The sequence below is a fragment of the Emydura macquarii genome, unplaced genomic scaffold (assembly GCF_026122565.2).
Source record: "Emydura macquarii macquarii isolate MOO-44397 ecotype Brisbane River unplaced genomic scaffold, CSIRO-AGI_Emac_v2 contig_480, whole genome shotgun sequence".
Lineage (NCBI taxonomy): Eukaryota > Metazoa > Chordata > Testudines > Chelidae > Emydura > Emydura macquarii.
In genome coordinates this window covers 14,083,567-14,227,745 of record NW_027130617.1, presented here as the reverse complement: position 1 = coordinate 14,227,745, position 144,179 = coordinate 14,083,567, and the positions used below count along the sequence as shown (strand labels likewise).

Sequence of the window (144,179 nt, the reverse complement as noted above, 5' to 3'; positions counted from 1 at the left end):
ATTATCAGGAGTGGGAGATCCACGACTACAGATTTCAGTAAGTCAGCAAAAAGAGGGATGAGCCCCCCCATCTCAAAAACTGTTTTGCCTGCTCCCATTTTAGGACTATTTAAAAAACTAAGGGACTGCCAGACAAAAAAAACTTCAAGGTGAAGTTAAGGCAGAGCATACATATCTGTAATATAAGCCTAACTCTCCTTATAATAATGTGGCAGTTTGTAAAATCACACCATTAAAAAGCAAGGAAATTCAGAGTTAAGGTTAGACTTACAAAAAACCCAGACATCTGAAAGCATGGACATTCATGAATCATGGGTATGATACCCAAACCACCTTATTTCTGTCTTTGTAACAATGCACTTGAGAAAACCAAGAACTCATACTACCTTATCCATCCATAACAGAGACCTTCACCTTATCAGTGACCATAACAACAAAAATGCCTTATTTTTAATCAATGAGTGCACCAACTCTGGTTTTCTTTACTGTTCAGACAACCCATAAGAAAAAGAATACTTTGTTATTTTTTCAGTCAGGAATTTGCAGACTGAAAATGTTAATTTCTTATTAAGTGTCTGATCCAAAGCCCTTTATGCATCCTGTTTTACAGTATGGATTAAATCAACAAAGATACATTAAGGTTCACATTTAACAAGAAATTGGGGCTCAATTCTTCTGATAGTCACTACTGGTAGTAAGCACTGCTATCAGTACTATGGCAATAAGCAACCACGTCTCTTCCTTAATATTGACTATATCTTTCACTGCTAGCAAATATTATAAAGATCTTAGAAACAAATTTAAATATTTAAGAGATCACAAGATGATTTACTGTCCCACCATTTGTGCCTGTTCATTTTCCTCAGCTTCAGACATGCCCACAGCTTAATCTGTGTTTCCAATTCTAACATTACTGGCTTCCAGAGATACTGAGAGACAGTCACTTCCTTCCTACTAGGTGAGCATGGGCTCCAAAATTCTTCAGGATGCTGCTTCTGTCCCCTCTGTGAGCAGATCAGACCCAGTAGCAACTTCTAGACTAGTGATGTCCTTATTATTTGCGTTACTGTAGCATCCAGAAGCCCTAATACTGAATCAGGACCCCACTGAGGTAGGCAGTGAGAAACCACAATAACAGGTAAAAATATACTTCTTTAAAAAGCATCTAGAATATTTTATATCATTTTCTAAAAACAATTTTATTTCTCTGATCTGGTATATTTTTAATAGTGCATCATTGTCTTTAAAAGTGTCCTCTCTCTGAAAATAATACTTTCAGATGCTGCTATAAACAACCATGAAGTTGCTGACAATACCCTTTTTTGCAATGTGTGAGAGAAAAACAGCCTTCTATCTTTGTCCTGTGTGAAGTGCTATTTTGAGCCTATCCTATTCCTGTAGAAAACCTTCACTCTGGAAATCAGACAAGGGCACAAAATATCTTGTACAGTCATTCTGCACATTTTGATATATTCTCTGGAAGCCATACTTCCCCCCTCCCCATTGAGAAGGAATTTCTGATCTCCTGATTGTGAAGATACCCTTTCTAATGTAGTGTTGCTCTGTGATAGCTGTAAGTACTGATGTCCAGGTACATAAAATCAATTGTAGATTTGGGTGGGCAAGAAATACAGAATCAAGCACTAGTTTTGTTGTAAGGAGCGAGTGTCCAAATTTAATATGTATTTGCAGAATAAAAACCTAAGATACACACACAAAGAGGTCTCACATTAGTTTGGTGGAATCTAATATTATCTGTTTGAACTCTGGCATCAAATATTTGTATATAGGTTATCAGGTATATTGCTTAATTTAATGCACAGTTTAAGACAGCATGAATTACCAAAAACAAAAACAAAAAACTTTACAGGTGACAGACGTGGTCTACCACTAGAAAGCTGAAAAAGTTCTCTTCCACGTCCATGGATTTAATTTGTTCTAAATCTGAGCATTCACAATCCGCTACTACCAATAAATGACCCCACTGTAACCTCACCCTTCTCTGCAGAGACCTAGTTAAGCATTCTAATATAAATTACATATGTTGTCTTTAAATGGACTTGCACACACACCAGTAATGAGTACATTTTATTCTGAAAACCAGCTGATGTTTTAAAAACACAATATACTCGCAGACAAAAAGACTTGCTTGTTCATCGTGCTTCAGATGAAATAACTGTTAGTATAGATGAAATGAAACTCACCCAGGTCAGATGAAATGACATGTTTGACAATCCTTAGATGGTCTACCATAAATTATTAAATCAGCTGCATTTATGAAGCTCTTCATAAAAGAGTCTAACTGACCAGAATCCTGAAACCATTACTTGGGCCAACGAGATCAATAATATTATCACTTAAGTCATTATTTGTGAGGGGAAGGGTTACTGGAGTGGGGCCTTCTTTTGAGCATTTTTAACATACGTTGTACTCCAGCACTTAACAGAGCCAAACCATAGCCGAAGAGAAGAAGAGAGAAATTAAGATCCAGGCAGAGGCTCCCTCTCCCCGCCCCGCAAGCAGCAGTAAAGGCTAACAATCACATAGAGGCAGGAACCGAGAGAGGGTGAATAAACACCTTTGGCTTTTGCTAGTCCTTTATGTTCTGTGTAACCGAACAGGCCCTTGCTGGTGTCGCTCCTCCCCGGGACCTCGACCTCGCCCAGTGGCTCGCACGCAGGGAATGATGCTGAATCACTATCAGCAGCAGCCGTTCCGCATCTGGCTTCTCCCTTGACGCCCATCTCCCGCAGCGGAGGCTGCACGCCGCCGCCGCCGCACCGGTGCTAGCGAGGGAGAGCGGGGGCCGGTTCGGGGAGTCTATTGTTAGAACCACCCCCCAAGGCTACCGCAGCCTCCCCGAGCTGCGCCGGGGAGGGGGGCGAAGGGCCCGGAACGCCCCGGCTTTCTTGCCTGTACCTGGAGGCTGAGCGGTCCGGGTCCCCCACCATGCCGAGGACGGGGCCGGGGCTCTCCGCTCTGCAGGGCTCCCGCTGGATCGCGGCGCTGCACCGGGCACCCGCCCGCCTGCGGGAATCAGCCTGCTCCTGTGCCAGCGTCCGGGCTCCCTCCCCGGCGAGGCGCATCTGCTCGGGTCCGGTGCCTGCCCACCGCCCAGGCTGGACGCTGGAGGCAGCGGCAGGCGGAGGCGGGTACCGCGGGGCTGCCGGCGCAAACCATTCCCGGGCGAGGGGGTGTGCGAGCTGCCGGGCGGTGCCGGCCCGGAGGCGGGACAGGGAGGCGGAGGCGGGCGCGCGAGGCGGGCGGCCGGCGGGTGCTGTGGGCTCCCGAAAGGCGGGCGACGAGGGCTGCGGAGCTGGGCCGGCGGCGGGGACGTGGCTACCTTCTCCAGACTCCCCCGCCCGCGCGGGTAGCGGCGGCCCCGCGGCTGCTCCGCCCTGGGACGCAGAGGACCTAGCAACCGGGGAGCGAGCGACTGGCCGCTGGGCTCGCCCGTCCTGCCCCAAGCCGGGTAGCGGGGCCGGGGTCGTCCAGCCATGCGCTAGGGCAGGAAGCGAGCGAGGGGAGGGGCCGCCGCACCGGCTAGCGATGCACCCGGCTCTGGCGCCCAGCGCCGCTCGCCCAGCGCGGCTACATGCCCCTCACTACGGCACTAGGCTCCAGTGAACAGCGCCGAGCGCAGCTTCCCCGAAGGATCCCATCTGCCTTTGGCCATTCCCCCATGAGCGCTGCTTCTCCGCTCTCGTCTGTACCGCACCCTGCCCTGCCCTGCCCTGCTCTGCTCTGCTCTGCTCCCCAGGGAAACTGCACGGGGAGAGCACAGGTGACAGGTCCTGCCCGTAAATAAGGGGGCTCTACAGATTGTCGCAAAGGGAAGGTTGCCCCACAACATAGCTGCTGCCTATAAGGCTCATGGAGAGTTCATAAGCAGCACTGGGTGACGAATTGCTTTGTCGGTTTGGCCAGCAAATCAAAGAATCGGAACAACTAGTCGGTGCAGGTCAGAAAATGTTTGGAATTTGTCAGCAAACCAGAAAAAAAAAGTCTGTTTAGCTTCGGAAGTGGATCAGCTTCCCCAGAAGAGAAGGAGCAACTCACCCTGGAATAGCCTATCCTTGAAGGATAGACAGGTCACCTGAGAGGCGCAGCTCTGACTTCTGTTTCTGCTCCAGAGTAGGGATTAACCTGGGTCTTCCACATCCCAGACAAATGCCGTATACATATGCACACAGTTTTGGGTAAACCAAGTAATATTTTTCAACAAATTATTCTCTCCTTCCCCCCTCCCACCGCCGCCAAAAAAAATTGCCCAGCTTTATTGATAACAGTGAAACTCTCTCATTGTGGTTGCCAATGAGCCTAAAATATTAGGTTTTCCTCCAAATTTTAAATATTTTTTACTTTTCATCCATAAATATTCAATTTTAATACTCTGCAGCGCAACATCTGAAGTCAATGCTGCTTTTGGCAAGAAAGTTCACTGAGAGCAATGTACCTTTTCTAAACTGAGCATATATAACCCCATCCCAAAACAAAAAGCACCGCCCTCCTAAATGTTAGGGTTGCAAAGTAAAGCAGTCTACATTTAGAAAAAGCCAGAATTGCATATTTTTAATGTAAAATTGCACATTCAATCCCAATTCTCCCCCTTGTGCAGAGGCATTATGACAAGAACTTCAAAAATTTTATGACAAAACAATTTTCTGTCAGAAACTGCTGATTCAATGGAATCTAAACATCCTGTGGGAAAGTACAAACCAGACAGGTGAACTGGACAGCCCATCTGCCTGCCCTCCAGGCAGGCAGCTGGCAAGCCAAAACATTGTTTCAGTTTTCCGAGAGTATAGTTTTTCAAAATTTAATTCCCAGCAAAACTTTTTGATATTTTGACTTTTCATCTGGATTCAAAAAATGTTTTCTTTAAACTCAAAATCTTTTGCAGGAAAAAAATGTTCTGTTTTCTGGGCAGCTCTGATTACGATACAGTCTTTTAATTACATGATTACAAACTCTTTTACATGACTTCAGCCTCAGTCAGAGAGAGCATAGAAAGGACTGTATTCACTGATTTAGGCAGCTATTCAATATTTTTATCTTTATAATTCAATATGTGAGTTCGTACTTGGAATAAGGATTTTTTTTTTAATTTTTACTTCTTCATGGGCTTTTCTATTGCACTATTTGCGGTTGTACCCTCATATTGTAAATGCATCTTCATTGCACCTCAGCGAGATAGGGAAATATCATTACCCTCATTTCTCAGGTGAACTGCAACAGTTATTTAGACCAATATTTTCAAAAAGTCCACTTGAAACACCAAGGGCCTAATTGTTAAAGGATCAGAGCATCTGCTGCTTGCAGTGGCATCAAATTGAGTTATGTGTTCCGTACATCTAAAAATTAAGTCCTAGATGTCTCAAGTTCAGTGCTCAGAAAACAACTCTGAGCAACACACAGTTAGTGAATATTTCTGATAATTTTGGTCTAAGTAACTTGACAAACATCACATAAGAAATCTGTGCAGAGCCAGAACTCAATCTTATGATTAAGACTACCATTCTCTTTCTTTAGTCCCCTGCCTCATTCACAACATACCTTACAACTTCTGCACTGAATGAGGCTGGGATCCTATGGAAAAACTACCACATCATCGTGTAATTAAAGATTGTAATAAGGGAGATGCACAAATTGGCAGAATTAAGGTTGCAGAAACAACTTTAATTCTGGTATTTCCTAATTTTTTAATGTTTGGCTTTGCAACCTTAACATTCTTTTAAAAGAGGTTTTTATATAATTTCCTACTTTTCCATATTGTGAAACTGTAACAACATACACCCTACCCCAGGATCATCATCAGCAAGATGTGAACCCAAATCCTTGTCTGTGCAGAGATCTTGCCATGTGAGCTAAATGAGTAATTCCATTCTCTGACAGAAGTGATAGATTGTTGTAGTGTATGACACACACTATGCCAGTGGGTTACATCTCTGTTTGGTTCATAGCACAAGAGTGTGGAGATTAAGGATCACTATATTCTATATGTGGATCCAGAAGGATATGTGTGCCAGTGGGTAGAACAGGAAACTGAGATTTAGGACTCCTGAATGCTCGTTTGCTAAATGTTGTTTTTTATTTACACAGTGCTCATTCAGCTATGTATCTCAAAGTGCTTTATGGAGGTGGGCATTCAGGAGTAGCCCCACTTTACCAACACCATAACTAATCACAAGAGCGGACATTCATTCTAAGAGCTAGTGTAGTTAAGTGGACAAGACTTTGGTCAGTCTTTTTAAAAGTCTAAGTTCTATTGCAACTGTATCAGAAACCTTGTATAGCCTCTCAGATACTCAATTACATCACTTGCAAAATGTCAGGAATTATACATGCTTGCCTCCTGTGGTAGGTGTATAATGCCTTTCTCACTCACAAAGTGCTGTGAAATGCACAGAATTAACATCAGTCAGTGAAAGAGGTGAGACTAGAAACACTGGTCTGCTGACTCCTGGTCATGCACAAGGAACTTTAACTGGTCTCTGTAAAATGCCATTAAAACAATTATGCATTCATTCTACATAAGAAACAACCTCAAGTAATTCATATACCAGATTCAACACATACACCCTGCTAAGGATACATAGCCAAAGAACCTCAATGACAGGGGGGGAAATTACAACATAACATAGTTCACATTTGTTATAACTGGTAAAGTTTCTTAATGGGAACTAATGCCAGACTTAAAACAATCAGTAGGAAATAAGGTTAATCCTACAGGAAGACTTGCAGTACATAGAGGACAGGGCTAAGGTTATCTGGATATGACCTTAGTGACTGTGGGTGTCTGAGTAGGTTTGCTTTGCTAGGGGATGGACAGTGCTTTAGGAGTGTCTGCTGGTAAGTATATAACATGACTTTTTCCTTTTTGTGATTTTGAATTTGTTATTTACCTCTTTGCAACCTTAACCATTTTTCATTGTTTTATATATATATACATATATGCATATATATGAAGATCTATAATACAAAGTTTTGTTATTAGAAAGATAATCTATGTTTGATATTCCCATTTAAATTAGATAGAACAGGTGGTTTCTGGTGAGGCACTGGATTAGAATTCAAGAAATATGGGTACAATTCCTGGCTCTGCTACAAATTTCCTGTGTGACCTCAGGAAAGTCACTTTGTGATGGAAGTGGAGCTGGGCTGTACTTCATGAATACTGTAGTGTATATTGACCTGGTTATTAGGCTGTTCATTGTATGAATATATTGATTTTGTTTAATAGGGGGCTATTAGGAAAACAAGCAGGAAGGAAGAAGAATGGCTCAAGATAAGCTACTTCTCTGTAAACACTTTTTGAAACATTCTTTCAACAATGCCATTACAGGAAAAGGCCTGGGAACCAGAAAATCAAAAGGGCTGTAGTATTTTTTAAATAATTTTTCAGGAGAGGAGGGTAGCTGGGCAAGGGAACCAGACTGACACACGCACTCCACTGGAGGTATCTGAAGAACTGAGGTCTACTAAGCTTGCCATCAGGTGATGGTAAGGATTCAGATAAGATAGACATGCATGTAGACGTTATTGTTTAAAAGTCCTTTTTCCTCAATACTTTGTTCCTATTGTTAAAATAAACAATACTTTGGTTCTAAGAAGGCTATCTGGTCACTACAAGATGCCACTGGTTGCAGAATGCCAAAAGGAAGAATTACAGGTACCAAACCCAGTTGGATTTGCTGAATAAATACAGTGGATACACAAGGGACCATAGCCCAGGGTATGGTCTCAGAGTGGGAGAACTCTGGAATTTCACCCCAGGAAAGGTAAAGGCATGAGACCTGAGAGAGTATACTCCAAGGGAAACCAAGAAAGGGAAAACGGTGCAGTTAGCCCTGCAACAGTGACAACTTAATCTCTCAGTTGCCCATCTGTAAAATGTATGCGTGTTCTCACAAATTCTTTAATGCTTATGAGATGCTGAGCTACCACAAGAATGCAGCCATACAAAAATATGCAAGATAGGTAGACTAAAAATTCAGTGCAAAGACCTGCCCCTTGACTGTGGATGAAATCATGGCCCCATTGAAATTAATGGGAGTCTCACCACTGACTTCAATGGAGCCAGGATTGCACTCCATGTCAATGTCTTCTCAAACTGTCAGCTACAAATATAGTATGTCTATGAAACTATATATAAATATTGAACAAAAACAGTAATCCTGCACTCCTTACTCAGGCAAGATGACTGGGAATCAAAACTAATTTAAGTTAGTAGAGTTTTCCCAGACTAAAAGATGCAGTATCAAGCACCTAATAAGCTACTAGTGATGGAATCAAAAATACAGTAAGTGTGGTCTTGTAATTAAAGTTAGTGCAATTTGCTTGTAATTGGTGTAGTGGTGAACTATTCATTGAATAGCAGCTAATTCTAGAGGTGGCATTTGTGCTTTCACATCACAGTATAAAAGTGTGAATTGCCTAATTGTATATATCAGTAGTTTATTGCAGAAATATATATTAGTATTTTACAGTAAACATTTATAAATTCAAGGAAACAAAGCCTATTTACATCAGCTGATGATCTGCCCCCATTGTTCCTATCCTGCTTGAAGAAAAAGAATATTTTTTCCTTCTGTGTATGGAAGTATTTCTTGCCAATACAAGATGCAGCAACCATCTCATTCTTTCTTCAGATTGTTTTGGATGCTAACAGAAAGCATGTAGCAAACCATGCATTATTGGATGTGATGTTAACTAGCCAGATACATGGATTTCTCCAACATTCTAACACAGGAGAAATGGCTGTCAAATAAAGAACTTTTAAAATATATATATAGGCTAAATAAAACAAAGTGCCTCTGAGTCAGTCTCTCATTCTGGGATGTTGCACATGAAGTGCATTCCCAATAGGGCAGCAGGAACTCCTGTATGGTCAAGGGACATGATAAGGGAATGGAAGTCTGCCAGGTCATATGGGGAACTTGGTAACTTCTATGGTGTCTAGTATAGACGGGCATCCTGGGATCCCTATCTGAACCAAAGTCTGGAGAGGGACTCTTCTCTACATTGGGAGACAGAAGATGAGTAAGATGCTTTCCTCTCTAACAGAGGAGCTACAGAGACAAGAGCAGGGGATGTAATCCCTACATCAGAGTCAGTACTGGAGAGGAGATCAGTACTATTGAAATAATGGTATCTTGTACCAAAGGTAAAAGCAGTCATCCTAATAGTAAGGGTGACTCTGATTCCTCCATAACGTGTAGGTCTTTTGGTACAGTACAAAAACAGCCCTTCCTGGAGCACACTCCTGTGACAGGCTGCAGCATGGTAGGTGTGCCTGCCTCAGTTTCCTCTCAGTCCAGCCATAAAAGTCTCTCCTGATGTCTACTCAGAATCCCACCCTTGGACATAATTTAGTCTGATGCACATACAAGAATCCATAGACGGCTCATATAAGAGCTGTTCTCCACATTCCTACAGTAAAATATAAACATTTACAGCAATTTTCCAGGCTCCTAATCCATACATCCACCAACACTCAGTTCCCTGTTCCTTTCCATTCTTGTTTCAGGGCCCCACTCTCCAGGCCACCCTCCTGAGAGGTTGACCAGCCCCATGCCGCTTATGCCTAAAACATAGTCTATCAACTCAGCCCCTTTTCTGTCTCCCAGCACTGGCTACTCAGTTCAGGAAAGTGTACAAAATAGCCCTCTGCTGGTTTCCTAGCTCTCAACCCTTTTCAGACTCCTACCACTGGCTCCCTAGTTGAGTACAGTCAGCGGGCAAGGCCCTCTGTCAACTTCTAGCCAATTCTACCCTTTTTCTAAGGGGGCCTACAAAGGTTTCCACACTCTACAGATGCTGTTTCTCCCCAGCAGCTCTTACTTTCCCCCTTTCCTCACTCCTACAGCCTGGGCTGTCAGATATCCCTGATTCTCCAGATCTCTCACTTTACGTCTTTTAAGCCCAACTAGAGTGACCTGATGAGGCACAGGTGCTGTGGCCCTGTTACCTCTTAAAGGGCCAGTGTCACTGTGATGGGATAATCTGGCCCATTAAAGGTAGGAGTGCCTAGTGATCAGCCCCATCCCATCACACAGCATGGCCCTTGAAGTTTTTTAAATGTCTGGTACACATTTAGAGGAAGTCACTATCTGAAGCACACCCCCAGCTCTAGAAAGGGATCTGGGATGAAGAATGTGTGTGTCCTAAACAAGAATAAGAACTAGGTTCTTATCTAGACTCAGAGCAGGGTGATCTGGGGCAATTAAGGTTGAGTTAAACTTTGTCGAAAGACTTACTCAGTCAGACCCCCATGAAGAGGGTATATGTTCTGAGCCAACTTAAGTCTAGATAATTGATTGAAAGAACCTGAGAGCTAAGTGCAATTCACCTGTAGGGCCACAAAAGCAGCATGCTGGAGGGCAGTGCCCCATGATGGGCACCCTAAAACATGTACTATGTACACCATCAGTACTTTTGCAAGTGGAGATGTAAATCCTAAGGCTAGTATAAATCCCACTGAAGTGGCTAGACTTACTAAGGTAGTAAGTGCTAAGTGCTAACCTACTCAGCATCAATAATATACCTGGTGCACATGTGGTGGTAGCAGTCAGTACTGGCTTCTGTGGTGCTGCAGAGACATTTATACCATGAATCTCAGTATCCATAATGGGCATAACTCCTTTGGATCTTATTACCTAATGGTTGGTATCATGTTCCCTCGAAGCAACATTGGTACAAGCAGGACCATGGAGTTTGCTTAGTATAGAAGCAAAGAGGCAATTTAGATCTCTTCTGTTAGAGGATTCATGAGGAGACCTGCTTCTAGTTTCATAAGAGGAATAATGATCTTTCCCCTCAGCCATTTTTGTGGGATATTCCTACTGGAGTCTTGTGAAGCAGCAGGTTTTGTCAGGCTCTGGTTCCAGATAGTCAGGTCTGGTGGTTGGAGCAGAGGTTGAAGCCAGACATCAGGCTGGGACCAGGACAAAGGCAGTGCTGAAACTGGCATCTGGGGAGAGGCCGTGGGTCAGCAATGAGGCCAGAGTCTGTAGGCAAGCCAAGCCAATATCAAAGCCGAAGTCCAAATACAATCCAAGGGTCAAAGCTGAGTGGAAGTCAGTCCAAGGATCAGGGGGTAAGGAGATGGATGCAAGGCTAAAATGAGGCTGAGTAAAGGGCAGGGTGTAGGCTGGAGCAAGACTGGGACAGGACTGGAATGGGCTCAGGCAAGGCTGGGTCAGGCACAGAAATAATTTAGGCCATAATAGTATATGGGAGACTAGAACTCAAGCAAAAAGAGCCTTCACACTAAAATTCTTAATTTCTAATGATTTAAGAAAAATTATTGTTGCCCCCTTTTGACTCAAATATCTAGTCAGAATTCTGGGCCATAAATTGGGAGTAGAAATTGATGGTGAAAACTGTCATTTTGTTTGATGCATTTTTGTTTATTTACAAGGCGTGTACAAATGCTGCTTCTTAACAAGGTTTCACCCAGATCATAACATTATTCTTGTATAACAATCTACCGTTGTTTTTGGTGTCAAAGATTTGCATCACATTACCTAACAAGGCAAAAAAGATTACAGACTAGTGTATAACACCCATACTCAGTCTGCGGGTATGTTGGTGCCACCAGATCGATTCTGCAGGATCAATTGGGCGGCAGTGGAGACCTGCTCAATCAATCCGGAAGTCGACGGCATTAATCCATCTCATCAAAAAGAGTAATGCTGCATCGACCAGAGGGCATTTCCTGTCGGTGCAGCGTAGTGGGGACACCGCAGTAAGTAGAAGTTAGGAAGTCGATGGGAGATACACAAGCTATTCTACATAGCTTGCGTATTTCCCATCGACTGCTGCTGAAATTTGCTGGCAGTGTAGACCAAGCCTGAGTAATTTTATGTTTTTGAACAACTATTTTCCTTCTTACAAAACACCATTATGTAAGCCTAGACATATCTCAAAATTGCCCTGGTGAGTTGGAGTTCTCAGAGATGTAAATTCTGATTACAGATTCTTATATTCTCTAGCATTGTCTCACCCCCCCAAATGAAAAATTTCAAAAGCACCAACTTTGCTCAAATTTTACCCAAAAATATTAATTCTGTGCTAAGAACCTATAACTGAATTTCAGCCTGTAAGAATTCTGTTTTCATAGATATAAAACCCTGGAAATAGTGTATTTAGGAAAGGCACTGCACAACCCTAAATATTCACCACAAATGCAGTACTATAATATGCAGTAGATTTTATTTTCACTTTGATTGTTTATACAACAAAAGCAACATTTCTCAGGCTTGACAAAGTATGTCAGACTTGGATGGGAAACTTCCATATTCTATATGAAAAGGTAATAATTTCTTTATCATATACATGTTCTATTTGGTTCTTTCCTAACTATCACCAAATACACTTAACATACAATTGTTGAAGTTAGCTTTATACTTGCAGAATGGATTTGCACTTGCAGAAGAGATTTGATTTACATCTGTAATTGAAAATGAGAAACTTTATCTAAAAAAGGTGGATACAAAGCAGCATTTTTTTTTATTCCATTCAGTTGTTGTTGTACTGATGTGCACTAAAATTAGCTGCTTACTGGGAAGGGAAATTCTAGTTACACCTTATCCATTAGGCACAGCAGATGAAAGTATCACTAGGGTTAGGACACAGGAAGATCTGTGAAACTATTTTGAGTTTTGATGTGTATTTGAGATTTCAGTTTTATCTGTGCTCTGTACCAGAATCAGAAATGCAATAAAAAGAATGTGTATAAGTAATTGGCTAGAGGGCTTTTGATGCATTAATTAATTTGTGAATTCTAACCCACTGTATTGGTTTTATTTTAGTGCTAGTAGGCATTTAAAAATACAACTCAGATTTACAAGAAAATCTTAGCTCAAAAATTGTTGTATGTTAAACATAAATTTATGTAAATTTACATTTTTATAGTGATGAAGTTATTGTGAATATCCTGAAACAAAGGGACAGATCCTCAACTGGTATAATAGAGCTATGCTGATTTATGGTAGCTGGATATCTGGCCCACAGTTGCTTAGGAAGGCAAGTTTTATGGAACATGGAACAAACATTTTACATTCCAGTGTCTTATTCATATCTGTGAATGGTTGTCTCTGTAAAAGCATACTTCATAACAACTATTAAGCCAAAGTTTCCTAAAGAAACAATATTTAAGATCAAATACCTTATTTTGCATAAGCAGACAAGTTTTCTTGATAGTAGAATCTTCTTAATCTTAAAGAATGGGAAAGTAATGTAGAAAATCTTATAAACTTGTCATAAAAAAATCTGATCCACTAAAATGTTGTCCAACGGAATCAAGCTAATTTCTGGCATTGCTCTTGGTGTTCCGCGTCTGCTTTAGAAAAAAACCCCCACCATGATTAAGAGCATGAGAAGAAATGTAATGCTTTTTCTTTGTGTGTCATATACTGGCTTTCTATAAAATGTCATACATTAATTCTACACAAACCTTTTCCTTTATCAAAAATTTCTAAAAAAAAAAAAGCTTCCAGTCTGAATCTGGTGCTAACTTTCCATATCCACTGAAGGTAAAAGAAGGTAATTTTTTATAATAACTGAACTTTTTCATTGAATGTTTTCACACACAATTTTGCATTTTCAATATTTTAAAGGAATTTCAGAATGGAAAAGATGTATTGGGTCATTCAGTACATCTTCCTACCAGTTCAGGATTGGTTCTTAAAGTATATTTACTGATGCATGATCCAATTTAGTTTTCTATTTCTCAGCAGTAAAGCTTCTGTCACTTCCCTAACCTAATAAATCTTGCTGTGGTATTCACCCTACATAAATCAAAACAATGTACATTTTTAAAAGTAGAAATTAACAGTTTAGATTTCTTTATTTAGAGAGAGAAATATATTGAATGTAGAGAGGTAAGAGATTTTCATTCCTAAATGTCTCTTCAGCTGCTTGAAGAGGGAGGTAAGGCCTATTCACAATTAATAAAACACAAGGTCCATTCCTTCAAAATAAGCACCACTTGTAAGGCACTGATCACCTTCTATCCTCCATCGAATTCAATGGGAATTGAGATCCCTATACAGATGATAGGAGGCCCGCAATACTTGCAGCGAACTTTGCAGAAGATTTATCAAATATGTAGTTACATGTTAATTACACTCTCTCAATTCAAGCATCTAAAAATATGCTCTGCTCTAACTTAAGTAAATCCACTGGTTTCTAATGGGAAAATCACACTTTTATTTAATAGAAATGTTCAATATATCCAGATTCGAAGCAGGCGAGACAATTCTAAAGAAGTTATTGTAAGTCTGTGGTAACTGATTACACGTGCTAATTTACACCAGGCAGTTTCTTTTAAAACTCTCTCTAGTTCAATAGCTGAAGATAGATTTGGTGTTGTACTTCCAGCTAATGTAATAAATATACTCATAGAGTGACTTCCATCCGAAGATAATAAAATGCTTCATAAACATTAATTAATTACAATCTCACAACACCACTGTGAGGTAGGTATTTTATAGATGGTGAAAATGAGGCACAGAGAAGTTAAATAACTAGTCCACCATCAGTAAGGAAATGTGTGGGAGAAAAAGTAAATTCCTGTGCATTAGCCACACACACACACACAAAATCCTCCATAGAAAAGGGAAACTGAATCTCTACCTTTGCTTTCAGCTATCAGATAAACTGTGATCAATTAAAACAATACAAAGGTGAGGTTCAATTAATGAAATATTTCAGCTCTTCCTGGTCTTCAGTTGGGATGTGAAATACAGCAAGGACAAAAAATTCATCAACCTTATTTTTTTATTTGGATACAGCCTTCATTTTGAATCACTTCTAAAGTGGACTGCATTTAGAACACTGTCTATTTGAAATGAAACTCTAACAAAACTTGAACTTATTAACAAACCGAAACACGGTATTGAATGCCCAGTTGTTTGAGCGGGATTTGGTTTGTTTTTATAAATTGTAAACCAATTTTCTTTGAGGCAACAGCTGTGTGTACATAATTACTACTGTATATAAAACATTCCATAAAGAATACCTTTTATGCTCTAAGAGTCATTGTGTGTATTCTATGCCTGAAGAAATGTAAGCAGAACCAAGAAGCAAAGATCAGGAGAGGTTAAGCTGTTTCACAATACTTTTAATGCTGTTATTTTTTTCTGTGCTCCAACAAGGGCTGGGTAGTTTTTATGACAATAAATAACATAGTATTATAATGATAAGGGCAATCAAATCTTATACTATGCTTTAGAGAATAGGCTAATTACTTATCATGGTCCAGCCCCTATTCCATTCTTTCTGCCATACATGACGGAGCCAAGGCTCCAGCCTTCCATACTTGATGTACTCCCTGAATAATTATGGTCATCATAATTGTACTCCACACTTGTCATCCATACACTTTTCCATAGGCTTCAAAGTGCTTTTCTACAGTGTGTAAGTATCATCACCATTTTACAGCTGGGAAAAAATTAAATACAAGGAGCTTAAGTGATTTGGTCAAGATCACAAAGAAGACAGTAGCAAAGTGAGAAATCATAACCTATTTTTCTTGTCTCTCAGTCCCATGCCCTAGTCACTGGACCATGGTGTCTGAAGGGTGTAGTTGCAGGCATAATCTCATGTGCTCCTGGGAACTTCAGGCTGCATTTTGCCTCCCTGAGGTGCTACCAATGGTTTGGTATAGCTCCATGCCACCCTCAATGCTGGGCTGTAGCAAACAGCTGCACTATAAGGTTCTATATGTGTATAACTTTGAGACAGAAAGTGTAACTCAGGCTATAGTTGCACAGTACGAAAGCTGGTTGTTTCAAAAGTGCTGTCTACTGTTGTTTATAAACAACCTTCTTAGACAATATTTGCTAGTCATTTAATTATGCTTTTGTGAGGCAGCATCTTTTCCAAGCTCTTCTAAAACAAAGTACATAGACACTGTGGAGTCAAAAAATCATCCCTTTGCTGGGCTTTGACAATATTAAAGAAATTAACAATAAAATAACAAGGTAAACCTCTAGGCTTGGTCTCTCCTAATGTTCTTAATTTAAGACTGCTCACCCTAAATCTCCTTCTTCTCAGCCACACCATCCTCATTTATAACTAGCCACTACTGAGTTAGTAGAAGCCATGTAAATCCTTTCCAGCAGCATCAACACTGCTAACAGAATCTGGTATTCAGGCACAGCCTGCCAGCTTATTACAGCTTCTTATCTCCTGTCCCGCTAATCTTCAAAGTACTATCTGCTAAAAATCAAATGCTCTGAAGCATGACTTATTTTTTATATAGCACCAGATGTGGGTTCTGTGTTTTATTGGATTTATTGCTGCTGTAAACATTTTTTATTATAGGGAACAATGAGCTTTTACAAGCTGTAGGTGTAACAAATCCTTTCATATACAATAAACTGCAACTTTACAGTTGCACCATTCAAAATACCCTCTGGGCCCCATTAATCACAGGTGTAAACTAATGTACTTGAAACCAAAGAAGTCAATGGAGTTGCACTCAATTATACCAGGACTAAATTTGGCTCCCTCACTTCAGGCATTTTTTCAAATTAAACTAAACACATGCTTACCAAGGGTCATGGTGGATTCTTCATTACTGACATTTTAAATCAAAATTGGATGTTTTTCTAAAAAAATATGATCTAAGAATTATTTTGGGTAAGTTGTAGGGACTGTGCTATACAGGACGTCAGACTAGATGATCAGAATGGGTCCTTTTGGACATGAAATCTATGAATCAATGCTGGTCCCTCAAAATAATGAAACTGCAATACACTTACAGCACATAAACTATCCACTCACAAGCTGGAATAAGAGCATATGGGGTTAGTCAGTACTGCCTGTGTCATTGCTGGCCTTCAGGCTAAATATGGAGGTGCTTGAACAGCTCTTCTGCTAATACTGTTTGGGGCTTGTCAGTAGCCAACAGGGAATGGAAGAGCTCTTGTTCTGATGAGGGACCCTACCCCACAGAAGTTTTGGTGTTCCACACTTCTCAGGATGTATCCTGCTGTGTAACACATGGTAGTGAATGTGTTCTTTTGCAAAGTGTATTTTATCAGTTCTCAGTCACTGCTAGAGCTGCACCTTATTAGGCGATAAGAATATAAAATACATTGCCATAAATCTGAAGAGAACAATCAGGCCAGCCGTTTGATCTGTGGAAACATGATGACCACTTTGTATTACATTTTACTGCTGTCACCCTGACCCTTCTTAGAAATGGCAATGAATATACATGGTGTATGATCAAGTGTGGTTTCTAAATCTTCCCTCTCTCACAGATATCATTTGCTTTAACTTGAGAGGAAAAGTGGACACTTATTTTCACTGCTGAAGCCTCTGAAACTGTCTCCAGCTCATATAAATATGGGGTAGGAGAACCACTAGAAGCCCCGGTTACAAATAAAATTAATTTAGAATCTTAAAAATTTTGGAGAACCTTGACCTAAATCATCAGGTTTCTTTTAATAATTCTACTTAACAACATTGTACAAACATTTTCAAATGCTCCTCATAGCATTCCTATGAAGTAAGTATTGTTAACTCCATTTTACAGATTGAGAAACAGCCACAGATTCAAATTCCTCCATCTTTGTGGTATTACACCAGCAATAAATTTGGGCCAGTGTGATGGCGTTTTCACCCCACGCTTCCCCGTAAAGGGCTAATGCAGGGTGTGTGGGGAATCAGGTAGCCAAGTAATCCCCTGACTGAGTGAGGGAGCCCAGCTCAGCAGGAACCAGTGGGGGTGGCCAGGGCCCACACATGGGGGGGCGGAAGGTACACTTTACTGGGGCCCCAGCACAGGCTGCAACCCCCATTACCATGAGGGAAAAATTGAGGCTAAATTGTAGATCATGCCTGAGGATATTTATAGAAACTCATTTCCCTGTATCTATTGTCCAGATTTTGTGAGATTTGCTGGAGCCAATCAGAAGCAGTGTTACAACAGTCTCCAGGAACATTCTGAACAGTGAGTTGCTGGGCCTGCTGGCCCATCCCAGGCCTTCTCTAGAATAGAGTGCGTGCTTGTGCAGTCAAGCTAGGACTTGTAGTTTGAGACTGAGACATAGAGAGGTTTGTGCTCCTCTCTGTGACATGTTCTATCATATCAAGATCAAGAACTACCAGTCCCAGAGTTCCTTGTGCATAGGCAGGAGAGAGGAACAGCTGGTGGGAGGGGCAAAGCAAAGCATCATAAGACAATGGGAGCCAGTGTTGCTTCTTCTTCTGTTAGGATTTGCAGGCCCAAAATATATGTGAGTAAGGGTCTAATTCACTCACAGTCTCACACACACCCCATACTGCCATGTCTGGTGGTGGCTATAAATACAAATCAGGCAGCCACAAATGTAAAGAGGTAAAAGGAAGGCAACAAAAAGAAGCTAAAGGACACCAATCTATCCTCCAGTTTTTCAAATCAGACAAGGCCTTTCTGCAGTCAGGCAATATACTAACTAGAGAAGCAGATGAACAAAATGGAAAAGATTTCATGATGAGACATAGGGAATCATGTTCAACCATCTCTGAAAATGAACCTGAGTCTTTATTCAGAAGGAATGTTTTCGATGCAACTTTTGACAATGTCATCTGCGAATTAGAGCACAGATTCAAAGCAAAAACATTTGTTTGACATTCCGTTCAGTCCTAAAATATGTGACCCTAGAGTCTGGGGAACTGGAAGAAGCTTCTAAATGTGTATTTCACAAGTATCCTACAGATCTTTTTGAGAATTTTCCTTGTGAAATGTTGCATCTGAAAAAAATCTTCAAGTCTACTTTTGGAAAAGAATATGAACTACCCCACTTATCTTATTAAATGAGATTTACGAAAAACAACTGCAATTAATTTTAATTGAAGTGTGTATAGCCCAACGGAATTTTTTGCATACTGCCAGTGACCGTGGCAGAAGCTGAAAGAAGTTTCAGCAAGCTAGCACTCATCAAAAACTACAGATGTTCTACAATAGGGTAAGAACGGTTAAGCCACCTAGCTATCTTGTCTATTGAGTATGAACTTGCAAGAGAAATTGACTTTGGGGGGCTAATTCATAATTTTGCAATGAAAAAGGCTGGAAAAATAAAGCTTTTAAGTTAATTGGCCTAATTATAAAATGTTTGCCGTCACATTGGTCCATTAGAATAAAAAAATCAAGACATTGACAGGATATAATATCTTTATAATGACCAAAAAGTTACAAAATAGTCAGCAAACTTGTAGGACTCTCAGGCTGGGTGTCATGTTAAACAAAAATAGCAAAGGGGGCGCGTTTTTCAGAAATGTAGAATATGTAACAGTAATTTCAGAATTCAAACTTTTTTCATGGCTCATGAGATTTATGTATGGGATGAGGGATTGTGGTATGTGTGTGGGAGGGGGCCCATGTTACAAGTTTGTACTGGTCCTGAAAAAATTATGCTTGGGCCCTGGGGCTGGCACTATAAAGACAGGAAATTGGAAGCAGAAGGGCGTTGCTGTGGAAGCCTGCAGTCACCTCTTGGAGAGGGGAGGAATGTTTGGAGACTACAGCGATAGGTAGTCTATTGTCCCTTTCTGGGAAGGGGAAGTTAAGGTATTACCAAAACCCATGGAGTGGGAAGTGCTAAGTGGTAGGAGATGGCTTAGGGGAAAGGCAGTAAAGTCTAAATGCAAACAGACCTTGCTGGTTGAAAGGTTCCTGATCTAGAACCCAGAGTCAAGGGTGGGCCTGGCTTCCCCTGCCAGCCACTAAGGGAGTGGCACCATGGGGTAGTGAATGAGAAGACTACCTCAGACTGCTAGTGTGGTGAGAGATTTTGAAATCCTTTGGTACTGGAAGGGGAAAGTGCATGTAGTGACCTGGCTGGATAGCTGAGTCCCAAAGAGGCAGCAGTAGTTTGAGCGAGATGGAGGACAGTGTGCAATTGGAGGAAAGAATGTTGACTGGTGGAGCTATTCCCCAGAGTGACCAGGAGGTGATGCCATCCTCTGGTAAGTAGAGCACCGCATCACAACACATGGATGCCAGGGAAGTTAATTGCTGAAGACCACACAGTAACCCATACTCAGAGATCAGTGTGCATTGGTCTGAGGGAGTCTTGTTCAGTAGTAGTATAATGTACTACATACCTTCTGCATCACTTCTGAATGTAGCCTAGTAAGTCAGTGGTAGAACCAGGGTAGAACTGTTCCAGGATTCCAGTCCTGTGCTCAGTTCATTAGACCATACAGCCCCTCTCCTGATCCTAAGAAAATGTTGGATTAATTTACGGTTGGTATGTCTTTGAATAAATCTAGATTTTAAAATCATTCAACTCTGTAATATCCTTGCGGCTCTTATATGGTACATAAAATTCCTGCAGTAGAGTTAGCTAGTAAATAGACTTCTGGGAAATCGCAATTCCAGTTACAATACTTCAGATTAGTTGAACTGCAAAGAATATCTAACACTACATACAAATAAAAAAGCCATTAATTTTTCCTCAAAAAGTCAAGCATCACTGAAAGGCTGGTATTTGCTTAAACAGAATTGCAATATGGAACGGACAATAATCTAAAATCTGGCAAGCACAGTTAAGTAACATTTACTGTCAAGAAACTAAAGTTTAATTTTTTTGTGTGTAAATGTTCTGCTCATGAAGATGATTTTTATAATAATGGACAAAGCCTAGGCATGTGTTGTGAAAACTTCCCTACAGTGTTCTACCCTTGTACCTCAAACCAACTTGCAACAGCTCTGAAAATTTAGTCTAGGTTTGCTTGGTCCTGCCACAGTGCAGGGGGCTGGACTTCTCACTATCCTTTTCAGCCCTACATGACAACCTTCCCCCCTTGGGCCACTTCCTACCACTCCACTAGTATCTAAAGTTCACAGTCTGTGGCAAGAAGGTGTGAAGGGGATCAGCTCACTGCTGGACACCTCCCCGTGGCTGGGCTTGGCATGTCAGTGCTCTCTCTCTGGGCAACAGCTGCCTCCTCCTGTGACTTCACCTTCCATCCAGCTCAGTTCCTAGTCTCTCCCTTCTCAGCGTAGTCCATAAACAACATAAAGGGCATTGACACAAACTGAATTCAAATGAGAGAAGGAATGCTTCACTTTTCAGGTGACATCTGAAACAGGTTCCTCCCTTCCCTCAGGGAGGGATCTTCAGACAGTTACTGCTGGGAGAAATCCTACCTTCCCTCAGGAGCTGTAGGTCTGCTCTCTTGGTCTGCCACCAAGTGAACTGTTGTGCTGTCCTCAGAACTAGGGCAACAGAATCTGATCCCTTCTAACTCCTCCTGAGGCTCCTCCATGTATCTTGCAAGTGTGGGGGTTGGCTGAACCTCGAGCAGCTCCTTAACTTCTTGTTGCCCACTGTGGGGTTTGTATACCCTTTACACCACCTCTTAAGCAGATAAAGATAGCAGAATTTGCTTCTTGCTTCTTTCCTTGTACATCTGCACAGGACTAGCCCTAGTCTAGTCCTAAATAACTAATGAGCTCTTGTTACCCCCTTTTGAGCTGAGAAGCTAGCCAAAAATTTGGGGTCTAGGCAGTTATTCCAGTTAGGAGGAGAAATCGATAGGTATTTCTTTTATGTAGTTTTATGTATAAAGAATGTGCAAAGCCCTGTGTCTCTGAGCACAGAAGGAATCAAATAGCAGGAAACAGCTTCTTTTGCTCACAGCACCAAGAACACACTTTTCTGCCTGCACTCCTGACCCAGAAACTTCTTCCCAGGTTTCTCCTAGGATCCTACCCCATGCTTTTAGCTGCTCCTGCAGGCTGTCTGTGTTGCTCCCTGGTCCTGCCTTTCTCTCTCTTGCTCTCTCTCACTCACACACACTTACCCAAAACAATACTTCTACCCACTATCCAAACCTCCTGGGCAAATTCACATAATGCTTTTGTGTTAGGTGGTGGCTTGTAATAAATTATCCCTACAGTTTTGGTAATAGATGGATGCATCTACACCCATCAGTCTCAGTCAGTTTTTAACTTGACCCACAACAAGGTTTCACCCAGATCATAACTAATATCCTAAGATGTGGAGTGTGGCTGTAGAGGCCAAAATTTCTCTTACATTTTATGAACTGGGTTTTGGACTGCAGCGGCTAGAACAAACTGGCTAGCTGAAACTTACAGCAGTCTATCTTTGCTGAGTTATGTAATGTTTAAACAAAAACAATTAAATTAATTACAAACTGTCCTTGCCTTAAGAAGAATGACAGAGGCCAGTTTTTAAACCTTACTATACAGCTCCATTACTATGCTCCACTAGCATGCAGGGCACATCAAGAAGACAGAGCAGTTCTTTGTGGAATTCTCCAAGCACATGTTCAGCATATGTAGACATGGACTATCCCTCCTTTCAGTCCTTAGTACGAGGGAGTGTTGGGAGGAGGAGGGGTGTGCTCCGCTGGGGCGGAGAGTTTGTATTTTTAGATCTCGGTGGCGAAAAGAAACAATCGGACAAGGGAGTACCCGAACAAGGATTTATTTAGCCACAATAGTTAGTGTTATCTGAGCAACAACAACACTTAGCAATCAGTACCTGAGGGCCCATGAGTGCTAAGGCTACAGACTGAGGGGTATTACGAGTACACCCCAATCTACTCAAGTGGAAAAGAAGGTGCTTACCAGCACGAGGGCGAGGAGGCCCATTCTTCACCCTATAAGTGAGTTGCAACCAGGGAACCGACCTGCCCGGGGCATCCGCTAGCGCCTCGACAGATCCATGGACCGCCTCAACAGGGCGGGTCCTGGGAACTCCTAATATACTCCTCTTTCCTTAAGCCTTACAATAAGCTTTACCCAGCAACAGGTGACATGTATCTCAACCCACATGGGGATTGGGCCTTAATACTTGTTTTTCATTAGTCTATTGGCCATTAGCTAAGGGTTTTTTGCAATAAGGTGATGTCAGTTGTTTATCACTAAAGTTGCTGATTTTGCTGCTAAAGCTGCTAATTTTCTGCTGACCCTATGGTCAGCTGGCTTCTATATTCATCTCAAGGGACTTTCCAGACCCGAAGACAGTTCCTTTTATCCTTTAGGGGCCTTCCAGAGGGCAGTTTCAAGTCTGGTCCTTGGGAGGCCTAACTCTTGCTAATAAGCCTGCTATTACTTCTAGGGCCTAGCTCTTGCCATACTAAAATGACCTCGCGTTACAATAATCTTGCGCGCCCTACAAGGGGGCAGAAGTGGGAGTGGCAAGAGAACTGCATTCCAGCAAATTTTGGGTGACAGAAGTCCATAGGCAGCCCTGTATATTGCTGTAACTTAAAGTAATCTCTGGGGCTGCTGTAAGAGTCTAGCTATGCTTCAGAGACTGTACCAGCATAGTTATGCTAGCATAATTCATAGTGTAGACATAGTCTACACCAGTGTTTCTCAGCCTTTTAAGTAGCAAGTACCCCCTAACTTTTGAAAATTTTAATAAGTACCCCAACACTCAATTTTCCATGGGATTTTATATTTACAGACTAATGTGTGCCATATGTTGGAAGAAGGGCTGAGTATATAAGGCCATGATATGATAGATGTCAGATCTAGTGTGCGTAGAGTTGCCACCTTTACACCAGGGCTGCACAACTCAAGTATGTATCTAGGCTAGAAGTGATGTTGGCCATAGCTAGGAGACTTTGAGCGGCATGCCAATGCTGGGGAATACAAAGTGCTGCACAATGTGCGGCACACCAAATTTTTTGCCATAGATTTGAGAGGAGGAAGGAGTTAGAGAGAGACAGCGAAGGAGGGTGAGAGAGAGAGAGAGAGAGAGACACAGGGAAGGAGGGAAAGAGGGAAGATTGTGGTTGCTCTTTTTCTAAAAAGGGTATTTCTGCAGGAGTACTGTGGTGGCAGCGGGCGAAGGGAGTGTTTGGACCTGTAGTTCAGAGCTAAAAAGACATATAGACATAGTCAGATACATGCAGTGACATGCTGAGACACATGCACACGCAGGCAGACATGGAGGCACAGACGTACACACAAATAAGCATACAATAATTCAGAATGTAAGATTTATTCTTATTGAATTTTTCAATAGCGCTGTCATGAAATGGATTCAAAATTCACAGTTGCTGTGGATCTTCATGCTCTTCAATATTAGGGAAATAATGTTCAAAGTTAGACTTCAAATTTACCAAGTGTTCTTTAATATTTTCTTTCACACTTTCATTCAGAGTGATTTCATTTTCTTCACAGAACTCTGAGAGCTGTGGAAATGAAACAAAATTTCCACATAAAGCTTGATTTTTTTTCCCAAAACCTGAATTTTTTTCTAAAAGTTCTTACTTTGTCATTAAAGATAAATATATTTATGTTGTATCCCTGAAGCTGAAGGTTCAATTCACTGATTTTATCAAAAATGTCACAAAGATAGGCTAATTTGCAAATCCATACTTAATCTTCAGAATGTTATAAGAATTCAGATTTCATATCTCTGAGAAAGACAGTAACTTCATATCTCAACTCGAACAGGCAGTTCAACAACATTCCACGTGACAACCACCAAACTTCAGTGTGAGAAGGACAGTAGTATGTTCAGATCCCATGTCACGGCACAGCCATCAGAAAAGACGTGAATTCAGAGCCCTCACTTTTATGAAGTTCATTGTTTTCACGGCTGTTCCTAGCACACTGTTTAAATCTTCATTCAATCCCTTTGCAGCCAATGCCTGTCTATGTATATTACAATGGTTCCACTTGATCGAAGGATTTATAGCTTTTAAGTGAGTAACAAGATGACTTCGTCAACCTACCATTGCTGCTGCTCCATCTGCATACACAGACACACACTACTCCCATGACAATCCATTTTTACAATGTCTCATTTAAGATCTTAAAAATGTCCTCTCCTCTTGTTTTTGTGTCCAATTCTTTGCAGCCATATATTTGTTCCTGTATTCCTTGTTCATCTTCATCATCAATATATCTGACAAACATCATCAATTGTGCATAGTTGGATACATCCAGAGATTCATCAATCTGTAAAGCGAATTGTTTTTTCTGGATGATCTTTTCTGAAATTTGTTTAATTATGTCTTCTGCCATGTCATCAATTCTTCTTGTGATGGTGTCATTTGAATGTGGGATGGTTTTAATTTTATCTACTTCTGTTTTGCCAAACATGATTTCAGCAATTCTGATACCAGCAGGAATGACAAGGTTCTCAGCAATGGTATGTGGCTTCTTTGTTTTTGCCACTATGTGTGCGATTTCAAATGAAGCTTGTAGAGCTTGTTTAGGGACCACAGAGTACAATTTCACCTGATTTGTTCAAACTTCCACATTTTCTTGTGGAAAAAAATCTATTGATTTGTCCTTCAGATCAGGATGTTTAGTTTGAAGGTACCTTTTCAAAAGGTAAGGCTTCATACAGTGATTAGAAAGCACTCAGCCTCCACCCCCACACAGGAGGTTGCTAAACTTTCATATTCAAGAAAACTTTGCCCTGCATGTTGCATGTGAATTTAATCAATACCTTTCTATATATGTATATGACGTTTTATATAGATAGATTATGAAAGGAACTTCCCCATTCTGAAATACAATTTTTCCTCACCTCTCCCTTTCAAACCAATTCATACTTGCTATGTACATCAGGAATTTCTGGTTTTGAAACAGACAATCATCATAAGACCAACAGGAAATCTCAGAATGTCCAAATACAGCAAATAATTTCTTAATATCTTTATCAGAAGTTGATTTAAAAAAAATTTCTATAGAGTCCAACAGAACATGGAATATTGGTTATAAGGTTATGCAGAATTTAGCATTTAGTCCTCACTATTCAAGGAAAGTGAGCTAACATTTCCTTAAAAGTAACATGTAATAAAATAAAATGCTTCTATGAAAAATGGTGAAAATGTGGTGTTTTTGTTTAGCAGCACTAGGGAGAAGTAGTGGAAAAGTAAATGCATCTACCATGTATTCTCTGTTTTAAAGCATCTTTATTTTGAGAAGCCATTTCATAAAATATACATTTTGGTAATTTTTGCCATTATGATTAGGACTTTCAGAATAATTTTTTAAAGCCCACATAGACAGATAATAATATGGAAGTCTTTAAGTAACATTGCAGTAGCTGTAACATTTTGCGTATAGTAGGAAGAAATCTGACAGTCAGTAAACTCTATTTGGTAAATAGCTAATTTTTTTCACAATTTTATTTGACATAGACAAAAACATTGTTTGGAGATATGTCAGCAAAGACAGTAAAATGTAGTTATGGTATATTCCCCAGCTTGCAGTAGTTGTCTGTTATATAATAAAACAGGAACAATAATTATAAATGCAATGTGTTATATTATTAATGTCTTTCATCCCAAAGGATCTCAAAAAGCTTTGGAAAAGTTGGGACATATGCTCCACATGCTGCAGCAAGAAGCAAAATATAGCTGGAAAGGCCCCAGACATACAGATGACAAAGCAGCTGTTTGCCTTATGTCCTGGCCTCAGATACTGCAAAGGCCCTTCCACTCCAGTTGCACACACCTGAGGATCTGCAGCTTTGGGACTGCAGAATAGCTACTCTGTGGCTTAATTAATTCCCTTGAGATCAGGTGGCTTTCCCTGCAGAAGTCTGCTCTGATGTTATTAATAGAACTAGCAGTAAATACTCTATGTTTTCTATCCCTGTCGGAGGTAGTTAATGACAGTACAGTTTATGTAAGAGGCTGGGCTGATGGAAGAGGAGGGTTGTCCGTGGATGGTTCAGAATCTATGGGGCTAAACTCCTCCTCCCCATGGGCAGTTAATTCTTTGAGAGAGAATTCACAGAGCTTTGGATGCAGGTATTCCGCTCTGGTTAGTTTATCTATGGAAAGATAACGTGTGACCCCCTTATATATACACTACCACTGAAATGCGGCTACTGAAGGACACACAGCACATTGCACAAAAGTTGGTGGTGGGGAAAAATTTTGGCAAACACCACCAGGGAAACCTCTATTTTTATAAAAGTGCCATGGGATTATCAGTTTCCAGGAACAGCAGACAAGACCTAGTATTTTAAAGTCCCATCTGAAAAAAAAACACGATGTGATTCACCAAGTGTCTTGTACTTCGGGCCTGATTTGGTTGTCTTTTACCCTGTAAGAGGGTACATGGTGGGCTGGGCAGCCTAGTGGTTAGCATACACCCAGTAGTGGGGCAGTGGTAGAGGAGCCTGGGCCTGCTCCCTCCACTGGGGTCCAAGGGTCAGAGACATTTGGCTCTGAGGGGGCCCTCTGAGTTATTCTGCCTGGGTTACTTCCTACCACTGCTTTCCTTCCTCAGCTTCTGGTTCCAGATAAGGTCAAAGAAACCAAACCATCAGTCCCAAGAGGACTCGGCATATAGTCTTATCCCCTCGTGGGTACTTCTCTAGCATCTTTGTCAGGAGCCTTCACAATAGGTCTATCTAGCCACCCCCTTCTGAGCTGGGTTGCTCCGTCTTCAACCCTATCTCCAGTTGGAGCATGTTCTGCAGGACTGGAGGGGCTACCTCAGCCCAGTACTGTCCTTAAACCCTTTCCAGTCCAGTGTGGGAGTTGTATCACATATCTGCACTTTGCACTGGTGTAAATAACTACAGGTGCTCAGGACAATGATGAATTGGACCCATGCCCACCTCCAACACTGTGAAGCGCTTAGAAATCAATTTATCTCAGAAAGATGAAGAAAAGAGTTGATCCTGCTAGGATTTGAATGAATAGTTCCGAAGAGTATAGAGTTTAATAAAGTCACCCCTTCATACTTTGCTCTTTTAACTGCTGAGTCTTGTAGACAAGTGCCTGAGCTTTACACAGGACAGAGAAGAAAATGACATGATGTAATACAATGAGTTATTATTTAACATTATTTTTGTAATAGTGCCTAGATACCTCAAAAAGGTAAGAGGCCCTTTTTTGCCAGGAATTTAACAAAGTGATAGTACACAATAGAATTTACAATCTGGAAGAATTACATCAATAAAGAGTTTACCCTCAATCTAACATAAATATTTGTTATAGACAACATTTAATAAATTGTAACTGAACGAATAATGATGAATTAATAAAACAAATTAAAATAGTGTTTGAGAGACGTATAAAGAAATAATATTCTGAAGTTATAGTTTTACTTAGTTGGAATATATTTTTACCTGTGTAAAAATCAACTTTAAGAAGAAGGATTTGGGGATGTGTGAAAGCCAACATAAAGGATTCTTTGTCACAGTGCTTGTACCTCATGCATCTAGAACAAAGTTGCCTCTCTGACAGGAAAGGGCTCAAGGAGTTTTGTAGCATGAAAAAGAAAAATGCGAGAACCCCTTCACTGAGCTTCCCTGGGAGTGTTAAACTGGAGGGGGAGGTTGGGGTTTCCCCCTATCCTGCAGAACAGCCAGTGGTTCTTCACCAGAGTTAACCTTTAGAAGGAATTCCTAAAGGGTTGGTGAGAGGACTACTCCCATGCTTAAAGCTAAAGATGTATCTAAGTGTTTTGTTGGATCAGGACCAGTGTGCTTAGCACCTTGCAGGATCAAGTCCTTAATAACACAGTAAAATTGTACTTCTCCCTTAGAACAGTTTTGCTCATTCAAACATAATGTGTGTTAAAAGGAGTTTTCATCTGCCAAGGTAAAGTAGAAGTTCAAAGTAAACTTGAAATTCAACTGGCTACCTCACTTGAGGCCAAAGGCTCCTCTCTGATATGGGTTATTCTTCATTTCTTATGAGCAGATCTCCCATTGATAACATTTGTTTACCAATTGGATAACAATGAACCGTGGTTAACAATGAGAGATCTGCACATAAAGGAAGAAGAGACTATCAGATTTAAAATCCACAAATACAGTAATGAATAATATTTAGTGATCATGTTCTGAAGCATCTACTAAGCACTCCCAGAAAAAGGATAACAAACTAGATGGACCATTCATCTGATCCAGAATTACATTTCCTATAATGACCCCTGAAAGGAGAACTTTGCCCTAAAATATCAAGAACAATAACAGATAAATGTTTCAGTAATTATAGCAAGATGATACAGCAACACACAGGGATATCATAATCATACTCTTTCCAGATCTACAGGACCAAATGTGATGAGGAATGTGGAGATTTGTCCCAGCAAGGCTAAATTTTGAAACATGTTTCCTCTAGTTAATTCTTAATTCCTCGTCATTACTGACTGACAACTAATATCACAAAAGTGTCCTTTATTTTCACTCTTATTTGTAGATGCCTCCAAAGAACATTTTATACCTTGCACCTAAGAGGTGAAGAAGCTCTTACACTTCTCTGCAAGCCCTTCTCTAACAAGAAACAATAAAACCACACTCTCAGAATGACATTATAAGCAGGATGAATAGTCATTTTCAATGCCTTGCCTTCGTTAGAAGTATTTAATTTCAAGTAATTTGTAACCAACAATACATTTATGTATAAGTATGAATAGCACAGCAATTTAGAAAATAAAATATAAGGCTTTTGCGTAAAAACACAGGATCTATCATATATCACACATATCTATCAAACATCACATGTAAAAATCCAGAAACATAAAGCAAGTTATTGCAACAGAAACTCAAAAAAGCCCCAAAAATTATACAGCCTCTTAGTACAGGTGTGTACTCACAGTTGACTCAATTAGTCCTGAAATGACCTAACCTTTTCCACCAGGTTCAGTTCCCAGCTTTTTAAAAGCCTATATGTTGTTTCACTGATGTTTACAGGAGTAGTCCTGGGCAACCAAATAGAACACAGAGATTTAAAGGGGCCACATCCTGCCTATTAGTTATGTTCTCCAGCATCACATACAAAAGTCTGTTTTACTGGGTGATCTATTTGTGGAGAATTGTATAAGTGATGTAGAAAAATCTTTGGTTCTTCTTCCCAACTTTTTTTTTTAATGAAGAAATAAATCAGTATGATTTTCATGACGTTGTACATGCATATACAGAATCTCTTGGTACGAACTACGGAACTCACTTTGTTTGCCTTAGAAAAGAGACAACTAAGGGAGAAGGGAATATGACAGGCATCTATAAAATCATGACTGGTGTGGAAAAACTGAATAAGAAAGTGTCATTTACACCCTCACATAACACAAGAACCAGGGGTCACCCCATGAAATTAATAGGCAGCAGTTTTAAAACAAACCAACAGAAGTACATCACACAACTTGCAGAACTTGTTACTATGGGATGTTGTGAAGGCTAAAAGTATATGCGGGTTCATAAAAGAATTAGATACTTTCATAGAGGATAGGTCCATCAATGGCTATTAGCCAAAATGGTCAGGGATGTCACCCATGCTCTGGGTGTCGCTAAACCTCTGACTGCAAGAAGCTGGGACTAGACAACAGGGGATGGATCACTTTATAAATAGATCACTATTAAATAAAAGTGAAATTACAAAAGGTAAACTAAGTACATTTTCCATTTTTGTTTTTCCTAGAGGTATATATTTGATGTTTCTTTCCTATTTACAGATTGGCTCTTACTGCTTGCTTCTTCCCAGGAATCATGTCCAGACAACAGGATGCCCATGTATAAGTAAGTGAAAATTAGTTTCCTTGCCTATACATTTTATTTCTCATAATGGCGGGCATTCACTTAACTGGACTTTATTATACAACTAAACATTCCTAATAAAAATAAGTTTGGCTATAGTATGATTTTGGTTCTATTAATCCTACAGTCTACAATTATTTTATTCATGTTTTCTACTTGGCTACACAATTTAAGCATTGGAAGTCATCTCCTGAGTCAAAAAGCTGGGCTGCAAGAGTACAGAAGAGGAAGTCTGAATTTAAAGGAGGAAGGAAAGACAAAGTCAAGCTATCTCCTTTGTGGGGGAAATAGTAGGTGTTACTCAGGAGTAATGTCCAGACCACTGGCTGTGCTCCATTATGAGGAAGAAAAATTACAGGGAAGGAAATTATCTTCTCTTTTCCATTCACAGTTTATCCATTTTGGCTTCTCCCTGGTGAACTGAGCTCTGTATCTCATCGCACTGCATGCTGACTGCTGCCTCTTAATATATTCTAGTTAAGACAGGAAAAGTGACAAGCTGTGGGACTTGTGAACCTGTGTATTACATGAAGATTTGAGAGGAAAGATTAAGGGAAGTATGAAAACATGCTGCCAAGTTTTATGAAAAACTTTCCCTGGTGACCAGCTGCCAGTTCTTCTGAGCTAAATTTTGCAACCTTTATGTTGGGTGAGCACTTACCCACCTGGATAGTGACTTCAATGAGGCTACTTATGTGAGTAAGCATTCACCAAATGAATAATGGTTGCACAATCTAGCCCTCTGTGAGTAAGGGTAGATCTAATACTCCACAAACTGAGAAGCTAGAAACTATGTTTCTAGAAAACCAGAAAATGTTACCCAGTGATGGTGAGATGGCTAAAAGGATGGCAGGATAAGATTAAAAAAAAAAATTATTTTTTAAGAAAGTCAGAGCTGTTGGGACTCTGACTCAGCAAGAAAGGTATTCTATGTAGAACACACAACATTAAATCTTGTTTCAAAATTATGAAGGCATGAATCATTGCGGTGAGGTCTGTATTTGAACGAAAAGGGGGGACACAGGTGGCTGGAGTCTGGGACATGGGCAGCTGGAACCTGGTTCCCTGGGACACAGGCATCTAGAGCCCGGCTCCTGGCTGCACACCAGGACCAGACAGGAGGCAGGCAGCTGGAGCTCTCAGCTCCCCCACACTGAACACACCTCCAGCTTGAAGGTCTGCAAAGCAGGTCCCAATACAAAAAATGAACCTTAAAGATTGAGCCAGCACTTCTCAATAACAGGAGAAGTTCTTATGTCACATGTTTTATTACCTGTTGTTTTTTCACTATCCTCCAATCTAGAATTCAACAGATTTAATATCTGTCCTCATCTCACATCATGCTGGATGCCCAACTTGGAAAGAAGCAAGAAGAGTTCAGAAACAGAGATATAAAGGAGGCCAGGAATGATTTATGGGACAAGATACTACTTACTGTGAGTAAAGATGGCAGAAGTGGGCCCCAAATGATCCATCACAGGACTAGAGTTATTTTTTAAGATGTCTAGCAGTTCATTTCTACTCAATTTATTCATGTGAGTTTTATCGGGAGCACATCAATTTTGGTGGCTGTCACCACAGGTCTTAATGACAAGAGGTGATGCAGCACAGCATGTGATGCAGCAAGAGGAAAACAATGAAGATGAGAAGAAATCTCAGAAAGGAGTTCATGTCCCTAAGCAAATATTTATTGCTTTCCTATAGGTTAGATACCCAGTGTAATGTAGCAGAAGAACAGAGAAAAATTCAGTGGGACTATTTGTGGAATAAGGTATTATTTAGTGTGAGTAAACCTGATGGAATTGTGTAACAGTGAGCACACCTCTGGTGCGCACCTCCTGTGGGGTGGGTGCAAACCTACACTCTCTCTTTTCACAGAGCCCCGTTAATTGTTGCCCTAGTCAGGCAGGTCTTCAGGGATTCAACCTTCTGGCTAAGTCACACAAAATCTAAAATGGGGTAACACATTTTTCCAGGGTAACACTATCTAACAAACAGTTGGCCCTCTCTGGGGTCTTCAGGCCCATCTCTAGACTTTTTTAAACTTTAGCTCCTTTCTAGGGCTCCAAAACAAAATTTGTCCCCTTCTCAGGGCTTTAGCCACTCTGCCAGCAGGGGGACCCAGGACTGCCCACTACTCCAGGTCCCAGCCTAGGGACCCTATAAATAGCAGTCATATGCTGCTTCCTGTAATAGCTTCTGCTGCTATTCTCTGGGCTGCTTCCCACATAGCCCCCTTCTCTTCATCCTTATCTCAGGTCTGAAGTTCTCTAATTATTCACTGCCTGAGCAGAGTCTCTCTCAAGCCTCCTTGCCTGAAGGGTTTCACAGCCTTCCAATCCTTCCTCACCCTTCTAATCTCAGCCAGCAACTGACCTGCTTGATCCCTAGGCCTTATAGCTCTTTTAACCATGTCTGCTGTGCTCTGATTGGCTGCTTCCCAGCAGCCTCTCTAGGTCCCTCCTTTACTGCTTCTTTTCTGGGACAAGATGTGGTAGCAGGGCTCCAGCAGGGGGCATCAAAGGGCCCCTTTCATAAATTGGATATATACTTTTCTTGAAAAGGAAAGACTTCCCATCCACTGAGTCCCTCAAAGATGTCAAACTTTTAGACAGGAATATAGCTCTAGATACACTGGCTCTAACTGCTTCTAATTTTGAAATTCTTTTGGAAATCTTCCTGTAGTAATTTATATAGGGCTGGATTTTGCTACCCTTGATGCTGAATAGGTAACCTGTTACGTGACTTGTTCCATTGATTTCAATGGGACTAAATGCAAAATAAGGTACTATTCAAGGTGAATTAAAGTGGCAAAACTTGGCCTATAATGTGTTGAACAACTTTTCTCCTACTTTTTTATTTGGAGCTTTCTATTGTTTTCTTAATACATTAGCGTTTAGAAAAAGGCCTATGTGATATTTCTTACCCAATAATAGTTGTAAATTGCGTGATACAATTTCCATAGTTTTGTTTTAAGTTTTATGTGAAACAGACTAAAGTCATTAAAGAATCCTTATGATAGGTCTTACATTTTCCCTCAATTCATTTCTCCCTTATTTAGTTATTTGATGTGTCACTAATATTTGAAAATTCCTGTTGTGCTTACCATTACTATCCTGATAATCTAATCTAGTGTGTTTCTAATGCATCTGTCATTATATATCCAGGCACTATTACAAGGAATTCCTGTCTCATATGTTAGGAAATAATTAATAATATTAAAGAAATAGAGGAAAAGACTATTGTTTAAATATTTAAGTATTAAGTATTGTTTAAATACTTTTTTTGTGCCATGATTAATTTTCATTCTCCAATAAAAGGTAAACTAAGCTCTAGTGAGGCCAAAAAGCATTAGTTTTCATAGCACCCCAAAGTGTGCCAGGAACTTTACAGTACAAATAGACATGTTCTCTGTCCTGAAAACCTTCTAATATAAGACCCTGTTTCTACAGACATTTATGCATGTGCTTAACTTTGAGTCTGAAAGTAGTAGTCCCCTTGAAGTCAATGAATCTACTGGCATGTGTAAAATTAAGCACGTTTGCAGGATCAGAACCTTTTAGATATGACTCAACAAATGGGGCAACAACCATTAGGAAATAAATGGGGTGAGAAGAATAACAGTTACAACAATAAGCTCATATGATTGTTCTTTAGGCACATATACATCATAGTAATTCAGCTTAATTTTAAAATATATTTTATTATATAGTAACAATTATTATTATAATGCAAAGTAATGATGTAAAAATTGTTTCAAATTTGCTAACAATTTTGGTTTAAATTTTGCTTAAGTTTAAGCACTCATTCAGCTTTGCCAGTGGAGAAGAGTGTTCTTAACTGGGACATCCTTAATTGGGGGCATCTAACAAGCATGTAGAAAATAAAAACCTGAATAGAAAAACTTTATTTTGCATGACTAAAACTGCTGTTAGATATGCATAACTCTAAAATAGCTGAATGGATTTTCTTGAATTTACCTATTTTTTACATTTTACATTGATGGAGATTACCAAAACAAGCAAATTTGAAGTTTCTGGCTTTTGCTGTTATTGAAGCACAGCTTTCTGTTGTAAAATATGGGAAGAGTGTATTTTTATGCTCATGTTACTCTAAAACAACTCAAATAATTAAAGCTGAAAAAAACTTAATGTCTCCCCACCCCACCACCACCCTCCACCCCACTTTTGGAATGATCTTGATTTGAGATATTTCAGCACAAAAGGAATTTGTTTGAGAAAGTCAGAGCAAACTGAGGAATGGGGGCTAGAATGAAAGCTGACTCTGTAGGAGATAGCATAGTCACTATAATTTTAATTTGTTCTGCAACTGATGCATGAAGAAAAATTTTAATTACAGTATTTTTTGTGTGTGATGAGTGGTGTATGGACCCAGCTTTAAAATGCTTGCTCCTGCAACCTTCACTCAGATGAGTAGTCAGTCTTTCATAATGAATGTTGTACCAAACTGAGTGCTTTGTGTTAGTGTCAGATAATGTGCTATATTTGTCATACAAGAGTGTATACATGTATGTGATAGTGTGGTGTGGGTGGGTGTGTTCAGAGTCTGGTTGGTTGGGAATCTGGTCTCTATGTATATACATGCATATGAATGTAATGCATGTGTGTGTGTGTGTATGTATATATATATATGATACAATTGGAGTACATAGCATAGTCATACAATGGGTCCAATCATTTCTCTCCAACAAGACCGAGGAAGTGGTGATGGGCAACTATTCTGTCCCCTCAAAGGTCCTCAGGTGAAATCTATCCTGTCTCTTTCCATTCAGTATCTATGTAGGACCATTTACGCTGATGATACCCTATGGCACAACTCATTTTCTTGTGATGCCATCAATGCCTTCTCCTGGATATCACAAGATCTACATAAAAATAATAACATCTATAAACCAGTCGGAGAACACTTCAATCTCTCAGGACACTCTGTCACTGACTTGAAAGTTGCCATACTTCTACAAAAAAACTTCAAAAATAGACTTCAAAGAGAAACTGCTGAGCTAGAAATCATCTGCAAATTTGACACAATCAAACTGGGTCTGAATCTGGACTTGGAATGGTTATCTCATTACAAGAAGTAATTGTCACTGTTCACACATTCTCACCTCCTAATCAATTGTTTTGAATAGCATCAACTACTCTAGCTGAATGGACTTTGCTTTTATCTACCTTCCCCATTATTGTTACTTACCCTTGGATATGTATATATATAATTCCTATGTGATTTCTATTCCTTACATCTGATGAAGTGGGTTACAGCCCACAAAAGCTTATACCTGCAGAAATTAAATTTGTTAGTCTTTAAAGTGCTACAGGACTCTATTTGTTTTTACAAGAATTACAGAAGATCAGCATCTGGCTGAAGACCAGCTGGCTCAAACGGTATGGGCAAGACCAAAGTAGTGGTGATTAGATTGGGGAAATAATCTAGGCTGGGAAAATATCCTTCCCTGACTTTGATGGTATCCTCTCACATTTCTCAAAATACTACAGAATTTAGGGGTCCTATTAGACTCTTCAAGCCTCTATTGCCAAATAGTGGCAGCGCCACAACATTTTTTTTCTACCTCCAGCTTGCTGAAAAACTCCTTTTCCTCTGGGATGAGGATCTGTCCACAGTATGTCACCACCTCCTGACTGAATTACTGTAAATCGTTGGACCTAGGAGTAAATGTGGAAACAATGCAGAGGCTCCAATTTATGCAGAATGTTTTAGCCCACCTCCTTAAAAGTATACCTTGATGAGCATGTTATCTGTGCGCTCCACTTTCCCCATTGGCTTCCAGTTCACTTTCATGATCAGTTCAAAGTTTTGGTCCTGCTCCCAAGAGCAATAAATAGGTCAAGACCAGGCTACATCACTCTCTACATGTGACCCACAAAGACACTGGTGTGCCTCTCTGGGCTAACGTAGCTCACACAGCCGAGGACAAAACATGTAAAAATCTGAGGGGATCAGCTACAGCACTTGCTCCTACAGATGATGGACTAATCCAGCGTCTCAGCACCTTTAATGCATACAGCATGCCCCTCCCGTTGGTAAACTTTCCCCCCATAACTAGATTAAAAGTATCTGCCATGATAAATATATATATTTAAAGCAACCTATTTATTAGTGTGAGCCACATATACAGCAGTGTGTTCTGTGGGCTGCATACATACACAACATACACTACCTGTTCGCCCTGAGGATGTCACATGGGCTGCAGCTGTGTGCTGAGAACCACTGATTGAGAGAGGGCATCAACTTGAAAAGCACAGGTCCATCTACAAATGTAGCTACTGTTGTTACATATAATAATCCACAGCAGTCCCAGGGCAGCAAGCGATTAGAAGAAACACCCCTGTTCCCTTTCTGTCAGGCTGTTTCTTTTGGGACTTTTTCAAGGCTTTGGAGAGAAATGTACATGTCTCCTGTTCGGAGCGATGCTATACAAGTGCTAAGTAAGACTAGTAGAGGTTGTATACGTAGGAGCGGCGGGCGGTGTGTGCTACCTACCTGCACGTGAGGGTGGGGAATCTGAGGGGTCCGCTGTGTGATGGGAGAGAGGGGCGGGAGGTAGCTGTGGGGGGCGCGAGCAGCGGGACGGAGGGGTAGGTAGGTAGCCGTTGAGGGAGTTGACGGGGGGGGTAGCTCTGCCCCATGTCACATAGCTACGCGGCTCCTCGCCCTACGTAGCCTCCCCCGTGTCCCCAACCGCCCTGGCCGCACAGAGGACAGCGGCGGCGAGCGGGCCGTGTAACACGGAGGAGGTGGTGTCTCCTCGGCCGTCATTTCCGCCGTGTGTTTGAGTGGGGGCGGGGGCCAGAGCGCTCTCCTCCTCCTCCTCCTCCGCGGCGGCCGGTCGGAGACACAGACCCAGCGCGGGGTGAGGGAGGGGAGGCAGCCGAGCCAGCCGCAGCGCCCGCGGGCGGAGCCACCCAGACACCCCCTCCCGCCAGAGCGACACCGCACCCTCCCCGGCCCCCATCGCCCCGGCCCGGCCATGGGGAACGCAGCCACCGCCAAGAAGGGCAACGAGATCGAGAGCGGTGAGTGAGTGAGACCCGTCCTCGTCCTTTGGGGAGGGGGCCCCGCGGGCTTGGGCCCAGCGCGCACGCACAAGGCCGGCCCGGCACAGGCCCCGCGGCCTAGCGGGCTGCGGCACGGAGCCCCCTGCCCAGCGCAGGCCTTGCAGCCAGGGCTCTGCCTAGCCAGGTGCCTGGCCCCCTGCCGTCTGGGGGGCTCGCTCTGCGCTGCGGGATCCAGGCTGCAAGGTGCCCGGCTCCCCTCCTGTAGCCCCGCTGCTGTTGGTGCATCGCCTATCCCTGGCCTTACTGTATCGAGCAGTGTATGGATGTAAGCGGCTTAAATCGCCTTGTCCCAGCCTGCAGCAGCCCCAGCCTAGCGAGCCGCCTAGCCAATGCCGCGCCAATCCTCTGTGTGTCAGGCTGTCCCACAGCAGGTGTCTGTCACACTCACAAGCTGCTGCTCTACGGGCTTCTCCCATCTTAGTCAGCTGCTGCTTCCCAAAGAATCAGCCTCTGCTTCTGCAGGAGGAGGGGTGGCTCTAAAGCTGGTGTCTGTCATCCTCCTAGCCTTCAGCGTTACAAATGTTCTACAACAACGTATATTTTCTCCACCCCTGGACACACCTTTGATAGCAGAGAAGACATTGAGTTTTACAGCTTTCTATCTATGCTCTTACTTGTCAGGTACATGAGTATTTCTATCCTGCTGGTGTGAATGTAGGACAGAAACTTTCCAGTCTTCCTGGATTGCTGAACATTGTCATCTCCTGCCCCTACAGACTATATAGCAATCCCCTTTAGTACAGTCTGTATTGTGGAGGTGCATGAGTTCTACTCATTGAAGTATATATTTAGATATATAGGTAAAATGTTTATTTTAAGTTACTTTAGGTTTTACAAGTGAGAGATGTAGCTCAATATTGAGCTACATGTGAATTAGTAGATTTATGGGTTTTGTCCTAGGTATATTATCATGATATTTAAAACTAATTAAATGCACCAAACACCAAACTCTTTTAGTCAGTTAACTGGCTTGCTACCACTTCATAACTTTGGATACATTTCTGTTGGGTAAATTGCAGGGCAGGTTCCAGAGTAAAACTACTTATTTAAAGGAATACTGTCAGTTTACAAACATATTCTTAATCTTACAACAGTTTCTTAACTCTGTCACTAGAAATACCATTGGATTATTATAAATGAAGGAATTTTAAACTTTTTGTTATCACTGTTCATTTACTTTTTCCATTTATTTATAACTTAAACTTATTCTGCAATCAGATTTATGCAGGTAGACACCCCTCCCCCCACAGAACTCCATTGATTGTCCTGGATTCTTTTGCAGGATCAGACCTTGGCTTGGACAGTGAAACTAGACTGGTCAGTTTTACTTTCTGGTTCCCAGGACTAGTGTATGATGGTAGAGTTCTGATTACAAATATCTAATGAGATATTTAAAATACTATTTTGATCTTTTAAAAAAATCATATTTATTTGGTTTTGTAAACATAAAAATACCCTCACATTTTGACCAGAACTACTTTATAAATGTCAGGCACAAAATGGAAAAATTTCTGAAACTCTTAATGACAAAACATTGTTATATTTCTATGGCAGCCATATTACTTGTAGTTTATCTTGATAAATTAAATCTTTGGTTAACGGGCGTAATAAAGACTTGGATTAATCTTTTACACATATCATCAAGTAAATCCTTCAGGAATTCTGAGGCACACAGTGTACCTCAGAACCCCCCCCCCCCCCCTCTCTCTCTCTCTCACTCACTTTTAAAGAGTTTACTTATAAAATGAAAGTGCTGATTAGATTGCAGCAATCCGAGTTCTAATTTGTCAACACACTTAACACTAGGAATTTCTTTAGTGACATAACTTTTGTAATTAGGGGATGAAATTGTCTCTTGATTGTCTACCACTTGTATAAGACATGGATTTGTTTACCATGTAGGGTCAAGTAATTGTGAATTTGCACATAGTAAATTACTGCAAACAAAAAGTGATATTCATTCTGGTTTATAGGAGTAAAAGTCTCTCAGGAAAAAAGTGATATAGATTTATTATTAATCTCTGGTCTAAATTTGCATTGATCACCCAGTCTTTCTGCTTCTCGTCTGAATTAATCATGCTTGATTTGCATCATGTACTCTAAACTCCAGAATACTAAATTCTAGAATATTAAGATTTGGAATATATTATACAGGGTGGCAGCAGAAAAATAGCCAGCAATTACTAAAGGATGATAATATGTCCTTAATCCATGAATGCAGCTCATGGTATTGTGCATATCAAGGGCATGCTGAGGTCCCTGAAAGAACAATGGAGAGTAACTTGGTTTGTGCTGATAATTACATTTGCTTTTTCAAGTAATGTAATTTGAGAGCTCTTTTACTGTCTGTGGTCAATGTATAACAATATAGTTGAGTGGTCCATTTATGTAGCAAATCCTGATATACTTAAATGTGGCCTGTGTGTTTTCTTTAGCTTTTTGTGTTTGTTACAAATGTCTTCAGTAACAGATCACTCTATATGGTTGCAGAATAAATAGATTTAGGTTAGTCGAAATATAATGTAAAACATAATCTTAAATATTACATCCAAGCAGGACTGGAAGGTCAATGGAATCAAAATGGTAACTTTCTGTCTACTTCACTATGTTGTGTAAGGTAGTGTAAATTACATTTTGTAACTGAGTCTAAGGGAGTCATAAGTTGGTGTGACTTACATACTAGAGACTAGTGTGATGTAAGAAAGTGGATGTAACCTATTTCAATGTATGTTTTATATTGTTAGTTCCTTTTCCTGTTATGTCCTTCTCTTCCAGGCTGTCATAATATATAGTAAATTTATGCATAGTCTGCATCTACAACTAAGGTTGGTCCAGCCAGGTGGCTCAGAAATGTGGATAAACACCCTTGAGACACTCAATTAAGCCAAACCTACACCCTGGTATAGATACCTCTGAGTCTGTGGAAGAATTCTTCTGTTAACCTATCTACCCCCCTCCTCTCTGAGTGTGTGGATAACGTGCAGCAATGAAAAAAGCTCTGCCTTCTTTTGCTGTAACAAGTGTCTACACAATGGCGCTACAGCTGTGCTTCTGTAGCAACTGTAGTGTCACTGAGCCAAAATCAGAAGTGAGCTGTTATGGGTTGTGAGATTAAAAAAAAAATTAAGCTGCTTTATTTGGGTGGACCCAATCACATTTAATGGGGCATCACATAATATAGTCTGCAAGGGCTGAGTACCTTTCAGGATAAAAGCATTCATAGCTTTAATTTACATGCTGAGTGGCTCAGAAGATGATGTAAATTACACAGAGTTGGACTTCCTTAAATGCATCTCTGCATTTGGCCTTTTGTCTTTGTATACATTTAATAAGACATAATGGGCTAAATCTGTCTTTTTATATCTATATGATCCCCATTGGCTTTACTGTATCTGAGAATAAAGTTTGCCCCACTGTATAAATAGTTAAATTTTACAATATATTTTAAATATAATATGAAGCAAATTAAATTTAAAAAGAATCCCTTGTTGATCTACCTTACGGCTATCTGTGGAGGAAAAGAGAGATGAAAATGTTAGGTTTTTTAAAAATGAATCTGTCTGGGGTGCAGTTTTAATAAAGGAAATATGACTTTACTATAGCCTTCTAAATTAAAAAAGAACAGTAAATGACATTTAGTCTCATAAATAGATCTCTTGTTCTAGAGTTCATGGTCAGTTTTATATAAAACAGAAATGTTTTACATAAACTGGGCAGTCTAAACAGTGTTAAGGAATCAACCACAGCAATTGTAAAGTATGTAGGAAGTATTTGTTCTTTCTACAAATTACTAGAAATCCAGTGTTAAGTAATATGTATATCTCTGCATTACAGTAGAACCTCAAAGTTACAAACACCAGAGTTATGAACTGACCAGTCAATCACATGCCTGATTTGGAACTAGATGTAGGCAGTGAGGCAGCAGTAGAGACCAAAAAAAAAAGCGGGTGAGTGGGGGGCAAATACAGGACAGTACTGTGTTAAACATAAACTACTAAAAACATAAAGGGAAAGCAGCATTTTTCTTCTGCATAGTAAAGTTTCAAAACTGTATTAAGTCAATGTTCAGTTATAAACTTCTGAAAGAACAACCATAGTGTTTTGTTCAGAGTTGCGAACATTTCAGAGTTATGAAGTGTTCGTAACTCTGAGATTCTACTGTACTTGCTTTTTAAAACTCTGCGAAATAGTGCACACATGCAGTTACAAAGTAAATTAATTTAGAAATTGGTTTTTATTCTTTTACCATCTTCATTGGGGGAAGAAAATTGTTGCAATTTTGAATCTCAGAATAAAATCTTAGACTTATAAAAGCCCCAAACCTTTGATTATACTAAGATTAGTTACTAAATTGAATTAGAGAATATTTCAGTGATTAGAATGCTCTTTAACTGCTATCTAATTGAAAGTTTAATACACTTTTTCTGTTCTTTATTTTGAAACTGCCTAATTTCTGTAACTTTTAAGTTAGTCAGGAGTCTTTGTCCTTGCCACTTTTTTTTTTTTACAATGATATAAGATATGGAGTTTCTTGGGGTTTCTTTTTTGTTTTGTGTTTTGTTTAAAGTTCATGTGGAAGCTTTTAAGATTAGGTGTCATTTAATTTTAATTCCAGATACCTCCTCTCATCATCTGAGGACCATATCCTGCAGCTACAGGAATGGTGGGACTCTGGTCTAATGGGTCTTTTATAAGCTCAAACTTCTGTGATCTTCAGATGTTTGTATTTTTGTTTGTATTGGTGTGTGTGGGGGGGGGGAGAAGACTAGTGGTTCCTTTAAGGGTCCCCCCTTCCTTGGCTGGGGGTGGGGTGGGAAGACATCACCTGAGCTCGTCATTTGGCTAGTTTATTCCAATAAGCCAGTGTTTCTCAACCTTTTAAGTAGCAAGTACCCCCTAACTTCTGAAAATTTTAATAAGTACCCCAACACTCAGTTTTCCACTTTGAGAAATACAATCTTTTCCCCCTTTACCGCTGGACGACTGTATTTCTCATAAAGCAGGAGAGTTCTGAGTTCTGCAATGCTGTGTGGCTGTGGGAGATCACAAAACCCCCTGCTGTTTCTCCCCTCCTTCCTCCACGTAGGAGCAAAGGTCAATGCCAGCCAATCACTATGGCCTGATGGTGGGGTCACATGGTGTTTTCCTCATACAGGCGGGAACTTTGAAGTATGAGCAGGCACAAGTGGCCCACCAGAGTGGATAGCAGCACTCCTCATGGCTGTCCTTAGGGGGGTGTGGGCCTGGGATAAATCACACTGTGTGGGTCGCCTGCCTCCCAGTTGGGAGCTGTGACTGGGAGGGAAGCAGGTGGCTGCCACTTGGCTTCCCCAGAAGTCGGTGGCTGCCACTCACCTCCCTTCACTGGATTTTTCGCTGCATACCCCCTGTCTGTGTCGCGTGCACTCCTAACCCTTAACCTTCATATGATAGGAGGGCATTTGGGTGCTAACAATGTGTTGGGGATCAGCTGTAGCGTAGTGAGGGCTGATGGCATCTCTCCACCAGGTGGAAATGATTATGATGATGATTGCCTGGTAGTTCCCAGATGAGCTAAGCTAATAAGGTTGCGATCTAATTAAACCACATGCCTTGCATCTTGTCTTTTTTTTCATGGGTCTGGGACAATGTGTTGTCTGTCACATGCTCACTCTCTCCCTATCCAAACTATCAACACTGCAATACCTTCTGTAGAGGGAGCACCTATTACTGTCAGCCCCTCTTATTTGCATTCCTCTGATGTAAGTAGTGCTTATTTGAAAGGTGCCAGATAAGCAGATACAGTGTGACCTTCCCATGCTGTCCGGTCAGTAAATTTCAACTTCTTCTGAAGATACTAGCTTTAGGGGTGAGGAGGGTTGTTTATTCTTCATGTCAAATCACTATTTGGTCCCTCCGTTGAGACTACCGATATAAGTTAATTGAAGTTAGTAGTATTGTTGGCAGTTCTTGGAACAGATGTTTGTCTACTAAGAATTGGACAGACACCACCAGTTAATTTCATATAACAACTGAACAGCCAGGCGGGTGATATGATACAAAGTCTTGTCATTACTCATCTTAGCTGGATTAAAACCAGTGACCTAGAGGTGAAAAATTCTATAACCCATTACTAATTTCCTAAGCCATTCAGTTTATTAAACAATAGTCCTTGGGACCTTTGGATGTGATATTTAGGATTTGACTGTAGTTTTGTTCAACAGGATTAGTCTTTTTGTACAGGGAGTTTATGCTCTTTGACTTTGAAATTGCCAGCTGACAACTTCTGAAGTCTTGTTTACACATTTAAATACATTAGATACAGGGAAAAACAACGAGAGTCCTGTAGCACTTTAAAGACTAACCAGTTTAATTTCTGCAGGCATAAGCTTTCGTGGGCTGTAACCCACTTCTTCAGATGTCAGCCCACGAAAGCTTATGCCTGCAGAAATTAAATTAGTGAGTCTTTAAAGTGCTACAGGACTCTCGTTGTTTTTGCTGTATACAGACTAACGCGGCTACCCCTCTAGATATAGGGAGTATATCCTAAAGCAGCGGTTCTCAATCGGTGGTACGCATACCACCGGTGGTACTTTGAAGAAGGCTGGGTGGTATGCGAGCCGTACTGCGCCGCCGAATCCGCCGCCGAAAGTCGTCCCCCCCTTCCTCCCCGCCGCCGCCGCCGCGAAACCCTGCCGCTGCCGCAAGTCCCCCCCCCCCCTTTTTTTTCCCCCGAGTGGTACTCGGGTCAGGTACAGTCAGGTCAAGTACTTGGTACTCGGGGGGGGGAAAAAAGGTTGAGAACCGCTGTCCTAAAGCATATGAGAAAACCTTTGCTCCAGTGATATTGCTTGTACGTCAAGCAATAGATTTAAAGCTGTTTTCCTATATTTTGTGCTCACACTGTTGATTAGGTTAACTTTCAGCATTACTGTTTCACCTTCTGGAAATCAACGGTAGTTCCAATTACTTGCTGAAGTAACATTTGAAAATGTCTGTGTTATATGTGACCATCCTCAAAACACTGAGAGTCTCCTTTCATAAGAGATACAAGATTAGAGTAGCAGATGTCTTTCAGGTCAGGATTGAGCCAGATTTGTTAAAATGTGTGGGAAATCTTGTGCAATGATAATTCATAGTTTGCCTGTCTGTAGCCAGTACGACTTACTTTGTTTTCATTTAATAAAAATAAAACTGTTCATAGTTCAAAATTCCCTAACTGTAAATTAAAATCATACCTAGAAAGGATAGTCACCCAGCAGCATAACAAATTAATGTTAGCATAAATTAATGTTAACATTTGGGGTTGTTTTAACCTTTTGAGCATTTAGCTACTGTCCCTAGTTCCTGTTTGTAGACCAGATTGTTTTTGTATTTAAAATATCTTAAATCATTTGATGCCTTGTTGCCTTATGTTTGTTAGTGGTGCCTATGCATTTACCCATCCCACCACTCTCACAAGCATGTCAATATCAAAAGAATCATTTTGAAGAATTTGTTTTGAAGAATCATTGAATTCTTGGCATTTGGCATTTTTAATGTAACTAAGGCTTTGGCTACTCTGGACAGTTATTGCAGTGATTGGTACCTGCCCCTGGGTGATTGGTTGCTCAATCTGAGTACCTGGATTAGGCTAGGCTAGATATTAGTGTTCCTACAGCAAATCCTGACCTGCTTTGCTGTGTCCTGACTGTGTGTGCACTCACTGGCATGTATCTGTGGGCATATTCCATGATTCTTTGTCCTAAGACACTCTAGGATTCTTTCCCAGTCAACTGTGTCAATTGCAGGAAATCTTGTCTTGCTGTAGAGTGACAGCACAGTAGATATAGTCGTGCTCTCATGGATTAGGCCAGTGATTCCCAACCCTAGGTAGTGGCTCCCTTCTGCAGGCAAGGGGGCGGGAGATCAGTGCTCCCCTCCCTCTGGCTCCAGCAGGGATCCAGGTAGAGCGCTTTGCTGTCTGCTGGAGCCAGGGATAGGGGAGCATTGATCTCCCATCCCCTTGGCTGCAGCAAGGAGCCTGCACTGGCCTGGTAGCCCAGTGGCAGCACTTCACCTGGATCCTTAGGCAGTAACTCCCTTCTGCAGCCAGGGAAACGGGAAGTTAGTGCTCCCTTCCCTCTGGCTCCAGCAGGGACCCAGGCAGAGTGCTTTGCTATCTGCTGGAGCTGGGGGAGAGGAGCGCTGATCTCCCATCTCCTTGGCTGCAGAAGTGAGCCGTTGCCTAAGGACCCAGGGGGAGTGCTGCTGCTGGGCTACAAGACTTTTGCAGGCACCTTGATCTAGCCGAAGGAATGGGAGATCAGCGCTCCCCTCCCCCTGGCTGTAGCAGGGACCCAGACGGACCGATTTGCTGTGGGAGGCAGAGATTTGCTGTGCGAGGCAGAGAGTTGAGCTCTGTGAGTTTACATAGCAATAAAACAAATGCCTTGTGTTCACTGTATTTTTATCTTTGGATAGCTAGTGCATGTTAATTACCCCTGCATAAAAAACTCTGCTTTTTTTAGCAGTGAAGACAAGCCCAAAGGGAATCTTAAGTACTACAAACCAGTAGTAGGTGTTCTAGAAGAAAACGACAATTGTCTCTTCATAACATCGAGAAACATAAAATATCTCTTCTGTGACATTTGCAGTGTTATTGTAGCCATATGGGTGACAGAATATTAGAGGGACAAGCTGTGTGAGGAAATCTCTTTTATTAGACCAACTTCTGTTGGTGAAAGAGATAAGAACAACTCTGCCTAAGTTCAAAAACTTGTCTCTTTCACCAACAGAAGTTAGTCCAATAAAAGAGATTTCCTCACCTATCTAGCCTCTCTTTCATGAGGTGGCTGTTCTTTACCAAAGCAAGCTTGACATCCTGATGATCTTGAACCATGTTTTCTCCATAAGAACATAGAGAACTGCTATTGTGCTTTGTAGTGGCTGGTTCTTGATGGAATAAGGTAGACTAAAATAATAGACCATCTTAGATAAGTTGTTTTAAAATAATCAAGAAAGCTAGAAAATCCTCTTGAAGCAGCACTGTCAGATATATTAGTGTGTACAGTCTCTTTGGTTCTTTGTTTGTAGGATCAGATTTTGGTTTGTTATCACACTGTAGCTTAACCACAGGGTACCAGGAGTTCTGATTTCTTACTGCCAATAGCAAGTCACACTTGGAATAAGCTTATGCTATGGCACAGTTACTGTACTGCAGCTGTGTTGCTGTAGTGCAGTAGTGTCAACAGTTCCTCTATCAACAGAAGGGATATGTCTGTCAGTGTAGTTTATCCACCTCTCTAAGAGGTGGGAGGTTGGTTGACAGAATAATTATTTCCTTGATTTAGCTGCATCGACACCAGGGGTTAGGTTGACCTCACTACAGCAATCAGGGTGTGAAAATTTTCATGCCTGTGAGTGACGTGGCTAGGTTGATCTAATTTTTAAGTGTAGACCAGGCCTTGCTGTTAGCACTGAAAAACAAACATACAAGTTGCAGTATCATAGAAGGGTGAAAGAAAAACCTGGCAACTGTTACCCGAGTAGTTATTTTTCTGGCACATGTTAAAGGAGCAAACTTGAGATCTAAACATGGAAAATGCCAATTCTTTTTCTGCACCTAGAATCTGCTTTTTGTTCTTGCCCCTGACAAGTGAATTGGAAATGACATTATTAATGGTACATATGCATAGATGAATAGACAGATAAATTCCAATAGTGTTTATGGTGACATTTGATATTAAGCAGCTTGAATTTCTTTCTCTATCTTAAAATGGGTAGTGGAACATTAGGTGATATGTTTAATTATTAGAGTTTAAACTTGCAATAAAGTTAAGATATTAATTTTATAAATGTGCTTTATAGTTTAATGTAAAATATAACTTAATCCATAGATAAAACACCTCTGTTTATAATAAAACAATAGTTTATGCAAGTTAGTAATGTGCAGGCATTTCAGTGTTATCTGACACATGGGTCAGTATGGTATACAGAGTCATGTAACTCCAGTTGGCAAGGGAGAAAGTGTTGCAGGGTTAAAATCGGGAGGGGGTGGGTAATATGAAAGTTTGAGATTGTCTTTTAACATGCACCAGTAGGGCAAAGGAAAATGGTATGCATTGATTTAGCTGTAATGTTTGAATTTTCTGACTTTTGCTACAGCTTTGATATTTAAGTAATCCATGCATTGATGGGAAGTGCACAAAGCTGTAGTAGATTTACTGGACAAATTAACATTTAGCTGTACCAAAGTAACTTAGTTTAGTGAGCATTTAAATTTGGGAATGTGGATTATTTACCCGATTAAAATAATTGTTCTGAGTTTTGGAAGTCCTTTAAACCTGATTGTTCCCTCCGTTACACTGGTGTGAAAAAAGAATCAGGCCCATTTTGAATACATCTATATCTTTTAAAGTGTTCTCTACAAATCATTAAAATACTATTGTACTTAGGATACCGTTTTTAAAATTCCAGGCCCCAACGCTGCAGTTGGATTCATGTTAACGAACCCTTGTGCCAGCAAAGAGCCCCATTGAACTCAGACACAAGTGTCCATTCACCAAGGTAGATTATGAGATTGGGGCTCTAGTTTGTAAATTATTGGCAGAATAGACTACAGCAGTGCATTCCAACATTGCAGCCTATTGTCACGCTGGCTGCTATGCATGTGTACGATGTCTGTGCTCAAAATACTTTAGTGAAGGTATGTTTTTGAAAGCACTCGTTTTCTGTAAACTGAATTTCAAAGTGAAATAATTTGACACCATTTCATATGACAGATTAATGTCCTGCATAAATATCGAATTACAAAATAAAGCAATTTGAATGCCATAGGTCTTCAACAGCTTCAGATACCACTAGGTAACCTGGGAGGTTCATTGTGGGTAGTGCTTCAGTTTTTTTTATATTCAGTAGAGTTTTGTATGCCAAATTAATGATAAAACTTCAGAAACTAAAATGAAAGTTGAATTAATTTTAGATTTATGTGCTAAATGCTTTTATTAATTAGGGTGGAGAAGGGAGTAGCATTAGGTACAATATGTTTTGGCATACTTTTTTTATGGTAAACTTACCTTTCTGCCAAGTGATAGCTCCCTTGCTTAATTGTTCTACCCCACTGTAAAGGATGTAGTATGTATTCAGTACACGCAAATGGTCTTAACTCAATATTCATTTCAAGTTGATGGCTTGCTTTTAAGGTGGAATGCTATTACAGTTTTAATCAGTAAGCAGTGTTAATGAGGTGTGTTCAGACTCACACTTTATACTGTCACCTTCCATAAAGTTTTACCCACTTAGTTGTACACCCCTTAATAGAACGCTTTGCGTATGGTTACTCTAAGTGGCTGCTATAGCATTTTTTTTATTTGAGGTAGCAAATAACAGAAAATAAACTTGTAATCCAACAACATATTGTAGAAATGTTTTAACAAGTGAACTTTAATATTATATGTTTTGAATTATACTTGTGAAATTAGAAAACTGAGGATTCTGCAAAAACCCTGAAAGATGGAAACCAAGTGCTTACTTAGGTTAGAATGCAGTATTGTTGTTGAACTATTTATTTTTTTCTAATTTAGGGTACATGCATGCTGCAAAAAAACCCACAAAACAAGACCAATCACGTGGCAGCAAATCTCAGAGCCTGAGTCAACTGACCTAGGCTTGCGGGCTCACACTACAGGGCTGAAAATAACAGCGTAGCTGTTCCCACTCAGGCAGGAGCCCAGCCTCTAAAACCCACCCCTCTTGCCTGTTTTTAGAGCCTGGGCTCCAGCCCGAGTGGGAACGACTGCATTGCTATTTTAGTCCTGTAGCACAAGCGCCAAAGTCAGTTGACCTAGGCTCTTAGACTTGCTACTGCGAGGTGTCTTTTTTTCCCCCCCTTCAGTGTAGACCTATCCTTAGAAACTTCTCCCTCTTTGAGGGCAGACCATCTGTTCTGTACACTCTTTTGCTAAAATTAATGCACAAAACAGAAGGGGAGACTGAATGGCTTAAGTAAGGCTGGTAGTGACTGAGATTTATTACAGTCTGTTGGTTGTCTGGTAACATGAAATACATTGAAAGTTTCAATCTAGATCACATTACAAAGCCACCATTGCATTTAAGCTAAATTTGTTAAAAATACACTATTTTCACCCAAGCTTTTCATGTGGAGTAGCACAAAGTCTTTGATTAGGATATATTAATGAAATTAACTCCAGACATTTTAGTATTTAAGTAATACACTATAGTTCCTTGTTAACTTGGCAAGCAAGCAAACTGGAAAAATAGAGAAAATACCTTTTTCCCATAATCTCTTTTAGCTATGGTAATTGTAGGTATTGTTTGTAACAAAAATAGGTCAAACGTTTTCAGACAGAAGTAAATTTTTTAAATTAACAGTCCCTTTATAATCATGTAATTTTCAGAAGCTGATAAGTGAATAAAAAGTTTTTCAACTTCTAAATTTCAGATATTTTTCCTTTTAAAGCAGTGTTTTCTAGCAAATGCTTAATGCAATAAAATTTGTTGATGAAAAGCATCTAAGTAACTTACAGCAATATCCTAGGACTTGGTTCATCCAAATAATCTCCAGGCCATTTGGCCTGAAGATAATGCTGGTGAAATGGTGTGTTTGAATATCTGCATCAAATTAATAGTTTACGCATTTTGAAAAGATTGCTGTACCAGAGCACCGTTGTAGTTTTTTAGTATGCCAGCACTGTGCTGTAAGAGCAACTCCTGATTTTTCTGGTAATAGATCAGACCCAGATTGTTAATGTCTCAAAAATAAGGTTTTAGCATATGGGGTACTGCTAACTGAGATTCCCTTCAAGGTATTTCCTACTTGGTTTTGCATTGCAGGGAGGGAGAGAGATTTAACACTCTCCCATGTTCCGCTCACCCTTTCACTTCCTTGATCCACATGAAGCAGGAAGTTTGGCTCCCCAAACTCCCAGATATTGATAACCCGAGACCTTTGGAGGTTTTGGGGGATCGCCTAGAAACCAGTATGTCTATGCTTACTCAGGGGATGGGGATGCTAGGGAGCTTGCTTGCTTTTCCAGCTGGGACCAAAGTATCTCTAATATTTTGTTCCTGCAAGCCCTACCCTTCCTTGAAGGCAAGGTGTCTCGAGAGAGGATATTGTCTTCCAGTGGTTTTTTTCAGAATTTCTCTAAGGTTGATCCAGGGACTATGCACTTGTTTTCCTTTCCCATGTGCATAGATACTCCAGCCTTCTGTCTTGTCACTGGGCTTTAGGACAACAAAAATCTATGCAACAAAAACAACACTTCACACGTTTCTGCACCATCTGGGAATACATGTTGTTTTTTTTTATTTTCTCAGTCCATGAAAGTGAAGGGGATAATTTGGGCAAGGCCTTATTATTTTATTTTACAGTTAGATTAGCTGTAACCCTTCTTTGAAAATATGAATGAAACTGATTGTTTTCAAATAATTAAGCTGCATGACATGACTTAAAAAAAGCAAAACTGTGCCTATCTGCATTAGATAACAAAACAACAACAAAAAACGCTCTTAACCGAAGCAGGACAGACTAATTTTTGTTTGTGTCTAACAATTTATTTTATTTTTACTATTTTTTTTCTTGCTAGCATCTGTGATCACCAAAAATCCATTGCAATTAAAGGGATACATTGTTTTATGCTATCTAATTTAAAATTGCTCTTTTTAGTCTGCTCTTTTAACTGGTCTTGTTTCAAGTAATACTACACTAACAGGTATTAGGACACCTTTAGTTTACACCAGTATGGTCCACACGAGCCAGTTAATATGTTGCATACTATTGTTGGAATTTAAACCCCTCTAGAATGGACTAACACATCATATAGACAAGCCCTCAGAAGACCTGGGTTCAAGTTCTCAGCTTCAATTCTCCATCTGACAGACGGAGATAATCTTTCCTCTCTCCTTTGTCTGTAGGATACAACCCCTGGCAAAATGGGGCCCCAGTCTTTAATGAGGTATCTAGATGCTATAGTAAATGAAAATAAGTAGAATCTTTGAATTTTGTTCAAATGGAGGAGTTGGGAGCACTTAATTTGGAGAGGAGGGGTGTTTATCTCATGCAGAAAATAGCTTTTTTTTTTTTTTTTTTTAAAAACACCAGTTAGGTATTAGCAATTTTAAAATCTGTTCCTGGGAATCATCTGTTATATTGGGATTATCCTTCCCTGACCTCCCCTGCTGCAAACTTTCTTTAGTGTATATCCTTTCTTCCCAGTATCCACCAAAGTAGAATGTTAAATTTCTTTCATAAACTCACATATAAGGCTGGAAGGAGAGTTTGAAAAAAGACTGATATTCCCAGTGTTGTTTGTTAGCACAATTTGTGTGTGTTAAGATGTTTCTGCATAAAATCTGAAGGTCAGTAGCTGTTGAGAATAAGATAACTATTTTATTTCTGACCATGCGCTACTTACATTTCCTTCTTCAGGGCCCTTAAACTTAGTAGATACTAGCTCTGAGTGATTATTTTCTAGTAATTCAGAATTTACCTCACATGTATACATGTACAGAGTATCAGAAGAGCCTTTCATATCCATGACTTGTCTTTTAATAATGATACTTACTAAGTTTTGTCACTTTAAAAAGATAATTGTCCTAACTAGTGAAACATATTGGCATGGTTGCACTTAATTTTTGTCTTTTTCTCTGTATAACAGTTATTTACTTTCCATCGTTGTTATTAGTAAAAGGTAATGAATTAGGCTGGCGTTTTTCTAAGAGAATTTGGGTGTCTAGCTCAATTAAAATTCAGTGGGATTTGCCTAACTTCCTTAAGATCCTTTGAAAATCCCCAGTTATACAGTACAAGATGTTATAACAAGCTATTTTCAAATATCAGCCACAAAAAACAGTATCTCAGTCTTTTTGTAGTGATGAAAAAATATTGATGACATGGTGGTTCTGTGGGCCATTTAAAAAAAATTTGGTAACCTACATAATCACTAAAGCAAAAATTACGCAAACTACCAAAGTTAGCAAAGGGATCACAAGTGAAGATTCTTTTTTTTTTTTTTTTGAGGGCCCCACAGTGTTCTGCATGCCTTACAATACAAATAGACAGGCAAAGTTGCTGACCCTAAAACACTCATTTTAGTTGCAGCAGGAGAATCAGGAGTAACAAACAGTAGGGAAAGGAAGGGGAGAACAATAAGAGCAGTTACACATATATACAGATCTCCATGGTGGCATAGAGGTAGCTATGGGAGAACCAGACTAATGGGTCATCCAAACTATCATCATTGGAGCAAAGTAAGGTTATGTCTACGTTTCAAAGAAAAAACCTGTGGCACTGAGTCTCAGAGCCTGAGTCAGTTGACTCCCGCTTGCAGAGCTAAAAATAGCAGTATGGATGTTCTCCCTGCCTATGGAGCCTGGGCTCTGAAACTGAGCGAGGAGGTAGGGTCTTGGGCCCAGGCTCCAGCCTGAGTGGGAATGACTACACTGCTATTTTTAGCCCCACATCCTCCGCCTTACAAGCCCGAGTCTATTGCCCCTGGCTCTGAGACTCTGTGCCACAGGTTTTTCTTTGTAGTGTAGACATAACCTAAGAGAGAGGGTTGGGTAAAGGGGTTCTGGAACAGTTTTTATAGTGGGGGTGCTGAGAGCCATTGAACCAAACTGTAAACCCTGTATGTAATGGAAACCACTTCAAGACAGGGGGTGCAGCACCTATGGTTGGGTATGTAAGCACAGTGGATTTATGCAAAGCCTTCAAGGTAAGGACAAAAATAAACTTGATGAAGTCTATCTCTTGTATTGCATGTTTTTTGTTTTTAAGTGCAGGGCTTGAAAAATCCACTTTTTCTACTGTCAGGTGAAGAGGGGAGGGCTTTCCCTGGCCCAAGACGTCAATTTTAAGTTTTCATTTACAGCCAGAATTAAGTTTCTAGCCTTTGTGGTTGAGAATATAATCGTCAACAGATGAACTGATGCAGTGCTGTGTTTCTCTGTTTGTTTGCAGAATCCACAACCACCCCAGGCAGCAAGGAAGAGTCAGTTTCACAGCTGTCTTTCAGAAATTTGGCAAGGAGAGAGATGAGCAATTGCAGAGGCCAGCAGTGGGGTTATTACTAATTAGGAGGAATGGCCCAAAGAATGAAAGCAGGGGAAATGGTGGAGTAGCAGAGGTGCAGTATGGGTAGCATAGGTGCAAGCTTTCCACATACAATCCCTCTGTGTGCTTTAACCATGCTGTGAAGAAAATGTAGTTGATTCTCCACACTTGACATTGCTGCTGTTAATGGCTATGTATTTGTCTTCCCCTGTTAATTTTCTTCTTTAAGAATGAGCTGTCTTAAGCTAGCAGGGGGGTAGCATCATACTTTACTTTACTTGCATTGCCTGGTGACAAAATTCATTAAGATCTCATTACTCTAATCCAGCTACATTTCTCTCAGGTTAGATTACCCATTCATTTTGAATTTAATTGGGCTATTGCTGATACTGATTTGAGGGGGAAGGAATTTTTGTTTTTTATGCTTCCTTTATACATTCTCTTGTTGTTTTATGAGTAATAAGAGACTGTGTGTCTAAGATATTAAGGATCTAAAATGGTGGGGACTCCTATGAAATGTGAGCAGTGCCTAATAAGATGTTTTCTTTGACAAGACACATGCATCTGGTGCCAGCTTGTTGAACACTACAATATCAAATCTGTTGATCTTCAGAATCAACTTGCTATTTGTGCAACTCTTGAGACACATTTATAGAAGCTGACTGCAAATTGCAGGGGGGTCTGTTGCATTTATAGGAAATAAAGCAGCAGATGGGATTTGGATTTCTGTGGGCAGAAGACAGGATAGTATTTCACTGAGAGAAAGTGTTAAATAGTGTAGTGATGAAACCAATCTGTTTTGGCTAACCTGATGATAGAAAAAGCTTACATTTAATAAACTGTTGGTTTAGGTTGAGTATACGCTTAACCATGAAGAAGCTGGATGTAGTAAAATGCATGTAATAATTGTGAGAGATGGAGTATATTTTTGACCCCAAGTCATATACTGTAGGTTTTTTGGTAACCAAGGTAGTAAATACCCCAGAAGGAAAAATTCAGTTTAGAAGATGGAGATATGCTAACATTGGTCCCTGTTAGTGGACTAGGTAGTAAGTAGAAAAGTAACATCATTAAGAAAAAATTTGCTCTCTCCCAAAATATCAGCACTGTACACAGAAGATTCATAACATGGAAGATACAAACTTTGTCATGTCTTTTAACTCAATTTTTTTTTTAGGTATTGATACCAAGGGGCATCTCTTTGCCTTGGGTGAAAAAAATGTGGTTAATCATACAAGTACCATAATGTCCTTCAGCTTAAATCAGTTTGTTTCCTGTAGTGGAGACAGATCCTTCCCTCTCATGGAAGAATGAAAACAACTCCCATTGTGGAATTCCTCTTCCAGTTGTAGGATACGGTTTATCTCTGAACTGGCTATTACCAACAGCAATACCTTAGTAGTAGCATGATTATGTTGGCATTGCCCTAGCAGGGACTCTTCTTGGTTGTGGTTGCCTCTGAAACTGCCCAGGAGGAAATAGAGTAGGGTATACTACCTTTTCTGGTGATTCGTCACATGGTGGTCATATAAGTGCTACTCATGACTGTTTGTATTTGGGAGAGTCCCTCCACAAGTGAAGCTTGGAGGTATGATCTGAGATATTTGTTGCGGTAGCAGACAGCTTCTTTACATTATTCTTTGGCGGCAGATTATCTCCTTAGATAGGGACCACAGAAATAAAATGTTTATTTCTTTATACAGTTCTCTCTTCTAATTGGTGTGGTTCTGCAAGTATATACTCAGTTTAATTGCCACACTATTGGATAAATTTGGAACTAAACATTCAGAATTGCAGTATGAAGTACTAAAACACTGTATTTAGAGTCCTATATTAAGCTTCTGTCAAAGTACTTCTAGAATTGGTACTTTACAAGTAAGAGAGGCTTACTATATTGTTAGTGGTTAGTTTTTTAAATAAGAAAATATTAATCTTTTGAATGATGTATAATAAAACAATCTCGTAAAAGTCATTTTCTTGTAGTTTAAAAGTAACATAATAATATCTTAAATTTTTGTAGCTTCTTTATACAGAAGGATACCAAAGCATTTTACATACTGTATAGACAGGAATCACTTCATCAGCAACTGAAGGGCAGTCTCCATTTGAACAGTTAAAGAGGTAACCATGTCTGCAGTTTCTATTCCTACTGTATGGCTTTTGAAATTGGAGAAAGGTAGGAGAAGGGGAAGGACAAGTTTATGAAGAATTAAAACAAGTAAAATATTCTAATGATCTCTTCATAAAGATATTTCTGGTTATCAGCATTCTACTATACTGCTTTGTGTGAATGACAAATACGTTGCTGTTAATTAAATTATCCATTTGAAGTTGGGAATAAAATAATGGAGAAATTTTTACTGACTAGCATAGTATATATTCAGTTTTTCTAATTAAAATATGTCTAGCTGAAATATTGGTATCTTAAAAAACATATAATACACAAATGCCAAAACCAGGAAACTGCAAACAGTGTTTTTGGAGAGTTTATATTTTGGAAAGTATGTGTATGTGAGTGGAGATAGTGGTCAGATAATGTACCATTTAAATCTCAGAAGTATTATTTTGTCATGTTTTAGTTTTGTTTGGTTTTCAAATAGAGAATTTAAACATTGTCAGTGGACAGATTTTTAACATTAGTGTATCAAATATGTATGTTTTATTTGTATATATAAATGGAAAGAGAAAATATTTCAAATTTCATTATATTTTTGTTTAGAACAATTTTAGTCAGTTTTTCATTGGCTCCAAATGGATGCAGAGCTTGTAAAATACAGCAGTCAAATTCATTTTACAGTGCATGATGCCAGTAATATTTTCTAGTACTTCATATGAATATATTACTAAGATTTAGATATAAATGGATAGGAATTAGAATAGCAACTGAGAACCTACCTGTATGCATGTAATGAATTACTGGCAAAAAATTATATTGGAAGTTTTTTTAGGCCAGACTGAAATTTTGAACCTAAATATTCAGAGGGGATTTTTAAAAATTATTGCCTACCGACCGGTAAATACTTTTTTTTTTGTCTAAGGATATGCAAACTTTAATATTTGGGACAAGAATTTTCAGCTTTTCATAAAGACATATGAAACAATTATAAAGTTAATGCTTAGCTCTAGTCACTGGAATATTTTTTGTATGATGAGGTTATGCATTCTTGGTTTTCTGTTGAGCCATGTCAATAGAAAATGTCTATCATGTAAGTCATATGATGCGGCACTATTTGGTTAATTGTGTACGAATGAACACCTATTTTAGAGAGAGATTATTATACAAGGCACTGCACTACTCTAATATTTGTTTATATTTTGGTTCAGATGGCAACAGACAAATTGACTTCATACTTACTTTATGAATGCACACTATTAAATTCTCAGATAATTTGAATATTACGACAAGACTTCAGCAATAAGTCAGTATTGGCAGCATAATAAAATTGACAAATTTGGGATTCATGTTGTCTAGAAGCTAGTACACATAATGCATTTTCTCTATATATTTAAATTGATAATACTTTATTCTTTCTGTGTATGGTGTTTTTCATCTGCTAAATCATAGTACAGTTGTCATCTCAGTACTACTGAGAGTGTTGTTTCTTCTGAATCTGCCTCTTATACTGTACAAAAATTACAGAAGGGAAATTCCCAATTGCACAAAACTAAAAAAGCATATTGATTTTTTTCAGTAGGACACATCTCTAAATTGCCTTGCATTTTTAGTCCCTGTCAAGATGCTGAAAAAGTATCTTTTGTGTATTTTGTGTTTTTTACTGCGTGGATTATAGATTACATTAAAAAATCTGATTTGTTTGTTGTTAGTATAGTTTTCAGTGCCTACTTCAGCTGATTTAAGAATAGCCTGGATTATACCTTTATTCAAATCTTTGGAAGATCTTCTGTTGCTGCTATATTTCTTTAGTATTCATGGAATAAAGCATGTTTCAGCAGCACAATCTCCTCCTTACCCAACTGACCTGAAGTTCCACTGTGTGTGATGCCTCAGGACAGCATTGCTGTCCTATTTTAATTGTCTTTCTCAGACTATGAATGAATGGCATTCTATTTACAAAACGGGTTAAAAACTGAATTTTCAAATGATGATGTATCAGATTACTTTGCATGGACAATTAAACATCTATATACATTTTCCTCCAGTGGGGAAATAGCTTCTGAGAGTTCAGTCATGTTGTCAGATAAACTGAGGCACAATGTGCATGTTGCAAAATCAGGCATTCTGCTACAGCTAGTAAAGGTGACAGTTATGTGATTTGTTCAGGGGTTTTTTTTTAAAGAGAATTGTGACACCATTTTTTCAACCAGGACCAAAAAGAGAGCTTCCAATGAATTATTCAATTCCAAATGAATATCTGATCACAGTATGATATTTAAAACAATACCTGCACTCTGAAAATCATTGTCCCTCCGCTGTGGAGGGAAGCGAAGCAGTAATAAGACATATAAACTAAAATTACTGTTACCATCTTGCTTCTATATGTTGTTTTTTCAGGTCAGGGTTGAGATGTTAGTAAGGCCATGTGGGAAAATTTGTACTCATAGTGAATTTAGTCTCCAGCGCCTTGAGTGGGGAAAAATGGTATTGCAGTTAAGGTACTAGAGTGGGACTCAGGACATCTAGGTTTGATTGCCAGCTGTACCACAGACTTCTTGTGTAACTTTGGGCAAACCATAATCTTTCTGAGTTTTAGTCCTAATCTATAAAATGGGATAATATTTCCTTTCTTCCCCTCTTTGTCTCTGTTATCTCATTAAATTGTAAAATTTTCAAGACAGGAACTGTTTCTGAATATTTGTACAGTGTCTACCTCAGTGGGGCCCTGATCCCTGTTTAGACTTCTAGGTGCTATTGTAATCCAAATAGAACTACTTTATTTTTCAAAATGAAATTAGTTCTCATTAATTTAAATTGAGTGGTTTAAATGTTTTCTTCACTTTATTGATGAAAATTGATTGTGTATCATACAGTAATGAGCAAAAAATCTACAGATGCAAGGAAAATGTAACTAGAACTACAAGATCTAAAATTAAAAACTTATGAGCAGTGACAAGTGTGCTTGCATATCTTACATGGGGTTAATAAATTCTGTCTATATCTGCAACAAATCTTGCTTTTAAACATGATTTGTCAAACAAATTATAAATAAGGCCTGGTCTACAATTAAAAGTTTGATCAACATAGGTTGTCTTATGTTTCCATAAATCACTATAGCTATCTATAATTCTGAATTATCTAAATTTCCATTTTCCTTTATTCATATATTTAGCTTGATTTATGGAAACACAAGAGCATCTATCTATAATTCTAGGTGTCTTTGAAAACATATAAAAATGTAAATGCAATTATTGCACCAAATCTATGATTGTCATAATTCCCAGTATTAAGTAATGGGGTTTACACCTTGGCTTCCCACTCGCTAACTCCTGTAGCTAAGGCTTTAGTCAAAACAGACTCCTTAAATTCTACCCAGAATCCAAGCTGTAAGCAATGCGGATCATACAGCCACCACCAGTGTAATATGCTCACTATAAAATATACCATTTGACAAACAGGCAGCTGAACGCTGCACCAGCATCAGTTTCTAGGGGGATTTAAAATCAATCCCTATGGGGACTAATCTTGTCTTGAGAAACAAAGGCATAGATGACTGTAGCAGTGTCTGTATACTAAAGTAGTAGTACCAACTTCCATGTTTATATATTAAGGATTAAATGCTGACCTCACTGCTGCTGCTACAACAGAACCAGTGACAGCCATGGAAGAAAATATTAGGGAAAAAAATCCTAGTGTAGACAAGGCCCAAAAAGCAGTCTCTTATCAGTGTGCCTGCCAAAAATTTCCAGCAGATGATCAATTAAGTAAAGTTGAATTTCTCCAGGATTTTCAAGTAAATTTGTTAGCTTTCAAGTCCTACTCAATTTAAAATTGGCCTATTAAAAAGTTAAAATCCACAATGTTACGGTATTTTTGGTCCCCTATAAAAAAAAAAATACAAATTGTAGAAATTCATAAAAATTGGTACATTGTGACAGGGTGTCTATATGTTTTCTTTAAAAGAAAGAAAAAGTTATTAGTGTTTATCATAACTGAATCCTTATGTATTGCCGTTAACTGATGGAGATCATGATTAACATCAGCTGCGTCTTTCTGCACTGCGGTGTGTAGAAGCCTGTAGGAATAATGTAGGAGAGGAGAGCCACGCTACCTTTTATCACTTGCTCCCAGTAACGTTCTCTGTGTCAGAAACTGGGGTCTAACATGATGCACAGGGGAATAGGTTTAGCTAATCCAGAGGCTTTCATGTTTCATTGGACAAGATTTTCGACAAAGGAATGGCTACTCTGTCAGATACTTGGATCTTTGAGGAAGAAGCCATTGCTTTAATGGGGACCAGTGCCTCAATGAAAGTGTGCAGTCATAAAACTCCAGCTGCCTTAATAATTACATGAAGACCAGAGACTTCAACAAATTACCCTGTTTCTTTGAAAATACTGTTATTTGTGAAAGCGTTTAGTGGTGCTGTTAGAAACAAAAACACAAATGGAAAAACAAGTCAGCTGGTCCCCTGCTCAACCCAGGCCACGCATGACAGTTCCGAAGATGCTGCTGGACCACACAGGCCACATGAGAAATGATGACCAAACATGAAGACCAAAAATGGAAAGCACAAAATTAAAACCGTCTCAACAGATGAACTTTTCTGAAAATATTAAAAGAAAACTTTAAAGAAATCTAATGGGTTTCATGGAAAATTTTTATTTTGGGGTGAAAAACTCCATTTCTTGATGAAAAATATTTTATTTAAAACAGTTGTGATGAGCTCTGTTGTTCATCCAGTTCAGGAGTGGATCTCTTGAGCCAGCTGAACAGGTTCATGAAGGGATGGATCTTCAACATAGCAATGATTCCTTTCCTGAAGACCAGGATCTTCATCGAAGTGGATTAGGAGCAGATCCAGTGGGGATTCCAGTGTACCCGCCTTCCTTCCCAAAACCTAAATGTGTATGTACTGTCACTGAACTGAATAAAAGGAATGTTAGTGGGATGCACCGGATGACTTGAGGGTATCTAATGTAATGCTGATTTAATTTAAAAAGGCTCCAGAGGCCGTCGTGACAATTACAGACTAGTAAGCCTAACTTCAGTACCTGTCAAACGGTTTAAAGCTATGGTGTAGAACATAGTTATCAGACACGTAGATAAACATGATATGTTGGGAAGAGTCACAACACGGCTTTTGTAAAGGGAAATCAGGCCTCACTAACCTTTGAAGGTGTCAACAAGTATGTGGACAAGGGTGATCTAGTGGCTGCTATTGTGTTCTTGGACTTTCAAAAGGTCTTTGACAAAGTCTCTCACCAAAGGCTCTTAAGTGAACTAAGCAGTTGATTATGGGATCAGAGGAAGGATCCTCTCATAGATCAGTAACTGGTTACAAGAGAAGAAACAAAGGGTAGGAATACATGGCCAGTTTTCACAGTGCTGAGAGGTGAATAGCAGGTCTCCCCAGGATCTGTATTGGGACCTGTGTCCTTCAGATTATTCATAAATGATCTGGACAAAGGGGTTGAACGGCGAGGTGGCAAACTTTTCAGATGATGCAAAATTACTCAGGTAGTTAAATTCAAAGCAGACTGTGAAGAGTAGCAAGGGGATCCTAATGAACCGGGCAACAAAAATGACAGATGAGCAATGAGATGTTGATAGTTATATGTAAAAATCTGCTCAGTGTGACAGCAATCAAAAAAGCTAACAATGTTAGGAAACATTAGTAAAGTGATAGATAATAAGACAGAAAATATAATGCCACTATATGAATCCAATCTATACCTGCACTTTGAATACTGCATCCAGTTCTTGTTGACCCATTTCAAAAAAGATATATTAGAAAGGCAACAAAAATGATTAAGGGTATGGAACAGTTTCCATATGATGAGAGATTAAAAAGATTGAAATTGTTTATTTTAGAAAAGAGGTGACTTTTCTAAAGAGGAATATGATGGAGGTCCATAAAATCATGAATGGTACGGAAGAAGTAAATAGGGATTTGTTGTTTATCCCTTTCACATAACACACTAACTATGGGTCTTGGGATTAATTTAATAGTCAGCAGATTTAAAACAAGCCTAAGGATATACTTCACACAACACACAGTCAACCTGTGAAACTCATTGCCAGGGTATGTTGTGAAGCCCAAAAGTAGAAGTGGGTTCAGAACAGAATTAGAGAAGTTCATGGAGGATAGGTCCATCAATGTCTGTTAGCCAAGATGGTCTGGATTGTAACCCCATGCTCTGGGTGTTCTAAGCCTCAGGTGCTGGCACTTGATGATGGAATGAATCATTTGATAATTGCCTTGTTCTTTTTACACACTGTGAAACGTGGCATTGGCTACTGTTGGAAGACAGGATACTGGGCTAGATGGACCATTGGTCTCCCCCAGTATGGTCATTCTTATTTTATTAACCTTTTGAGTGCTTGACTTCCCAACCTTAATGATGGTGTTTTAATGTAGTGGGGTTTTTTTGTAGGTAATATGTTATAGGCCGGGGTGGCCAAACTTACTGACCCTCCCCCTGGAGAACTCCCTCCCCACTGGGCAGAATCCTCTAGCCTCACCCAGCCACAGGGCAGAAACTCTGAGCTCCCCACTCAGTCTGGTAGGTGGAAATTGGGGGATGAGGAGTATAGAGGGCTCTGTGAGCCGTATTTTAACTGTAAAAGAGCCTCATGTGACTCACTACCCACAGTTTGGCCAGTTCTGTTATAGGCTAACCTTAACTGACACAACAGTTTGTTTATGTATTCATATGAAAATTGAGTTAATTATTTGGTTTGTAAGATTCTGTCTGTGTTCATAACTAGGGATGTAAATATAGATTAGAAAAGGTAGCCATTTAATCTATTAAAACTTTATTGGTTAATCGTTTAATCAATATAATTTTGTTGTTGTATGTCAGTATTAGTCTTAACAGTAAGACTAAAACTTATCGGTTAACCGTTTAACTGTTCAGTATTTGACATCCCAGTTCATAACTATTGATGTAATAAGGTTAAGTATTGATACTTTTGTAATTACAAAAAAGATAGTCGATCAGTTCACTTTTTACCTCTGTCCTTTGTCTTCCCTGGGGTTTTAATTGGTTTTCTACTTGTTGCAGAATATAAAGCACGAAGTAAAATTCCAGTCACCCAAAGGTAATTTTGACAGGCTAGCAAGAGATTAACTTTTTTCATTATTATAATTATGGCTATAGTGTGCGGTAAGTTTTATGCCTGGTCTGGTGAATGAAGATTTTTCAAGGCTGAGATAAAGTAATACGAGACATCTATTAATTCAAATTAATGAATGAATGACCAGTTGTAGCCATGTTGGTCTCTGGGTATTAGAGAGACAAGGTGGTTGAGGTAATATCTTTATTGTATCAACTTCTGTTGGTGAGAGAGACCAATTTTCAAGCTTACACAGAGAAGAGCTCTGTGTAAATTCGAAAGCTGGTCTGTCTCACCAACAGAAGTTGGTCCAGTAAAGATATTACCTTGACCATCTTGTCCATCAGATTGAGTTAATCTTAGAATAATAGAATTAAATATTGGAACTAAAGCAGTATATCACAGAATAACGACTACATAAGAATGCACTTTCGTTAGTGTCTACAGCAGAACGTAAATCAATAACACAAAAATTCCTTTCCATAAAAATAACAGAAGTTGGGTCTTCAGCTTTGAGTTACGATAAAATAATGGTGAAATTATGTGCAAGTGTGCTTGTACCTTGTCTAATAACAAGATCTAGTTTCATGTTTGACTTGCCTATGCAGGTTTGGTGCACTGAAAATCTAATCTGTTAACTTGGAGTCATGTGATTTGTCTAAATCCTTACTTTTCAGTCACCTCAGTGATCTATTTGTGTATTCAGCTCAGCAGGGCAGAGGCAGCTCAGTCAAACTCTTCAAAGAGGACATTGTCTCAAAACTATCATCTTTCTTCTGTTAACTATTTCTGAATCTCCCATAAGGGATAGCATATCTTTTTGGAAGTTTAAGTAGCTTTTTTAAATAATAAAAATGATAGTTGGCTCTTTTAATAGCACTTTCCATGTTAAGATCTTGGAACTCATTGCAAATATTTATTAAACCTGTTAAGCAACTTTTATACAGTTGGATATACATAGAGACATACAGAGGAGATTTCTTCTTGAGAATTGTATAGCCTTGTAGTTATTGGTGCCAAATGACAATGAGTGTGTATTTTGATTTTTGGCCTGTCATATATTTAAACTGACAAGCCCGTTACAGTAGGAAAAGCATAGCAGCTTGTATCTCAATTAGGATATAAATTCACTTCAGATTTTCCTAAGTGCTTATTAATTTTATTACAAAAAAAAAAAAAATTGCCCTACATGTAACTGCCACATCCTAACAATACTAATCTTTGTAAAATCTAAATAGACTCCTGGAAAGTGCATTGCAAACGGTTGGTTTTAACACTGAATAGTTTTTCTATGTATTTCTAGGGTAAACTGCCACCAAAAGGGGTCATGAATTGGTCTCCTTGGCCCAGTTTCAAGGTGGTGGTGCACTCTAATCTTAAACAGTTGAAGTTAAACTGAAGTGACTTGTGTAAATCCTTACTTCTCAATTGCAGCTTTCTGCAAAGTAAGCAAACTAAAGACAATTCCTCTCATTTGTCATGTACAGTCTTGAAAGTATTTTGATATCTAAATGAAAATAGAATATACGCTATTTGTAGTAAGCTCAGAATTACTTTGTGATATTTCATTTTATGTCAATACTTTGGTTATGAATTTTTCACTTATACTCAGTAATGAAGGAATGACTTTCATAATTTCCATTTGATTTTTTATTTTATCTGTTTGTAGATTTATGAAGAATACCGGTTGTAAGCCTTTGGAAGTATATACAAAATTTGTATAATGCATCTGTTAATAAAAAATAAACCCCTTAGCCCTAATAAAAAAAACAAAACCCAAAAAACACAATTTATCTTACCAGCCATTCCAGCATGATAAAACACTGGACCTTACATCATTCCCCTGAATGGTCAACCAACTAACTTATGCTCTTTTGAATCTGAACGGGAAACATATGCCATAATTGACACTCTTACGTTGACCTCCTCCTATCCCCAGGAATCCAAGTTCAAATTTAGCAACTTCTAGCAGAAGTTCAACCCAGCTGATCTCACTTGTCATGAAAGTGTGTGAGGAAAGGCAATCTCTAAGGTAGGCAGGACCTAAATTATATAGGGCTTTACAGATCAAAGTCCACTCTGCGCTTAGAAGCCGGTGCAGTCTAAGCAGAACATGTGAAATGTCTGCATAATAGCATTTGAGTGAGCAGATAACTTCTATACTAACTGAAATTTGACTGGTCTTCCAGGATAAATCTATATAAATAATATTGTAGCAGTTCAATTTGGGAGTCAGAAAGACAGGGATATCTGTGCTGAGCACTGCATCTGAGAGACTTGTTAACCTACTAGCCAAGCACAAGATAAAAAGAATATTATTCCCCCCAAGAGTACCTTTAGATTGCAAATATTTAGGTGAGTGTGATCACAGACTCCTTAATAGAGAGTGCAAATGTCACAGCCAACTGGTCCAGTTTCTCCTGCCAAACTGCATTAACACCTAGGTCTTTTTTTGGCCTGAGCTCTGTCTCCTTTGTGCTTCAGTCCTGTGGCAAAAAGTTCCATAATTTTAATTTTATGTTGTGAAAAAGTATTTCCTTTTAGTGGCTTTGAATTTTCCATCTTAGTATCCTAGACTGTCACCGTACTTGTGTTATGCGACAATCCCAGGGGTTGGCAACCTATGGCACACATGCCAAACATGGCACACGAGATGATTTTGAGTGGCATGTGTCAGGGTTGTATAATTTTGGTGGTGCTGGGCCCACATCATGTGGGAGAGGGGTGGGGGAAGGGTAGGGCTGGGTGGGGGGAGTGGCTGCCGCATGGTGCTGCTTGGGGCTGGGAGCAGCTTCTGGACAGGGCACTGGGCCCAGGTCACATGGGAGAGGGGCGGGGGAGAAGATTTGGCATGCCACTTCCCAAAGGTTGCCAACCCCTTCCGTAGCCTATTCCATATGTATTTTAACATTGTGTTTGAGTAGTCTACTTGATGAACTCATTTTGCATGCCAGTGCACAGAATGCTTTTTCAGTGTGGAGTTATTTCATAACATAGCCGTTTTTAAGCTCTGGGAACAAACTAAAAAATGTGTGCAGTACCATGTGTGCATGTAGTTTAGTGGTATTCTTTTGAAAGCAATGAATACAATATGTCTTGCACACAGAAGTCAGTTTGCGGGGAAGTTGCACCACACACAAAATAAACACTTCCCACGTAAGAAGCCACTCTCAATAAATTGTGCAGATGTTGAAAACATACTTGTGCTTCCTTTTTCTGGCATCCTTAGGCTCAACTCCACCTCACTGGAGTCAGAAAACATCCATTCATTCTGGTGAGCTCCTTGTGCTTGGCTTCCCCTCGGTGAGGAATGTATGTCCCTCCCAGCTTCTTGATCTTGGCTTCAGTTTATGGGTGTGGGTGTGTACGTATGCATGTAAATGTCCAAACCTGTCTCAGTTACCCCACTGGGGTCTGCTGGACTCCTTGGGATTGGATACTTCTCATTTTAGAGGAGGGAAGAGGTGGTATTATTCTCCTTAGTCTACCTACTTGGGTCAAAATGAGCTGTCAGTCACTATAGAGTGTACAGATATTCATCAAAGCTTATAAGAAAGGGCAGGGGGGGTTATATTGTGAACAGTGAAATACTTTAAATGTCAACACTTCTAACTATTAACATTGGTCATATGAGTTAGCATTCATCAAGATTAATGGAACAGTTCACACCTCTGAGTTATTGTTACGTATTCTGCAAATGTAGGCTCCTGTCATTGCAGCAGTTGATTGATGTCTTTGAAGCTATCTCAGCATAGCCGTAACAGCTAAGGACTTAAATTCTGGAGAATAAGAAGGCAGCGTGCTGGTATGCTGTATTGCAGTGTATTGGCTGAATTCAAGCCCTGCCTATTTTAGGCGCAAGAAATCAATATGATTGGAATAAGAGAGAGTGGGGAGGCATATCTTTTATTTCCCTGTCTGGATAATTCCATTTTAAATTGTGTGGTAACAGTTACAAGTTGTTCATAGTAATAACTACCTAAGAAATTTGTCCGTGCAATTTCAGAAATGTTGATTTCATAGGATCTCAGAATAATTAGACTAGTGGACACATAGCATCAACATAGCAACACGGGATGCCTGAATTGGATGTACAATAAGAAGAAAATATAGCTTTTTCTCTTTCACTTTCAGATTGTAAACTATTCCTACATAAAGAGCTCTTGCAATTGTTAGGTCTTGTCATAAATATGTCACTACAAAAGAGCCATCCTGGTTTCTTGAATTAATATGTAATTTGGGGATCCGTAATCTGCAGATTATTTGACCTGAGACAGTAACTCTGCCTTATTAAATTTTGCACTGTGTGCACATACTTGTTGCCTTTCTAAATATTAATGTCTCAGCCAATTTGAATCGTTTGCTGTGGAAAATATCTAAAGGCATTAATCCACATTCTGGGCTAATGATCCACAAAAAATATTTTAATAAAGCTGTTTGAATGTAGGGATTTCTCATTAGCTATATGAAATCCTAAAATAACTTCTGTTCTCTTCTAGTTTAAACAGATATCAAACAAATTCATTTTAAATGCTCCTAGGCTTAAACCATATTATGCTAATTTGCATAACTTTCCAGGTTTTATCAGATACTTTCTAAAAACAGCTCTAACAGCCACTAGGAGGAGCAAAAAAGCTGAAAACTTTAAATGCCTATCTTTCCAGTGAAGTTACTAGCAGATAGAAAACCAGATTCATAAACAGGAAAAATGGGATGTAAAACTGAAAGAACAAAAATGTTCTGATATCTTAAGCTATTTCTATAGAATAAATAATATACATGCAAATGCTAAGTTTAACAGTGAAAAGCACCTTTTTTATTTTTGTGTATGTAATAAGCTCATATAAACATCAAACTTAAATTTATTTTAATGGAAAAATCCCCCATATTTGCATATTGTAAGAGTTCTGACTTGATTGTTTTGGTTTTTGTTTCTTCCCTCTTTAGAAACTATTGAAGAATTTACTTACCCATCTTTTCATTTGTAAAATGTTTAAGGGAAAGTGGTGGTGGGTGGGTAGACCAAAGGCCCATCTACCTTCCACATTAGGGAAAACTACACCCAAGTTGCTCAGTGAGCAATTAGAAATTTCATAAGAATAGGTGTTTCTCCCATGTGAATAAACTATTTAAATGATTGACAATTAACAAGGACAGTGGTTATTTTTTTAGGACATGTAATGAGTCTGTCAGTGGCCTCGTTCATACCTGTTATATCTCAGGTATGGGTATGGGCATAGTTTGCTTCCTATGTTTGGGAAGACAATGCTTGTGTCTGCATGGTGAAGCCAATTGCCCTGACTCAGTGACTCTCCCATGCCTGGAGTGGCAGGGCCCAAGCATAATTTTTTCGGGCCCAGTACAGACTTGTAACACACACATACCACAATCCCTCATCCTATACATACAATCTCATGAGCCATGAAAAAAGTTAGAATTCTGAAATTACTGTTACATATTCTACATTTCTGAAAAATGCCCCCCCTCCCCCCCCCGCCTTGCTATTTTTGTTTAACATAACACCCAGTCTGAGAGTCCTACAAGTTTGCTGACTATTTTGTAACTTTTTGGACATTATAAAGGTATTATATCCTGTCAATGTCTTGATTTTCTTTATTCTAATGAACCAATGTGACTGCAAACATTTTATAATTAGGCCAATTAACTTTAAAGCTTTATTTTTCTGAATGTGTGGTGCTAATGGCGATACTACCTGACTATCTTCAAGCATTAGATTGGAGTCACATGATGCGTGTTCTGGCAGCTTTTCTTTGACATCAATTGCCAGAGACACAATCTCTATATTGAAATAATTTTCATCTTGATTTTATTCATCTGCTTCCCTAGTTAGTATATTGCCTGACTGCAGAAAGGCCTTGTCTGATTTAAAAAATTGGAGGATAGATTGATATCCTTTAGCTTCTTTTAGTTCCCATGTGGGGGCCCTGTGGAGTGGTACCTGGGCTTCTGGTGCTGGGGTGGGAGGAATGGGCTGAGGCACAAACATCTTCTCAGAAATAGGCTCTGAAATGCAAATTTTAATTAAAACAATTCTTTGTTTTAAAATTTCAGTTTGTAGATAAAAGGGAAGATTTTGTTTATTAATTTTGATTGCCTTGTTGAGCAAAATGGGTAGTTCTCTGTAAAAATTGAACCACTGCCAAGAAAGATCAACAATTAAGCCTATGTTGCTGCACTGTGTCCCCTATAAAACTCGTATCTAGTTTATATTATTAACTGATTTTAGGATCAGTTTAATGTTTTATATTAATTTTATTGACTTGTGTGTATTTTTGTGCCACTTGTAATGAATGCTTTGTGTACCATGGAGTGTGGCACTTAGATTAACACTGACAATTTAAAGAATGCATGAAACAGAAATATTGACTGAATATTGTAAATCCCAAATATTTAAAGAATTATCTTTAATCTCTTTGATGGGTCTGAGAATTTTTTTTTTCTGTGCAGATATACAAGTTTCTATGTAGTTAATGTTTATGATAGGAAGTTATCTTAAACTTATTTTAATCCCCCTAACTTCATCCAAACTGAAGTAATCCATCTGAAGTTTCACAGACATGGTCTTATTATGGGGTATAACTTGTCTGGAAAGTTTTGGGCAAAATGGGCAAGGTGATCAGAATATATAATCTGTTAAAATTTGGAGTCAGTTCTTTTAGGGCATTTTCCTAACATATTTTGGCTTTACTTAAAAATTCCAATTTTGGTTTAGTCCGTGAGATAAAAAGTGATAGGGTTGGTAAGGAGGCTGGTCCCTTTAACCAGGAATTTTTGTTTGACTTGCTTGTGTGTATGTGTATGAGGGAGAGTGAGAATTAGTGCACAGAAATTGCATTTAGTAATTTACTTAAGTCTGCATAGCCTCAAAGTGGGGATCAATAAGCAGGCAAATGGGTACATGTGTGAGAATTGAGAGAGAGGCAACTACATATAAAGCTGGGGACAATGTGGAAAGGATTGAGGCTCCAACTATATACAGTTTGTCAGTTCTTACAGTACTCCTGTTGATGAGCTATATTAAAAAGCTTTAAAATGAAGTTGTAGCTGTGAAAAAGGCAAACACAATCCTAGCGTGTATTAGGTGAGGCATTTCTAGTAGAGAGAGAGAGAAGTATTAATGTCGTTGTACAAGGTATTTGGAATACTGTGTACAATTCTGGTAAGCCATGTTCAAGACAGATGAATTTAAACTGGAACAGGTACAGAAAAGAGCTACTAGGATGATCGAGGAATGGAGGGCCTATCTTATGAGAGGATCCTGGAAAAGTTCTGCTTTCATAAAAAGAAGGCTGAGAGTGGATATATAAATGCATTGAGAGAGGTATGGGGGAAATACCAGGGAGCATGAAGAACTATTTAACCTAAAGGACAATGTTGGCACAAGAACAAATAGGTATTAAATGGCCATGAATAAATTCAGGCTGGAAATTAGAAGAATGTTTCTAACAGTCAAAGGGCAAGGTTCAGGAACAGCTGCCTGGGCGCAAATAACTTAATGAGTTTTGAGAGAGAGCTGAACAAATTTATGAGTGCAGTTGTATAACAGCATTGCTCAACAACCCTGGGGCTCACTTCCGGTTTATATCTTATGTCCCTAAAGCTCATGCTTCATGGTGTCAGCTAGCCACCAGCAGGGATCAAGAAAGTATTCCCCCTCCCCCAGCAGTGTATTCTGTGAGGCTGGGACAAACTGTACCCCTGTATTCATCCCTTGCACACTGTAGTAATAACCTTTGTACAAAGCATGCTGTGTGAGGTATCATTTGAAAACTTATAATTTGCTGGTCACAGTTGTCCTGGTAAAACATGTAGCAACACTATATGTAAAGTTATAAGATTCCACTGTATGGTGTTACTAAAACATGTTCCAAGTCTAGGGAGTGACCAAACCCATTCCTCGGAGACAAAGGGCAAGCTAATACCTCAGCAAGGTATAAGTGAGGTCAATGGGCTATTACGTACTAAGTGGCCATTCTATGGCAGCAAAGGGGGAATGGATGAAAAATCTACATTTTAGCAAAGAAACAGCATGGGGTTCCTGTTCAAACAGACTTTTTGTCTTCTGAATATCAGTTGGTGATCCTTCTCAAAGGAGGTAGAGGACTATGAACAGAAATGGGAGACACCCCAAGACCACCCCCATCCTTCTCTCTCTCTCTCTCTCGTCCATTGATTCACTGCACCAAAAGGAACAAAGGAAGCTGCCATTACACAGAAGAAGGGGTCCTGGCCTAAGAAGTTTGCCCAGTAAAACTATTGAGACCAGGTGATGAGGAAAATCTTTGCTTTGAATTTAACATAGTTCGTTAGGCATTAGTTACATTTTATCTTTATACTTCTTGTAACTATTTCAGAGTTTTATGCCTCATTACTTGTATTCAATTAAAATCTATCTCTTTGTAGAAGTTAGCAACACTAATGTAGGGACCAGGAATTAAATTTCTTTTAGGAAGAAACGAGTTGGTTTTGGGTTGACAGGTAGAGAAGGTTGAGAAAACTAAACTTGGGATCATGATTCCTAGGTGGAGGACAGGACTGAGGCCCATTAGTAGAACTGTGATGGGGAAACTTATACTGCTGCTGTTCAGGTTGTAATTTTCTGTGGGTAAATGAAGAATTTAATAATCTTGGATTGTTAATTTAGCAAATTCTCAGGAGCTAAACTGAAAGGGAAAATAATGCAAATAACTATTAGCTTGCTCATTATCAAATGCTGAAGACTTCAGAGTTTGGGTTTTACTCTCTTTTTTGGTTCTCCATGTTCTTAGGTATTCTTACCCATTCTTTTTGTAGCCACCATGTAAAACTGAAACATTTAATGCAATTGGAACATCATGGCCTTTATGCTTCCCTGGTCCAGATGGATGTAGTAAGTAAGCATTTTTGTCACTGACTGCTGTAGTTAAAGGTCCTTACAGTAGATGCCAGTAGAGTTCTTCTGAATTAAAATAGAAATATAATCACTATTTCCATAGCAACAACTTCCTCTTGGCATTACTATTTATAGAAGTACTGCAGTCCCAACTTTACATTTCTCATCTCAGTGGAACTTTCTAACAAGGGTTAAAATCTTTGTGGAAAAGATGCACTTTTTGATTTAAAACTGCATGGATTTAATCTCAGGCATATTTAATAGTGAGATTATTTATGTTGCTGTATTCATTTTACTAGTAATAATTTCTGTGCCACTCATCGTTGCAGTATATTTATTTGTGTATTAAAACTTCTTTTGAAAAACCAACTTTAACAGATTAACAATTTGATTATAAATCTTGATTGGAGTTGAAACTTGGCATGTTGGGTCTAAAATGGGGCAAATATTATGTGTAGATAATCTTTGGCTATGATTTGATTTTGTTACTATGTTTAATTGCTAATACTTTTAAAATGTTCCAAAAGCAGCATGCCAACTTCGGGCATTATTTTCATGCATTTAAGATGGAAAACAATTAAAATATGTAGAGTATTAGTAAATACTGTCTATTTTGCATACAAAAAAGCAAACTCTTCTCTGAAGAGCAAACCAAAAATGAAGCACTTTTCATAAATAAGCAATACCTGCTTCTTCAAAAAGTAACCTACCTTTTCCCCCAACTCTCTCTTCTCTCTCGTAAATTGACAGCTTGCAAAGCATAAGCGAGGTTGCACTTGTTTAGCTACTTGCTACTAACACTAATTTAAATTTTCTCAGAAGAATTATAATCAATTATAAAACAGGAATGTAAATATTTTGGCTTTATATGCCTTCGTCTGGGCTTTCTACCATATCTGGGAAGGGATAATTACATAATATATATTTACTCATGTCTTTATCACACAAATATTTTAGTATTCTTATTATTACATGGTATTGAAAATGTTGTAAAATCAGTGCATATAATACTGCTTATGCTTTCATTAACTAGTTGTAATTGTGTTAACACTGCTTATAAAGGGACCCCACAGCATTTTTTAATTCAACAAACAATTAAACAAAATAACTTTTTATATTTTCCTATTGTTATATAATTTGGTGGTAGTAAGTGTTGATGACATCTTTTAAGCAATAAAATGTTTTACCAGTCAATAAGAGATTTGCTAAATTTGGCAAGATTCATGGGTTTTCAAAAATTCATGAGCCTTAATCAAAGTAACTTTGATTGTGTTTAATATATTTGAATCATTCTTCTACCCCATATATTTTGTTTGGTTTTTTGAAAATGGAAAGACTTTACCTTGTCCAGTAGGGTCTAGGGAACAACTGTACCTTAAAATGAAGAGATATGTTTAATCAAGGAATAAAACTATTTATCTTCAACAAACAAACAAAAGTACAACCCCCAAACTGTCCCCTTTGCAAGAACCCTTCGGGATGAACAATTAGAGGATTCCCCTTCCTCAATTCTGGGTATAGGATAGGTCCACTTACAAAAAATGCAGACATCCAAGAAGTACCACGGTATCTCTTTGTTTACTTGGATGAAGGTAGAAATTGACAAAAGAAATCTAATGATTTCTGGAAGGGAAAGAAACTGGGATGACTACTTATCCCTTAAGGAAAAACTGAAATATACACAAATAGTGCAGGCATGGCAATTCAAAAATATTGTATGCATCCACCAAAATATTAAGATTCAGGAGGAGACTAAAGATCTAGGGATCAGTTAGTTAAAGCTGAACTGAAATTATTTTACAGCCCCAACCCATGGTTTAAAGTCCTAACAATTAACAGATACCATAGTAGCCTTAATTGCCACGAAGTACATTTTCCATGTAAACTGGAGGATATTTCTTATCTGAGGGCACTGCAAACACCTATTGAAGCAAAGAGATTTCTCACTTAGGTGTTTGCCATGTCATCTGTTCTTGTAGATGAAACAGTGAACTTTGAAATTAGCTCCTAGCCAGTAAAATACCTTTTGGGTTTTTTTGTTTTATGGGTGTATTTGTTGTTCTTAACTCTACCTGTGCGATCAGTTGACAATTTAGGGCTTTCTTTTTTGACAGCGTTGTATTTACTGAAAAAACATTTTGTCATCTTTAAGATATGAGCACATAACAGTGAATCTTTTATATATACTGTTATGGCAGAGTCTCCAGATGGTGCTGTTGCATAGTTTTACAAGTTGCTGCACTATTGTGTTGTGTTTAACATTCTTTTTGGGAAGCTGCCTTCATGTCCCTAACTAGATTCATCACCACCAGCAGTACAGAAGTGAGGGTCGCAGGTATGGAGGTGGGTTACCATAGGTCTGGTTCTTCTTCGAGTGCTTGCTCAAGTCCATTCCCATGTAGGTATGCACACACTGCGTGCGGAAGCTTTTTCCTAGTGGTACATGCTGGGTCGGTTCTGGTGCCCCCTGGAATGGTGCCCTCATGGCGTGGCATATAGGCAATTGCTGACCCACTGTCTCCTCAGTTGCTGTAATGCTGTTCTCCTCTTACTCTGCAACCAGTACTTTCAGTGGTTGTACCTGTAACCAATTGTAAATAGATAGTATTGTAGTGTAAATAGTTAAGCAACATAGATTTAAATTAGTTAAGCACTTAAGCTTCTTCCCTGCTGTCCGGGGCTAACCCACCTGGGACACCGGAGCATGCCTCAGTCCCAGGGCTTCAAGCAGTGTGTGACCTTCCCAAGGAAGATACCAGTGAGTGATCCACATAATAGCTGCCTGAAATGCCTGGGAGAGGGGCTTGTCAGGGCAAAGTACATAATTGCAAAAACTTCAGATCCAGGACCAAGAAGGCAGGGACAGCAGTTTGAAGTTCTTCCTAATGGAAGCCGGCACTTCTCCTGACATCGGAGTACCAGCTGGACCTGGTGCTGAGCACCTCCTCAGTGAGGAGCGCACCAGCCTCGATCAGGGAGCCACCAAGAGGCAGGGTGTCTCCGGCACTGAAAGCATCCCAGCATCATGACTCTTCCTTGCCAGCCAGAACATCGGCACTGCCAGCATGGCACCATTCCACATCACTGGTGCCAAGGAAGAGGTTGAAAAAATCAGACCACGGACACTCCTCAATGAGGAAGAGCACGGAGAGGGCGAGGCTATCAGTGGTCCCCTCCCAGGTGGCCACCCGGCACCGCCGACTGCAGCCTAGCAAGGGTTACTGTTGAGTCCGACGCACATGAACTCCCTGCTGAGGGTGAACCAGGAAGGGGATTTGACCCTGGCAACGCATCAATGCCAGAGGCTTAAGAGGCAATGAGTAGTCTCTTGATGCTCCCGGCATCTCATTCCCCAAGTCAGGGCCCACAAGGCACGGCTCAGTAGCATAAGACTGTTCTGTGCAGACTGGGCAGGCCAGCAATGATGGTGAGACGCCGTCCTCCATCTTGCCCAGACTTGCGAGCCTCGACACCGTGACAGCATTAACTGGCACGGTGTAGGTCATGATCCCACCACTGGCTGGAGTCTCTTCACCAATTTGTGGTCACCATGATGCTCCAGGTCATGGTACTGCTCACGGTCACATAACACCACTTTGGGTCGAGACGCAGCTCACCATCTAGGCACCGGTCACTGTCTTGACACAGTTCACCACCACGGTGCCGATCACCGTTATGGCACTGCTCCACATTACATCACCGGCATACGGCACCAAGGGGCTTGACACCATCATGGTCACCTAGAAGTGACTCCTCAGGCTCAACATCCCAAGCTGATTTGCAAGGATCATGGTGGAGTGAACACAGGTCGGGCCAGAGATATGAGGCAGCATCTCAGGGGCCTGCTGTCCCAACATGGACCTCAGCCTAGTGGCAGATACCTGCCCAGTGGCCAATGTGGGACCCATAGATGTCCCAGGTGTTCTAAAGCTCCCACATGTGTCAGTCGTACTCGGCCCCCTCGAACATGACAGCACTTCCTCCTCACCCCTCTCCCTCTGGCAGAGAGGGGCTCGGTACTAGGAGCAGAGGGGATGGAGGCTCGCTGTACCCCTGCGGGGGTTCCGCTAGCACTAGAGGAGCCCCAGGACAATCCTGGCTACTATGTCATCCTCCCCGGACAAGGCGGTGGTGGAGACAGCCATAGCCCATGTACAGAATGATTACAAAGCTCACTAAGAGCTCTTAGAAATAGAGGACTCTACCATGGCATTGGTAGACATTCTGACATCCCCCAGCTTATGCAGGGTGGCATTACCCCTCAATGAGGCCGTCTCAAAACCAATAAAAGCATTATGGCAGACCCCCACATCTCTCCAGCCCGCAGTGAAACAGGCTGAGAGGAAGTATTTCATGCCTCCCACTGGCACGAGTACTTATATATGCACCTGCCCACTGGGCTCTTTAGTTGTAGCCACAGCCTATGAACAGGAGAGGCAGGGTCCATCTCCCAAGATTATAGATGCCAAGGAATTGGACCTGCTAGGGAGAAAATTTACTCCACCGGGGGACCTCCAGTTAAAAATATCCAACCACTAGGCCCTCCTTAGCCACTATGACTTTCACTTTTGGACAACTATGTCTAAATTTAAGGAACTCCTCCCATCAGAGTCCAGGACAGAGTTCGTGGCTGTAGTGGAGGACAGAGCTATAACCAAGCATCCCTCCAGGCTTCCTTGGGTGCTGCGGATGCGGTAGCGCATGCAATGGGCACAGTGGTGGTGATGAGGTGCAGCTCCTGGCTCCAGTTATCAAGTCTTCCCTATGAGGTGCAGATGACAGTACAAGACCTACCTTTTGAAGGGTGTTCCCTTTTCTCCGATCAAACAGATGCACATCTGCACAGCCTGAAGGATTCCAAGGCCACTTTAAAATCCCTGGGCCTCCACATGCCGGCCCCATCCTCGGGACACTTTAAGCCCCAGCCTCTGAGCTGCTTCCACCCTTCACAGCAAAGGCAAGACTTCGGGAGGTGGGGCAACAGGGGCATTAAGAGAAGGCACCCACACTACACCTCATTGGCCTCCACTGACACACACAGTTTGGAAACTTTACCAGACTAGAGAACTGAAATAATTAGTTGAAGACTGGACACCCCCATCTTACGAAGCCATCTTTCATACAGACAGGAGACCTGGGAAGAAACCATTCTCTCCTAGTTACTAGAAAAGAGAAGAATGCTGGGATTCCTGCTAGCTTGCTGTTCTAGATCCCTGCTGGGAGCACCAGAGGTTCGTGGAATATTTTAAGCCCAACCTGTTGTATCTAGGTAGGTGCAGATAGCTACCCCAGTTTGTGTTTATAAGTTTATTCCTATGTGGTTCCTGTAGCTATGAGTTCAGGAACTACAATTAACAGGATGCTCCGGCGGAGTGGGAGGAGAGAAAAGAGAAGAAAAGGAAGAATGTGATCTCTGAAAAAAGTGTGGGGAATAAATCTTACCTTTGCTGTTATCAAACTTTCTGAGAAGGACTTCCCTCTCAACTCCCAAATACCACCTATCGCTGTTCTTCCCTTCAATCCTCGAGTCATTTGGTTATTACAGTGGTGGATAGGATATATTTACTGTTCTAGCTTTCCTAGACTGCTGGCTGCTTTAAGGAATGTATAAATTTAGATTTTTGAAGTTGATGGTACTTTCTTAAAAAACTCATCTTACTCACCAAGGGCAAATGGAATTTTCAAGCCCTAGCCAGTGGTTCTCAACCTATTTACCACCGTGGGCTGCATGTGCAGCTCTCTGTGTGTGATGTGGGCCTCATCCACACAATGTATATACTGCCTGTATGGCCCTGATGATATCAAATGGGCTGCAGCTGTGTGCTGATTGGGCAATAGGCTGAGAACCACTGCCCCTATGCAAACAGCCCACCAAACCAAAACCCTACTCCTCCCAATGTTTGGCTACATTGTCTTGATTTTGTTTTGTTGAAAATTTATCCATTCTATCATAGTTTGTGTTGCTCAAAAAGTTGTCTGACATTATCAAATGGATTTAGAGTAAGGTCCAAGAATATATATCTGCCAACATTTGAAGGCTATAAATAGGGGATATATGAGGAGAAAAATAGGGGCAGACCTAGTTTAACAAAGTTGAACTAGAAGTTTTCAGTATAGTTGTAGCTGTGTTGGTCCCAGGATATTAGAGAGAACTTTTATTGAACCAACTTCTCTTGGTGAGAGACAAGCTTTCAAGACACACAGCGCTCTTCTTCAGGCTTGGGAAAGGAACTCTGAGAGTTACAGCTAAATGCAAGGTGGAACATAGCATAAGTAGTTCGTGCCTATTGTGGGCCATTCTACCTTGAATAGTCCCTTAAGATTAGATTATGGGGAGGTTGGGGTTCTCACATCTGGTGCAGTGGAGAACCAACCCCTTTGTCCCACTCCTTTTCCAGCACCTCATATGAGGGTAATGTGGTGGAGTCCCAGCAACGATCCCAGCCAGCCCATGTTGGGCAAGGGAGGACCAACAGTAGTGCTCCCAAATAGGTGGAATAGAACTGTGACCAGCACTGTACCATTTTTTGACGGGTGTTCCAAGATAGCTTACGTGAATATAGTTGCAGCCTAATTAAATCTTATCCATTTGTCTTCTTATCCATTGGCACGGCTGGAAAATGAATATATTTCTTAACTAACGACTGGGAGCTGCCATCAGCACTCTGACTGGATAATAGTTTACTCAGCAAGTGGCCCCACTCCACTGACTTGTTTAACACTTGGAGTAAGGTAAAACTCAGCATCAATAAGGTTAGCAAAGTCTGGCTTCCTGTTCTTATGTACATAAGAACTAGTCTGTATCTTACTCCATTCTGGCTTTCTAAACATAAAAGGAAAAAAGTGGTGACTTTGTTCATTTTTGTTTAGTATAAACCATCATTTGTTTTAACCAGCTAACTTCCTCACTAAGAAAATTGTAGCAAAATTTTAATTTTGTTCCTATTGTTTAATTTACCATAATTTAAGTAGCTATAACATTAGGGTGTGATTACAGTAGTAATGAAACTGTATCTTCAGAGAAGGACATCTAGAACTAGTCATTTGCCTTTTTCCAGTAACTCGTTTAGTTTATGGATGTTTATGGTAACCATTTTTTAATTTTATCTGGCTTTTGATTTTTTCTCCACATTATTTATATGATATGCTGATGATATCTCATCATGTGTGTTTATATTAAAAAAAAAAAAGTTAAACCCAGAGTTTGTCAACTATTACAGCTCTTTTAGTCACCACCTTTAACTGATTCAAAAGAGTTTTGTTAATAAAAGCGCCGTAATGTGCTGTTTTATATATTAACAGGAAGCAGAACAGCCGTAGTGGTTAGAAAACACTGCATTCAGGAAGTTTGACACATGCATAGCTCTTAGCTTCTGTGTAAGTTGTTTTACTCCTTTTTAGATTGTCTGGTCTTTTTTTTTTTTTTTTTTTTTTTCTTTTCTAAGTAAATTGTCAATGTATATAGATGGCAGCACAGCGGGAGCTACCTTGTAACCCGTGTGCAGGGACATCCACAGCTTTGCAGAGACTTGAAGGGTTTGCTAATCGACTTTTTCATAGGCACTCTAGGGGTGCTTTACAAGAACAGAAAGAGGCTCTGGAAAATGAGAGCCACCATTTGTCTGAACTCACTGCCCTCTGGGACAGATCAAGTAAGTGTTCTGTAGATTCAGTTTGTATGGTAATTGAAAGACTTATGTAGTAAATAGACAAACTACAGTATATTCCATCAGCCTTTTTGTAGTTTAACACACAGAGTATTGGTTTAAACTAAGAAAAAGAGCTATTACAATATGCAGATGGAAATCTGATACTGTTTCACAAGCACTTGGTGTTTGCTAACAGAGTTTATTGCTTGTGAGTTTTCTTTCCTTTTTGTTAGAGAAATGTTAACTGCTGTATTTTTTTGCTAACTTTTCTTCCCAGTGTTTTGTTTCCATTGTTTCCCTCTTTCAGGTCTAAATTTGCTAGTTTTAGCAATAATGGATAGCTTACTTGTTTTAAATTGTTGGTTTTCTTTAACTCTTAAACTTTGGATGGGGTGCCCTTTGTGTTACACTGATTAGGTCCCTAATTACAAGGCTTCTTTTTAATATTTTAGAATTTATAGTGTCATTTTAATGGATAATTCCAAATGCATTTTACGGTGTCAATTTGATCACTAAAACTAGAGCATAAATAGAGTTAATTGTTTACTATTTCAAATTAATTAGTTGTAGTAGCTTTGATTTATAACACTAGTTATCAAAACTTGTGATTTTATAGTATTCTTTAATTTGTGGGAGAGAAAGGGGCAAACTTATTTTTATTGCATAAAACATGCTTGATCAGAAATATGTCTTAGGCAGGTGCATCCGCTCCTCTGTTTCTTTCTAAATCACACTTAATACACAAAGTTCATAATTCTAGGCAAACAACAAAGTTGATGAAACAGAATTGTCATCACTGTTCTGTACATAATCCACTTTAAAACAAATAATTTATTTAGGAATTTGTATCCATATCTTTCACGATCATATTTTTGGGCGACTGGAATTGAGCTGTTTCAGGTATTTCACAATCTAAGTAAAATGGCATCCCCATTTCCTATTTTTACAGCAACTTATTATATAGCAAATAATTTGTCTTATGATATACATACTAAAATAGATTTTGATAAGGTAACTTGTATTAATTTCATACATTAATTTGGATACAGCAGTGGGTTGGAATGCCACAAGCAATTTTTTCTATTGAAAGTAATAGGCCTTAGCAAAATGTGCTCATGTCATAGTATTGTGTTAACTTAGCCTTTTTCACATGATTACAAGTGCCTACTATGAATTTAAATCTGTGAGTCTGTATAGTTAGGGAATGGCCTTAGCCTCAAAAGATGGAAATTGAAGACAAATATGGATACCAGAAACGCGTTAATGCCCATACCTGAGCTAAATCAGAATCTCCCAACTGAGGTGGAAAGGGACAGATTAGTTTTGTGTGGAGGGCAGGCAAGTGGATTGGATTTGTGAGGGTAGGGAACAGTGGCATGACCTCAAATACCTAAAACTTTTCAGCTCAACCTTTATACATAAAAAGTAAAAAAAAAAAAAAAAAAAAAGAGAGAGAGAGAAAGAAAAAGAGGCACAAACAATTTTTTTTCTTTACAGGTAATTTTTAACATTTAAATTTAAACATTTAAAATTTAATTTCTTGTCTGTGCTGTGGAATCCCCCTGAACACACAGAGGGTGTGGTTCCGCAGGCGGTGGGGTATGCCTTGTTAGTACTGCTCTGTCAAAACCATGCTGCAGTGGATCAAGGGAGGCAGGATGAAGGCACGGTAGCTTGGTATTGATGGTCCTAGATTCTAGTCTCTCCCTGAGATCCATATGTTTTTGTTTGGACAAACGTCTGACACTTTTTGAGATGAAAGGATAGCTTCGTCATTAAGGCACAAGAATGGGAATTGGGAGATAGGGGTTCTATTCTTGGCTGTGCCATAAGTTCCCTGTGGGAACTCTTAGCAAGTCGCTTAACTACTCTGTGCCTCAGATTCTCCTGTAAAATGAGGCTACTACTTCCCTACCTCCCTCCTACGTCCTTTGCCTATGTTGTGAGACTTAATTCATTAATGTATGAGGTACACTCAGATACTCTACAAATAAATAAATATGAAATCCCATCTTCTGACAGAAGAATGAGCGTTCAGGAAGAAAAACTCTGAGTAGAAACTACAAATCCTAATGAACCATTGAGCCCTAAGATCACTAAATGTGTCTATACCACATTGCAATACCAAACAAGTGTATTTCACAAGAGGGGGAAAATACATTTCCCCAGACACTATTTCAAGCTTCCAATAAATTATTATAATGTTGAGAACACTTTGAAAAATACTGCAACACTGTCACTTATTCATTTGTTTAATAAAAAGAAAAAGTGTATTGACCAACTAATGACTTCACAAACTCTGACTTGTTTGCATACAAGCCTTTCTTTTTCTCGAACTATTTTAAGATAAGCTTGATTGCATGACTTGTTTGAGGAGGAAATGTAATGTCATGTCTGATGATAAACAAAGTGAACATGCTTGTTCTTAAAGTGCTATTTTAGGCAATAATTATGCATGTTGGTTGCATATAGCATTTTTGTATCAGCGAAGTTTGTGAACTAGTAGCCAAATATTCATTGATATATGTTGTTTTTAAGTTGAAATTTGCAGGTATTAACTCTAAATCTTTGCGCTCATTTCAGATTGTCTATAGACAATAATAGCCAGCCACACATGGGCTGCATCTACCCTAGCAAATTTAGGACTCTAATTTTCTGATTCAGTACTATGGTGGCTTTCAGGATGATAGGAACAGTGAATGCTGTGATGTAGACAGAATACCCCTTAGTTGAAAATTGTCTTGCTTTTTCTCTTGAGAAACAAATACTAAAAATATTTGACTCTGCTTTCACAAGGTACAACAGAAAGCTGAAGAGTAGTCATGATCATATCTGGTTATGTAATAGCTTACTTTCATGTCCTAGGTTAGCACAAAATGCAAGTTTATTGATAAGCACTTACTTAGATAAGCAGCACACTGTAGTTTCTTTGATAAGAGTTTTTAAAATGTTAGTAAAGGTTCTACCACCGGTGTCTTCGCAGTTGCAGTATTCTTATTAACTGTTTAGGGGTCATCAAATAGGGTAAATTTTTCCTGAACTCTCCTAAGCAAATATACTTTATAATTTTAAAAAGAAACATGATCAAGAGCTCCTTTATAAGTATATTAAGTACTGAATGGCTTCAATTTAAAAGTAAATTTAGTTAATATAACACCTTCTGCTATAATGGACTGTCCTGAATGCTCAGTTTCTTTGTTGTACTTCTTTTGCAAAACAGTTTCTGATACAACTACAGCACTTAAAGAGGAAGTTGGTTTTTTGTGGTTCTTCAGTGCAATTAGTTATCTACACTTGTGGTTAAACGGTATGAGTAAGGTGATGGAATATGTATTCTGAACCCAGGGTTTGCTTCCTGGCTCTGCCACTGACTCATTGTGTGAACTTGAGCAAGTCTTTTGTCCTGTCTGTGTTTCAGTTTCTCAATCTGTAAAATAGGTTTAAATGTTTCTAAAAGTGTCTTTGGATCCTCAGAAGATGTATGAGATTATTTTGCTTTTACATTCTTGTGAGAGGAAGTTTGATTCTTCATACTGTACAGCTTTAAATTCATGGGGAAAAAATTGACAGATTTCACATGTGATTGAATAGCTTATTGAGTTGGTCATTGGCCAAAGTTTATAATGGTTTGAAACCAGCAGAACCAAATGAATATTATTTTAGCATTCAGAATCTTATATTTCATTTTTCATTCTAGGTAAATTATACATGATCTCTTGCAACCATAGCATCTACTCTGGTTTTTTCCTTGTGGAAATAAGAGAAGTTAAAAATGTTTTAATGCTGCAAATCTCAGTTTTCAAATCACCTACCTCCATTACTCACACTACCCTTCTATTTTCCCAAAATAATGAAAAATGAGATGACACTAGCAATCTGGGTAACAAAGTTCATTAGAAGAGTCATTAATATTACATCTTTTTAATATATGTGAGTACTGGGATTCTCATTAAAACATGAGTGTTTAGATGATTAATAGTGGAGAGATTTTAATTTGGGTCTCTGATTCAGCATGGCACTAAATATGTTCAAAAGAAGGTATATGCATTAATGTTGTATGTCTTGTAAGCCTTTGAAAAAATGCAATAGAGCTTCAGCTGGATAAATGCTCACTGTGGGGAGAAGTGTTAAATCTAAAGGTGTACGTTGTGTGCATGGATTAAAGCTTTAGAGTTACTACTGGTTGGGTACACTCAACAGATAATTCTGGTCTAAGGTTGCCATGGAAACAACCAGTGCTTGATGTAATTGAGAACATCTTAAAACATCCTGGTTTTTTAATGCTTCCCCTCCTCCCCCTTCACTCCCCCCGCGCCATTTTCAGTTGCTTTAGACATGTAGAGGTAATGCTGGTTAGAAAAGAAGTAGTTTAATGAGCAAAATTAAGCATCTACATCTCGAATATTGATCTGGTGTTCAACTACTGGTATTTTGTATTTGATAGTTGTTTCACATCTGAAGGAGTTCTTAATGAAGACAAGCTTTTTGGATTTGTGTGTGCTATCTATTCCAGTTCGTTCGTGTGTGTGTGTGTGTGTGTGTGTGTGTGTGTGTGTGTTTACAGGATCAGTGCTTTAATCTCTAGAGATTAACGTAACTTCCTTAGATGTTGGATTAATATTATGAACAATATGTTTCTGAAAGCTAGTTTTTCAACATGAATGGTAAGTCTTTTTATAACCTATGATACTACAATCTGGTTTTTATTTAATTTTATTTAATTTTATTTAATTGTCTTCTTAATAAGGAAAAATCTATCCTGTTCCTCGATCTTTCTACACATTCAACAATAAATAAATTAATATATTAAGCTTTTGTTCCATAATTGAGTAAGGATGAGTATGAAAAATTGACAAATCATAAAGATGTATGGTTTGTAACAAACATCTGGGTGTGAGAATCTTCTTTGCTTTGCATAATGGAGATTTAATTAATATTTTAAATTTTAATATTACTAAAGGTTTCTTATTAGAAATAATCTGATTCCAAATAGAAGGCATAATATTTCAGGTGAGGAATTTGTAATGTGATCCTGAATTAAATCAGTTTATTTAAATCTTAGAATTTCCTTTGGTATACTTCATTAAGTTGTTCTATTAACATTTTATGTGAATGTATGCAAAACAGTATTTCAAACTGGACAGCCTTCTGAAATTTTTGTAATTATAATTTGTGAATTCTGGACATTTTTAGCCTTCTACTATTGAATACCATGAACAAACTTATTTTTCTGTAGCTTTTATTCTATCTAAATGGTGGGATAGCAGAATTGTTGAGGTCATTCTTGAAGGGAACGGAGAGTCTCACTTAAATCAAGGTATTTGGCACTGAGTTTACTAGATCTGTTATAATTCTAATTAGGCAGATATTTGTTTATCAGAAACTTGGTGATTGCTAATATTGCTAATTATCCTTTATATTAATGTAAATTGAGAGAGAGATTTGTGAATCAGTCCGTTCCATTATGGCATATAAATCAAAGTTGAATTAAAATATATAAACTAAAAATCCAAGCCATTTTATTTCTCAAAAATAATTTGTTTTGAAAGTTGTTTACAAAATGGAGACATTTTTTTTTTTAAATCTATTTACTTGAGCTTTAAAAAAAAATGTAAATTTAAAGAAAAAGGTTTTTGTTTACTCCACAAATAGAAATTATTCAGAGGACAGTTACTGCTAAGATTTATTCTGTGTAAATGACATAGGATATAGGAGAGACAGGTGAAGTTGCAGCATGCCTCCCATATATAAGTTCAGGTTAGATACTGTGTGTAACCTTGTTTGTTTTGGGGGCATGTTCATTGAAATGAAATGCTTTGTTGCTAGTTCCCCATAGAAAATATTGAAACATAAGGCCAGATTTCAGAACACTGCACGTGCAAATGTGAAGACATATTTATTGAATCTGATCAGTACCATGTGGGTCATAGTAATTAAATGTTAAATTGCATGTGCCGAGTTAGCATAACATAAAATGACCCGGCTGGGTAAGACTAATAGTCCATTGAGCCCAGAATCCTGTCTTGTAACATTGGCCAATGCCAGATGCTTCAGAGGGAATGAACAGAACAGTCAATTATGGAATGATCCATACCCTCTTGTCCACTACCAACTTCTGGAACTCAGAAATTTAGGAGCATGAAGCCATGGAATAGTAAAGGTGCTGGAAATGCAGGAAGTATCTGCACCAACCAGACAGTTGCATGGGGTTGATCCATGACCATCTTGTTTAATAGCCATTGATCCTAGATGTCAACTATTCTCCATGAATTTAACCAATTATTTTTTGAACCCACTTATACTTTGGCCTTCACAGTGTCCCCTGGTAATAAGTTCTGCGGGTTGACTGTGCATTATGGGAAGAAATACTTCCTTTTATTTGTTTTAAACCTGCTGATTATGAATTTCATCAGGTCACCTGCTTCTTGTGTTACGTAAAGCGGTAAATAATTCTTCCTTATTCACTTTCTCCACACCATTCATGATTTTATAGACCCCATCATATCCCCTCCTAGTAGTCTCTTCACCAAGCTGAACAGTGAGTCTCAGTCTCTCCTCAAATGGAAGCTGTTCCATATCCCTAATCATTTTTGTTGCCCTTCTCTGTACCTTTTCAAATTCTCATATTTCTTGAGATGAGGCGACCAGGAGCACATGCAGTATTCAAGATATGGGCATACCATGGATGTATGAAGTGACGTGATATTTTCTGACTTATTATCTATCCCTTTATGGTTCTTAGTGTTCTGCTAGCTTTTTTGACTGCTGCCATACACTGAATGGATGTTTTCCAAGAACTATCCACATTGACTCCAAGATCTCTTTATTGAGTAACAGCTAATTTAGAACCCATCATTTTATGTGTATAGTTAGTATTTTGTTTTCCAATATGTATTACTTTGCATTTATCAACACTGAATTTCATCTGCTGTTTTGTTGCCCAGGCATCCAAGATCTGTGAGATCTGTTTGTAACTCTTCAGTCTGCTTTCAACTTAACTATCATAAGCAATTTTATATCATCTGCAAGCTTTGCCACCTCACTATTTACCTCTTTTTCCAGATCATTTATGAATATATTGATCAGCACTGGTCCCGATAGAGATTCCTAGGGGCCCCAGCTAACTACCTCTTTTCAATCTGAAAAGTGACCATTTATTCCTATCCTTTGTTTCCTGACTGTCGGTTATTCATCCATGAGAAGACCTTCCTCCTTATCCCGTGACTGCTTACTTTGTTTAAGAGCCTTTGGTGAGGGACCTTACCAAAGACTTTCTGAAAGTCCAAGTACACTATATCCAGTGGATCACTCTTGTCCACATGTTTCTTGACCCCCTCAAAGAATTCTAATAGATTGGGGAGGCATGATTTCCTTTACAAAAGCTGTATTGACTCTTTCCTAACATATTTCCCCTACTATGCTGACATAATAAAACCACCTCAGTGAGACGTTTAAGGCTTATGTCAGATTAGTTAGGGCAACGCAGTGTCAAATTGCCTTACACTGTGTCCCTTATGTTGGCTGTGGGGCTGTCATTCCAGCAGAGCAGGTTATTAACAGTACTCGTACAGTTCAGCAATTTAGAAAGTGAAAATGGGGCAAGCATTCCAATTTTTTTCATAAAACTTTTTCATGTTTAGAATATTATCTTTATTATGATATATTTAAAAGTTGGTGATAAACTACAAAATATGATGAAGTGACACTAGCTTTAAAAAGCTTCTCATTAAGCAGTATAGATTAGGAAAGCATGTTTAGGTGTCTTGACTCTCAACAGTCTACATAGATTTCCTCTCTGACCTCTTGTACTAAATATTCCTTTCTTAACCTAGATGCAGAAATTTTCCTTAGGATCATTTAGATTTTAGGGTTATCTCTCTCAGAAATTTCAAGCTCACTATAGTCAGTCTAAGAACCAAAGCACGAGTCTTACATTTCCAGGGAACTTATTCTGTGGAATATATTTGAATTACAAATCAATTGTCATCTACTCTTCCTAAAAAGACTTGTCAAAATGCAAGTGAAAGCATTGAAAGAGACACAATTTCCTTTAAATTGGAATCTAATGTAACTGATTCAGTTGTCCTTGCCGGCAGGGCTCTGTGCCTAAGATGTTGAACTTAAAAAAAACTTCAAAATCAAGATTAAAAATGGTTTCTTTTTCAAAAGCACCTGACTATTTTTAAATAGAACACAATTTGTCTTAAAAGAATTGGAAAACTAAGCAACTTTATTGGGGTTCTTCAACTTCCTGTTTTAAAAGACCCTAGTCTAGTGGATTTTCTGTTATTCGTTATATTATTGTAGTGCCTAGGAGCCCTAGTCATGGACAAGGAGCCTGCTATGCTAAACATTGAACAGGCATGTAACAAAAAGACAGTTCCTGCCCCAAAGAGCTTAAAATCTGCATATAAAGCAAGGGACATCAGTTGAGTACAGACTAAGGGCTAGTCTGCACTAGAAGCAGTACAGCTGTGTTGATGCAGCTTTGCTGCTGCATCTGGTGAAGACACTCTGTTCTGACAGGAGAGAGGTTTTTTCTGTCGGCATAATAAAACCATCTCCTGAGGGGCGATAGCAGTGTCAGCAGGAGAAGCTCTCCTGTCAACATAGCACTGTCCACACTGGCTCCTAGGTTGGTGTAACTTGCATCACTTGAGGGGGTGGCTTATTCACACCCCTGACTGACATAAGTTATACTGACATAAATGGTAGCGTGTACAAGCCCTGATAGGAGTACGAGGAAACAATGCGACTGTTTTGGTCAAGTTAATGAGAAGTGGTTTCAGCACACCAGCAGCATAACCGTTGTCACATTTTCTGTAGGCATCACAGAAAAGGAGAGTTTTAAGGAGAATTTTGAAGGTGGATGAGATCGCTTTGTGGATGTTTACAGAGAGTAGAATGGGAGAAAGCATAAAGGTGCTTGTTTGAAAATATAACAAGTAGGCAATGGAGCCTGGTATAATGGACCAATTGGAGCCAGGAGTCAACCTTTCAATACTGAATGAGAGTCGATAGGAGGTGGGAAGGCCATGAAGGGATTTAAATGTAAAGACAGGCTTATGCTTGATGCAATAGAGAAGAGGGAGTCAAAGGAAGGATGCAAAGAGGAGTGATGTGGTCAAAAGGACCAGCTAAGAAAATAATTTGCAGCAGTATTCTGGATGGATAACAGCTGAGTAAGATTATACTGGTGAAGATCAGAGAAAAGGATGTAGTAATCAAGAGATGATGAGAGCCTGGATGAGTTTTACCTGTGGCTGGGTAGGTAAGGCCATTTCTTAGCGACATTATGCAGAAAGAACCAATGAGATTTAGACATAGCCTGGATGTGACGACCTAGAGAGGTCTGAGTAGATGACAATCAGTGTATGGGCCTGAGTGATTGGTAGAATTGGTGGAATTGTCTAAAGTGATTGAGAGAAGAGGTAACAGGAAGGATATTAGGAGTTCTTTTCTAGCTGCATTGATCTTGATCTGATGGCTAGACAACCACAGGGAGATGTTTAAGGAGAGAGGCTGAGATTTTAGTTTAGATGGAAGAAGACAGGTCTTGAGTAGAGATGTAGACCTGTTATTCATCTGCATTTGCAAATGAAATTACCCAGAGATACAGTGTAGAGGGATTAGAAAAGGGGACCCAGGACAGAGCCGTGTGGAACTCTCGTAGAAAGTTGGAGGAGGAGGAGTATGAGTAGGAGCCATCAAAGGACATGCTGAAGGAGCAATTTAAGAGAGGTAAGAAGAGAACCAGGAGAGAATAGGGTTCCAGAAGGCAAGGGAGAACAAGATTGCAAGAAATCGCACAAGGTTGATAGTGTCAAAGGCAGCTGACAAGTCAAGGAGGATGAGGATGGAGTACTAGTTTTGAACTTCAGCTAGGAAGAGGTGGTTAGGGACTTTAATAATAATGGTTTCATTGGAATGCAAGGAACAAAAGAGGATCTAAGATGGAATTAGAGGAGAGGGACTCCAAACAGCAATTATAAACAGAGTGTTCAATGGGTTTAGAGAGGAAATGGAGAAGGGGGATGGGCTGGTAGTTGGAGAGGCAAGTGGGGTCAAGGATGGATTTTTTAAAGATGGACCTGAGACTAAAGCATTCTTGTATTGTAAGGGGAAAGAGCCAGAGGAAAGTAAGAAGTTCAGGAGGGAGATTTGAAGATGTGATGTGGATGCTGGGGTAATTGGAGGAGTTAGAGGAGACAAAACATAAAAATTCTGCATCTGTGAAGGGGAGAAAGAGGGGGAGAGTTGTAGGAGGGGAAGGGGGACTTGAAAGTGAGGGGAAAGGTCACATGGTATTTTGTCAATTTTCACTTGGACAAAATAGATGAGATCCTGTATAGAGAGAAGTAGAGGCAGGAGGAGGAGAGGGGAGGTTTGAGGAATGGTGTAAAGATAGCTGAGATTGTGGACATGGGATTCAATTAAGTTGGAGAAAGAGTTGTTCAGCTATGAATATAGAAGAAGGGAAGGAGAAGAAAACAAATTTATAGTGTAGAGACTCGGCCTGGTCATAGGATTTATAGTGTAGAGCCTCAGCCTGGTCATAGGATTTTCACCAGAGACACTTTGCAGCATGAGAGCAGGAACAGAAGACTTGGGTTTTGGGGGTGAACCTGGGCTGTGGGGTGGCAGGATGGACTTTGCTATGGGAGAGGGGGTGAAGAGTCAAGGGTGGAGCAGAATGAGGTGTGGAGAGAGTCAACAGTCAAATCAGTGGAAGAGAAGGAAGAACAGAAGGCTTTGAGCAGATTAGAAATCAGAAGGCTGAATGACAGGGTGGTGGGCAGAGGAACTCAGTAACAGAAAGATTAGAGAAGGAAGCAGCGGTTGGTGAAGACCAAATCAAGTGAATGTCACTTTTGGTGAGTGGGATAGTTGAAACAGCATAAGTTGCATAACTAAGCATCATTTTTCTATTTGAAAACTTGCAAAACAGTAAATTCAAGTTCCTAGCTATTCTTTTTGAAAAATTGGACAGTCCTTTGACACCTTTACCAATGCCAAAGAACCCCAAAACTAGGCAAACCCTGATTCTGACAATTTCTCCTTCCTGCAGACACTTCCCTACAAGGAAGGAGAATACCAAATTTAACAGCCAGTCTGGTCATTGATTGTATTGGATAAATGGTTTTATCCACAAACAAAGGTTATTTAATACAATTTCCGATTGTACTTCGTTTATCCAGGATAGTCATTTATTTTGTGTCCCTTTTCAGATAGAGAGCTCTGTTTCTGGAGGTTGCTGTGTACTTCATTGACATGGAGGGGTCAGTTCCAGAATAGTCATGTTTGAGAAATTTGGTGCACCTGTCTGCTATTGGAGCTAAAATAGCTGATTCAAAACATACACTGTAAGATTCAAGATGAACTGTCAGGTGCATGCTAGAAGCAGTCAGCTAAGGAGACTACACAGATCCAGATTCAGAGTTCCCAGTCATCAGATACTGAAATTCACTGCAGGAAACCCAGTATTTATAACTGCTTCTCTCCATGTCTTGTTTTCGGCAATCAGACGTCAGACCTTCAAAAGTTAATATTAGTAGTTAGGAGCTATCCAAAAGAAGGTAGTTTGTACCATTCCCTATCTCGCCAACTGGCTAAGAGGATCACTTAGGAAGATATGATGGGTAGTAAAGTGTATGATAGAGTACACATCTCCGAACCTAGAGCTGGTAATCAGAGGGGATCTTCTGTCAGTTATTTATATTCCTGTTGGATATTGACTCAAATTGGTTCTCTGAGACTCCCAGAAGAATCTTAATTCCTTCATTGAAAAGAGTGTATACAATGAGATATCTCCAGAGTGGTTCAAATGCAAGAACTGGCATCTTTCTTTGAATTTTCTGGGACTAATGTTTATCTTCCTTTGGTAGTCTGATTGTGAACGTCACAAATAAATCTGGATTTACAGATGATGGCATAGGATATTTCCTTAGATGTTGAACCTGGTATTTTTTTTGTGACTCATGTGAAACAGTTTGAAGAAAGTGAAAATAGATTTAAAAAAAAAAAAAAACTGTTTGGTCAGTCTGGCTCAGAAGGATATAGTTCAGAGACCGAGAAATGACAATTGTCAGATTCATGTCCTTCTATTATCCAGCCATATAGCAAAGAATCTCAGCCTTCAAAACAAGGCACTTAATCTGGAGTATGAGAGAGAGTGGTTACTCTGGCTTGTAGAAGTTACTGCAAAGTTACTCTAGTTACTACGAAATTATTCTTGTTTCTGTGGCATACTTCTGTATCTAGTGCTTAACAAATCACTGGTGCATCTCTTAAATATTCTCTGTCAAAAGAGCTGTTTCCTCCATCTTATACTTTTTACAAGGGTCAGATTGTTTTTATGAATGCTTTGCCTTCATTTCCTTAAGGGTACATCTACAGGGGGATAAAAGCCAAATGGCATAGCTGCAGCTGGACTTGGTTTCACAGAGCTCAGGCTGCTGGGCTAAAAATTGCTTTGTGGACATTTGAGCTTGTGCTCCAGCCCAAGCTCTTGGACCTTCCATCTTGCAGAGTCTCATGGCTTGGGCTCCAGCCCAAGCTTGAAGATCTATAGAACACTTTTTCAGCCCCAGAGCCGAAGCCCCATGAGCCTGATTCTGCTGGCCCGTGCCAGCCATGGTTTTTTAATCCCTGTGTAGGCATACCCTAAGAGTGCAGATAACTGCTTGTAGTGCTGTTTAAAGACACAGTGCAAAACTGTAGTTTCAAATCTTTTATTTTTCAGATTCTTTAGAGCAGTCTTTTACATTAGACCTCATCTTACATCTCCTGTATTCCCCATGAATCTTCAGCTGATAATTTGGCTGCTTAAAAACTGGTTAATTCAATTCTTATTAATTTTTCACTTGCAAGATAATTTTTCTAGCAACAGCCATTTCTAGCAGGGTAGCACATGAGCTTGACATTTTTTCTGTTCAACCCTAGGGCCTTGTCTACACTAAAAAGAGTAAGTCGACATAATTATGTTGACTTTCAGCCAGTGCTAGGTAGCTCATGTCCACATTGCTTTTCTTGGGTTGGTGGAATGCGTCTTTACCAGGAGCACTTCCACTGACCTAAGGGGCAGTGTGCTCCTGGGCACTCTGTGGGCTGCCCTCTCCCCAGCCCCACTCCCGGTTCTAGCCGGAGGCTGGGGCAGTCGTGCAGGGACTTCTTCCCACATCCTGCCTGGTCCTAGCTCTGACCTGGGAGTGGGTTGTAGCAGCCTGCTTTCAGGGGTGGGGCTCCAGCCTCCTGCACCTGGGCTCACAGCCAGGCGGCAGCTGCCCACAGCTTGACTGAGTCCCGGGGACTCACAGTGGCAGCCGCCTGCACTCTGGCTTGTAGCCGGGAGCCCAGTGGCTTGCAGACCCGGGCTCCAGCGCTCCTTCTGCTTACTTGTCAATTTCTCTGCTCTAGCAGTGACAAGTTGAGAAGTATGACAGTCCCTCCATTGCTCTATGGGGACAGAGTGTCTACACTGACACTGTGTTGCCTTAGCTCTGCCAACAAAAGCACTATGCCTCTGGTAGAGATGGTTTTATTTTGTCAGAAAAACAGCAGTTTTGTCGGTAGGGAGGTGACTGTAGTGTGTACAGCTGACTTTTGTCAACAAAACTCTCTAGTGTAGACCAGACCTAGGTCTTTCCTCCTATCAGGACAATCTCATACTATGGCTTTATCCTATTTGTCTCATTAAAGTAGTTGTCTGCTCTATCATCAATACAACATTATAAGTAGCCTTTCTTAGTTTCTGCCTACCCTTTTCCCGTAGTAGACACAGACAAATTGTGGTGTATACTTTATGCGCATAGAGATGTGAAAATTTGTTTATTTACACATGACTTCCTTCTTCAGGAAGTCAGAATGTCTGTGCTATTTAAGGGCCATAAATAGACCTCTAATACTTTTCAATTTGTCAGTGCAAGCAACCATTTCCTGTAAAGATTAAAAGCACACCACAAAGAATATTTCAGTATCCTGGCATGATGACAGGTGCTACAACCCTACATAGAGATCCAGAGCTACTGTTCTGATTTACCTTGGCAGCCAGACCAGACTTGTACTATTAGCTTGTATTCGGGATGTAAGAGTTTGTGATTATCTGAAACAGAGGTATCCAGGAGCTGGGGGAGAGGTGTTTTGCAGGGAGTAACCCTAAAAACAAGCAAGTTCTAAAGCAAACTCTGGTAGAAATATTGCTCTATTATTTTAATTAACAGTCAAATAAATCCCAAGAAAGGTGTATATTTGGACTGTATACAGTGTACTATATTAGGAATGAGATAGAAATGTCACCTGCTTGCAGGAAGTTAATTAATGGGTGACATACACAGATCAGCTACCTGTAAGTACTTTGCACATGTTCTCAAATATAGTAGGCTTAAATAATGGTCTCTGTAACAGCTGGCCACCAAGTCCTCCAAGTTGTAGTTTCTTAATTTCTCTATTTTCAAGAGACATTCTAGCCAGGATGGTCCAGTAGTCTAGAATAGAAAGAGATTGGGTTGGCCAACATCTTTTAAAGTGGGATATTTGAGGGATGGATGGGTCAAATAAATAATGTAAGGAACATTTGTGTACAGATTTTATCTGCTAAATGCTACTGTCTTTAAAAATCTGAGTGTCTTGTTGAGTTTTCATATATAACCGGAATAGGGCAACAGCTTAAGCAACCTCCACCCAAGAGAGATTGCCATCACCGAGCCAAAATGTAGCCACTGTTTCCAGGTCACCACTACAAAATGTACTGAAAAATTTGTTTCTAGAACTCATTCTTAAATCTTACATCTCTTCTTGCTATTACTGTGAATATACCTGCATTGTAGAAACATGTTCGAGATGACAAGAGAATTGATATAAAACTATGTGGGAGAGTTGTGAAAACTGATGATAGTCATATTTCCCACAGGAAATCTTCAACTCGCAACTAACCCAGAATATTGAAACATTTTAGATTGTGAATCCTTTTTTTTAAATCTAGGATTAGGTGACCAATGTGATTTGGTTTTGGTTTGGATTTTAATCTTTGATAAAGCATATTCATCCTGTTTGAAGTATTAATGTTCTTTATTTTTAGATCCTTTTTAATGTTATAACTGAAGAAAATAATCACTTTTTTGTCTCAACTGTTCATTTGTAATATTTTACATTTAATTTTTTTTATTAAGGGTAGTTGTCAAAACATGCTAAAGTGTACAATAAACATCTCTTAAAGTAAAACTGGTACAAGTCTTTGTTATATCTGTGGCCATATGAGTTGCTGTTGCATATGCAGAAAAAGTTCATTTCTTGAATTTTAAAGTTCAGGGTTCTACATTTCTTGAGCGAGGTCTGTTCAGCGTTAGCTAATTTGTGTTTGGTTCTGCTTCTCTGGAAAGGCCCAAAATCTGCTTCACATTGTGTTGTACTGTTCAATTCTGTAATTAACATTAACATTTAACCTTTTTAGCATCACTGCCTCTTTCAGTTTGGAGCCACCATTATCTATTCTAAAGCCATTAGATTAATAATAAAGAGGTAATGAGCAGAGATCACAATTGGAAGTATATTTGAGCTCACTACTCCTGCTAGGATGGAAGAATCAAAGAAAAAGTCAATCGGGCTGTAGGAGTCATAGTGGAATAGAGAGGAAAGTATAATCCCTTTCCTTTTTATGCAAGGATCTACAAAAAAACCTCCATTTAAAATTCAGTAGAAGAGCTTTTCACTCCGTAGTTGCTAAAGACACAGTACTTACCCTGCTACCAGGTTTACAAATCTGTCCAACCTCTCAAGTCTCTATTCCAGTTCTCAGCCAGAAAAGTAGGGAGATGAGCATTACGCTTCTGCTTTGTTTGAATGGAATCTAAAAAGAAATTGCTGCTTTATAGAGTTATGGCCATAAACAGTTGAAAATAGTTGGGCTCTATACCAAGAGTCCCTTTTAACAACTGTTGTAACTGCCTGTGGCTCAAACACAGATATGGTTACAGTATTGCCAAGTTTTCAGAGATCGTGAATGAGACCATTTAAAGAAAAACAAATTGTCTGTCTGCCTTCTGATTTTGAGCCTTTAGGTCAGGGGTGGGGAACCTTTTTTATGTCAAGGGCCTGATGCTGGCCCTGGCGGCGGGGGAGAATTCGGTGGCGGCGCGGGGGGCAGTGCCCGCCGCCAAAGTCCCCTCGCCGCCGAAAAGGGACAAACGGCGGCAGGGTTTCGGCGGCGGACCAAATCATTACGTGGGCCATATACGGCCCGCAGGCCGGACGTTCCCCACCCCTGCTTTAGGTGTAAGCTGTTTGCCTCAATTTGTGTACATTGCCCCTTCAAAATTCATTCCTAAATGTGTGGCGCGCACAAACTGAAGGGGCTCCAATTACCCCTACCTAGCCCTGGGGTGCAGCAGCTGCCATTTTATTCTCCTTTCCCTCTTTATCACTAGGGCCCTACCAAATTCAATTTCATAGCCAGGGAGTTTTAAAGTTAATCAGTTTTATGGTTTCAGATGTTTGCATCTGAAATTTCATGGTGTTGTAACTGGGGGGGTCCTGACCCGTCAGGGTGGAAGGGTTGCAAGGCTATTGTGTTGGGGCGGGAGAGGGGGAGGATTACCCTGCTGCTGGCAGGGGCACTGCCTTCAGAGCTGGGCAGCCAGAGGGGAAAGCTTCTGGCCAGGTACCCAGCTGTAAAGCCAGTGCCACTGCCAGCAGCAGTGCAGAAGTGAGGGTTGCAGGGTATGGGGGGTGGGTTACCCTAGATCTAGTTTTCCTGGTAGTGTCCTGCCCCAGTGTATGCTGACAGCTGGAGCTGCTGCCTTCCAAAAGGTGGGGGGGCTGATAGCCATAGCTGCAGAGCTTCCTGCAGCTCAGGGATATCCCAGAGATAGGTCTGACCTGCTCCAGGAGTGGCCCTGCAGGGGAAGAGAAAGTTTCCTACCTTCCCATCCCAGACAGTTCAGGAGTTGGAGCCATGCTCAAGATAGGAGCCCCTGACTGGGTGCCAGATTTCATGGGGGAGATTAGATTTCACTGTCTGAGACAAGTTTTTCACAGCTGTGAATTTAATAGGGCTCCCTAGTTATCACTGTATCCTGACTCCCTTTCTGTTCCTCATATTTTTCCCCTCCTCTCCTTACTCCCTACCATAGCCCTTTAAGGTTGCTCAAAATGGGATGATTGGATTAGTTAATATCGCTATCTCTTTTCTATTAAAGTTGTACACAGTGAAATATTCTTGGCCCAGCCATTCTCTTGCTAATATTTTTTGTTTCGTTTTCATATTCCAGTACATGGTCTCTTGCAGACATGCCTCGTACGTGTTTTGATTTAAGGAAGAGTCCCTTTCATCAATGTCTGAATTTGAAAAATCCACTTCCCTAATTGCCACCGGCAAATCACAAGCTTGCTCTATCAAGGGAGGGAACCTACTCTGTTAATTACTGCAGATATTAAGTTTCTGCTTAAAAAATATTCTGGCCATTTATAGTGCATGTCTTCACTGCAGAGTTAGCTCAAGCTCTAGCCTGGGTGGTTGACCTACATGGACAGGTCACACCCTTAAACCCATGTTAGAGGTTTTTCTGCAAATGCCAGTGTCAGGGCAGGCTGTAAAAGGAGAGCAGATTCTCCTAGCACTGGTGGGTGGCACTGAAGTCAGACTTCCCAACTAGCCACAAACAATGCTTCTGATTCCCCATGCTGGTTCTCAAGAAGCTAAAACAAAATATACACTGCCCCCTTTACTGCATTTCAATCTCTGGCTCCCAATCAGCCATTAGGTCCAATAAAGAGAGAAGTTATTTAAAACTCTATGCTCTTTACCAAAAAGGTTCTCCTGACCCCAAAGGATCAGCCACATTACCAGATCAATATAAGTTTGGATCTTACCCAAAATACCACGCTGCCAGCCAATCCTTTAATAACTGAAACTAAAGGTTTATTATAAAAAGAAAGAAACGAGTAATGTTAAATGATTAAAGCAATCAGATACATACAAATGATTTAAAAGTCCATAGATATCAAGTTTTCAGTAGAATTGTGGAGTTTGCAGGCTTGTATAGCTTGTACATGGTGTACATCCAGTACCTGGACGGGTCTCGGTTCTTTGTTCCACAGCTTCAGTTGTACATGAGTTGATCCAGAGGTAGGTGAAGGCTGGAGACTAAAGACAAAATGGATGTGGTGCAGCTGCCTTTTGTGTCCCTTGGCCTTTGCCATGCTGCTTGTGGAAATTTACAGAAATAAGATGGAGTTCAGAGTCATATATGAGTAAGTCCTGATGACTCATAAGATGTAGCCCCCTGAGTTCTTTCCCTGGGCTAATTGTTCCTTTGTGTTCCCTTAATGGGCCATCAAGCAGCTAGTGCTGCAGCCATTCTGTCTGGAGTGTCACCCCTGCACATCTTTCATATCAATGTTTGATTTGTAGGTGTCTTGTACATATTAATCTTCAAGAAGTGATTTAAGTATTTAAACCATCATGATGGTGCTTGAGTGCTAACCCTCTAATTTAAGGAAGCCTACCATAATGGGACAAGAAAATCTCCAGGCTTGAGGAAATAAGAAATTAATGCTTAAAATGGCCCAAAGAGCATAATTTGTGGATTGATAAGTAGTTCTGAGTCTAGTGTTTGCCTAAAATTCTTTCTTTAAAAATAAAATAATTTACTAACGTCAAAAATTCAGTATTTAAACAGAAGTTTGTCCTTTAGGAAACCATCAGCTCCCACAATGTTTATTCACTTCCTATCTGTTTCATGCGTATCACTTATTTCTAACCCCCCCATGAAAATTTTGGAGGCTTTCCGGAAAAGACCACCATGAACGAGCCTGACCAAAACTCTAGAAGTCAGAGAGCCATCATTGCATGAGCTGACTGGGTTGGCCCATATCATGCTCCAATCTCACATTGTGTTTTATTTTTTACCAACTGTCTTTCCCATTGTGAAAACTCAAATATTTGCTTTTGTTGAATTTTTGTCAGTTAAGTGAGGTCATTTATTTTCTCTTTGAAGAGGCTTAATTAAAAAGTTAATTGATCTCCTAGAGGGCCTCCTAATACTTAACACGTCTGTTTTCATCTCCAAAAATCTGCACTTCAGCCATATGAGATTTTTAATTATCCCCATTTCATAGAGGGAAGACTGAGGTAGCGCGGTTCTGAGTTGGTCAGAACCACAGAGTGAGTGGGTGGTAAGACCTGGACTTAGAACTCTGGAGAATTCCAGTCTTATATGAGACTATACGGCTCTTCCAATTGTTAGTGTGCCATGTTTCAGCCATAAAACATTCGTATTTATCTGTATAAAGGATAACTCTAAGGTTATAAAACGAAGCGATTGGTGTTTCCCACAGAATGAATGATGTAAATATATAGTTTGCTTAAACAAGATTATCCTATGAATTCTCTGTATGTATTTGTATATTGTGCCAGTAGTTGGAGACTAGAGATTTCATAAAATGCTTAATTTTATAACACTAATTATCTTTACAGATTTTAAATGATTATATTACTGTCCCTGGAATTGAAATTAAATTGTGTATTGATAAAGAGCATACTAAATGCCAAACACAGACTGGCATTTAGCACAGCAGAGGGGTGTTTATAGTAGTGCTCAGTGTTTAGTTTTGATCAATTTAGTTTTTGCTTTCTTTATATGAATCCTATCCATAGATTATCCCCTTCTCCAGAATTTTTGGCCCATGGGTGTGGGTGGGTTGTACTTGAGAAAAACAAATACAGATCTCTCAAAGTCTGTGTGTGAGGGAGGCAAGGGGAGAAAGGCAGAATAATTCAACCTGTCATAGTATAGGACTCTGACCCCTTCTGTATTGTGTGAGTGCATCCCCAAGGTGTGAGACCTTGCACCTTCACCTCTCTGAGTGGAATCCTCACAATTCTGCCACTATTAGACCAGGTCGTAGGCTGTAGTATACTGTGTATCGAACATGCTTACTGCAGCAGGCCTGACTTAGCTCAGGATCTGCAGGTTTTCCCTTTGGTTTTCCCACTGTGACCAACAGCGAATGCAGTGACCCAAATTGTCCCCTTAAAACAGAATATTGTTTAATCTTAACAGGAGAAATAAAGCATAGCATAAGAGAAAAAGGATTTTAAAAACAACAAAAGGTCTACACACGTCTGCCTTAACTCAAGTCTTAGGTAGGCCTGTTTTACCCCAGACACTTAAATTCTGGAGGCCTGGGTCTCAGTCTGTTCCCCTTAAGTCTTTCTGACAATTCCCATATCGTGCAAGAGAGAGCATGTCCTTTTAAATTTAAGTCATTCATTGTTCTTTCTTCCCAAGCGTCTGTTAGCCTTCTAATTGAAAACCATTTTGGTGAACTCTGCATCTGGTGGAGCATGAGCATCAAAGTGAATGTCATTGTCTTATGCAGTGCTGTCGAAGTGTATATTAGGATCTACCTCCCCACCTTCCTGGGTGCATTTCCTGACAATCCTGCTATTGAATTAACTCTGTATACGCATATAGTAATCAAACAGAATGTAGTATTTATAAATTATTACAGTGCACATGAAAATCAGTCATCTCACCCCCTTAAATTAGGCTCACTCATGCAAATCAGTATTGTGAAGGCGTTTGTTGCTCTATTGTTAGGTAATGGAACTGAAATTTTTATTGTGAATTATTTTGGCGATATTGCCTTCTATTTCTGTTAGCCAACATACATTTTATTACTCACATAAATTGTCTGTAGAACAAAGTGAAGGGTAAAAAAAAAAAATCAGACTCATAGACATTAAGGTCAGAAGGGACCATCATGTTCATCTAGTCTGACCTGCAAATGGTCCTGCAGAGAACCTCACCCATAGACCCACTGGCTGAGTTACTGAAGTCCTCAAATCATGATTTAAAGACTTTAACTTACAGAGAATCCACCATTAACACTAGTTTAAACTTGCAAGTGACCTGTGCCCCATGCTGCAGAGGAAGATGAAAAACTCCCAGGTTTTCAGCTGATTACAGCAGTTGTAATCCAGCATAATGCAGTAAATCTAGTTTTTATTTATTTATTTGTTATATAATTGGGTTGGGACTGACTATTAAAGAAAAACACTCGATCTCTTCAGAAATTTTGCAAACTGCTGATTTCTATGATAATATGCTTCTTGGCTTTTCACTTTCACTTTTTAATGCAACCCTTCTCTTCCTAGATAATAGCATTTAGCTGTGTGAGGTGTGTTGTCTTGTGTTTGTGTTTCTTTAGTACCTTTTACTCAAACTTACTGTGGTATAGCATGATCCATTCTCTCTACATGGGGAAAGATTGGTTCTGTCTAGAGTCCATTCTTGGGAGTGGGGAAGTTGGAGGGCGGGTTGGAATTAATTTGTTTTCTCTATGTTTGTTGTGGAAATGCATAAGTTTTTTCTCTTTCTTTCCTCTCTTGATCATCTCATCTGTGTGGGTGAATGTTCCTGCAAACCCTTGGTGAACATATAGAGACCTTTGGTATGCTCATTCTTTCATTAGAGCCCAAAGTCACAGATTCTTATAAAATAATGAAGATCAAAAAACCCAAACAAGTCCAATCATAACATTGAAAAATGGCTAAAATGTGCACTTGAGGGAAAATTGGAAATTGTCATTTGATAAATCTGCCTCTTTACATGGTCTTGTCAGTCTTGTCTTCTGCAGTCCAAAAATCTACCTCATCTTCTGCAGTCCAAAAATCTACCTCTTTACATGGTCTTGTCAGTCTTGTCTTCTGCAGTCCAAAAAGTGATTTTGTATAGTGTTTTCCTGGTATTGGCCACTTGTATCAACCCATTAAAATGAATTGTGCTTATTTATTTAAAAAACAATACCAACAAAACTTAAATGCTGGTGTTAGTGTTTTGAGACCAGGGTTAAAATTTTCAAAAATGCCTAACTCCCATTTTCCAAAGTTACTTAAGTGCTTACGTTACAGTGACAATCATTTGAGTTTTGGTGGGGCTTAGAAGTATTCAGTAACACTGGAAAATGGAACCAAAGCTATGTTTATACTAGGAGTGCTTTACCAATGTAGGAATACCCGTATATTATGTCAGCAAAACGCTACTAGTATAGATGCACTGATACTCATAAAGTTGCACTTCTTATCAGTATAGGAAAACCAACTACCACGGGCTAAAAAAGTTATACTGGTAAAAGCACAGCTTTGCTTGTATAGCTGTGTCTACAGGAGGGGCTTTTGTGAGCACAGCATATCAGTCCGGGATCACATCTCTTCACCCCTTTAACCAACATAGCTGTACCATCAGAAGTCTGTAATGTAGACATGGCCTTACGCTCCTAAGTCACTTAGGTGCTTTTGAAAATTTTACCTCCAATGTTTTTAAGTAGGTTTTTTTTTTCAATTCATTGTAACATACCAGCAAATGTGAAATATGTTAAAAATATGCATATCTAAAGGATAAATAAGTGGGAGTCAGAAACTTTATTTAAAGAAGAGATGTTCTGGGTTGCTTCTGAAGAGAGCAAACCAAAAGTGACGTAGGATAAGGTAGAGGATTTATGTGGAAGAACTCCTGTGGCATCTTGAAGTTCTAGAAGTGAACAGAATTTTTTCTCATGCTTCAAGCAACTTGAATCTCTTTCCAGATTGCTTTTTAAAAAAAAAAATTTAGCGTGTTGTATCCCATAATCAGAATAGAGTAGACCAAGATGATTACTTGTAAAATGCCCTAGTTCATAAATTCTCTCTGAAGTTAAATATGGAAGCATTTAAAATATATTTTTAAACAGACAATGACAGATGCCCTGGGACTATCTAATGGGGCCAAAAATGTCAGTGAAAGAATATGAATCAGTGAGGGAAACAAAACATAAAAAAATTCTTCTATTTGGTTCTGCTGTGCTGTAGAGGGGCAAAGTTATTCCTTATGGTCTCTGCTATAGCGCTTTATGTAATGATGCTATGTACTCCAAAAATTTTGATGTTCTTCCACCTACTACAAAAAACACAAATAAACCTGAACTGTTTCGTTTTTTTCTCTACCTATTTAATTGTAGGTAGGTCTAACACTGATTAAAATAATTCTTCATTACAAAACTTGTTTTCTACTTACTGACTACTGGGTTACTATTTCCATGATTTCTAAAGCCAGGGATAACGTGTGTTCCTCACCAATCTATCATTGCTGTATCTGCTCTCAGGATTTTCTGAAATTCCCCCTGCACTGATGCATCCCCAACCTGTGCCAGTGGTGCAGACCAGCCACTGGCATTTTTATTCCAGTATTATCTAACTTCAGGTCTAGGTAGCATAATAGTAAAAACACCGGTGGCTAGTCTTCTTTAGGGATCCCACCATTTGCTAGCACTGTTGGAGCTGTACCAGTACTAGAGCAATGGAAGGAGAGTTTTAAAAAATAATCATATAAACAAGGCATACATATTCTTTGAGGAAGCAAACAATAGGAACGTCCTGACTCAGCACATGGTTGTTTTCAGCCAATCATAAAACAGGATTTTCCATTTTTTAAGGAGCAGAAATTACAATAAACTTGTTAAAACATGTTTCTGTATCCTAACCAGAAAACGCTTGACCATGTTGTTGAATATTTTTAGAAATTACTTATAGCAAAACTCATCATCACAGAAAATTTACCTCTGCTAATCTCGTATTATGTGGAGTGACACCAAAGAAAACAAAATAAGCTTGAGTTTTTCATGGTGATTCTTTGAATGTTTCAGAATGACAATAAAAATTGAAACAGCCCTTGTTTTTCCTTACATGTATAAAATATCCTAGACTGATCTGGCTGATAAAGACCTTCTAAGATTAAAACAACTGAAAAGTGATCTTGAATTACAGTATGTGTAGTGCACATTTTAAACAGTCATCCAGAATTGTACTATTGCTACATTGCTTTAAAATCAAATGGAAAATGAATACCTTAAAAGTTTATTCTCTGACTGTGGGCATCTCTAATGTGCAGTTTTGTTGTAGCCATGTGTTTTGTCTTCGCTTGCAATAATGCTGTACAATTTGTATTTCTGCTTGCAATCAGCCTTTAAATAAAAGTGATGAAAAAAGGCAATGAGAACTATTTTGTTCTCCAGTTGTTGAAAGTATAACTTTAAAAAAAAAAAAAAAAAAGTTTGCCTTAGTTGGATGTAGATTATTTACAAAGGCCAGGTTTTTTTCAATCAATTTGAGAATGCTTAACCTCACCTTAAAGACTGCTTGCATGTACAGTATTGAGAGTCATTAGATTTAAAGTAGATTAAGTAATTTATGAAGAAGTATGTAATACTCCAAAAGTATTAAGAGTCTACTGGAGATACTGTAGAAATCTTAGAGATACTGGTGCTTGCTTTGTGTTTAGTAAAGGCAATTAATCTATTAAGTGTAAAAGAACTGAAGAGCAATTTATCATGTACTTTTATTTAAAGCAATCATACTTAATAGATAGATGTTTCAGACATCTGTATTACATGTTTAGTGAATTGAATTTAAGAGAATATTTTTTTGTATTTTCAGTGAAAGAGTTCCTAGCCAAAGCCAAAGAAGATTTTTTAAGAAAATGGGAAAGCCCCCCTCAGGTAAAGAACCATGATTTTTTTTAGTGCATTGCATAACTCTTACTGGTAGCTTTTCTAGAAATGAGTTCAGTATCCAGCACTCAGATACTACTGTGATGGATACCACAGAAAATAGAAGATAGATACAAAAAACGGTTGTGAGAGTGTCCATGTTAAAAAGTTAAACGCATTTTCTGTAATTGCAGTTGAGATCAGCAAAGATGCTTTGCTGTTGGTCTCTGAAGCTGGGGAAAGTGTATTTTTAGTGATAGGTTCCTGGCTATGGAATTCATTCTCACTAACAGTTTCATAGAGTTTAAATATCACCACTCTCCTAACCTATTTCAACTGGCTTTTCATAACAGGAGACCTTGATATATCCTGGATATTGCCCTTGGAAATTTCTCTACTGGTTGGTAATCCTTTGACTTTAGAGAGGTTTCCCTCTTGATGAGCAAGAGTGCATAGTATATGCTTCCTATTTGGAGAAAAAGTTATAATTTTAATTACTTTTCAAATAGCATTCAAATATTGTGGTGATAGATATCTCTTATAAATGTGTTCAAATATGAATTCTAGACAATGTATGAACAGTTGTTCATCAGCACATTCCCACATAGAATTCTCTTTAGCACTTAATGGTGGAAACTTGATGAGTGTAATCTTCTGCAGGTTTTGTTTTCTTTTTACTTGTGTTAACATCGTGATCTGTTTGCAGCTAAATTCTACCTGCTAGATAGATATCATGTTGATAACAACATTTGTCATTTTTAAACATAAATTAAATAGGTCCATTTCTGTTTTAATGCGAGCACTGTTACGAATCTCTGAATACAAGTACATTGTGTGAAATTACAATGTTAGTTAGCTCTCTAGTTTCTTTCAGCTTTGATGGAAGAAATTGCATCCCTCCTCTTTGATGAATGACTACATTTCCCATCACTAAGTGTTTTATGTACCCAAACTATACACATTATTTATTAATTTGTTATACTCTTTTGTGCATACGTAGAATACTGCTGGCCTAGATGATTTTGAGAGACAAAAAACCCTTGGAACAGGATCATTTGGGAGAGTTATGCTGGTGAAATATAAACCCACAGAACAGTATTATGCTATGAAGATACTGGATAAACAGAAGGTTGGAGCATTTTATAATTATAATAATTTCTGTGGTTAAAAACTGTTTTTGCAGGCGGAGAGCATGCAGTTCATTGTAAGTCATTATCTGTGGTCTGAAAAAATGTTGCCTCCTACTATTTTCACTTTTCATGTTGCTACAGTGGGTTTTAGCTGGCATTTGTGCCCCTTGAGAGGAAAATAGAGTTGTTTGTTTTCTTTAACGATTATGCGGTTGTCTTAGGGATTCAATTTTTTTTTTAAAAAGGCATAAGTAAAAAGGCATACGTTTTTAAAAGGCATAAGTAAAAAATAAACCCTGCATTAAAAATAAACCCTGTATTAAGTCTAGTCATAGCATAATGCACTTTTATGCAGATCATTATACTTCATTCCCTATCTCTTTGGGTTTGTAGTGTTTTGGAGAGAACACATTTAGTTCCACTATCCTTTTTTTTTTTTTTTTTAAATGGATCCATTGTCCTGTTGTCTTTTCTCATGTTTTCTTGTGTGGATTTTATTTGTTTCGATTTTATAAATATTTTGATAATTTTTCTTGGGTTTTGCGGCCTTCTTCTCATTTCTCCACTCAACAGAAGGCTGCCTGTTGCCAGGACAGGTGAGCTTAGTGCCAAGGGAACAAAGATGAGCAGCATGGGCCAGTTGGCTGTTGGTTGAGTCTGCAGCCCTGTATGCATGAGCTACTTCTATGTCTTGCTGCATTTTTGACTGCTGGGAAGGTAGTCATCTTTGAAGGAGCTGTCTGCTGCTTATCCCATATCCAGTTTTCACTGCTATCCCACTCCTCCTAGTCAGCCGCCTAGAATAGTCTAGTATTGCTAGTTTGGGTGATCTTATACATGTGCAAAGTAAATATATAGTTCTGGCACTAAATTTTAAAGAGTAAAACTTTTCAAGGTCAGAGAATTTGACACATCCATTTATTAAGTAGAGATCACTAAAACGAGGTTTTATTTTGGCATGGGTCTGATTACATAGTGGTTAAATATGTATCACGTGTAGAATTCTTTCTTACTAAAATTAGTACTATTGACAGTTCAAACTGTGTGTAAAGAAAATTTAATTTGTTGTTCCTTATTAGGGAGTTTCCACATTTTCAGTTATAATTGTTCAGAAATGTCTTTACTTCATATCAGCCATTAGAAATGATGATGTTTCACAGAATATGCTAAAAAGATCATGTTTGAAGAAGTCCAGAAGCAACTTATTTTAAAGATACAATTTTTGCTTTTAATTATCTTTTGATCAAATGTAACTAATTAGGATTTAGATGGAATCTGCCCAAACATTATTCAACATAAGCAAACTCTATTGTATATAGTGACCTTGTAAAATGGAAAATTATCTTGCTATGTGTTGATACAATGTGGCTCAAGAATTTTGAAGGGTACTTTGGACCAAGAGTCCACACATTTTTCATAGTATGGTCCACAATCTAATTGACCAGTTGGATCATTCTATCTACATTCTTTATAGCATAGTCCACCTCCTTGTGCATTCATGATCATATAACATCCCTGTAGCTACTATAGTAATTGCTTAGATAGAAGAATAAATCTAGGAAAGAACTGAAAGTATTTTGAGCTCCATGTGATTTAGCAGCTGGAATTAGAGGAGAGCCAACACTGTACACAGCTCTCCACAGACTATAGAGAGAACTGCTGTTTTACACATTTGGTATCTATTGAAAATTAAAATGCCTTGCTAAGGTTTGGATCACCACTGTTATGCTACTCTAAATTTTATTTATAGTTTTTTATCACATCTGCGTTAGATTCAGTAAACACTATCATTTGTTTAAATTTAATTTTAAACAAAATTGGAATTTTGGAATGCAAAGTAATATTGTTCAAATAATCTACACCTTTGTTTATTTTTATGGTAATACCTTATTTTTGTGGATTGCAGACAGTAGTTTTTCATTTAGAATTTAAGGAATATTGTAATTCAGATTGTAAGGTTTTCCAGACAAAGACTTCTCATATTTGTAAGACACTATGACACAAACTTACAATACTACATAAATAATTTCATGCAAATAGTACATTAAAAGAACATTAAACTTATAAAGCAAAGGACTCAAAAATTAGGAAATATCAGAATTAAGATTGCACATGCAATTTTAATTCAGCCCCTTCCACATAAGCATTATCTACATAATAAGGTTCCAGAAATGTCACTGTGTGTGTCACACTGAAGCCTAAAATGGCTGAGTCCATGTGAAGAGATGGAAACAGTTACAAACATGGTTGAGAGCACTTTTTCTTGAGCATATCATCAGGTTCAGTCATCACTAGGATTCACAATCTGTTACCATCCAAGTTTTAAGTTCAGCCATTTTGACTTTACAAATTACACACCTGTGACTGCAAAGCATACATCTGTCCCATGCCAAGAGTTCTTAGATGATTGTGATATTAAAAGTAACTCAACCAATCACCACCCTTACTCTACAGGGAATTCTGGTTACCATCTTACTACTCTGTGTTGTCCTATCACCTAAGAGATTTCAGCAGAAATCTGACTGATTAAAAAAAGAGAATTGTATGCAATTTTCAGTCAGCTGAAGCAAGTTTACCTTCCATTCCACAGTCAAATGAATTTGATATATATCCTTCTAAAAAACTACATCAGTTTCAGCAGTTACAGATCCCTCAGAAGTCCACAGAGTTTTTGGTCATGGAGGCAGCTTTTGTCTAGAGTCAATGATAACGCAAGATGTGGGACCCTTATACAAAATATCGGGGTGATTCAATGTCTCCTTTCTATATTCTTAGTCAAGGTTCATCAAGACTTACTTTAAGTTTTTTAAATTAAATTTTTATGTCCTTTCTGGTAGAGCATATCCGTAAAGTGATGTTGCTTGGTTATTTTCATTACATAATTACTTTTTTGAAAGGGCAAACTGAGTTCATTCGTGAGTATAAATGTCTGGGTTTGTGATTTCTGTCAGAAGACATATTTAAAACAAAACAAAAAGAAGGAAAGGAAGAGCTTCCTCATACAAAATTTTGAACAGCGAGAAGTGTGCGTTTCTACATATTACAGCCATTCTGGAGCCAAAATAACTAATGCAAGAAAATTTTCACATTTGACTAGGAACCTAGCATATCAGTTATTTACAGCAGTAAGATCAGATATTCTGTTTAACAAAAACAGTGTTTTTCAGTGGCGCCAAAGAATTTTATCCTGATTTTTGTGGGTTTCTTTGCTTTGTTTTGTGTGTTTAAAAAAAAATTGTTGCATGCTGTCTAATATTTTTTGTTAAAATTAAGGCATTTTAGAGAGACTTGGATAGCTTAGCACCTTGTTAATGAAATGGGATACAAAGCCTTTCACCTTTAGGTAACCAGTTTAAAGCTGACTCTGATCATTAGTAACTGAAAGTAGCTTTCAGTCTTAAGCACTTCCACCAATTCTCACAATGGGGTGTAGATAAAATGGATGATGGAGTGTAAGGAAGATTGGAGCGATTACTTAATGCTGGAGTTGGAAATATGATTATTTCCTATTAGCAATAGAAGAACAGATCTGGTACCTACCATTTACTGCCTTTGGCAATAGAGTGTAACAGTAGCTTCCAAGCAGAGGACAGGACTTAGATTTTGACATTGTTGGTAAGAGGCCTTAGACTAACTCCATACAGCAGAATATATGAAACCCACTGTTACATGTGGCAGATGTGACTGTTCTGAGTAAATAAATTATTAGTTAAATCCAAATTTTCCATTATCTTCTCCGAACTATTAAGTGGACTTTGTAAACTGAGTGGGTCTCAGTCCTGTTCCTTGTGAATAAATATGTCACACACATACAACTCATAGTTAAGACTAATTGACACCCTTATTGGTAGTCTCAGCATAAATGTATATGGAGAGTCACTATCTTATTACTGCTGCAGGTGACTGCCATTAGGTCAGCTGGGTACATTGTCAAGGATGTGTAGAGAAGTTTGTCCCATTGGCTCCTATGCTCCACCTTTTGGGATATAAAAAGGCATTCAGTCACTGGAGCCATCCATTAACCATGTTTTAAGAATTGTAAAGTATCAACTTTTTAAAGAAAGAAATTTTAAATATGACTTGGTGTTGTTGTATTAGAAAGCCTTTCACTTACTCATGTGTACCCTATATGTTCTGCATTTTCAGTTCAACTACTTTAATATGTTTATTGGAAAACATAAGACGTTCTGTTTAGACTGAAGAATTTAAAGATTGTTTGTTCATAGGTTGTCAAACTGAAGCAAATAGAACACACACTGAATGAAAAGAGAATATTACAAGCAGTGAACTTTCCTTTTCTTGTGAGACTGGAGCATTCTTTTAAGGTAAACATTATTTTTAAAAACAGTTGCTTAAAATGTGAATGAAATAGATGTTCAAACTTCAGATACATACAAATGTAAGTTTCTTGTAAAGCCATTGTGCCATAATGCAGGCATGATAAGTACATCACATCCGCTAAAGAATTATTAATGCAAAATGAATTTTCTCCTCCCTGATGGGTAATATAAAACATGTGCTTTGTGTTCAAAATGCTAAGTAAATTATGACTAATATGCAGTAATTCATGCTTTTGGTAAAATGTACATTGCATAAAACCTTTCCATGGGACGCTATCAATTTGAAATGTAGCCAATTTTATTTTTAATATGTTATATGGTTAATCTTTGCATTTTTGAGTGTGATTTCTCTAATCTTTCAGTCATAATAATCTAAATTGTAATTGTAACAATCCTAGGTATAACACTATCAAACAGAAGTAACATTGAAAGTCGATGCTGTTCCTTTAACTATGTACTTCTGGGGAAAATTATGTTAAAGCAATAATGCTAGATCTTTCTCCATCATTCTTCCTTCCACTACCAACACCAACCTCTGGCGGGGAGGGGTGTTTCATGAAGAAATACATCTGTCGATTTTGTGTATGTGTTGGCATTTTGGTTATTTCTGAAAAAGGGACAGACACACAAGGTTTTGCGTCTATTTGCTAGGCTAAAGTCATCTTTCTTCTTAAGGAGAATAAGATTCAGTAGGTATCAGAGATCCATGTTATCGGTATGTGCTTGATGATACTTTGTAACATCAGTGGCATACTTTAAAATGAGGCAGAATTAGAATTACATACAAGAATTAGACAAGCTAGACAATATCAGAGACTTTATTATGATCTTGTTAATTAGGTGGCATTCCAAATTCCTTCTCTTCAGATTATTTTAACCACAGTTGCCTCTTAATTATGTATAGTGTGTGTAGAGAAGGATGTTACACAGTGTGGGGTCTGTGCTTCTGAAGCATGAGCTTTCTAAGAATCAGTTACATATTAGCATCTTGGGAATGGAGGATGCCCTCTATATTAGAAAGACAGTCAAAACTGATGTGTCCAAAAATTCAATGTAATTAAGTGCAGGCGAACACTGTCTATATGTATGTTTTCTGAGACATAAGTCTTATGGAGCCATGGTCCTAATTAAAGAAATAGAATCACGGAAATGTAGGACTGGAAAGGACCTCGAGAGATCATCTAAGTCCATCCCCACCACACTGATTCAGGACCAACTAAACCGAAACCATCTCTGAAAGGTGTTTGTGTAATCTGTTCTTACAAACGTCCAGTGGTGAGGATTCTATAACCTCCCTTTGTAACCTATTCCTGTACCTTCAGAAAGCTTTTCCTAGTACCTGACCTAATTGACCCTGGCTGCAGATAAAGCCCGTTACTTTTTGTCCTATGTTCAGCAAACATGGAAAGCAGTTGATCACAGTCTTCTTTATAATCACCCTTTACATATTTGAAGACAGTTAGCAGGTCCTCACTTGGTGCTCTTTTTTTCAAGACTAAACATACTCTGTTTTTAATTTTTCCTCATAGGTCAGGTTTCCTAAACTTTTTATCATGTTTGTTGTTCTCCTCTGGACTCTCCAATTTGTCTACATATTTTAGTGTGACACACAGAATTGGATACAGTACTACAGCTGGGATGTCACTAGTGTTGAATAGAGCAAGACAATTATCTCCTGTCTCACACATATGATGCTCCTGTTAATACACCTAAATAATGATTTTAGCCTTTCTTGCAACTGTCACATTGACGACTCATATTCAATTTGAGATATAGTGTAACCCCTAGATCTTTTTCCACAGTACTGCTGTCTAGCCAGTTATTCCCCTTTTTGTGTTTGTGCATTTGATTTTTTTCCTTCCTAAGAGCAATATTTTGTACTTGTCTTGATAAAATGACTTTTATTTAATATCATTTTGAATTCTAATCCAGTCCTCCAAAGTTCTTCCAACTCCTTCCAGCTTGGTATCATCCACACATTTTATAAGGAGTCCATGGATTCTCCATTCCATTTTTCAAGTCATTAATGAAAATTTTTAATAGTTCTGAACCCAGGACGGACCCTATTAGACCCCACTAGATATGTCCTCCCGTTTTCACAGCAAAACATTGATAACTACTCTTTCAGCATGATTTGTCAACCAGTTACGCACTCACTTTATAGTGATTTCTTCTACACTGCATTTTCCTAGTTTGCTTATGAGAATATTGTGGGACAGCCTAAAAATTTTTATTAAAATCAAGATCATCTGCAGTTTCTCTCCTATCCACCAGGCTAGTAACCCTGTCAAAGAAGGAAATTAGGTTAGTTTGGCATGAGTTGTTCTTATCCGTGCTGGCTATTATTTATTACCCTATTATCCTCTTGTGCTTACAAATAGATTGTTTAATAATTTGTTCCAGTGTCATTACAGGTATCAACATTAAGCTAACTCAGTGCTTCTCTACCTATTTACCATTGTGGGCCTCATATGCAGCTCTCTATGTGTTATGTGGACTGCATCCACAAAATATATATTCTATCTGTATGGGCCTGAGGATGTCACATGGGCTGCAGCTGTGTGCTGATTGGGCCACAAGCTGAGAACTTCTTAGCTAACTAGTCTATAATTCCCCAATCCCCTTTGTTTCTCTTTTTAAAGATCGTTACTATGTTTGCCCTTCTCCATTTGTCTGGGACCTCACCCATTCTCCATGAGTTCTTGAAGATAATTGCTAATGATTCTGAGATTCCTTTTGCTAGTCCCTTAAGTACCTTGGGTGAATTTCATCAGGACCTGTCAACTTGAATACACCTAATTTGTCTAAATATTCTTTAATCTGTTCTTTCCCTGTTCTGGTTCATGTTCCTCCCCCTTCTTGTTAATGTTAATTGTAGTAAGCATCTGATTACAATTAACTTTTTAAGAGCGGATTCCTGGAGAGTAAGAAGCTCCAAGAATTGTCCCAAAAGGATTGAGATCACATCTGCAGTGATCAGTTACAGAACAAGATCAACACTGAGGATCATTCTTTAACATAAGAGGAATAATACCTATCAAAATTCAAAGTTCTGCATAAAATCTAAGTCTGTAGTATAAGCCTATAGTGAAAGGAAACATCCCCCTCCCCTCCCCTCCCCTCTACCCTGACCCCTGACAAAAATTGGTAAACTGCAACAGTGGGGAAGGGACATACCAAAACCAAAATGAAACCTTAAGGAGTTGTGTCTTCTGCCATGGAAACAAGTCGTTCTGCAGCAGAGAGAGAGTTGTTAAAATAGGTGTCCTTCTGGAAGAGTAAATCCAGGTGGTAATGCTTTGTAAATGTATAGAGAGAGGACTGTTTAATTGTTTTTCAGATGCCCATGATACACCCCTGAAAGAAGGCTTTAGTGGCAGCTTTTCCTAAGATTGAGTGAGCCTTGACATTATCTTCTAATTTCATGCCACCATGTCATAGCCAATGTGTAATGAAAGTAGATATCCATTTAGACACAGATTTAGACAATTTCCCCTTTTTCTAATGAAGGGAAGAGAAGTATTTGTATCCTAGTACTCTAATATTTTTAAAACAGTAGATTTTATATAATACCATTTACAATTTGTAGACCTCCTCATTTGTGTAAAAGTTCAAATCTCTAGAAACATGTAAAAATTAGTATAATTTTAGATTGCCTATTCAGATGGGCGAGTTAAGAAGTGTGAGAGAGGGGGAATGTATACTGCCTGTAGTGGACATACTGATTACCATTTGATGATTTATAGCTATCACCTGTAATGTCAAGTCAGTTTCACACTACTCTGGTCCAATAGGTGAACGATCACCTATTTTTCTAATTTAATTGATCACAGAAATGTAGATTTCTGGTTCAGATTTAACTCATTTCATTGTCTTTATATGGTGGTGTCTTTGTCTTCTGTTTTACTTTTCTACCAACTGCCGTATGTTGTTTTGTGTTGATTATGTTAAGTCTGTGGTTAGAGATTAATCTTTTGCTTCCTTAGTAAAAAGTAACATGTGCTTTACTTGGAAAATTGTTTTCTAGAGAGATTCTAGAATGTTGAATTCTTAATATCTTTGTGTATCTTTTTTATTTTTTTTTATTTTTAGGACCATTCTAATTTATACATGATTATGGAATATGTCCCTGGTGGTGAAATGTTCTCACATCTAAGAAGAATTGGAAGATTCAGGTAAGACACTTAATTAGATTCTTTCTTTAGAAATAAATATCTTAAATTCCTATTTTGCGTATTTTTTCTTAAAACTAATTATTAAGGAAAAGAGTTTTAATTACATGATATAGGTACATGCTTTTAATTTTTCCCCTTCTCAATGAGCTGAAAGCATGCAGTGGGAGTCTCCTAATTACATTTACCAGCATGGAATTAGTTAATGTATACTTTCATAATCTGTATAAGAGAGAATCCTGGGACTAGTGTATATATGGTTGTCAATGATGTTTTTGTTTAAAAAAAATCAATCCAAAGGACCAAGTGAACCAAAAACCTTACCTTGCAACAAAGCAGAAATTAAATAAAAATAAACATTTATCCTAAAGAGCACATTATCCCCTTGTCCTGCATGTGGAATTTTAAATGTTATAAATCCTTGAGGATTGAGATTACAGGTATTTGGATGCTAAAATCTTGTTGGTTGCCTTTGTTTTTTTGCCGTCAGATAAATAACCAGGAAATAATTGCTTGATATTCAAATTGTCTGCAGCTTTAAGATTGTGGGTTTTTATATTGTAACTACGTGAGGCTATTGTTAAAGGCATAATAATGTTTTAATTCATTTCAGTGAACCACATGCACGGTTTTATGCAGCTCAGATAGTGCTAACATTTGAGTACCTCCATTCACTAGACCTCATCTACCGAGATCTAAAGCCTGAAAATCTTTTAATTGACCAGCAAGGATATATCCAGGTATGATGCAGGCGAACATTTATGTACTTTGGAGTTTTACATTATGCTGAAGGTTGGGTAGTTTCTAGCAAGTGTGTCTTTGAATTATGGGCAGTCACTAACCTTGTTGAAGCTGGTAGACGTGACAGCTATCTTCCATTCAGGCTAAATGAGGGAGCAGTTAAATCCCCCTTTTTTTAGTAATGGCTGAAACAATAAGAAGCCACCACCCAAATCTCTGACCATCATGGTAAGGCTGAAGTCGGAGCTGACCTATGCAGTCTGAAGGGTTTTTCCTTGGGACCAAATGTAAATGAAGTGGTGGGTATTGTTTGGTGGAGATGTTTGATGGTGAACCAGAAGCAGACAAGCCAACAGAAAAGCAAGGAGAGCGCCAGGAAAGACCATAAGTGATGCACTGGTGACTTGGCCATGAGAGAGAACCAAAATAGAGAGCTTTTTGGGCAAAGTTCTGACTTGGAAGAGGCTTGGAGTTGTGAGCAGAGAAACAGTCTCCTTTGCTGGATTCCTACTGTGTTCAAGGAAACAGGACTTTGTGTACATTCTTTGTAAATACACAGGATGGCATCAGAGAAATAATTCACTATCATCAGTGTCTTCTCCTAATGGAAACAACCCGCAAGACCCCAAATATTGGCTAACCGCTCAGGCTAAAAAGGGGTAAAAACTTAGGTTTCTGCAAATGTAAATATTTGAATCTCATATAGTACAACTGTTGAACTCAAATAGCAAGTTCTTGATGTTTCAGGAAAACTCCCATAAGATACCTTCCACATCTGCCTCAAACGTGTTAACAGTACAGTGCTTCAAACAAACTCAACCTGACACAAATGGAAAAGAACAAAGATAATTGTTTATGATTCGGCTGTTTCTGGTAAAGTCTTCCTAACAGCCATCTGTCTGTGCGAGAAAGAATATATATTTGTCTTGTACTGAATAAGTAGCTTTTGGATCATTGTGAATGATTAGTCAGATAATTTTTTTTTTTTTTTTTGGGTGGAGGAAGAAAAGCTAATAAAGATATATACCGTATTTATATAAGTGAAAGTTCCAGTCTTCTTCCACATAAAGAAATACCTTAGTGGTGAAAACACGGAAACATTCCTTTTCCATTTTGTCATAAAGTCTGAGAAAGTACTTCAAAAGATTCAATATCAGAAGTTTAATGTCATTTGAAAAGGCCTCCTTTATGATAACTTAATTCTATTACATAACGTTACTTTGATGATGCCAAAAGAGTTCATAAATACTTATACAGTTGTGCAGTAAAAATCTCCCAGGTTTTCAAGGAGTTGCTGATCTCTTGACCAACTTTTTTTTCTGATCCAATAGTCCGGTTATTTCTGGCATCTACAGAAGTAGTGAACCATTCTCGATATTTACATTTTTCAACATTTTTAGCAATATTTAATAAAAAGACAGAAGTAACAACACTAAAGACTAACATTTAACACAAGTATAGTTCGTCTGTAAGACTAATGCTCCATGGCTAGCTCTCATTGCTTTGTATTTTTTTTTTTTTTAATACAAGAGATTGTGTTAAGAGTAGAATACCTTCTGTAACTTTCATTTTTTTTTAGTTTTATCAATTTTTGCGTAAGTTTTGTCTGAGTTAAAGGATCAGAATAACTGGCTAAACAAGATGAAGTCTTACACCATATTGAGCAAGACATAAATGGTAAATTGCTTCTGTGGATGGAAACACTTTCCAAAACATCTTACAAGTTAAATTGCTTTTTAAAATTACACTTAAAAATATTACAAGCAATTTTCTTTGTGCTCCAGGTCACAGACTTTGGGTTTGCAAAAAGAGTAAAAGGAAGAACTTGGACGTTATGTGGAACTCCAGAATACTTAGCTCCTGAAATAATTCTCAGCAAGGTATTTCAATATATATAATCACAAGCACTGTCTTCTTCAGGCCTAACATTTGATCCAGCTTAGAATTATTATTTAGTGATTGGCATCTGAGGCAGCTGTAGTCACTAGGCACCTGTCAGAATCAGACTCTGAATTGCCAGTCATTACTAAAGTACACAAGGTGCAATAGTCTATAATAATTAGAGATTTAAAAAAAATACTCCCAAGTATCTTATAACACGCATTCTTAATGCAACCTTGAAAAAGTCTATTCTCACGTTTGGAAGTAACTTTTTGGGGGCAGGAAGCAAATCATAATTAGGTATTTTCACTGGCATTTTTGTAAGAGCATGCCAGTTTTGCCTGCTCTGGTATATTTTCATGTTTTAACGAAATAGTAAAAAGTGGCAGAAGGTAACCAGATCTGCATACTAGATAAACCAATAGGGATTTGGGAACCCCACAGAGGGAGTATTTCAACGTGTAAACATTGTACATTAAATCTTTTTTTTTAAAGTTTTTAAAAATATAAATAAAAAAGTCAAGTGACACTAGTCTTTAAGTATAACTGGTTTATCATCTCACATCAGCTCCTTCTTTAAATAATTTAGTGGAAGTATCTGAATGGAAAGGAAATTATAATGATGATTAATACTTGGCTTTTATGTAAAACTTTTCATCCATAGATCTCAAAGTGCTTTACTAAGGAAAGCTAGTATCATTATCTGCATTTTACAGATGCTTCTTTATTACATAAACCTCATATCTATTGTCTGTAAAAGTTAATCGAAAATAATACCTGTAATCTTCCAAAGCCTTAGTGCAGGGTTATGGTTATCTTGCAATTTTTGGTGAGGATAATAGTATTTAGCACTTGTATGTTAATACACAACATGTTAAGCAGCCTGGGAAGCTGCATTCCTTCCCCTCTCACTTTATCATATTGATATTAATTTTTTCAGGGAAGACACTGAGGCTTGAGCTCAGGTCCTGGTAAGACCTCAGGAAAAGAACAGCATTTTTAAGTGTACTGTTTGCAAATGTATTTATAATTTAAGTAATAATAATATATATTTTCAGAGTAAACAGTTTTTAAATTTTTCGGATACATATTTTAAGTACAGGTCAATTAATAGATGGATCAATAACAGCTAAATAACTAAATATATTAAAACTGATTTCTGTTAAAAGGTTTGAGAGGTTCTATTTTAAGTAGACTAATAAGTTTTGAGAGACTGAAATAATATGAAGAATAAAGCAATGTATGTTACAAGAGTCATGATTGTACTTAATGAAATATTTTTAATTGGCTTTGATGAAAAGTTTCATGTGGTGACTTGATTCAAATAAAGACTTGGGCCCCAATATTTCTTCTGTGGGTGGCTTGCTATGTGGATGCTATGTGACTTTCTTCTGTGTGGGCGGATTGCTGTGCCTGTGCAGAATGTCATTAGTTTCACTAGGGCTCTGCTCAAACACAGCAGTCTGTGCAAGAAGTTTCAAGAACTGAGCCGTGAACTAAATCTCATAGTGTATCATCCCATGTGTGTTTCAAGTCTACTACAACTGGAAGTTATGAGGCAGACCATTAGTTCTGAACTATTCTGTATTTTCATGTTTTATACAGATACTATATATTTTGTATTTATAAGGTATAGGATATCTTAAATTTTATTAGCTATGGTAATAACAGGAATATTTCCCCTTTATCTCTCAGGGCTACAACAAAGCAGTGGACTGGTGGGCATTAGGAGTGTTAATCTATGAAATGGCAGCTGGATATCCTCCATTCTTTGCAGATCAGCCAATTCAGATTTATGAAAAGATAGTTTCTGGAAAGGTAAGCAAAAAGGGTCTGGTTTTTTTTTTGTTAAAGTCTTTTTTTGGGGGGTACCATTATCTTTGCAGAGCTTTTCCTATAACCTGATTGTCTACTGAGTAGATCCACAGTTCACTGATTTATTAGAAGTTGATCCATTTAAATAGAGAATTAGAAAAGTCCATAACATATATTTTTGAATCCATGAACATCCTTACTGCAATAATAAAAAAAAGTGCATACTTTTTTTAAGTCTGGAATGTTGGTGTCTGAAAAACTCAGGCTCTTGCATGCGCACCCCATAATTTTATGTCTTTATGTTTAAAAGAAAATGGTGATGTAATCCAATATGTATATATCACGGATCCACAGGATCGGCGCTACACCCCTAGCTTTGAACAGTCTCTAGGAGGCATCCCTTCAGTGTGCCACATCTGCAAGGGATCTTACTCTTCCTGCACAGGGCAGGCCACATGGCCTCACTGCCTCTTTAGACTGAGCCTTTGAGGCTCCAGCACTCCTGTTTCACACCATGAACCCTGCTGAGCAAATCCAACTGAGAGAGACTCCTCATAGAGACTTGTGTACTCTTCAGGCACTAATGAACCTCACCAAGCATTTGCAGTGACACTCACAGTGTTGTCAAAACAGTACGGTTTATTAGTCACCTGGAACACAGCATAGGAAGTCCTTAGCTTAGCGCAGAGAAAGGAAGGTTAAAGCATAGCCCAGCCAAGTTGTAGTGAACCACATTATTCAAGCTCTGTCTCTTAGGCTTGGTCTACATTACAGAGTTAGGTCGAATAAGGCAGCTTAACTTTCTAAGTGTCTACACTACACTGATGTGACTCACCTGCTGCACCAACTTAATAATTCCACCTCCTCAAGAGATGTAGCACTTAAGTCGATGTAGTTAGGTCAACGCAGTGTCAGTGTAGACACTGCATTGCTTACGTGGACTGTTGCTGCCTTTCAGAAGTTGTCCCACACCGACAGTTAAATCAGTTCAAGCGCTCCTGGTGAGGACGCACACTGCCAACAGAAGGAGCGTAGTGCAGACATGCAAAAGCAATTTAATTACTGCAAAACAGCGAGAGTCCTGTGGCACCTTAAAGACTAACAAATTTTATTTGGGCATAAGCTGTCGTGGGCAGAAACCCACTTTGAAACTACACTAAAGAAGAAAATTATCAGATACAGAGATGAACATGATATTTTGGAAAAGAGTCAACACAGTTTTTGTAAAGAAAAGTCTTGCCTCTCTATTCTATTAGAATTTTTTGAGGGGGTCAGTAAATGATCCAGTGAATATAGTGTACTTGGACTTTCAGAAAGCCTTTGACAAGGTCCCTCACGAAAGGCTCAAAAGCACAGTAAGCAATCATGGGATAAGAGGGAAGGTGTTCTCATGGATCAGTAACTGGTTAAAAGACCAGAAACAAAGGGTAGAAATAAATGGTCCGTTTTCAGAAGGGAGACCAGTAAATAGCCGGGTCCCTCAGGGATCTGTGCTGGAACCAGTGCTGTTCAACATCTTCATAAATGATCTGGACAGAGGGGTAAACAGTGAGGTGGTAAAGTTTGCAAATGATACAGAATTTCTTAAGATAGTTAAGTCAAATACAGACTGAAGAGTTACAAAGGGATCTCACGAAACTGGGTGACTGGGCAACAAAATGGCAGAGAAAATTCAATGTTGATAAATGCAAAGTAATGGACATTGTAAAACATAATTCCAACTATGCATACAAAATAATGGGCTCTAAATTAGCTGTTACTCAAGAAAGAGATCTTGGAGTCAATGTGTATGTTCTTGGAAAACATCCACTCAATGTGCGGCAGCAGTCAAAAAACTAGCAATATTAGGAGCCATTAGGAAGGAGATAGATAGGACAGAACATATCACAATGCCATTACATATATCTATGGTATGTCCACACCTTGAATACTGTGTACTGTTCTGGATTCCCCATCTCAAAAGAGATATATTAGAATTGGAAAAAATACAGAGAAAGGTAATAAAAATGATGAGGGGTGTGGAACAGCTTCCATATAAAGAGAGATTAAAAAGACTTGAACAGTTTGGTGAACAGACGACTAGGGGGATACAATAGGGGTCTGTAACATTATGAATGGTGTGGAGAAAGTAAATAAGGAAATATTATTTACTCCTTTACGTAACACAAGAGCCAGCGGTCACCCAATTGAATTAATAGGCAGCAAGTTTAAAGGAAACCAAAGGAAGTACTACTTCACACAACACACAGTCAACCTGTGGAACTTGTCACCAGGGGATGTTGTGAAGGCCAGAAGTATAACTGAGTCCAAAAAATAACTTGATAAGTTCATGGAGGATAGATCTGTCAATGTGTGTTAGCCAAGATGGTCAGGGATGCAGTCTCATGCTCTGGATATTCTTAAGCCTCTGACTGCCAGATGCTGGGAGAGGACAACAGAGGCATGGGCTGGGACTGTTTCATTGCAGTGTAGACTTCTGAGCTCAGGCTGCAGACTGAGCTCTGCAACCTTCCACATTGCAAGGTCCTAGAGTCCAGGCTTCAGCCCAAGCCTGACCATCTACACTTCAATTAAACAGCTCCACAGCCTGAGTCCCGCAAGCCCATGTCAGCTGGCACGGGCCAGCCATGGGTGTGTAATTGCAGTGTAGACATACCCTTGGGTAGCTCTCACCTGCCCTTTTCCTGACGGAAACCTCCTGTGTCTCAGTCACTCTCCTTAGGGACCCAATGCCCTCTGTTATGCCCAAGTGCAATCAGCTGACCAATCACAGGTGCATTGGCCTCTTCCCTCTTAAAGGTCTATTGTCACTCTGTGACATTGCACACCAGCAGCTGCACAAATGCAACTTTTCTGATGGAGTTCATTGAGTGTACAGGGAGAATAAGTGCATCCAAGTTTCATCTTGATTTTCGCCACTTTGTCAGGGAAATATGGCACCAACTGCCAATGTTCTCCAGCTCTCCCTCCCTCTGGCTGGCCATATTCTTCTGTTCCACGGTGCCAGCCACTGGAATATTTGCTGTGAGTTCCTGATGAGTGCTATGCAGTAATATGGAATATAAATGTGTAGCGTCTCCTTCAGTGTCTCGTACACTAGAAAGGGTTTGCCAGTATATCTAAAGTATAGAGTGAAATGGAATATTTGATTGTACATTTTAACAAATGCTAATAATCTGATATCTGGAATATGTAGGAAGCAAATAAGAAATTTTGAAGAAGGAGGCAGTTTCATGAACAAAAGGCAGGGTCTGTGAAAGAAGATATTACACAAGCAGTATATCTATACTGGCAGTGTATCTATACTTTCCTAGTGGAGACACAGTTTATACTAGCAAAAGAGTTATTTTGCCAGTGTAGTTTATACCAGTACCCCAAACAAAATAAGCTCTTTTGGCAAAAAGGATTTGTTTGCTGGTGTAACTGTATCTACACTGAGGCTTTTGCTGGCATAATTATGTCAGTAAGTGAGGTGATATTTTTTTCCATATTCCTAACCAACATGACTATGCTGGCAAAACATTAAGTGTAGACCAGCCCAGAGTAGACTTCCAAAGCCCGTCTTCGCATTACTTATTCCCATCTGCTCTCCTCCATGCTACAGCAAGAGTGGGGAACCTGTGAGGCCTTGATATTATATTTTCCCTAAAGAAGGAATTATCTTGAGACATGAAGAAAGAGCAGACAAAATATGGGACTATGCATATGCGCTTCCTTTTTGAAGTTACAGAAAATAAGAAAAATTTGTAAAAGATAAATCATGCAAATATTTGAAGGTATCAGAACCTGGGGTGGGGGCACTACAAAGAATCTAAATAAAGATAAGAGTATGGGATTAGGAAAATGTAGGCTAAAGATCAGGACATTTTTCTTAATTAAGATTTAGAAGACTGAAATAAGTTTTCCTCAGGGAAGTGTTGCAAGCCATCACTGAAGTATTTTAAAACCGGATTAGATAAAGCACTAGAAAATATACTGTTGAGGAAAAAGTGTTGATTGAAAGAACTCTGAACCAGTAGGGCCTAGGGGTGGATGCCATCTTGTGTATCTTCTGTTAAATGCCACAGGCTGAACATTATGTTAAAACTGTTCCAAGCAAAATTAAACATATAAATGTGATTTCTCTCTCCTGATGAAATAATTTTGAATAACGGCCCCATGAATTTATGGTTTCACATGATTGTCTTCGTTAATATAATCTATAATAAATAAATTTCCAAGAATAAACAAAAATCCTATATTTGTGCGTGAGAGGCCAGCTAGCTGTTCCCAACAACAGAAAATGCTACTGTGGTTAGCCTGCCACTTATACACTAGAATGAATTAGTATTGTCACTGGGAAAATAAACACCAGATGGATGGAGTTGGTGGAATCAGCATAGAGAACAGTAATGCTTTACTTTAAAATAATAAAAAAAAAAAAAAAAAAAGCCTAAAAATACACCCCCTTTTTCTACATTACAGATTTGTTCTGGTTTATCAAATATAAAATGGATCTTTTCCACTACCACTCTCTCCCATCATAAGCAAGCTATCTTGTGTTCCAGGCTGTAACTGAAGTACTTATGAAATGGGACCAAAGATCACATAAAATAGAACAGTTATTGTTAAAAGGATGAACTTAGTAGCTGTGCTATTACAAATAGGTGTTACTTTCCTATCCATTTTGATTCTAATGTTTCAAAGTTAGGCACTATTCATTTTCTGTTGTATTTTTATTAAGATTAGGCAAAAGATAGAGTGAAATGAAATATTTGATTGTACATTTTAAGAAATGCTAATAATCTGATATCTGGAATATGTAGGAAGCCAATAAGAAATTTGGAAGAGGGAGGCAGTTTCACGAACAAAAGGGAGGTTCTGTGAGAGAGAAGATATTACACAAGCAGTGGACCCATAAGTGGGAAAGAGACCTCCTTCCTGTGCAGACATTAAAGAGAACTAATTTAAGATATTCAGTGGAATCCCAGTATTCAAGACAAAGACTGCAATGAAAGAGTGTTAAAAGGAAAGTGGAGATGAGGTACATTTTCTCCATATATTGGGGAATGCCCCAAAATTAATCTTTGGGGAACAGAAATAATAGTTTGGTATGATTAGGCCAATAATATGTCAGTGCAGCATATTGACAGCTTTTTTCCTTTCCACTCCCTGTGTGAGAAACAAAGCAAAAATGATGAACTATGAGATAAGAAATTATCATCAGTTTTACTTTGCTACTCACTTGCTGACAGGAGTTATCGGAGGGGACGGGAAATGGGAACAACCGAACAGTTTGTGGGATGCAGCAACATGTGAGAGAGGGCAAAAAAGAGAAGGAACAAGAGGAGAAAGAGGAGGATGGCCTATTAGGCTGGTAGGCATTGACATGACTACAGCGATCTCACTTCAGTCAGTGATGTCATCAGATCTCCTAACTTAAACAGATTTAATTGTTTCATCACTTATACAAAATAACTTGGGGAAAACCCAGGTGATGCTGGGGATTCAAATATTTGGATTCTTCCTTCTAAGTTTGTATGGAACCAATGTTATTGCATGGTGTTACAGAATATTGCTTCTGGGGAGTCTGTCTTTTGGATGAAATATAAAATAGAGAGCACTTATGATCACTACATTTCCTGCGGTTCTTCCTGTAAAAATAAGGTTATTAATTTACTTGGTTACATGTTGCCTAAAGTATTGACTTCTAGAATAACCACAGATGTCAATAAAACGCTCTTCAATGAAAGATTCTTTAAACTACCCATTCATGTTGGTAAGATTTATCTTCATATTGGAAAAAGAAGGCTCATTTTTGCAGTCATTATTGTACCTAAATTTTCTCTATTTTTATCATCTTTTATTTTTCCTGACTGGGAAGGAAGTGGATTGAGCACTGGATTTTGAACTCAAAAGACGTGTGTTCAGTTCTCAGCTCAGTCACAGATTTCCTATGTGACCTTGGGCAAGTCATTTTGCCTACCCCCTGCCTCACTTCCCCATCAGTAAAATGGGATTAATATTTTCCTGCTTTTGAGCATGTTTTGAGTATAATATTAATCAGGAATTGTAAGGCACTCAGATTCTACAGGAATGAGGGCCATACGCATACCTAGATAAATAAATAGGAGGAGCCTACTTAGCTATCATATCTGATGATTTTCCTACATCTCTTCATAGATTAAATAATTCTGCACTCTGCATTTGACTCTTAAATTAGTTATTTCATGACATTTCATAGCTGTGGAATACCATTGACCAACTGATTGTAGTGAATGCCAAATTCTGGAAGTGTCAATGTGGCAAGCGAGACTGTGTGGTTTTTTTTTTTTGTTTGTTTGTTTTCCAATTTCACATCCTGCATTAGATTTCCTGATGGTGCTTCTTGCATCAAGGCCCTCTGAAACTATTCAGTGAAACCTGTATCTACTGGACCATCTTCAAACACTATTGAAACACAATTCATACTAACATGGTTTATCTTGCCAGTGCAAACTGAATATGACCATTTTGTGTTTGAAATGGTTTTATCAAATTTACTATCGCAAGGCAAACACTTTCATATGTTTAAACAGTACTTAGAATTGTTCAGCTAAGATCTTGATTGGCAGTGTATATGGTATCTACAGAGGGGTTACAGTATAGACAGAGTTCTAGATTGCACATTCAGCAGTCATGTGAGAATTCAATTAACACCTAATTAGTAACCAAATCCTCCTAATCCAATACAACCATTCAGTGGCTATGGAATGCCCTTATAATAATAATTAACTAAAGAGAAAAACCATAGTCAAACCGTGTTGGGATTCCCTCTGAGACCTTTTCCACTCAGCTTATCCAGAACACCTTGTCCAATCCTTGGAGAACATGTAATCCAGTTACCTGAGATCCAAAAAAACTCCGTTTAACTCCAGATTTCATCACTCAGGCATCTTTATTTGACATTCAGCAAAGCTACGCTGAGTTGATCAACTCTCATGTAGGGAGTGGATATAGAACAGTGGTTCCCAACCTTTATGGCTCAAGGGCCACAAATATAATTTTTACAAGCCTGAAGGGCCACCAGTCTATCAACTCATAAAAAATGTAGTGATGTACCACCATTAAGGAATACAAATCACTACATACTTCAAGTAAACAAGTAAACATTTTGATGCTACTGTGCTCATGTTTACATTCACTGTTTTACACCTACAAATTACTCAGTATGTCACACACTCACAGACAAAGCTCTAGTGTCGATGAGTGACTGTCACTACACACTGAAGCACAGGCTCTGGCAGCTAACCAGAAGGCACTGATTTTTAGAGTCCTGTCCCTCCTCTAGCATGGTGAGTCCTGGCTGCTCCACCAGTAGCCCTCTCCGCCTCCCACTGCAGCCTCCCTGCTGATCTCCCATCCCCCTGACTGCAGCAGGGAGCCCATGTGCTCCACCTGGTTCCCTAGGCAGTGGCTCCCTTCTGCAGTGAAGGGCACGGGAGATCAGTGCTCCCCTCCCTCTGGCTCCAACAGGAACCCTGGTGTCTGGGGACCCAGGTAGAGCGCTTTGCTGTGCTCCCTGCTACAGCCAGGGTGACGGGAGCGCTGATCTCCCATCCCTTTGGGTGCAGCAAGCCCTGCGGCAACACACTCCGTCTGGGTCCTTAGGCAGCGGCTCCCTTCTGCAGCCAACAAGAGGGGAGCCGCGGGCCACTTTGAAAGACCCCACGGGCCACTTTTGGCCAATGAGCCATGGGTTGGGAAACACTGATATAGAATATACCACATGTCCAAAGTTACACAGACAACATCATCGTCAATATACATTTACATATTACACTATGTTTGCTGTACTTTGCTATCACACAATTTTGGATTGGATTGGTTACTTTGCAGGAACCCTGTGAAGTATGCTCTGTCCATGCATTATCCAAACTTGACCTACTGTACCTCATCTCTACATTCCTAACTTACCTTGTCCGTTGTTATCTTGTTCGTAATAAATGGTTTCCAAAGTATTCTCCCTCTTATTTTAGCTGGCTCAGACATTCTGTCTTTTTAGCCTACTGACTTATTTACTTATCTTATTTAGCACAAATGTTCTGTTTTCAGCCTAATGATCTGTTTACCCCCCTAATTTGTCCTCCAAAAAATGAGGCCTCCTGCCTCCAAGTGTTAATTATCCTTGTCAGTCCAGGCCTCAGCTCCAAACAATTTTATACATTCGAGTTACCCTTTCCCAGTTCTGTAAGGAAAAATAAATCCAATAAGATTTAAACCAGTTAAAGATAAGCCTTTTATTATACTAAGGAGCTATAGCTCCAACTGTGGCAATGTGAGTTTTAGTACAGTTTCATCATTCTCTCAAATTTTGTTTTTATTTTGTAAGCTTTTTAAAAATATATTTATATTTCCCTATAGATCTTCACAGATCTTATATATTCAGTCTTCTTTTCTATAGTCATGCTTTTCCAAAGCAGAATTAAAATTGCTGTCCCACTTTTCAGCCTCATTCTTCACCTTTGTATCTATCTGATTTCACCAGCATAAGTGGATATATACAAATCGCCATTTGTGTGCATAAGTAAGGTGAGTATCCCCTTCTTACTGGCAAAATCAGTTATAGTCAAACTGGGAGCCAAATCTGATGATATCTTATTTGGTGAAAGGAGACCCGGAAGTGTTGGAGGGACATCAGATAGTAAAAACTAAACTAGCTTCCTACAAAACCACTACCATATGCTAAAAATTCAAATTAAATTAATAAAGAATCCAGAGACAGACAAGACCTAGGAAATTTCAGCCCAAGAAGTGACAATTTGACAGTTATGTGCCATTGGAAAAGGCCATCTGAAATGGAAATGCATAAGCAACCTTAACTATATCTGTCTCTATGTGCTTCAAATGAGATGTATGTTTAGAAATGTAGAATGACTCCATAGCTTTAATATACATGGACTTTGTTCTCCTTACTTCACAAAGGGAGAGAAAAAAAAATGTAATATATATTGTGGAGTTAATTTTTCGGTATGTTTTTTAGGTACGGTTCCCATCACATTTCAGTTCAGACCTGAAGGATCTACTAAGAAATTTACTCCAGGTAGACTTGACCAAACGATATGGAAATCTAAAGAATGGCGTAAATGATATAAAGAACCACAAGTGGTTTGCTACTACAGATTGGATTGCCATTTATCAGAGAAAGGTAAGGCTCTTTCTTGTCTAAATAATTAAAATTATGTGTATTTCTGATTTCATTAAGCAAAGTCAAACAGGTATTTTAAATCATGTTATGAATAGAAAGATTAGCAAATTTGACAGTTCGAATTCAGGTGTTCTGAGAAACGCATCTTAAAACTTTCGATCCTGAGGATTGCATTACATTACTAAGCTCAGGTATATTTATCCTGGACACCTCATGGGTCATGCTCTACTCTAGTCTTTTTCTTGTCCATCTTCAAAATGAGTTCTTTCTTGCCTCTCTAACCTTCTCTTAATCCTTATTATAGTGACGACTGAAATTGTTCCTCCCATTAAGAAATCTTTGTTCTTTTCCTACTTGTTCCCAGAAGCCAGCCTGTTTTTCAGCATGGAGATGCACTGGTCTTATTCCAGAGATTTGTTTCCAGTCCTTGCTATTACGCACCCAGCCTGTCATACACCTTTCCTCTGCTGTCTTTGTCTGAGTCAGAGAACAGGACTGAGCAGCAGAGAGAGGTGGATCTCATTAATCTTGTCTGCATGGAGGATTTTTTTTAATTCTCCTATTATTTGTCTACCACTAGTGCAGTTCTACTAGTGGTAGCAATGGTGGGAGCCCCTCTATTGGTTGTATGTCATCATTTTTACAACAGTGTTTTCTAAACTAGCAGTTTCTGAGCAGGTCAGAAAATGCTGACAGCCAACTTATGCTAAGGTTTCCACTATTGCTCCCACTGGTGGAGTTGTACCAGAATGAGCCCGTAAGAAAATTCTCATCATAGCTGCAGCTGCTAAGGAGGCAGGCTGAAAGGGATAATTCAGTTCCTGACAAAGTGAGTGGAGTAGGGTGAAACTTACTGCAGGCCCTGCCTTCCAGCAGCTCCCAAAGTCTACTCCCCTCCATGGCAGAGTGCCGCTTTTGTAGCATCACTAACCACCTTGAAATTAGCCAGTTCCCGGATGATACAAACATAGGAAATGAACAGTTTCATAGGTTAAACCAGTATCTTTCTGGGTTTTTTTTAAATAAGTAGTAGTAAAATTTTAAAACAATCTCATTGATTTTTGTTCTGAAAATTTCGAGAGTAGAAATATTTTTTTATTTTAATTGAGACATTCATACTAAATGAGTTTTTTCAGGCAAGTGACACACTTCAGAGAATATTGGTATCTTATTCAAATGCTAACAGAGGTGTAAATGTGCTGCTATAATAATTAATTTAAAAAAATCTGTTAAAGGCCGAACCTAAAAACTGACAATAGTTTATAAAAAGAAACTGGTTGTTTGGTTACACAACTTGACAAGAACAGTAGTTGTAATCACTAATGTATTAATTACTATAAGACAGGATACTATTAACACATCTTGCATTCTTTGCTTTTAAGTGGAGACCTTTTAAGAAACAATTTAACATTACAGAATTGCAATTATCTCTTCTGTGTTTTTAAAAGCCCATTTAGAACACAATTTGTATGCAGTGGGGTTTCCTCTGTGATGTGCCTCTATGAATTTTGTCCTATGATCATAAACAAAATATTTTAATATTTTGTCAGATATGCTTATCCTCACTAGGCTATTGCTATAGAAGACTTTTTTTTTTTTAGCAGAAGCAAGAAATATCTAAAAATGAATTAGTGGCATATCTTTTACTACTTATATTACCATTTGTAAAGGATTTGGAAAACTAATGAAGAATGGCTTTGAAAATATTAATTTATAAGAAATAGATACTGTTATTAGAAGGCTAAAACAATAATAGTATAATACAGGATTCATATTTCAGGGATTATTGAAATCTAGAGATAAACTATAATGTTTGATGCCATCTTTTCACAGTGACTGTTTTTACCAGTGTTTTCTTATAGTAAAGTCACTTGCCTAAACTGGATCTACTCTGCATAATGAAAAAACAGTTCCTTAACAACTAAAATGGCATGAATAATACTATTGTGTTACACTTTTGAGTAATACAGTTAGTTATTAATATTTCAGATAAGAGCAGATCCTCTTTTTCTTTTATGCATGCATAGGTGTTTATTAAAACAGTGCTTGGTAATATGGCTGTAATTAAGGCTAAGCAGTATTTCCATTGCATATCTTTGTTCTCTTGTGAGTTCTCTACAGAGATTTTTTTCCTCTGGTAGAAAGATGAGAAAAACATTGTGAAAAGCAACCCTGTCTTGCAAAAGCAAGTAAACACCTCTGGCTTTTCATTTGAGCTAGCTCTAAAATCCCTGTTCCAAATAAGCTAATTCAGTTTCTGAGTGAATAATCTTTTTTTGTTTGTTTTTTTGTTGGGAATAATTTGGGAAAAATTGAAGGAAGAAGGAGGGTAATGGCAATAGGAATATATGATTTCATTGGCTTGGTATGTACACAGACTGTTGTGCATTCACTTTTCCTTCTTGCCTTGCAGGCAGGGATGTTCTCCTACTGTATGTTTGTATAAAGCCAAGTGAACGGGGCCCTGTTCCGATTTGGGGTTTCTAGCTTCACAAATATTAGTGAGCAGTACTGTGGGCCAGACATGCATTTACCTACATCAAAGGAAGCAGGTTTCCCCCATCCCGACACAGGTATAGGTCAAGAAGTTGGAGCCTTGAGAATCATATGATGCACCGGGTATAAACCCAGAATGTTTCCTCCCTCCCCAGCGTAGCAGGGAGTCACTGTCTCCCTCCTAGGCTGTTCCGAGTCAGTGCAGTAAAATGCCATCCCTTGCACTATGCATATCATAATGTCATGATCTCTCACTAAATAATAATAGTTGATGTTTTCAGATGGCAAGCTCTTTAAATATTTGGCAATCTGTCAGATTCAGTTACATAAATCCCAGCAGACATACTGTGATCATCAGAGGTCCCTATGATTTTGGGTCTATAAATAAGATTGACCGTTGCAAGGTTTAAAAGCGACAAGAAAATGACAAAAACACTATTTACCCATTACTATGTACCACAGGCACATTCTATCTCTAAAAGATAAAATATTAGGATGAAACATCACCATACAAAATAATATAAAAGAGTATACAAATTTACAAAAATTTTACTGTTCTCCATAAACTATTAAGGAAAAAGGTGATACCAAAACTATATAAGTATCCTTTGGGTTGTTTGATTTCACAAACTACTTGCGCTTTACTTTCTTGGTGGTTGTGATATATCATAATCCCTTGATGTCAACAAAGAATTCACCATATTGGTCACCTATGCAGTATCCTCTTTGTATAAAGTTGTGTGATTTATTCTCATCCTTCGTACCTTTCCTCCACTCTGAAAGCTCTTACATTGCTATGACAGTCCTTTGGGCCAAAGAAGGTGGTTGCTACTCCCTTTGGAACTTGTCAACTTTGCTTCTAAAATGGCCCTAGGAGGATACCATATAGTATACAAGTGTGTTGCTCTTGCCACTCTACAAGGATCAAATATAGGCCTTGAAGTTTGGGACTGATTTAAATTTAAACGATTTCCCACATGGTAGCATGTGCTTTTGCCAGACCTCTGGGCTGCACTGTAATCATAGAAATGTCAGGCTTGAAGGGACCTCAAGAGAGCAGGTAGCATCCATTGTGAGGGAGAATTACTTATACCTAGACTATCTCGATAGCTGTTTGTCTAACGTGTTCTTAAAAACCTCCAATGATAGGGATCCACAGCCTCTCTAGGAAACTAATTCCAGTGCTTAACTATCCTTATAGTTAGAAATTTTTCCTAATACCTAATGTTAATAATCTCCCTTGTTGCAAATTAAACTGATTATTTTTTGTTGTATCCTCAATGGACTTGGAGAACAATTGATCATTGTCCTCTTTATAACAACCTTTATATATTTGAAGAATGTTATCATGCCTCTGCTCACTCTATTCCCTAGACTAAATATGCTCAGTTCTTTCAAACGTTCTTCATAAATTTTATTTTCTAAATCTCAAATATCTATCTTTCTGATATCCATCTTTAATGCTCTTTAATCACAAGAGAAAGTAATATGTCTTTTGAAATACCTGCGAAAAGGAGCTGATTATTTAATTTATTTAGGTGAGGTGAATCTGCTCATTCATTCCAGTTTTACTCTTAAAATTAATTGTAGGGGAAATTATAGTGGAGTCTCTGAGCTCATTACTATTGAATAGTATGAATAACATCTTTGGAAGGGATAGAAACACTCGTGGTTTTTTATCAGTGTAACCTGACCTATCTAACCTTCTGAATGCAACCAATTACTTCTTCTAATCACAGGAGTCAGCCTTTTGAAACATGCTAATAATCAACTGCTGTGGGTGTGTCATGGAGATGGCATCATTGTTCTTCTCATAGAAATAACTACAGGGAAGGATTTCCCTGACCTTTCAGTAGCCCTTCATATCATTGATCATATCCCAATTTTTAGGCCTGGTTGGATGGGCTCTCATTTCTCATTTAAACAGACATTTTTCATTTTGGGAAGATATCTGAGTAACATGGATAAGTTATATTGTTACTGATAAGTTATATTTGAGCAACATATATGTGAAGCTGCTGGGGAAAATAGTGAAAAGATTTGGATTGTGACCCAGTGTATGTGCTTATGATTCACAACACCCCCTTCCATTATACTCAGATAGTACCGTTTCTCTTCTTTCCTAATGCCTGGCTAAGATAAGGGCAAGAATGAGAGCAAACTAGTTGATGTTCAATGCAAGCAAAGTCCTGATCAGTAAGAAAAGTGTCCAGGAGGTTAAACTGAGGTGATGTCTGCCCGTTACTGGGTATTGCCCAGTCCTTAGGAAGGAATTTTTTAATCTGGGAGGTTAGGAAAATTGCCCCAGGATTGCTCAAATTGCCCCAGGATTCCTAAATAGTGCTGATAGCCAGGAGTTCATTTTTCCATCTCTTTAACTATTGTGATGGTTTCTTTTGCATTCAAACCTTGCCGCATTATCTCTACCTTTGTGATCTCCAGGGAGCAGGATATTCTCAACAGGGAATTCACTTCCCCTGTTGTTTGTTGGAATCTGAGTTTTTTGACCTTCCAAGCATGGCACAAGACTCAGCTGTGTTTACTCAGGCTTTTGTCTAAGATGGTGATTAGGAGAAAGGTGCTAACCTTCTTCTGGACGGAAGTCATTTTTGTTTGACATTTGTCAATAAATTATATGATTGTTTTTAAATTTCTATGCATACTTCTAGACACTTCTTGATATGTTCATTTTACAAGGCCCAAAATAAGGTGGTGATGGATGAAATTGGGTAGTTATTCTCGTTAAGCTTTCTCTCTTGCCAGTGATAAAGAAGTGCTGGTGAAGGATAGTGGGTTGTTTATGCTTGTTACCATATCAGTAAATCTGAAAGGTAGATTTTCACTTGTCTGCTCTTTTAAACTGACATCTAACCTGATTTTTGTCTCAAACATAGGTAGAAGCTCCATTTATACCAAAGTGCAGAGGCCCTGGAGATACCAGCAACTTTGATGACTATGAAGAAGAAGATATTCGTGTGTCTCTAACAGAGAAATGTGCAAAAGAATTTGCTGATTTTTAGTATGTGTAAGAGGACAAGATGATATCAGGACTTACATTGGGATCTTTGCACTCTGTTAACTGATGAGGTGAAGCTGAGACAGTCATGTCAAAACAGTTACCTAGTTACTTCATTCCACAAAGCTGACTGAGGTCTTTATTGCCATCTTCCATGTGTGCAGTTTGCACCAACCCTTATAACTAGGCACAATTAAGCAAGCACTGTTTTGCTGTATCACAGAATACTAGACCACTTTCCTACTTATCTTTGGTTTCTGTCATTTCATTTGTTTCTGTGTAATGTTCATTTCCCCCTTTTAAAATGAAGTAGTTTTTTACCCAAGAATGCTCCATTTTATTTTGAATAATGTATTTGTGCGAGTGAAATGGAAGGTGTTGCGGCTACTGTGATTTAGACTGAAGTGAAAGAAAGTGTTGCTTCTAGTCTGTGCCAGCCAATACTTCTTTGTCTGTCTTGTGTCTGAGACTACAGTTGATAATATATATATATATTTTTGGTAGCTCAGACTAAATCTAGCCAACATTTTTAGCATTTTTGAAGGTAGTATTTATCGCCCCACAAGTCTATGCTAAATTAACTTTAAAACATTACTTCCTGGCGCCTGACCAAAATTCGCAGCAATTGGACAGTTTAAGTAGGGGACAGTAGCTAGACCCTGTGCCTTGGTTTTCTACATACCTGCAGTTCTCTTCACTGCCTCCTTCCTTTGTATTCCTCACCTGGGCAGTAGGTAAATATGCCATAACCAGACTGTGCCATGGGAAGCACGCAGTCTCATTGAGCAGGAACAGTTCCACCTGGTCTGGACTTTGGACCATATTTAACCAAATAAATTACCAGCATTTCAGTCGGTAGGTATTAAATGGGTTTTTAACACCATAAACCCTAAACTTTTAAAAGATGTTTTGGTCAGTATTGTAACAGAATATGACTAACTAAAAAAAAGTCAATGTTGAGTCTCCAGAAGTATTCCTTATTTAGTACCTTTTTTTAATTTAAAAAAAAAAAAAAGGCTTTGGTTTAAAAAACAAAATCAAAAAGTGCTCTGCCATTAGCTCTGAGGAAAGAAGTGGGTTTAGCAAATGCAAAGTAATATTATGGATGCATTGCTAGATGAACGTGGTTATTTTTTTATTTTTATTTTTTTTTTTTTGTTAGCTGTTAAAAATAAAAGGTTATTGCCAAGTTTTTATTCTGGTATACTATATTAGTAAAGTGAGGATGGAGTACTGCTATGATCATTTGATTTTTAATTACAGTGCTTCATTCATGTGTAAAAGAGACATAGTTAAAACGGCCACAGTTGTTTTTTAGTTATGTTGTGTCTTTATTTCTAACCTACTTCCTTTCAATGAAACAGAATGTATGATCACACAGATGTAAGAATTTGGGCTTAGTTATGTTTTGTATACTCTCACCAACTGACTTAAGATACTGCTGCCATGTACTAGCTTTTGGCACTTTTACACATTTATTTCAGTGTTTGTTAATCAGTGGCTCAGCACACAATTTTTTGCTTTTAAACTTATCCATACTAGTTTTATTTGTACACTTGATTCTGGATATCTCAGTGAACTGTCCTTAAAACAGCACATCTAAACAGTTTAAAATAAACTAGGCTCATATTTTATGATCAATTTACATGCATACAAGGATGACTCGTTTTTATTAAAACTGATCTATATTGATACATAGCTATTGTATTTGTTTAAATGTCAGTCCAGATGAACCATTGACATTACATCCTTTTAATCTGTATGACACTCCTTTAAGAAAAGCCTTTGTAGACATTTTACAAGCCAGTATGAGATCTACCATCCAACATTCTGTATGTCTTTAGGTTGTCAAGCATTTTTGCACGTCATTAGGAGGCTGACACTGATTGCAGTCTTTGTCCACGCATATTTACATATGTACAAGAAAAGTATAAGATACTTTGCTGTAGCAAATTTTATGTAATAAAAATATATCACATTAATAAATTAAAGAAAAACTCTTTGTATAAAAAATGTTAAAATCTTTTGTATTTCATTTAGACTGAGGACATGCTGTTGTATGCTAGCTGTATGCGATAAATTCTACAGTAACTTTGTTGTCGTTTATGAACTTTAAAAGATTTTAATAAATGCTGGAGATCACAATTTGATTGTTTATGATTTTAATTTTCTGTCATTATTATTTATTATCTAATGTGGTTCAGAGATTTTCTATTCTGTAAAATACTGTGATCATTCACCCTGGGTGTACGGTAAAACAGAAGCGTCTAAGACATTGATTCTAACATGTCTATTTGATACCCAGATTAAATTATAGGTCGGCATAAATTGATCGGGCCTCTTAATAATTCCATGATATTATGTTATTTTTTAATTTTATCAACAAGCAGTAAACTAGGGAAAGTAAAATAAATTTCCAGTGTGACATTATATACTTCGTTAAGGAAGTGAGATTTTATTTTGAGGGTGGGGGAGTGGGAGGAGGAGGATAGTTTCCATGGTATTAGTGAGTACATTTGACAATGTGAATATTATTCAACCCTCTAAACACGGTCATAAAAATATATCCCGAAGACTATCATGATACTTGTGTTCAATTTCAAAAATCCTTTTCACTTTATGAAAAATTGTATATCTGACTGTAGAGGCATGTTAATTTTACACAATTGAAGAATTAAGTGTTGAACTATATGGTATATTTTAACTGTACTCTAGTTACATGTAATTTCATTTCCAACATAAAGGATTGTATCTCATTAAGTAAATTGCTTTTTTATTCTCTTGTCAGTGGCATTAAAACCCTTATTTTTAAATCCTTAAAGTTGAAAATATTTTACTAATTTTTTGCAAATAATTAGATGTTTTAAGTGCTGCAATAGTGTGCAATATAGTAAAAATTTATATACAAAAGTTCAAATTAAATTATCTATAGCTGCATGAAATATTGTGCTGTTTCTTTTTAAACCAGAATGTCGTGTGTTAATTGTACCACACCACACACATAGCAAATTCAATTTTAAGAAACCAGTAGCAGGGAAAGGCTCTGGCTAATGTACTGAACATACTAGGTTGGGCCAATTAAATCCCACGCTAAATTTGGGTGTTTTGAAGAGGATGGTACTGGTTGAAGGCACTACCAAAAGGCAATGAAAGTTGGATTTTTTAAAACAAGAAAGAGCAAAATGGTCTCTAAATGCAAATAATTTTCCATATTTATTTTCTCACATTTATGTCTTTTCTTTTTATTAAAAATAATTCTCTTATGAAATAATCTCTGTGGATTCTTGTTGTACAAATTGTGTGTACTTTGCCTTACAAGCCTTGAAACTATTGATAGAAGTAAAAACTGTTAGAGCTCGGTATCATTTATCCTCGGGGCATTCTGCAACTGATGTTTTAAAAGGCACTGCTGTCTGTCTGTACCTCGACTCCTCTTTTCACTGTGTTGTGGTCACAGAATTTGGACCACTTATTTTATGCTGCTATGGGCCTACTGACTGTGGTTTTGTTTGTTAGTTTCCTAGTATAAACATTATATTACAGTTTAAAGATTTTTGTGTGTGCTTTTTTTTAGACAAATTTCCTGCAGTCTTCTAGATCACGTCTTCTACAATTGTTGAATGAACACAGCCTGTCAAGCAGCAGATTAGAAGGTGTCATCCTAATCTGGAAATGACTCCTATAATTTTCCACCATTTAGGGAGGGACTGTTTGCCATCCAGATCAAAACTGGGACAATTGCTTTGTAATTCTGAGTTCCTAAAATTATAGAATGAGGCTACGCTTTTCAGTACCCAACCTGAATTCTCCTTTCTCATCCCTTGTTAAGGGAAACCACCTTCCATAAGAAACTGCTAAGGGATAAAGCCCATTCCCTTTTGCAGATGAGATCTAGAGATCTGGTCAGGATCACTTTAGTGGCAAAGGGTTTACTGATATTGTCTAATACCAAAGAAAAAGCAGAGGAGGGTGGCTTGTATGCCATTCTAAATTTATGAAAGTTGAAGAAACACTTCAGGAAGCAACTCAAGGTTGGTTGGAGGCCTGCAACCTTAGGGATGATCACTTTTCAATAAGGAAAAAAGCACAGGAAGTGTCTCATGATGTGATCAATAGCAGTGACCACTGCCTGTCCAAGGGTTAACAGTTCCAACAGATTTCACCAAGCTAGTAGAATTCCCTTTAAAACTTGGTGACTTACCATCTGGTCATGGTCCTATGATCTCCTGAGGAGGTCAAGACATCACTCCTGAGGTGGACCAGTACAAAACCCTTTCTTTTTGGATTATAGGGATAATGTCTTTGGTGCTCATCTGAGTCAGTTTGTAACCCATAGAACGTATAAACAGAAAGAGACTCAGTCAATTCAAAACACATATACCCACCCCCTACCTGTTAGAGATTTTGGTTATAAGATATGTCCTACAAGCTTTCCTCTTTGTTGTCAAAGGCAAAATGGTGCAGATTTTCACAGACAACATAGGAGCAATTTACTATCTGATTTGCCAAGTATGGCCTCTATCTCCCCTGTTGTATCAAGAAATATCTATCTGAGAATGGTGCATCCAGAACAGTGGCCCCTTTGGCTTTGCGCATGACAGAAGTAAAGAACACTTGGCCCAAAAGTACAAGGTGAGTAAGTGCAAACCAACAAGAATGGTTTCTCAAGAGCAGTGATATCTTCAATTTTTGTCAAATGGAAACATCCAGCTGTTGTTCTGTTTGCAAGACGTCTGAACCCACAAAGCCTGAGGTCCATTCCAGAATACACAGGTGTCCAAACTCAGTCACAGATGCTTTTCTTCTTCACAGGGAGATAAATGTTATAGTTATTCCTCTTCCATTTCCTTTGCTTCCAAGGTCCTGTAAAATATTTGACAAGGCACATCTTGAGAGAGATTGGGTGACCAAAGGGTGCCCGAACACTTGATTCAGTAGCGTTTGTGTGTTCAACGCAATAACTTTTGAAGACCACATCTGATAAATTCTGAAATTTCAGGGAACATTTTAGGCATGACTGGAAAGAACCCTGATGATTTTGGTGGTGATCAGAACACCAGAAAATTCCTATTGCCACACTGTGCCCATTTGATGCTGCAGGCAGAAGAACATTGTTGAGAAAGGAGGTCTACTGGGAAGAGATGGGGTCCAGCTGACCAAGAAGAGGGAGAGCATCTTTGTGTACAAACTCAACAACCTAGTGAGGAAGACTTTAAACTATGTTCAAAAAAGACGTCTGACAAAAGCCCACAAGTAGGTATAAAAAAATGTGACCTTAACAGAGGGTTAGATGTTTGGAGGAGGGGGGCATTGAAAATTACAATAGGATCGTAACAGTAACAAGAGGGAAATCAGTGGAGCAATCTGCTCAGCATCTTAGATGTCTATATGCAAATGGAACAAGTATGGGGAATAAACAGGAAGAACTGAAAGTATTAGTACAAAAACTAAATTATTACTTAATTGGCATCCCGGAGATTTGGTGGGACAAATATTGTTACTGAAATATTGGCATAATCAGGTATAATTTTTTCAGGGAAGGACAGGAAAGGAAAAAAGGAGGAAGGTGTTGCATTATACATCAAGAATATATGCACTTGTTCTGAGGTCCAGAAGGACAGGCAGACAAGTTGAAAGTCTCTAAGTAAGGATGAAAGATGGGGGAAACAGGGATAACATCATCGTAGGGGTCTACTATAGACAACCCACTCAGAAAGAGAAGGTGGACCATGCATTTCTAGAGCAATAACAGAAATATTCAAATCTCAAGACCTGGTAGTAATAGGGGAGTTTAGCTACTCAGATATTGGTTGGAAAAGTAATACAGCAAAACACAAAATTTCCAATAAGTTCTTGGGATGCATTGGGGACAATTTTTTGTTTCAGAAAATGGAAGGCTAACTGGGGGAAAGTCACTTTTGATTTGATTCTGACCAGCAGGGAGGAATTGGTTGTGAATCTAAAGCTGGAAGGTAATTTCAGTGAAAGTGATCATGAAATAATAGATTTCACAAATCTAAGGAAAGGTAGGAGTGAGAGCAGCAGAATAAGGACAGTGGACTACAAAAAGGAAGACTTTAACAAACTCAGAAAACTGTTAGATAAGGTCCCATGGGAAGAAAATCTAAGGCATTAAAGAGTTCTGGAGAGCTAGCAGTTTTTCAGGGAGACAAAATTTAAAGGCACAACTGCAAACTATCCTAATATGAAAGAAAGACAGGAAGAATACAAGCTAATATGGCTCTATAACGAGCTCCTTAATGACTTTAAATTAAAAAAGGAATCCTACAAAAAGTGGAAACAGGACAAATTGCTGAGCAGCAGTACAAAAGAATAGCACAAATATATAGGGACAAAATCAGAAAGGATAAGGAACATAATGAGTTAGGCCTTGCAAGAGACATAAAAGGCAATAAGAAGAGGTTCTTTAAATACATTAGGAGCAAGAGAAAGACAAAATTGTTGTTAGTGGGGATGGAGAGCTAATAACTGATATCAAGACGACTGAGGTGTTTAATGCCTATTTTGCTTCAGTCTTCACTAAAAAAGATAAAATGTGACCAAGTGGGGTGGTTTTCTTAATGTTTTGCATGAATACTCTGTGTGCGCCTCAGTTTCCCCTGTGTATTACACAAATATCTAGGTTGCAGATGTGTCTGCCTCTAGCTGCTTGTGCACCAATAATGACCGGACAATCTGTAACCTGGCAACTGATGGCAGAGCCTCTCTACTGGGAGCCAGCCGGCTGTGACAAGTTGGAACTGAGAGAGAGGTAGAGGCCAAGTGACCTGTTTGTCTGGGAAAGAGACAAAGGATGGAGGAGGGGCAATGGGGCATGACTGAGGCTAGACTGCTGGAAACTGGTCAATCTCCTGGTTTGGGACTCGGGGAGAGCGCAGGGCTCTGGACTCTGGATCCCCCCAAGATGGACTTTGCTAAATGTTCCTGCTTTCTGTGCCAACAAGATCTGTTCTATGCTGTATTCCTGATGACCAATAAATCCTTCTGTTTTACCTCACTGACAGAGTCGTGGCTGACTGTGGAGTTGAGGTGCATGGTCCTCTGGGAGGGAGGGATAGAAGGCTTCCCCAGGTGTTCTATCCAGGTGGACTCACTGCGCAGAGCTCACAGTGTGAACAGGTGCTGAATGCTCCGAGGTCAGACCCCAGGAAGATCTGAAGCCAAGGAGGCTTGCCCTAGTGAGTGTGTGCCCTGAAGGGTTGTCACACTGCAAGAGGATCCTGTCTGAACTTCATTCAGAGCTGTTCCAGAGCACTGAGCCTGGGCTCCTGTGCCAGGAATAAGATAAAATAGAGAAAGATCAGGTTAAAGAATATTTAGGTAAGTTAAATGTATTCCAATCAGAAAGGGCCTGATGAAATTCACCCTAGAATACTTGTGCAACTAGCTGAAGCAATCACGGAACCATTAGCAATTATCTTTGAGAACTCATGGAGAATGGACCATCCAGAGCATTGGTAAAGTGAAAACATATACCTGTCTTTTTAAAAAGAGGAACAAAGAGGACATGGGGAATTGCAGATAAGTCCGTCTAACTTTGACACCTGAAAAAAATATTGGAACAAATAATTAAACAATTAATTTGTAAGCACCTAGAGGATTAATAGGATAATAAGGAATAGCCTGCATGAATTTGTCAAGAATAAATTATGCCAAACCAACCTAATTTCCTTCTCTGACTGGGTTACTGCCCAATGGATAGGAGGGAAGCAGTAAACATGATATATCTCAATTTTTATTGAGGTTTTTTTCAGTTCTACATGACATTCTTATAAGAATACTAAGGAAATGCAGTCTAGATGAAATTACTATAAGGTGGGTGCATAACTATAGGTATTAATGGTTCATTGTCAAACTGGGAGGTCGTATCTAGTGAGATCTGATACGGAGTCCGTCCTGCGTCTGGTATGGTTCAATGTTTTCATTAATGACTTGGATAATGGAGTGGAGATTTTGCTTTCAAAATTTGCAGATGACACCAAGATGAGAAGGGTTGCAAGCACTTTGGAGGACAGGATTAGATTTCAAAACAACCATGACAGATTAGAGAATTGGTCTGAAATCAACAAGATGAAATTCAATAAAGACAAGTGCAATATACGTCACTTAGGGACAAAAAATCAAACACAACTATGAAATGGGGCTAGGCAGTAGTACTGCTGAAAAGGAGATGGAGATTATAGTGGATTACCAGTTGAATATGATTCAACATTGTGATGCAGTTGCATAAAATGCTAATTCATTCTGGGATGCCTTAACAAGAGTCTTGCGTTGGGAACAAGGATTTGCATATTCACTGTCTGGTTATTTCTCAGGTGTAAGGTGATTATGCAAGTCCCTCTTTTCTGGCCACTCCTATAAAAACACAAATGTACGCGCCTCCGATAAACATGCGTGCCTCAACCTCCAGCCCCTTCCAAATTTGTCTCCTACCCGGAATCCAGGTATTCAATACAATTGCTTCTAAAAGAGTTATTCTTGATTGAAGTCTAATCCTGAACCATACAAATCAGTAATAGTTTTGCCATTGTCTTCATTGGAAACAAAATTGAACCCAGTGTGGGGAAGAGGAATCTAAGCCTTCTTTGGGGAGCAGGGAAGAGCTCGGATGGAGAAGAAAATGATTTGATTGAGTGATGGGGAGGGGGGGGCAGAGCTTGGGTTGAGAAGGGGAGAAGCTAATTAGATGGGGAGGAGGTCAGAAGCTGAGGCAGCCATATTGGTTGTGGGAAAACAGATGGGTAATTCTGAGGGCAATAGCCAGCTGGATCATAGGAGTGAGAATGCGGCAAGCACATTTCAATGTAACTGTTTGGGAAAAGATGCCCTTCCCCCCCCCCAGTTTGAGTTCAGAATAAACTAAATTATTAGTATTATTAAATAGTTTAGTTTATTAACTAATCCTGGCTACTAAACTCTGAGGCTCAGGATATTGCTCCTGTTAACAGGAAGCAGCCTAGCATTACCATTACCATACTGCACATGTATAATCATATTGCTGTATTACTGGTTAGCAGCTATTTGCTAAGGGTGTATTTCTTTCTTACACACAGAACTCAGAGTAATTGGGCTCAGTGGAGTCAAGTGAGACAGAATGCACCCCACTCCTCAGCCTTTGAACGGGGCACAGCTCTCCACAGCTATTATATGAATGCTATTCCAGCCCAGTCCCTGCACTCTTCCTATATGGTGGCTCCTGCCTATTGGATCTAACTGCTCTTCTCTCTTGCCTTCCTCTAATGTTCCATTCTGCACATCTGGAGTTGGCATGAAGCCCACCCTCTGGCAGTCAGGGGCAGAGAGGCCACCTTCATGGCTACTCCCTCGCACAACATCCCTCACTGTATAAAAGCACATTGGGGAATTCCACAGCATGGGTTGCCTTGTATGGAAGCCCTCTGTCAGCTGGCACATTTCCCCTTAACTAGACATCTGTTGAAAAGAATAGTGTGTAATCTTTCACTCTAACATCTCTCTAAGCAGCTGAACCCATTTTCTTTTGCAAAGTACTTGCTGCATATACATTTTATTGGAATTTTTCAAAAGTCAGTGTTAATATTTCTGAGTGTGTTAGCTGGCTACTGTGTCAACGAGTAAGTAACATCATGCAAAATTAGGGCCAGTGTCAGAGAAGCCAGTAAGTGGCCTTCATTCTGCTATTGCGTGTTAATTAGTAATGACCAACTTTAATTTTCAGTGCTTCAAATTTTAATACATAAAAGTCTAGTGTTGCTACTATTGTAATAGACCTGTATTGTCTGCTTCCTCAGTCACAGCCAAAACAATACTTCAGTAATTACAGCTGGGGCTGTTAAGTTTCTAGAATGCATAAAGAACCTTGGCAAAGTTTTGTTTCGATTTAAAACCAGCTATTGAAGATTTGATTGGGAATGAACTGTCAAGCTGCATAATACCTGTGATTAATTGCTTAACCAACAGCCCTGTGGGAAGCTAAACAGCAGATCGGACAACTAGCAAGCAGTTAATGTAAGTATCTACAGGTTGTGATCAGGATAACAGGTAAGATCTCTATAGCCTTTCAACTCAAAGGGGTAGAAATTGCAAATTCACTTTTTTAAATATTATGGGCTGACTCCAGAATGATCTGTCAATACACAGAAAACTCAATCAAAACAATACTGTTAGCATGTGCACTTTCCTTAGCGTTTTCTTCTCACAAAAGAAGTATTTTTCCTTACAGTTACTTATATTTTTATTTTTTAATGAGCGTATTGTATAATACTCCAGCTAATACCAAATTCTATTTGTGCAATTAAGTCACAATTTAAGATTCTCTATGTTCTTGTCATAATTAGTTTGCAAATAGTAAGAAAAATCTGATTTTCCCACTTTAATAAATGGCAATGGAATTCTTAGCAGTGAATTGATTCTTCATTTCTTTTTATTACTCCAACTATTTTATACAGAAAAACATGACTGTTGCAACCCCCCAGATCCTGGCAAATGTAATATTATACAGTAAGTGGGGAATAATGTGGGAATTTAAGTTCCAAAATATTTCAACATACAATCAAAACAAAAACCATACTTCTATTGCTGCTTAGTTTCTCTGTAACAAGATGATACAATTTCAATAAACTGAATTGGTCAGTGGATGACATATTCATTAAGATCTGGATCAGGACAAATAGGAAAAGTTCAAGCATTAACTTTTTCTGAGTTTATGTGTGAACAAACAAGCTTGTGTAAAATGCTTGTGGAAGAATTTTAAAGAATAGAGATTTGCCTCCTTGGATATGTATGTCAGATAACATAATATACACCGCATTAATAATAATATACTTAGGACTTAAATATTAGTAGCTTAAAAACACTTTGCAAATGTTAACTTACCCTCACAACACTCAGAAGTAGACATACATTTTCCTGTGTTAGAAAAGTTAGTGACATCACAGCTGAAGTTAGAATGCTGCAATTCCTGGGTCCCAGCCTTGGACTCAATCTTACATTGGTATGAATTGAATTAAATCAAAACTACAATTTCTGTGATCACAGAATGCCTTTGTAATTATTTGCATTTTTATAAACATGTTATAGGTAACAAATGAGGCAAGCCTCTTCTGGCTATCAGTGACATGAAATACACATTTCCAAGGTGGTATTTTATTATTAATAAAGGATAATTGTATCTAACAGATTTTCTAGCAATATTTGTGTTTAAACTGCAATCATGATTCTTCTATCAATAACCATCTTTAAAAAGGAAGGGTTTGATACCAATTTGGGCAAAAACAGCTCTTCATATTTCATTGCATCAATAGTAATAAAGGTGGATAGTCCCTGATTGGTAAATCTTCTTGGAATGAGTGGCCCAGCCCAGCTTTCTTTTTAATTTGAGCAGCATGTGATCCCATTACTGCTATGTGCACTTCAAAACTCAGAAGCTGACTCGTAGACTTGTATTTGTTCTTCAGCATTTGCCCGAAGACAAATAACAAACTTGTTATGAATAGG

General features: G+C 38.8%; 1 protein-coding gene across 5 annotated transcripts; it reads left to right on the top strand.

Moving 5' to 3' along the window:
- The first annotated feature begins 36,863 nt into the window (after positions 1-36,863).
- On the top strand, positions 36,864-134,828 carry PRKACB (protein kinase cAMP-activated catalytic subunit beta). Of its 5 annotated transcripts, none has more exons than XM_067538581.1 (10): positions 36,864-36,961; positions 103,874-103,935; positions 104,927-105,055; positions 109,283-109,381; positions 113,489-113,571; positions 114,182-114,308; positions 116,094-116,189; positions 117,886-118,008; positions 127,007-127,171; positions 132,562-134,828. In XM_067538581.1, exons 1-10 carry the CDS (start codon positions 36,919-36,921, stop codon positions 132,685-132,687), a joined length of 1,053 nt encoding a protein of 350 aa, XP_067394682.1. In that variant the 5' UTR covers positions 36,864-36,918; the 3' UTR covers positions 132,688-134,828. The 5 variants fall into 5 exon arrangements, with proteins under 5 accessions (XP_067394682.1, XP_067394681.1, XP_067394684.1 ...); XM_067538580.1 differs by lacking the exon at positions 36,864-36,961 and adding an exon at positions 37,208-37,549; XM_067538583.1 differs by lacking the exon at positions 36,864-36,961 and adding an exon at positions 71,129-71,149.
- Positions 134,829-144,179: the final 9,351 nt, after the last annotated feature.

Bases quoted from the DNA above. Each gene is read 5' to 3' on its own strand.
- PRKACB (XM_067538579.1), top strand. From the start codon at position 79,221: ATGGCAGCACAGCGGGAGCTACCTTGTAACCCGTGTGCAGGGACATCC. The intron at 113,572-114,181 runs GTAAGACACTTA...AATTCATTTCAG, and splicing joins AGAAGAATTGGAAGATTCAG to TGAACCACATGCACGGTTTT. The intron at 114,309-116,093 runs GTATGATGCAGG...TTTGTGCTCCAG, and splicing joins ACCAGCAAGGATATATCCAG to GTCACAGACTTTGGGTTTGC.